We start from the raw sequence: 144,179 nt of genomic DNA, 5'->3' as shown, positions 1-144,179 counted from the left end.
GCCGCAACCGTGAATCAACACACGGTAGAGTGTCCTGCCGTCAGAACCGTCGCGATACCAGAGCGGGCTGCCTTGGAGCTAACAGACGCTGGACGTTTTCAGACAGAGCAAAGTCACCCCCTGCTTCGGTCCCTTGCAAGGCTGACTGTGAGATAGTTGGAGCAGGAGCTGGGCTGTTTTCTGTACAATGCACAACCTTGGACCAGGGTGCACGCTGCCATGCTTACACTATCGCATTTCAAATGGTTTCTTTTAACTAATTCGATACAGTGTGCAATAGTCCATCCAATATTTTGAAGGGAACGAAAGAATTCAAACACATGTAGATAAGCTAAAAAGTGATCATAGTTACATTTAATTAGATAAATGCCAAACCCAGCGTTTCATGAGCAATTCACTTCTTAGACAAGTTAGTACGCTGCCGATGACATGAGAAATCACGTTTATGCCGAGATAATCTAATTATAATCCATGCTTTGCTTTCACGGTGCTGGACAGTTTCAAAAGAAGAAAGGTATTTTTTGCTTTAACCATCCAGATAGTTGCAGTTGATCCAAATTTACCATCTTTGATTTTGTTTATAGATAACAAAAATGTTTATTTTCTGCATGTGTGTTATCATGCAAACCTTTCGTTTCTATAAACCTCAGAGCTATAAACGATGAAGTCAGCTTCAGGGCTGTCCACCTGTGCATTAAAATCTTTTGCCTTAGCAAGACAAAACAACGACATCTATTATAATGACTGTCTGCTTCCCTTAGTGGCCTGGCTTACTGATGGATTTCGTTTGCATCTAACTTGTTGGGGGTTGAAGAAAGGAAGCCTTAGCTCTGGAAGGTTGAGAGAAAACAAAGTCTTCGTGTTCTCTGTACGTACAACAGAGATGCCTATTTCAAGCCTATAGATGCTTTTTTGCAACAAAAACATACAGTCTCAATGGTTCACCTAGACTGAGTTTATCTTCACCAGTGTATCAGCATATCCAAGGTTAAAATTCACGCTTTTTTCTTGGCTACAGTGTAATCAACTCTTTCATGACATCATTGCATAACACACACATGAGGTCACAGTTGCAGATACATGTTTCCTGTCTGTGTGCACGAGAACGCACTGTGTGCACAGTGCCCTTAAAAAGCAAAATGTCACATTCCAACTGCACGCATCTGCCTTTCCAAATGTGTATGTCAAGAAAAAAACCTGTTATAAACTGTTAGCAGAAGAACAAACAAACTGCAGGCCTCCAAAATGGGCCACTCCCAGGTAGCCTGGTCCTATGAGGAATGACACTTAGATTTTCCCACACTCAAAGAGGATTCTAGACAGACAGGGCTTGCAATGCATTTCATCCTTGTTCTATGCTTTGGAGTTAACTTCGCCTCACTCCGATTTTAACGTCCCCATTGGGTATATCAATGCTTCAGTTCCCTTTTGGTGTTCTTGGATCTCCAAATTATAGTTCAAAAAGTCAGATCATGCCCTAAAGGAACTTCTCCTTCCATAGCACATTATCCCTTGGAAGTGGAAGTTGTTGGGGTTTTGTTTAATAAGGATATACAAAATTATTATACATGCAAGTTATGTCAAGAGCTTAAAACACGTTGCCCTGCAGGGAATGGTAGCGTTCTTCATTTCTGTGGATGCTTGTCGTGGCGTGACCTCCTGCTTGGGGAACAGAAGATAAGATCGTAGCAGGAACAACAAGGAAAGAGCCCGTGTTATTTGCACATTTTAAATTATATTTTAAAATGACCCCTGGAATGCTATGCCAGGTTAAAGACTGAATTCCGAGGAAAAACATGCCCTAATGTTTCCTTTGCCCCAAACCATGGGATTTCTCAGATTTCCATCTGTGGCTGTCTTAGTCCTTTTGGGCTGCTGTAACAAGATTCCACAGATGAGGGGTGACAAAACAAGACATATTTATTGCTGACAGTGATGGAGGCTGGAAGTCCAAGATCCCGGCGTGACAGAGGCTGTGTCTGGTGGAGACTCATTTCCTGGTTCACAGATGGCATCTTATCAACTTTTGGGGGGGGGCATGTAAATATTTGGACCACAGCAGTGGGGAAGGCTACACAGCCTTGTGTCACTTAACAACATGGATATGTTCCAATAAACGAATCCTCAGCAATTTAATTGTTATGCAAACATCATAGAATGTCCTTAACACAAACCTAAATCAAACAGCCTACTTCACACCTGGGCTACCCGGTGGAGCCTATCCTCCCGGGCTGCCCACCGGCACGCCTATCCACCGGCACGCCACGCCACCGTGCTCAGCACTGTAGCAACAGTAACGCGATGCCAAGTATTTGTGTGTCTAAACATACCTAAACATAGAAAAGGTATAGTGAACACATGGTATAAAGATAAAAGATGGCAGACCTGTATGGGACAGCTCTGTTAAAATCTTATGGGACCACTGTTGTTGACCAGAACATCCTTAAGTGGTACGTGACGGTGTTATTCACAATCCAACCCAAATACCTCTCAAAATTCCTATACCTGTGCCACGAAACTGCACTTAGAGCGTGGTAGGCAGCGAAGGAATCCAAGGGGGCAGAGAGTGCTAAGGTCAGAGCATCTGATAGAGATTGCAGGACCAGGAGAGAAAAATGGGGGGAAGAAAAAAATGACGAGGGTAGCAGAGAGCAGGCAGGTCCCCTGGAGATAAAACAGTGCCCTGTGGGGGGGTAATGCACATTCCCACCCTGTAGGGGTTCCACTGCTAACCTTTAGGGCTGGCAGGATGCCAATGCTTTTTGCCTCTCGCTAGTGATTAAGTAGCCTTTGACAACTTGACTAGGAGTTAACAAAGGGCCAGTGAGGAGATGCCACTGAGCGACTCAGCGAGGGGTCAGGAGGAGGTGGGCTGTCAGGTTGGAAAACCAGGTGGAGTCACTCCCAGGAGGGACACACCCTCCACTGCCACCGAGAGCCAGAGATTAACCTCAGCTCACCTGCTAAAAGGAGAAGCCAGACTCTAGGGCGGGGTTAACGGGAAACTGAACACAGACCGCTCTCCTGACAGAACTTTCCAGAAGGCAGACTGACATTTTAGGATTGTGCAATAAAAATCAGTGATGGCTCAGGAGAGACTTGCATTTTGGTTTTGCTTTTGTTTTCTGCCAAGAATTGGAAGAGTTTCTGTCTCAGTTATTGCCCTCAGTTATGAGAGGGTGTGTGTGTGTAGTGTTGGTGTGTGTGTGATGACAAGAGCTTCGTGATTGACTGCCTTATGCAAACTAATTTTTTCACAAGTCTCCCTCAGTTAGTTATTCTGTATAGATGGCCCACTACCAATTTATGTAACCCTCGTCCTGCTGTCTTCCTGGCTTCTTAAAATGAACGCTTTAGAGCAAATCATCAAGACATTCTATAAAAAAGACATCTGCACACGAATGTTTATACCAGCACAATTCACGATTGCAAAGATGTGGAAACAACCCAGGTGCCCATCAATGCATGAGTGGATTAATAAAATGTGGTATGTGTACACCATGGGGTTCTACTCAGCCACGAAAAAACAGTGGTGATCCAGCACCTCTTATGTTATCCTGGATGGAACTGGAGCCCATTCTACTCAGTGAAGTATCACAAGAATGGAAAGACAAGCACCACATGGACTCACCAACAAGTTGGTACTAACTGATCAACATTTAAGTGCACATATAACAATAACATTTATCAGGTGGCAGGCAGGTGGGAGGGGGGAGGAGGGGATGGGTATTCACACCTAGTGGGTGCCATGTGCACCATCTCACACTTTGATTCACATGGTACAAAAGCAGTTTATGAGACCAAAATGCGTATACCCCCAAAATATTCTGAAATAAAGAAAGAAAAAGTGAAAGAAAGAAAGAAAGAGGAAGGAAGGAAGAAAGATAAAGGAAGAAAGGAAGGAAGTAAGGGAGGAATGAAGGAAAAGGAAGGAAGGAAGAAAATAAAAGGAAGGAAGGAAGAAAGAAAAAGGAAGGAAGGAAGGAAGGAAGGAAGGAAGGAAGGAAGGAAGGAAGGAAGGAAGGAAGGAAGGAAGGAAGGAGGGAAGGAGGGAAGGAAGAAAAAGGAAGGAAAGACCCAAACTCTCAGATAGTAGGATCCGAAATTCCCCAGATCCCACCTTGGAAAGAACCTGCACCCCACTAAGCTCACAGGGTCCCCCACGTTTTTCCAGTCTGTAGGTGGCTCCAACGTCCTTCTAAGCTCTTGTTCACTTTGAGTCTACGTCCCGCACTGGAGGTTCCATCTCTCACAAGACTTGCTTTTCCGTCCCTGTTTCTTTCTGGCAGAGCTTACTGGAAGAATCGGGCTCCCTGGAAGCTCCCCCTCACCTCCTTTTCCTGTCTGTTCTTCCCTCTCGTTCGCTGTCAGTGCTTCTGTGAACACCTCCGCATTGGGACCTTCTGCGTGAACTGTGGTCCCTGCAGGGCTCTGACCGGCCCCCATCCAGCTTCCTGCTTCTCTGCAAGGTGCACCACTGTCCACGCTTCAGTGGGCCTTTTGAATCCCAGCTTGGTATCTCAGCATCTCAACAAAACCCCCGTGGATCCTCAGGGTCCTAAAAAGAAATTGGGGGGTTGGATAATAGCCTAAGGTATAAAACTTATAAAATTTCCTTTTCTCGATGTCACCTTTCTGATTTGGCCTAAGACACAGAGCGCAGAGATAGCCTCGTCCCCTTCGAACGGATGGAAACTTTTCCAGTAACTCCCAGCAAACTGGGGAACCCCCGCATGAGTGGCATTTGCACTCGCATATTTGGACATCCACAAGGGCATTTCTTGACACAAATGACAGCTCAACTTTACTGCCCATCTTTGCTGCGATCTTTAGAGGCTTGTGAAATTTTTGATGGCTCGTTCTCTGACCTCCCGCTAACGAATGTCACGAAGCAGATGTGGAGAAGCACACGCTTGCACATGTGCTAGGGCAGTGCTAATTTTCTCACGCTTTCCCGGCTGTGAGGCTCCTGGGTGGTTTGACCAAGAGGCTCTAGGAAGAGAAGGGGCATTTCTTTTCTTTTTATTTGTTTAATTGCAGAATATTGAGGGGGTACAAATGTTTAGGTTACATATATTGCCTTTGCCCCACCCGAGTCAGAGCTACAAGTGTGTCCATCCCCCGGATGGTACGGACCACACCCATTAGCTGTGAATTTACCCATCCCCTCCTCCCCCTCCCACCTGCCTGACACGTAATGGATGTTACTTCCATATGTGCACATGAGTGTTGAATTTCTTTCCTTTTACCTTGCAACCCTAAACGTCCATGCAAACAGACATGTGCATCCTCCAATTGGACCAACGGGAGCAATAAAGTGATAGTTACCTAATCCTATTTGGGGTTAAAATAAATGTTTGGTTTCCACCCAAAATGACAGTCTCACACTAGTGGCCTGACATCTAGAGCAAATATCTAGAGAAGCATGGTGACGATGAAATGCAAGTCACAGCAGGAATAAAACATTTACCAACAAGATGGCAACCGTTTGTTGGCAGCCATGAATAGCAAATGAGTGTCATGCTCAGAGATGGCAAAAGTAAAAACAACAGACCTGGGAGCTACAGGCAATTTGGGACAAGGATGTTCCAAAGATTCTGGCTCCAAGATGCTCAAGAACTAGACTCCTTTTGTCCGCTTTACCACCCCCATACATGACACATGATGTTCATTCTCATTTGCCTCGTGGCTCAATATGCAGGCTGAAGTTCCAGCCATCGTGTCTGCATCCCAGGACCTAGGGAGGAACAAAATGGGCTAGCTTCCAACTGATTTAGCTCTTTCTTGGCAGGCCTCCTAAATGTTCCACACTTCTGCCAACATTCTATGGAACTGAAGTTGGATGAGAGGCTATAGAATGTAGTTGGTTAAGCTGGCGACATTACCACCCCAGAAAAACTTGGATTCACTTGAGAATGGACCTCAGTTATCAACTACCAGTTTCTGCTCAGGATGTCAGAAAATAACGTACTTTAAGACAGCTCAGAGATGGGACCAATCGTGATTTGTGGGCCACCAACACCAGCTTCTAAAGGAGCCGGTATGCATTCCTGCCCACGTCCACTCCCAAACAAGCCAGTTCTTCACCAGACACTCTGGGTCTTCTTTCCCTTGTCCCCTTCTGCTCCCCGATCTCGCTGGAGCTCAGAATCGGAAATGGGTTGGCAGGGCTGGTTTCTCCCGGAGGCTTCGGGGAAGAACACGTTTCCCATTTTTTTCTAACTTCTAGAGGCTGCCAGTGTGGCCCCATCTGCAAATCGACGAGTATAGCCTCTCATCTCTCTCTTTCTCTATTTATTATTATTATATATCTCTTCCCCGTCACGTGTCCTTCTTTGACTCCTCTCTGCGGGGTGCAACTCCTGTCATCTCCGTCTTACACGTAAGGGAATAGAAGCTCAGAGAGATTAGGAAACTTGGCCAAGTTTCCAGAATTGATAAATGGAAACATGGTCACTTGCAAGTGTATAACAGCACAAGTGGCATAACACCTACGGACAATTTCAAAGGTTATAATGAGTAGATATTTTTCCCTGTGTCCCCCTATTAATATTTTTGTTAGCCAGCATTTCAGTTATAAACAATTTCAATTGCACCGTGCTTATTTCAGACAAATGTAACCTGTGCATAAGAACTTCCCTCTCTAAGAGCTAAATAAAATCAGATGTGAGTAGTGATAGCGATGCTACGAAGTTCTAGGAAGGAAAAGACTAGAAAAAGGCCTGGTTCTAACTGGAAGCCAATCCAACAGTCTCTTTTCATCTAAGCATGTTCCATTCTTAGACATTTCATTTTTTTGCAGATCCCGTGACCGTCTTCCAACGCACGCTCTGAACGCCTCTCCCTACTGTCCTGATAGTTAACAAGAGCAGACAAGACATCTTGAGCCACTCAAGTTCAATCTACGTGCACGTGAGTTTTAAAGACATACAGAGTTATTTTGCTGGCAGCGCTCTGGGGTCAGGTGCTGGTGAGGTCTACGCGTCTTGGCCAACGCAAACACGTCTCAGGTGTGGCGAGAGCCAGGTGCAGCCAGGTGTCTCTGCCCTTCCGGGAATGTGTACGTTGGCTCGTGTCAGATGCAGACACACCGATTCTGTGAAAGGCTCGTAAAAGATCATGTAAAATGAGAACCTTCAGCATATTTTCTTGAAGTAGCAAAGGCAGCAGAGATGAAATACGAAAAGGATCGGTAATTACCTGGAGGACTTGGTGAAAACATGAAGTCAGTTTGGACCGATCGCAGAGGAGACCACACGCTATTTTTATTCGTAGCAAAAGTTGGGAACGGTCTGAAATCCTGGCGCCTTGGCCTCAATTTTCCATAACCCGCAGCCAGGCTAGAAACGGCGTTGAGGATAAAAAGTAGTGAACATTATTCCACCAAGACAAACACGTCCATTGTAGCATCTGCTGGACGAGGGCAGGATGGAAAATCAAGAAGCAAGCCACTCTCGTAAGCTGGCTTCCCAAAAGCAGAGGAGCGGAGGGGTGGGGGGAAAGTGAGATTTCCAAAGACAGTCAATTTCTTCATTTGGGATGGGATGGAATGACTTAGGACCTGACCTTGAATCTCTGAGACGTTGGCCTTTTGGAACTTCACATCGCCAGATGCCACAAACACATTACTTTAAGGATGGCTCTCTGCCCAAATAAACAAAGAAGGCAAAAAGCAGCATGATTTCTGGGATAGTGAGATGGTGCCTGCATTAGTCTCTTACGGCTGCCATAACAGAGCCCCACAGACTGGGCAGCTTAAACAACAGGCATTTGTTCTCTCGTGTCCTGGAGGCTGGAAGTCCAAGATCCAGGTGTCTCAGGGCTGGTCCCTCCCGAGGCCTCTCTCCTGGGCGTGTAGACGCCGTCTTCTCCATGTGTCCCCACGGGGTCGTCCCCCTGTGTGTGTCTGTGTCCCCATCTCCTCTGCTTATCGGGACACCAGTCCTGTTGGATCAGGGCCCACCCTAGTGACCTCATTTTACCTTAATCACCTCTTTAAAGACCCATCTCCAAACACAGCCCCAGTCTGAGGTCCTGGGGGTCAGGGCTCCAACACATTGGATGTGTGGGGTTAGGACTCCAATTCAGCCCACCACAATGACCTTTTCTGACAACCTCTGCACTGCTGTGTACAGACATGGAGTGTGTGCATCCCGCGGAAAGCAGCTCTGTGTGTTTTTATGCACAGAAGGAATCCAGGCATCAGTGGTTGGCATCAGAGCACACGGTGAGAGAGGGCATCACCTTGAACATGACACTTCAACATTTGGATTTTAGCCTCTAAATCCGAGGTCCTCAAACTACAGTCCACTGGCCAAACCTGGGCCCACCATCTGCTTCCATAAATAAAGCATTACCGGCACGCAGCCATGCCCATTCGTTTGCATATTTTCTGTGGGTGTTTTTTCAACACAACGGCACAGTTTCGTGTTGGCCATGGAGTCCAGGTGGCCCATGGAGCCAAAGCTAATTTACTACCTGGCCATTAATAAAAGCAAAACAAAAAATGTGTGTTGACCCCTGTTTTAACCTACGGGAAGTGATAGGAAGGGATTTGACAGTTTTGCAATCACTCAAGCAATATTGCAGGAATTGCACTCAAATTCAGTGGCAGATAGAAAAAGATTTCAAGGCAGATGGGGCATGGGAATGAAAGCTACGGATGCACAAGTGTGAGCTGATCGTGGAAGGCTTGAATTTGCTTTGAGATGCAGCAGGCGAGTTCTCCATCTGAGACAGTAAACAGCGGGGCAGAGAAGAGGCAAAAAGAATCTGCAAAGGTTTGCAATAGTCCCTGCAAGACATGTGGGCAAGAACTTGCCAGGATGATTGAAATGTTAGGCAAAGACGCTTGGTCGGTTTATCTGCGTTATGTTTGGCTTTTCAACTCGATCTGTTCCAGAAGGGTCTCAGGATTTATATGTCAGAAGAGGTTTAGAAGTTGGGCACTGACGTTATTATTTGTGTTTGCAAACCCCATGCGCTTCGTAGCTGGAAGGGGAGTGCGTGCATGGAATAGGGCTTGCATTTGGGCCGATCGAGGAGCTGAAGGTTTCCAGCAACCGCGTCAGATGGCTCTGTGTTCTGTGAAGGATTTGCTGAGACCTATCCACTTGCTGCTCCCATGGCAAAATCTCAGAGACCCTGTTGCCGTTTTCTGTGTCTTGCTTAAACACCCCTGAGCACAATGACACATTAGATCTCTTTTCCGAGCTAACCCATCTGTGCTCCAAAGCCCTGGCTTCGAGAACGGCACACCGATCCAAAGCAAACTCAACTTTCAAGGGCACCTCTGTGTTCTTTAATGAGCCGACATTCATTAGATAAAACACTACATTGTTCTAATTGGTCGCTTCATCGTGTTGGCAGTGCGTGTATTGACACAATCACCCTTTTCAGTGTTTAGACATCTGTACTCTTTTAGCAGCCTGGAGAAACAAATGTTTGGTGGTGATGATATTTTCACAAAGTGTAGTAGGATTTATAACGCAGAACACCTAATGCACATCAGCCCCCATGGCCCGAACGCTTTGATTAATGGGGATAATCAATTTAGAGCATTTGGACTTCGGGGTGAACTGCTGACTTTTGGAAGATGGGGAAGGTGGAGTTCACTTTGTTTGTTGTAACTCCCCACCCTCTGTGAGAGTCTTCATTTTGTCTCAAGTCATTCTTCTAAGTATATGTGCTCCAAGTCTCCATCCTGGCCACATTGTTGAGACGTAAAGTCAGATGCAAAGAGAAACTCCTCATGGAGATTCCTCAAAGAACTAAAAGTAGAACTACTATTTGATCCAGCAATCCCACTACTGGGTATTTACTCAAAGGAAAAAACACATTTTATAAAAAAAGACACCCATGCTCGAATGTTTGTAGCAACACAATTCACGATTGCAAAGATGTAGAAACAACCCAAGTGCCCATCAATACACGAGTGGATTAATAAAATGTGGTATATGTACACCATGGAGTTCTACTCAGCTATAAGAAACAGTGGTAATCTAACACCTTTTCTATTATCCTAGATGGAGCTGCAGCCCATTCTACTAAGTGAAGTATCCCAAGAATGGAAAAACAAGCACCACATGGACTCACTGTCAAATTGGAACTAATTGATCAACACTTATGTGCACATATAGTTGTAACATTCATCGAGTGTCAGGCAGATGGGAGGGGGGAGGAGGGCATGGGTATATTCACACCTAATGGGTGTGGTGCTCACCGTCTGGAGGATGGACATGCTTGAAGCTCTGACTCGGGTGGGGCAAAGGCAATTTATGTAACCTAAACATTTGCACGCCCATCATACACTGAAATAAAAAAATAAAATAAAATAAAAAGAACTACAGAAGGAAGGACTTTCTTTTGCCCTCAAAAAACTCATAATCTAATTCTTCTTTGAAATACACATTTGCTTTAAATGATTTGTCTAAACAAACTTTTATCTTCCAATTTATGTATCTTGATAATTTCTGTTTTGTTGTTGCTGTTGTTTGTTTATTAAACCTAAACCACGGAGCAATAAATCCTTTCCAATTTTACTGTGATTTCATTTTTGTGACAGGGCAACACCAGCCTTCTTGTCGACGCTTAAAAGCAACATGGAGAGAAGCCAAATGCACAATGAAACTGAATTTCATGCTCTTTTGGAAGAAAACACCTCATGGACTGTGCTAGATATTTTGGTGATCAGCCTTTTGCGTGCATATCCTCTCAGCAATATTTACTCATAGGACATATTTTTCTTATTTTTCAAAAAGCTGATGTTTTCATCCAAGCCAAATATTACACATGGTGGATGAAGAGATCAGATCTTTGAAAAATATAGGTGAGTTACAGTTATTCTATAAAATAAATAACTCTAAGTAAAAATATATAAATAGATAGGAATCACTATCTATAGGAAGTTATTTTTACGGTAGAGCAGTAGAGTGAGAAAAATCTATGGAACCCCCGCCAATAAAAAAAATAAAAAAAATAAAAATTAAAAAAAAATTAAAAAAAAAATTAAAAAAAAACTTCGAAGTCCCCAGGGAAAACCTCGTTACCTGGGGTCTACTGCCCTCTAGTGAAGACTATTTGAACAAAAAAACATCGCAGTCACCTAATATTAATAATACACAAATTATTTTTTCAGCTATGTGTAGAGGGCTAAGACAACTAAATCTGGGAATGTTTCTTCGCGATTTATTATGGCTGTTTAATGATCTACAAAACCACAATCGGCAACATCAACAAATATGCTGTGTCCAGATTGAACTGTTCGGTTTGCCGTTCAAATTCCTGTAAATGGTTTCGGTTTCCAAAAATTAAACAATAACGGATTTTTCTTTTCTTTTTTTTTTTTTGGTTGTTCCAACCTTCCAATCTATTTGGCCCACTTAATCTTTTAATAGTTTTTCAAGAGGCACCGGCACTGCGAGTAATGTGACCCACCAGCTGCGGTGAACCAGACCTGGTGTTTCTAGACAACTTTGCAATTGTTAAAGGTGTCTCCGCTGGCCGGGTTGCTGTTGGTTTTTCTGAAAGGCATGGAATTCTGGTGAAGCTGGTTCATGCGTCACTGGGATTGGTGTCTCTCTCTCTCTCCCTAAGGTCTCTGCCATCACAATGACCCCTGGCCCCCACAGATGGGAGCAGGGCTCATCTTGCCTTGTTCTGCTTTGCTGCAATTTCTTTCTTTCTTTCTTTCTTTCTTTCTTTCTTTCTTTCTTTCTTTCTTTCTTTCTTTCTTTTTCTTTCTTTCTTTCTCTTTCTTTCTCTTTCTTTCTTTCTTTCTTTCTTTCTTTCTTTCTTTCTTTTCTTTCTTCCTTTCTTTCTTCCTTTCTTCCTTTCTTTCTTTCTTTCTTCCTTTCTTTCTTTTTCTCTTTCTTTCTCTTTCTTTCTTTCTTTCTTTCTCTCTCTCTCTTTCTCTCTCTCTTTCTCTCTTTCTCTCTTTCTTTCTCTCTTTCTCTCTTTCTCTCTCTTTCTTTCTCTCTTTCTCTCTTTCTCTCTCTCTCTCTCTCTCTCTCTTTCTCTCTTTCTCTCTTTCTCTCTTTCTCTCTTTCTTTCTTTAATTCTTGGTTCCACAAACAGTTCTCAGAACTGGACAAAGTATGTGGCAATACTTAATTGCCGGACTCACGAAGCCAGGAGGATGTCAGGCTCAGGGAGAGAGCCAGGGACTTTCCAAAGCTCTGGAAAGCAACTTCTGCACAAAGTGCAGCGTGGGGAGAGGCTGTCCCTGCAGCCAAGGGAACCTTCTGGCTCTGGCGGGTGGCAGAGCAGAGCGGGAGATGCAGCCCATTGTAAATGGTCCCCACTGTGTTCATCTGAGCCTGTGGTGCACGACATGGGCAACTGTGCCCCCAGGGGATGCTCGACAATATCTGGAGACATTTTTGTTGTCATAACTGGGGGTGGGGGGTTTACTGGCATCTGGTAGGTGGAGTCCAGGGATGCTATTCAACACCCTACAGTGCACAGGATACCCCCCTTCACACACACACACACACACACACACACACACACACACACACACACATGCAGAGCCCTCTGCCCCCAAAGCTCAGCAGTGCTGAGGGCCACCCATGAGGCAGATGCAGCTTATTGTCACCTCCTAGAAACACCCTGAGACAAACAGAGCAAAGGGGGCTTCATGCAGAAGACGAAAGGATCGGGCGAGACGATCCTAACAGGACAGAGGGCCTTGCTACTCGGTGCATGCTCCCGGCTCCGTCTCCATCTGCAGGGCTCCTGCTGCAAACGAAGACTCCCAGCCCCTGCTCCCAGCTCCCTGAACCAGAGCGTGCATTTCACCAAAACCTGCAATGATTCCTATGCACGTTTGCATCTGAGAAGAACCAGGCTAGGTTTCCTGAGAATCTTCTGTACAGCAGAACCACCAGGGCAGGCACGCGTGGTTCTCAGTCCAGGCAAACCACTGGGGACATTGAACATTGGATCCAGAATCCCTGGGGCAGAGCCTCGACATAGGGCTTTGGGAAGCTCCCCTGGAGTTTTTAATGTGCAGCCAGGGCTGGGAACAAGTTGGCTGGTGCTTACCTAGAGCTTACTTCAGCAATCCCACTATCCGGTATTCACCCAAAGGGAAAAAAAGACATTCTGTAAGAAAGACATCTGCACTTGAGTGTTTATAGCAGCACAATTCACAATTGCAAAGATGTGGAAACAACCCAAGTGCCCATCAATGAATGAGTGGATTAATAAAATGTGGTCTGTGTATAGCATGGAGTTCTACTCAGCCACAAAAAACAATGGTGATCTAGCACCTCTTGTATTATCCTGGATGGAGCTGGAGCCCATTCTACTAAGTGAAGTATCCCAAGAATGGAAACACAAGCCCCATATGGACTCACCATCAAATTGGTATTAATTGACCAATGCTTATGTGCACATATGGAAATAACATTCATCAGAAATCAAGCAGGTGGGGGGAAGAGGGAGTTGGGTAAATTCACACCTAACAGGTACAACACACACTTTCTGGGGGACCGGCATACGTACAATTTTAACCCAAATGGTACAAAAGCAATCCATGTAGCCAAAATATTTGTACCCCCAGAATATTCTGAAATTTAAAAAAATCCAAGAAACAACAACAAGAAAAATGAAAACAAAAAAGATCACCAAGTGGGCTTGCTGAATTCAGGGTGCTGGGCATGTCCTCTGTCCCTATCAACAAGAGGAAGAAAAACTGAGTTCTGTTCCTCATCCTGAGTTCCCCAGTCAAGAAGTATCAGATTCAAGTGAAATAAAAACAGATGATCACCCAACAGGTCACTAGACAACCACAATTTGAGTCAAGCACCCTCAGACCAACACAAAGAATAGGTTCCTACTTCGGTGAGGAATCGTCTAGATTTTTCCCTTCCATTCTTCTCTCATTTTCTGCTCTGCACCAGGACTGGGAGACTCTCTCCTCCTTCTGCTTCCTTGTCACTGTCCTTCAAAGACATTTTCCCCAATAACCCACCTTGTCACCTACTTCCTGCCACGTTCTGAAGGGGCACAATGTCGAACCGGTTAAAGTAAGAATAGAGGTACAGATTGGACAAAAGCAGTGTCAAGACAGAAGGAGGTAAATGCTTTCAGAGTGAAACCGCTCAGTGTTCATTGCATTGCTGAGTAGAAGACAGATACCTGATCCATTTCAAGTGTGAGATAAAGAATCTCATAGGATCCAGCAATCCCAGTTCTGGGTATCCATCCAAAAGACTTCAAAGCGGGATTTTGAAGAGATGTCTGCATACCTGTGTTCATGACAGCATCATTCGCAACAGTCAAGATATAGAAACAGTCTAAATGTTTGTCAGTGCATGAGTGGATATGAAACTGTGGCCCAGGGACGCAATGAAATGCTATTCAGCCTCAGAAATGAAACACGTTCTGTTATTTGTAGCAACCTAGATAAGCCTGGAGGACTTTGTGTTAAATAAAATAAGCCAGGCACGGAGACAAATACCACACAGTCTCACTCATATGTGGAATCTAAACAACTTGAACTCATAGAAACACAGTATAATGGTGGCTGTCAGGGCCTGGGGAGATGGGGAATTGGGGAGTTTCTCAACAGATACAGCGTTTCAGTTGTGCAAGGTGAACAAGTTCCAGGGATCTGCTGTATAACATTGCACCTGTAACTAACAATACTGTATTGTGCCCTTAAAAATTGTTTAAGAGGGTAGATCTCGTGTTAAGTGTTCAAAACACAATAAAAATAAAATTGTAAATAGGTAGATATGAATTTCCAAATCATAAAAAAGAAATAATAAGTAAACAAATACAGATGTAGGTCAAAAAAAAGAGAAAGAAAGAGAGAGAGAGAGAGAGAAAGGGAGGGAGGGACGATAGAAGGGAGGAAGGGAAAGAAAGAAAGAAAAAGAAAGAAGAAAGAAAAAGAAAGAAGAAAGGAAAGAAAGAAAGAAAGAAAGAAAGAAAGAAAGAAAGAAAGAAAGAAAGAAAGAAAGAGAAAGAAAGAAAGAGAAGGAAGGAAGGGAGGGAGGGGAGGGGAGGGGAGAGGGAGAGAGAGAGACAGAGAGAGAGAGAGAGAAAGAAAGAAAGAAAGAAAGAAAGAAAGAAAAGGAAGGAGGGAGGGAGGGAGGGAGGGAGGGAGGGAAGGAAAGGAAGGAAGGAAGGAAGGAAGGAAGGAAGGAAGGAAGGAAGGAAGGAAGGAAGGAAGGAAGGAAGGAAGGAAGGAAAGAAGGAAGGAAGGAAGGAAGGAAGGAAGGAAGGAAGGAAGGAAGGAAGGAAGGAAGGAAGGAAAGAAGGAAGGAAGGAAGGAAGAAAAGAGAAACAGAAGTTTAAGACAAACGAAAAGCATAAAACATTCAGGCAAAATGAAGCTGCCCATATCAGTAATAGCACTAGGCTGTGTGGATGGAATACTCATGAAAATATATGGGCTGGATGTAAAACTAAATCCAGCTATACATCAGTTCCAAGAGACACACCTAAAACGTAAGATCACAGGAAGGTTTAACGTAAAACCACAGACAGGCTCTTAGACAAATACTAACTGCAAGCATTGAGCCCTGACATGTGGGTGTCCCTGGGTGGTGGAATGTGCCATCCCGTCCAGCCCTGGGCGATGCCCTCTGATGCCATTTCCATAAAGGCAGGACAGGATGGGCCACCCAGGAGGTTCCCTTCAAATGCAAACCCAGAGAATTTAATGCTAGATGTGACCCAGCACATTGAAACAACCAAGTCTTTTCTAAAGACCTGTCCCGAGGGTCTCTACAAATGGTGACGTGTCCACATGACATGGATTGTCTAACTTACTGATTCACTGCATAAGACACTTTGTTTCCTCTTCATAAGGAGACCGTTAAAATATGCCACTCGATGGGGTTTTAGACATTATCCTGTCAAACCCTTTCCTCTTAACACACCACGAAGGAATCTCAAATGGGTGGAAGAATTTAATGCTGTCTTCTAAAAAAATGATTGTATTTTCTCCTCTCAGTATAGAAAACTGGAAGCCATGAAACAAATTCAGGCTATGAAGGTGTGTCTTGACATGTTGAAAAACAAAACAAAACAAAAAGCTTTGGGGCTATTTTTGGTGATGCGGTCTATGTGTTGTTTACAGAAAGTTATTCTGCGATCGTGATTTTGATTTAGGGTTTTAAACTGGCATCAGGGAGTCAGAGCCTGGAGTCTCTCATTTGGAGAAAATAAAGAAAGGAAATGCTGAGTTAATGAAAAAGCTCTTTATTCCGGTGAAAATACGAAAATGTGTTTTTAAACCAGCTGGGCTTTCGCAATGTGACAGGGAGTATCCAACTCCTTCTTTGGCCAAATTTTGTCAGTTCTTTGGAAATCACCAGAGTGATCTAAAATTAAGATGAGTTCAGAAAATGCTTGTTAGGCTAATTTTGTCCCTTCTCCTACGTATGACTTTTATGGGAAGGATACGTAATACTTTGGCTGTGCAGAAAAGTTACATAGTCACTTTATCTGTAAGAAGTTAAGATAGCGGGTCAGGTTTTTTTTTTAAACAGTGTTTCTATTGATGCATAAAAGTAGTACACAGTTTCGGGGTACGTGTGATAATTTAGTACGTTCATATGATTTGTAAAGATCAAATCAGTGTAGCTGGGATACCAATAACCTTGAATAATTATCTTTTTTATGCTAGAAACGTTTGAATTATTCTCTTCTAGCTATTGTAAAAGGTACAATAGGTTATTGTAAACTGTGGTCACCCTACCGATCTATTGAACACTAGGTCTCATTTCTGCTATGAAATGGTGTTTTTGTACCTACTCATCAACCTCTCTCCTTCACCACCTTCCCCCACCTCTGCTGACCTCTGGTCAGGTTTATAATTGATAAGTGGATGGATAGACATTTCAACCCAAATAGACACATGACAAATATGTGGGTAGATCACTGATAGATATTGATCCATAATAGATAATGATAGATGATTGATTATCTGGATAGGCAGGTGATAGATAATTGATAGATATTTCTCGATAGCTATGATGATTGATTTATAGATGACAGAGATATGGATAAATAAATAGATGATAGATAAAATAACAGAGATGTCATTTAATAACATGCAAAAATATCAAAATACAATAGCAAATATGTAATAAAATTAAAAATATTGACCTAAATTTCAAAAAAAAATGTACTATGATGAAACTAGTCATAAAATCAACAATATTCTAAGATGTTTCCCTGACTATTCTAACTTTTGTCATTATTCCACCTCAAGGTTTCTCACACTTGGCACTATTGATTTTTTTTTTTTTTTGGTTGAGAATAGGGTCTCACTATGTTGTCCAGGCTGGTCTCAAACTCCTGGCCTCAAGGGATCCTCCTGCCTTGGCCTCCTGCAGGGCTGGGATTATAGACATGAGCTGTGGCACCCAGCCACTCTTGACATTAGAGCTGAATAATTCTTAAATTATGGGGACCATCCTGTGCACAGAAAGATGTTAAGAGACACCCCCAGCCTCCACCCTCTCGATGCCACCAGTAGCTTCCCCAGCTGTGACAACCAAAAAACCTGCAGACATGGCCAAATGCCCGCCGGCGGGTGGCGTGGGGTGCACGATCACCCCAACAGACAACCACCGAGGTAGACCTGTGACTTCATTTCCTTATGGGCTGTGACACAGCTTTATCACAGTGTGTGACGCGTCCACATGACTGGATCGCAATGCCCGGGGGTGTGGTCAAACGTTATTCTGGAAGTTCCGTGGGGGGTGTCTTCGGATGAGAGGAACATTTAAATCTGTGGGCAGGGAGTAAGCTGATGGCTGTTCATCTCGTGGGTGGTCCTCAGGCAACCAACTGAGGAAGGACTGAGCTCCCGGGGACAGGAAGGGGTTTGCCAGACAACAGAATTTGGCCTCAAACTCTAACCCTTCCCTTAGTCTCCACCCTGTCAGATTTTGGACTCACCAAGCTTCCAGAACCAGGTGAGACCGTTATGAAAAATTAATCTGTATCTACTATCTACCTACTGATACTGCTACCGATAGGTAGATATTTGGGTGAAGAACTATTGTGCCCAAATGTCAACAGTGACAACATTGAGAAACCCTGATGTGGAATAATGACAAAAGTTAGAAGACTCAGGTGAACATCTTAGAATAGTGTTGGTTTTATGATTTGTCTTATAATAGCACATTTTTGGAAAGTTAAGTAACTAGTTTTCATTCAATTATCTGGCACACATAGATCCAGATACAGATATACACACGGCCTGTTGGTTCTGTCTCTCTGGCCAACCCTAATATACGGTGATTCTAAGCGATGATCTCTGTCTAAGAGAGAACCTCAGAGGTGTTCTCTTTTCTTTTGCTTCCTCCAACAATCCAGGCTTTTTATACCACAGGCATCTTTTTCTTTCTTTTGAGCCCCTTTTCCTCCAACAACCCGCGTCCCTCTGAGTCTGAAATACTTCTGGGCTTAAATTCTCCTCATGCTAAGGCATTGTGGCTGGATGCTACCTGGGATTCTGGCCTCAAACTCCCTCTCCTGTCTGGTTCATCTTCCTTGCACATTTAACTCTTTCTAAACTGCGACCTGTTCACGGGGAAGTTCACCAGGTTTCAAAAGCCCTCTCATTTATTTTCTTGCAAAACCTGGATAGAGGAAGAACCCAGCCCTGCAGGTTGCTTTGCTTGTTTTTAAATGGAGTTGAAATGCCTCTAAGATTTAAAAAAAAAAAAAAAAAATGAGCATTTTAAAGTGAACCAGGCAGGGAAGGGCATTGAGTATATTCACAATGTTGTGCAACCACTGCCTCTAACGAGTTCCAAGACATTTCTATCACCCTAAAAAGAAACCCTGGCCCCATTCCACCCTCCCCGGCTCTGGGGAAATACCAATCTGCTTTCTGTCTCCGTGGGTTTGCCTGTTCCGCAGAGCTCACCTTAAGTGGAATTGTGCCACGTGTGGCCTTTTGTGTCTGGCTGCTCTCAGTGAACGTGATGTTTGCAAGACCCATCCACGTGGAAGCGCATATCAAAACTTCATTCCTATTTAAAAAAAAAAACAGGTTTATTGGAAAAGAAGCACTAGTTGTGTTTACTAGTTGGAAGATTTACCAGCCTCACGGTGGGGTGCGTACTGATCCCTGCTGGTCTGTTATCACCATGTGCTTTGGTTTAACGTGGATGGTGAAACTAGTGCTGTTTTCAACTTGGGTTCTTCCACCATTTTTCTTTCATTCATTTGTTCTTGAATTTATTCACCCACTCCACACAATGAAAAGCAACTTGGGAGCCTCTCTTGCTAGAAAATTCCCAAAATCACTCACTCCTGTAATCCTAACACTCTGGGAGGCTGAATCAGGAGGATGGCTTGAGGTCAGGAGTTCGAGACCAGCCTGAGCAAGAGCAAGACCCTGTCTCTACTAAAAATAGAAAGAAAGAAAAAAAAAATTAGACAGGCAACTAAAAATAGAAACAGTTAGCCGGGCAGGGTGGCACACACAGGTAGTCCCAGCTACTCAGGAGGCTGAGGCAGGAGGATTGCTTCAGGTCAGGAATTCGAGACCAGCCTGAGCTGGAGCAATACCCCACCCCTACTAAAAATAGAAAAACAAAAAAATTAGCCAGGCAACTAGAAATAGAAAAAATTAGCCGGGCGTGGTGGTGCCTGTAGTCTGAGCTACTCAGGAGGCTAAGGCAGGAGGATCGCTTGAGCCCAGGAGTTTGAGGTTGAGGTTGCAGTGAGCTATGATGACACCAGGGCTACAGAGCAAGACTCTGTCAAAAGAAAGAAGGAAAGAAAAAAAGAAAGAGGGAGGGAGAGGAAGGAAGGAAGTAAGGGAAGGAGGGAGGGAAGGAGGAAATTCCCAAGAATAGAACATTCTGCGTACTTCCCCAAAGCACCGCTGTCGGTCTGAATCCTTTTCCACACAGCCCCCCATGTGTAAGCTGTACACAGCCAGCCACTCTGCACATAGTTTCCTTCCAACAGTCACATAATATATTCTAGGACTCTCGAATTGTGTGAAACAGAGGGCAACAGATTTAAGAAAACTCCCTACGAAACCTGATTTTGCGTCACATGATACTGGAAGATGGAATGTTGGACGTGAGGCTTTGACAAACAGTGCTGGTTTTCCCAGGCAGGATTTGGAAGTTAGGGAAACAGGGAAACATACAGACAGTATCTCCCATCCGTGACGACCCGACTGCCAAATTGTTTATGAGAACATATAGCGAGAAGCTGGAAGCCACGGGGAATTTCTGTGAAAAGTTCAACATGGGAGCCTGGGATTGTGAGGATGTTACGATTCAATGTGATTTTGTGTAACAGCAGTGCAGAAATGACTGTCTTTTAAACTCTATCGGTTTTGGTTTCATTGACATCATTAAACGAGTTCCAAGGAAAACAAGCCTTTTCAAAAATAGGGGCCAAAAATGCATATCTATTTCTTCAGTGCTGCATTCCTTATAACAAAAAAAAATGTGTACCCCCTAAATCTATTGAGTTTTTTAAAAAATTGCCTTTCAGCTGAGCATCCTTTGGCATTAATTACTTCCGCCTTTTGTAAAATTTTTTTCTTCTTCCTAAGATGTTGCTAAACCTTCTCTTGCTACCATTAAGTGTTGATTTAAATACTGTCTTGACATAATTTCACTCTAAAGTAGCTTTCTTCCAGTTTTCTTCATGCCTATTTGTACTGCCTATGTATTCAATTCTTAGCCTACTGTTTTCTTTTGATTCCTTCCTTTTTAAAAATTATGTCTACTAAATGTTTTTAAGTTAAAGAAAAGAAAAAAAAAGAAAAGGAGATAAAATGATCCATAAGCCAAAAGAGAAGGAGATCACTCATTTAGGTACCTTAATTGTATTTTTTTAAATAGATTTTATTATGTTGGTTTAAGGTATCCAACGTGACTTTGTGAGACACATATATATATGTATATACTGAAAAAGTTACCATGGTGAAACAAAGTATCATATCCATTATCTCACATAGTTACTCATCTGTTTTCCCTCCTGGGACAACAGCAACTATAATCTACTCATTTAGCAAAAATCCGCAATAAGAAAAACACTATTATTAACTGCTGTCCTCATGTTGCACATTAAATCTTGAGAATTGTTCATCCTACGTATCAGCTACTTTGTATCCTTTATTAAACAAAAGAAGAAGAAGAACTTCTTAGGGAAAACAGCCCAGAGCAAATGTCTTGGTTGTAAACGTCGTGATAAAAATCCGGTTACTCGGTGTTTTATTGTTGTTTGTCATTTGCTGGAAAGCAGATGTGACACATGCTTCAGTTCCAGCTCCCCAAGCCACTCGAGCCACAGCAAAGGGAAGACGTGTGTTTACTTTTTCCCCTTACACGTGTCAACGCTGGCACAAACAAAGAGCTTCCTCTTCGTTGACAACACACCTCACGCCGTCCCGGGGACACAGACAGATGGCCTTTCCTTCTTTCGTTTAACAGAATTTCTTTTGGTTTTTGATAACAGCCATCCCAACGCATGTGATTCCTCGTGGTGGTTTTGATTTGCATTTCCGTGACGATGAGTGATGGTGAAAACCCACTGGACATTTTTACCCCTTCTTTGGTAAAATATCGATTTAAGTCCTTTGCCCATTTTAAAATCAGGTTGTTTGGGTTTCTTGTTTGCTTTTTTCTGTTTGCTTTTTGCTATTGAGTTGTACGAGTTCCTTACATGTTTCGGGTGTTAACCGGTTATCAGATACGTGGTTTGCAAATATTTCTCCAATGCCATACGTTGCCTTTTCATTGTGCTGATGGTTTCTTTCGCTGTGCAGAAGCGTTTTAGTTTAATGCAGTTCTACTTGTCTATTTTTGCTGGTGTGGCCTGTGCTTTTGGTGTGATAGTGAAACAATCCTTGTTCACATCAATGTTGCATTTTCTCCCTACGTTTTCTTCTAGAAGTGTGACTGTTTGAGGTTTTACCTTTAAGACTTTAGTTCATTTTAGGTTGATTTTTTTTGTATGGTGTGAAGCAGGGGTCCAAATTCATTCTTTTCCATGTGGATAGCCAGAAAAAACAGAGAGTAGAACGGTGGTTTCCCATGGGTGAGGGTGGGGGAAATTGAGAGATGTTAGTAAAAGGGTACAAAGATTCAGGTATAAAGATGAACAAGTTCTGGGAATCTACCGTACAGCCAGTGACTATAGTTAAGGATACTGCATTGTATACTTGCAACTTGCTGAAAGAGTAGATTTTAAACGTCCTCAACACACACACACACACACACACACACAAACGGCAAGTCTGTGAGGTGATGGCTGTGTGAATTAGCTTGATGATGGTGACCATTCCACAATGTGTACATGCATCAAAACATTGCGTTGTGCAACTTAAATACATACAGTTTTAATTTGCCAATTATATCTCAACAAGGCTGGGGGAAGAAAGTGTCAAAGAGGATTTCTATGGGAGATGGGCATGCTTGTCGGGAGGAGCAAAGGCAATTTATGTAACCAAAGCATTTGTACGCCCTTAAAACTATGAAATTAATTCATTAATTAAAGAAATAAAAATTATGACAAGGATTTCTAAGTCAAGAATAGGCGTTTCCAGATAATGGTGTAGCAAGTACTATATAGCATCATGAGTGATGCCATTTTGCCCAAGCTAACTTAGCTACGATGTGTTTTTGATAGGGGTGTGCATCTGAACCAATGTTTTTTCCGGCCCAAACTACTCTCATTCTTCCTGTAAATATGGAATTCCAGATGTGGAATGCACCTCGAGCGGATCTAGTCTAGTTTCTCAATCTCAGCACCACTGATAATTCTCACCTGGATTATTCTCTGTGGCAGGGGAGGGGCGTGTTGTGCACTGCAGGGGGAGGGGCACTGTCTCTGGGCTCCCCTGACCAGATGCCAGCAGCACCCACACCCCCAAGTTGTCTCCAGATGCTACTGGGTGTTCCCTGGGGGACAAATTCAGTTCCCACCAAGAACCACTGGTCTAGTCTAAAACTGGAACACATATCTATTCTTTCTCCAATGCCTGACCCCCAGGAAAAGTGAATATGAATTGCTATATACTTTATGAATGGTAAAAATTGTCAGATAAATATTTGCTGAAATCTTTGCAAGCTGTTAAAATCATCTATCATTTATCTATCCATCCATCCATCATATATGTCTATATAACTATAATCAATTCATCTATCAACCTATCCATCCATTTATCCATCCATCTACCCATCCATCCATTGAATCTATCTATCTATCTATGTATCTATCCTAGTATCTAATCTATTTAAGCTCTCTGTTGTCTATTATTTGTATTATTATCTATCTATTCTATTTATTCATATTATCTACTTATTAGCATATTTTTTGAGACGCAGTCTCACTCTGTCACCCTAGTTGGAGTGCAGTGGCATCAGCCTAGCTCACTGCAGCCTCCAACTCCTGGGCTCAAGCGATCCTCCTGCCTCAGCCTCCTGAGTAGCTGTGCCACCACCATGCCTGGCTAATTTTTCTATTTTTGGTAGAGACGAGGTCTCGCTCTTGCTCAGGCTGATCTCAAACTCCTGAGTTCAAGCGAGCGATCCTCCCACCTCAGCTTCCCAGAGTGCTGGGATTACAGGCGTGAGCCACCATGCCTGGCCAACATATATTTTAAACACACACACACACACACATACACACACACACACACACATGCTGATAGAGAGAGATCTGTAAAATGTGCAAATATTTAAAATAACACTTTGTTTGGAAAAGGGTAATTTGCTCAATGCAGACATTCAGTGACTTGCCTCACTCACTTTTAATTCACCTTTAACACCTAATCACTCCTAAGGGCACCTCCCCTCCTTCACCCCAGCACCACTTCCTGCCCTGCACCCTGGGCAGCCCGGCTCCCCCGGCCCTTCCCCCTGTAGCTGTTACATTGCAGGCCGTATCCTGCCTCATGTGCACTCTGATCATTGGTCCTTTGTCCATTTCTCCCCCGAGCACACACGCAAATCGCAAGCACCCAGACACCCAGGGCTCTTCCTCCGCTTGTTTTTCCTCCTGCTTTGCACAACGCTGGTAACCAGTAGCACTTAGTAGATGCTTAAGTAAATGGACAGACTACTTACTTAGTTCCTTTTACAACTGCAGCTGAAGGAATGCTGCATTAGGGCAGTGATTTTGAGCCCCTAACCTTCAATAAGTTATAGGTAGGGTTTCTTTTTTTTTCCTTCTTTATTACCAGAAAACTGCTGAAAGGAGATGATAAAAATCAGCTCATTTCTAAAAAAACCTTTAGCATAATATGCAATAAAACAGAGTTCCTTTGGCCAGCCTCCCTGTTGCAAGCATCGCACTGAATTTGGTTCTGTTTCAGGGCAAAGGAAGCTAAGTGTTTCATTATAATTCTTCTTGCACACCCATATGCCTGTACTGGGGGTGGGGTGCATTGGGGCAATTTTACTGATATTTCCTAATTTTGTGTCTCTGATCTCATGCCTCTCCCCGTTGACATGTGTAAAAAGAATTGTAAACTTACATTTCATCTCCCTGACTTGCTTCTCTTAATTTGTTCAATTCCTACCTTCCAATTGAAAGCAAAGCACCCGAATTTTCCTAGAAAATCATCCCCCAATCTAAATCATGCATGTTTTTAAAGTATCTCCTTGTGTCAGGGGAAAGAAATAGTTTGAAACGATCCTTTAGATTATTTGCATATTTTTGAAATGTTTTACTGACATTAAATGTAATTGATAGGAAAATCAATGCATCATATAAAATTGAATCTTAGGAGGATTGGACAGAAAAAAAAAAAATAAGGGTTTGTGCAGGCCAAGGAGTCAAAGTCTGATTTTCCCCTAAAAGAAAAAAGGCTCTGGAAGTTCTTTTTTCCAAGTTTAGAAACCATTCAAAATTCATGAGTTTGCTGTTTTGATCAGAATTTAAATCTCTTCCAGATTTCTACCCTTAGGGAAAAAAAAATGTGCTTCATGCTTTTAGGGAAGAAAGATCAAAATAGTATATTAAATAGTCTCAGAAGACTTCTTGTACATATAAAAAATATGCAGTGAGTTAATATAAAATAAATCAGAAACAGAGAGACTGAATCTCTGTTAGATTATATACGCTCTTAAGTTCTAGGAAAATGAAGGATACAAACTAGAAGATCAATGAAAACAAATATATCAATTATCCAAAGAGACAAGTTTAAAGATCTCAATTCCAGTTCAGATTGGCTCTTCCTAACAAAAGTCAAAACAGTGATATGCCAACGAATAACGTAATACCTTCACGCTTTATAAAATGCTAAATCTTGACTATGTACATTGTTAGTGCGTTGTTTGAAAAGCCGATGAGGGTATAATATGTGGGTAACTAGCACGGAGTGGGTAGGAAAGGCATTGTACTGTATGAAATTCAAGCGATAAATAAAGGAAACCCCATTTAAAACAGATACAGCCGTGTGTCACTGCATAATGGCTTCTTGATCAATGACAGATCCCATATAAAACAATAGTCCCACAGGGTTATAATCAAGCTGAAAAAATTCCTATTGCCTGGTGATTTGTGTTACCATTGCCTACAGTATTCAGTAGGCACACCTGCTGCACAGGATTGTAGCCCAGGAGCAGCAGGCTGTGTACCTTACAGTGTAGGTGTGTAATAGGCTAAGTTATTTAGGTTTCTGTGAATACGCTCTAGGACGCTAACATGACAACGACGGCACCAAACAACGCATTTCCCAGAAAGTATTCCGGTTGTTAAATGGTGCTTGACTAAATTTTTTTCCCTGTGTGCAATTTTCCCTATTCTAAGGGAACTCTCTTTAGAAACCCATGCTGACCTTGCTTCAGATCCTCCAGTGCGGCAATTTAGGAGCAGCGGTTACATGAGCTAAAACTAGCTACCGCTTGCCCGCAGACTGCCATTACTCTCACACGTCTTCTAGCCTCGCAGAACCAATGGTGAGCTTCTCTTCCATGTTGGAGTTACTTATAAATATAGGAGTGGGAGCTTCCAAATTTCCATGAAATGATGTATGTGTTAGTTAACAACCCACATCCGTTACCCATCACTGCGTAACAAGCAATCCCAACACTCACTTGCTAAAAACAAGCACCGTCACATTTGCTCATGATTCTGTAGGTCGGAAATGTTGGCTGGGCTCAGCTGAGTGGTTCTTCTGCGGGTCTTGTTGAGAGTCCATCATGTGCTCACAGTCCCCTGGCAGTGTGACCAAGTATAAATTTTGGTCTGAGCTCAGGACCTATTCGCATGCCTGGACATTGGTGCTGGTTGTTGACTGAATCAGTCTCTGTCTCTGTCTGTCTCTCTGTCTCTCTCTCTCATGGTTCCTATCACAAGGAGTGTACCCTGGTTTTTTCATATGGGGTGGCCCCAGGACTCTGTGCTTACAGACAGGACTACTCAACAGATATATTCATAAATATACCTTGGATCATCCAGTCTCATCCAGCTGCTAGGCAATGACAGTGGCACAAGAAACCCCAGGTAAGACCAACAGAAGAACCGCCCAGCTGTGCCCAGTCCAAGTTGCTGATTCACAGAATTAGGAGCAAATACAGTGACTGTTGAGGCACTACATGGAGAGTTGATTTTATATGCAACGACTGGTACCTGGTCCACAATTTGGTACCTGAAGGGGAGGGAGGTTTTCTGCCATAACAAAAGTATAGAACATTCAGCATTGGTTTTTTTTTTTAATTTTTATTTTTACCTACTCCTTTTTGAAATACGGACTTGGCTTTTAAATTGGTGAATAGCAGTAAGGAAAATAGTAAGAAAACTGCTCCTGAAGGCTAGAAAAACATAACTTGTGGTATGTTGTATTGAAAAAGCAAAACCACAGCTGCAGAAACTTGGAAGATGAAATTGTGCCTTATAAACTTCAATTTGGAGAAGGTAGGGTTTTTTTTTTTAAATTTTTACCATGTCACTATTGATATCTGAGGCTAGAAAATTCTTTGTTATGGAAGCTGTCATGTGCATTTCAGTATTCTTAGCTGCATCATTGGTGTCTATTTGGTAGATGCCAGAAGCTCCCAATGAATCTAGTGTGAGTTTTTGTCCCGTAGAGCCATGAGTACATAACAGTTATTTTTTTCTAACTGTGTATATTCTGGGGTTGTTAACATAGCAATTACTCACTGAAATAACCTCTTATATTGTAACAGAAACAGAGAGACTGTTCATGCAGATTCCTTTTCCTGCTACAATGATTCATCCCACAAACATTTTCAGCACATACCAGGAGCAAATAATATTCTAATTTGGGGATGAAGACAAATGACATGATTTCATAGCCCGATTAAAGGAAATACAAAGCTAGGCGTTATATAAAGGCAGGAAGATCACTTGAGCTCAGAACAACCTGGGCAACATAGCAAGACCCTGTCTCAAAAAAACAATTTAAAAAAGAAATACGGCAGGATGAGGGAGCCAAGGGACTCTCAGCTGTGTCAAGGTGAGCAGAAACGTGCTTTTGTTATGGTCCGGGAGGTCCTGGCCAAAAAGGTGACTTTTGAATAAAGACGCAGAGATATGATATACTGTGATCTGTTGCTATGCTCTGAATGTTTGTGTCCCCCCAAAACTCATGTTGAAATCCTCACCCCCAAGGTGACGGTGTTACGAGGTGGGGGCTTTGGGAAGGGATGAGGTCCTGAGGGTGGAGCCTCATGGATGGGACCAGTGTCCTTATAAAAGGGACCCCAGAGAGCTCCCTCGCCCCTTCCACCATGTGAAGACACAGCGAGAAGGTGCCATCTGTGAACCAGGAAGTGAGTCCCCACCAGACAGCCTCTGCCACGCTGGGATCCTGGACTTCCAGCCTCCAGAGCTGTGAGCAATAAATGCCACTTGTTTATAAGCCACCTGTGTGTGGTGTTTTGTTACAGCAGCATCTGTTACAGCCGCAGAGGAAGGTATGTGAGGTGGTCAGGCTGGAAGGAGAGCTTGGAACCCCTCTGTAAAGAATTTTTATGCCTCCTCCAAAACAGAGAGCCTTGCCTAGTAGAGTCTAAAACAAACTGGTAGCATCAGTAGCGACTTCCACCAGCACTCGCGGGTCCCCAAGCCATGTCTCAGGTCAAGCAGCCAGACAAAGTTCACTCAGCCTTCTGCCACATTTGTGTTCTACTCAGGACTTTCACAGATTCTGTGAGGCTCACATACATTGAGGAGGATAATCTGCTATACTAAATCCACCAATTCGAATGCTAAACCCTTCCAGAAACACCCTTACAGACTCATAATGTTTAACCAAGCATCCAGGCATCTCATAGTCCTGTAAGGTTGGCCGACTCAATGTCACCAATACAGGAGACTGTACTAGTTTCTGTGACTTAAAACAGCACTCACCTGTTCTCTTGCAGTCTCGGACATCTGACGTCCGACACGGGTCTCAGGGGGCTGAAATCAAGGTGTGTGCCGGGCTGGTTCCCCCTGGAGGCTCTGGGGGAGACCCCCGTTCCCTGGCTGCCTTCCTTGTCCCTGGATCCTTCCTGCGTCTGCACAGCCAGCCACGGAGGGTTCAGTCCTGCTCACGCACAAACATTCGGATCTCTCCTCCTCCCTGCACCCTCCCCATTTAAGACTTGTGATCACCTGAGCCCCGCTCAGCTAATAGTCTCCCTATTTTAAGCAAGAGCAGATGATTAGCAACCTTAACTCCACCTGCAACTTGGATTTCCATTTGCATCTAACCTAACCTATTTATTCACAGGTTCCAGGGATCAGGACATGGGCTTTTTTGTGGGGTGAGAGGAGGAGATCATTTCTCTTCCCAAATGCATGACCTCAGGTTGGTAGGATGGCATTGGTCACAGTGGACGTTTACACAAGGGACGTGGGGACACATGCTGCAAAACTCAAGGCTTCCTTCCCTGCCCCATCTCTGAAAGCCAGTGGTTAATTTTTTTCAGCACACACCACTGGGCATGATACATAACTAGAGAGCTGCACCGTGTGATTTATTTTTCATTTATTTGTTTTAATTTTATTTTTAACTGACACATCATAATTGTACATAGTCATGTGGTCTGTAGCGATGTTTCGATACTTACGATATATCGTGATGAAATCAAGGTAACTGGTATATTCACCCATCATCCCAGACACGTATCATTTCTCTGTGCTGGTAACATTTGAGATCCTCCTTCTAGCTATTTGAAACTATGTAACGTATTTTAAAACTCCCATTTAGGCTGGGCGTGGTGGCTCACACCTGTAATCCTGGCACTCTGGGAGGCTGAGGCGTGAGGATGGATTGAGGTCAGGAGTTTGAGACCAGCCTGAGCAAGAGTGAGACCCCGTCTCTACTGAAAATAGAAAAATTAGCCGGGCACGGTGGTGCACGCCTGTAGTCCCAGCTACTCGGGAGGCTGAGGCAGGAGGATTGCTTGAGCCCAGGAGTTTGAGGTTGCTGTGAGCTAGGCTGATGCCACAATACTCTAGCCCAGCCCCAACAGGGCAAAACTGTGTCTTAAAAACAAACAAACAAAAAAAAACCTCTCATTTAAATTCCACTCTAGGGTGTCCTGTGTAAAAAGGAAGAAAAAAGAAAACCCCAAGATCATCAATTTCAGTGTTGTCCCTTTTCCATTAAAGTTGGAACAGCCCAATCTCACCAGCTGTATTAAATCCACCATCATCATGAACACTAAGGCAATATGATTCCTTATGAGGAACTAAACTTTTCTTGAGACATTTCTTACATACATCATATATACACATGATCATCAGCATTTCAGTCAATCTTCCTATCCATTCTGGTGTTGTTCCTTATGCCACACAAAGAAGAAAAATCCCATAAATAAACCTAACACAAAATCCAGAGGGCTCTTGAACAAGAAGCATGAAGGAATATTTTGTATTGTATTAATATAAAGGGGGATTTTGATTCCTTTTTTTACAGAAGACTAGTCAGGGGGTGTCAAAGGGAGAGACCCCCGTGGCAGAGAGGAAACCACCAGAGAATGATCTCCAGCTGCCCCCACAATTCTCCCTCCCTGTGCACGTGCGTTTGGAGGACATGCGTGTGGTTAAGGCACCAGGTCATCGGTCTACACACGCTGACCCCCTTGCTGACGATACACAGGCTCCTCCTATAAGCTTCAGCCGTTGGAACCTGAATTCCTGCAGTGGGAACAGATGTTAAAACTGGAAGTGCCCATGGCAGCCACATCTGTGCTGCACACGTCTGCAATGACTGTTCTTCAACACGGGTTATGTCATACATGGTACCAGCTGGTGTTTCCACGGCTTTCCGGGCTGCCCCGTGACTTGTGCACACGGGGGGTTCACAGCGTGTTGGGGGCACGAGGCAGATGAACGAGCCCCGCAGTACCTGGCCGGGAGGTAGAGAAGCCACACACAGTGGCAGCTGGGGACAGAATGTCCTCAGAAGGGCAGCCATGAAATCTCCATGGAGGAAGACCCTTTTGTCCCCAGCCCTGAAGAATGGATTTTATTTGCAAAGAAACACGTGGAGAATGAGCGGCATGCTCATGCATGTTGTAAGCAAAGCTGGATACACACACAGCAGGTACACGGAAAACCACCCTCCTAGCTGGGGTGTCCTGCAGGGCAGGGCACTCACATGGCACATCAGAATTGTGGGAAGGGACCCATTTTTAACAGCTTTGCCACGGAAACTAAGGTGCATGTACCCGATTTGGTGGGAAAAGAGTATGGATTGAAACCTTCATGGGACCACGTCAACTTCCAAAGGATGAATCTGTGTTTCTCACACCAAATGTATTTTATTTTATTTCTCTGTTTATCTATCTGTTTATTTATTTCAGAGTATTACAGGGGAACAAATATTTAGGTTACATATATTGCCTTTGCCCCACTAGAGTCAGAGCTACAAACATGCCCCTCCCCCAGACGATGTGCACCGCACGCATTAGGTGTGAATATACCCATCCCCTCCTCCCCTCCCACCTGCCCGACACCCAATGAATGTTATGACTATATGTGCATTTAAGTGTTGATCAGTTAGTACCAATTTGATGGTGACTCCATGTGGTGCTTGTTTTTCCATTCTTGTGACACTTCGCTTAGTAGAATGGGCTCCAGCTCCATCCAGGATAATACAAGAGGTGCTAGATCACCATTGTGTTTTATGGCTGAGTAGAACTCCATGGTGTACATATACCACATTTTATTAATCCACTCATGGGTTGATGGGCACTTGGGTTGTTTCCACATCTTTGCAATTGTGAATTGTGCTGCTGTAAACATTTGAACCAAATGTAGTTTAAAGTATTAATTCTACCCTTCATGTTAATATATCCTAGGTGGTTTTTTAATTTTCTTTAAGTTTGTTTTGTGTTTTGACCTCCCTTGAATCAACCAACATACACAGGATGTCCTTGGAAGGAGTGTAGAAGTCCCAGAACATTTAAGTCCCTAATAGGGATTGTTAGGTAAACGTTGTCATTGTTATACCGTGAGGTCTTGAAAGCATTTCAGGATTCATGCCTCTATTCCTAGACAGAATTAGGGAAAGGATCACTTGGCCTGAGGTTTTACCAGACTATTGTTCTAAAAATCTGTGCAAATATATTCATTTCTATAACTCAGGGGCAAGCCAAATTTCAAAGGCAGTGTCTGTCACTCAAACCCATGCCAATGTTAGCGAATGCTGCTCATAGACCTTGCAAGAGGCTTGGCCAATATTTTTTGCTGAGTTGCCTTTTCGTTCTTGGGGGTCTATGAGTCACCACCTCCATCGCTAAAAATGCCAGGCCCCTGGTCTTGTGTCAGATGTTGCGTGTTTTGCCTCGTGAGGCGTATGTTCTCTGTGAGCCGAAGACGCATGCTGATGTGCTGTGGTTCTTATTTTCACCGGCTGTAAGGAAATGACTCTCATATGTTAATATGTCAAACGCTCAAGTTGAAGGCTTTAGCGCATCCTATACGGAAACCGTGCCATGAAAGTGAGAGAAAATGCTACAGGAATGTCACACTATTCCAAACAACTCTCCTTCCTGCGTCTCTGTAAACCTTATCCTAGTTAATCATATTTTTGAAATCCTTCTCTTACCTATTTGTTTGTGTGCATTGCACTGATTAATCATTTCACAGACTCCAAAAGCACCCGCTTCACGTCGGATGAGCAAAAGCCCAGTTAAACCCAGCTTTGAGACGGTCTACCGTGACTGTGAACTCACAAACGTTTCCCATCTCTAAAACCAGTGTTATTCATAATGGTCATATCAGACCACAGCAAAAATAGCCTCTTGAAATAGTTTTGTGGATTTTGCTTTCCGTATTGGCGATACGTAGCAATATGCGCTTCTTTCTGCAAACGAGAATGCACATGTGGAGATTGTGCAGGGTGCTGGATCCGTTCTAGTTTTTTATGCAATTGAAAGCCCCCTGCAGCAGCAGATAAAGACGTGTGCGTAGGCTTCCTGCCTCGGTTCCGTAGCTGAGAGGGAAGCAGATGGTGCTACTCAAGCCATCCTTGAGAAAATAAAATAGCTGTAAACAACACAAAAGCCTCAGCAGGGAAATGTATGAAATCAGCCTCTTGGATTCCGGGCTTCTCTTTTTCAATGTGGCCTTTGCCCTTTTCTAAGACTAGTTTATAATGAAGTCAGACCGAGGCTGTTGTCTGAAGGAGCCACACCTAGGATTTGCAAAGCCGCTGACCGCCCTGGTCCAGCGGTTGGCAAGAGACAGCTGTTGGAGACAGCTGTTTGCAGTTACCAAGCATCCGCCGCGTTTCTATGGTGTGTCATCATTTTCTTAGGGCATCGTCCCCAGAGCTGTTTTTCCTGAGGTCCTTAGTGTGGTGGCCCCGCCAACAAGGGTCACCGCGTTGGACAAGCAGAGTTACATCTACAATGAATCAGTTTGGAGGGGGAAAACAGATATTCCATGAACATTTATTTTTGTTTTATTCTTTGTTTAGCCAATTGCCTCTGTTGAAATCATTTCCTCTTTTGTTTTCTTTAGCCTTAGCAGGTTTTTACCCAGAAGGATCTCATCAAAAACATGTCACATTTTCTCTTGAGTATAAGGGCACAGTGGGGTATATTGCTAGTCTTCTTTTCTGCTATTTACTTTTTGAGAAAATTGCCTTTTCTCTGGGGAAAAAAAGGAAAGGAAATGATAGCACCATATGAGTTGAAGGGTGGGACAAGGGCAGGATCCTGTAGGGCATTAGGAGAGCAGGAAAATTGTTGGAACTTTAAATAAGTTTTTTATTATTACTGTGTTATTCTAAGTGTCAAAAAAGGGATTATAGAGAGCAAGTTATGATTTCGATGGGTTGTAAGTGGAGAATAATTGGGAGGAAATTTGGAGTTAGAGGAATAAGAAAGTTCTTACAGCAGCCCCATGAGGCTAAGGATTGAGGTCATAGGGGTGAAAACAGACAAAAAATGTAATTTACGTGATATATATTTCTGGAGGCAGAGAAGCTGAAGCAAGACAGTTCATCAGTGTCTGTTGCCGCGTGCACCATGAAAGTGCTCAGTTCTATTCCCGATTTCTTTTAGAGTCATACACTTTATAAAAGCTATGACAAGTTTGATGAAGAATACCAGCAAATTAGCTATCACGATGAAGGGATAGTGTTACTTCTGCATGGAATAAAATTTGTCTGATCCTGAAACAGGAAAATGCCTTTTCTAAGTTCAGTAAAGACACAGATGCCTAGTGAGTTCTACTACAGTGTGGGCACAGAATTAAAGTAAGTATAAAATTTCCGTAATACGACCAGGGAGGTTTGATGCTCAGTCTCGAGATGCTACTGTCCTCTCATGGTGTCACTAGAAATGTGATGTCCGTGGTGCACACACAGGCTTATCAAAGAAGGAAAACAGAGACAGAAGAGGAAGGATGGACGTGGGCACAGATGACACGAAGCTGGGAGGTTGCAGTTGCTGAACCAAGAGCAGGAATTGGGAGGCCACAAGTCTTGGAGCAAATACGCACCCACCTCTGCCCGCTTACCCCTCCAGACACCCTCAGCAATATTGGGAAAGACACGAAAAAGTCCATGTTGCAATGGAATTACTTAAGTTCTGTTATTCGGGTAGTAAAAGAAAAGGTGAGTCCATGTGGTGCTTGTTTTTCCATTCTTGTGATGCTTCAGTTAGTAGAATGGGCTCCAGCTCCATCCAGGATAATACAAGAGGTGCTAGATCACCATTGTTTCTTGTGGCTGAGTAGAACTCTGTGGTATGCATAGACCATATTTTATTAATCCACTCATGGATCGATGAGTGCTGGGGTTGTTTCCACATCTTTGCAATTGTGAATGGGGCTGCCATAAACATTCGAGTGCAGATGTCTTTTTTATAGAATGTCTTTTTTTCCTTTGGGTAGATGCCCAGTGGTGAGATTGCTGAGTAGTACTCCATGGTATACATATACTGCATTTTATCATCTTGATTTTCCTCAATTGGTGGTCATCCACCAAAGAGATTCCCCCTCCACCCCTTACGGAGGACAGGGAGACAGTTTCGGCCATCACACCTGGGCGTGCTGTTGGCATCTGGTGAGTAGAGACCAAGGCAGTGCTCAAAACCCTACAAGGTACAGGACAGTCGCCCTGTGACAAAGACTTATCCATCCCTAGATGTTGTTAGTGCCAAAGTGAATAACCTTCAAGTAGGTGGATCTTGATGTCCTAACCTCCAATGAATCATTGCATCTTTCTTTTGTTACCCATGCCTTTGTGTTTACCGGGCTACATTCCAGTTATTCACACAATTCTGTCTTTCTTCTTCTTGGGATGCCTGTACTGAGAGTGCAGTTGATGGTGTTTCTCATTCACAGTCACCATCACCCTTGCTCAATTTATTTCTTCCCCCTCCACGTGGGGAAGAAACATTCCGGCAACCCCCCGGTTCCCTGGCACAATCTGTTGGACACATAGTCCTTAACGGGGCTGTGGTTTGTGAAATACATCGTGTTGCCTGGTGAGTGCGTGTTTTTCATTTACATAAAGGGTGTATCGTGCCATAAATATCATTCTTTGCCTTCCTGTCTCTCACTCGACAAAATGTTTTTAAGACCCCACAATGTGGTGAGAAAGCCAACAATTTTGCAGTTTCTCTGTCCCAGGCACGCATCTGGCATGTGTGACAAGCTGGTGGAGAGACACCTGCCTAATGCCCCAAAGCCACATGGAATAGCTCGTAGGTGTCCCTACACCCCCCTCTTTAATAGTGTCTCTGGGGTTTATACCTAAAAGTGATATTGCTGGATCATGAGATGTCTCCTTTATTTAACAGAAATCTAAGGTCTGGCCAGAATGCTTTTGAGAAAAATGGTCCAATATCAACCATCAGCATTACTGCAGAAAAATTCCCTCTTTCTCATACTCTTGAGAATGCCAGGTATATTCCAGTTTTATAGAGCTTGCAATAGTTATAGAAACAGAAAATGCCTCTCACTGTCACTTTAATTTGCAATTCTCTGATCACTATATGCTTTTTTGTTGACAGGGCTCACTTTTGTGTGTGTGTATGTGTTACCTATACAGAGCTTGTTTTTTTAGAGGGTTTCTGGTCTTTTTCTTTCCTGTTAACGTGCAGGACTCCTATGTATATTCTAGATAATATGATAATTCTATTTTTTTTTTTATTTGGATATTACAAATAACCACTCCCATCCTCTCGTCTGTGAATCTTGGTGGATTACAACATCCTGTCCCAGGAAGGAAAGTGTTAATTGTGATGTCGTGAAATGCCTCTATGTTTTATCTATGATTTGTGCTTTTAGGGTCTTGCTTAAGAGATCTTTGCCCACTCCTAAGGCCAGAAAAATATTCCTGTTCATTTTCTTCTACTAGATTTACAATCGGATGCTTCTTAGGTCTTTAATCCATCTAGAGATTGTCTTTGTAAGTGGTGATGAGACAGACTCAGCTTCATTTTTCTTCCTACACTGAATGAGTTTCCCCAGTGGTGTGTTTTAAACGCTAGTTTCTTTCCCATATTAATGTGTGATGCCCTATTTCTCATACAGAAAAGGCACCAGTTGGGGATGGTTCACTCATTCTATTGCTGTATTAATATTTGCCCCTTTCAAAGTCATACCTGTCCTTGCTGCTTTGATGTTTAAATCCATCCTAATATTGGGGAAACAAATCCACCTCTTTGAATTATTTTTCCCCCTCCACTAACTGAGCTCTGTTTCAGTGTGTCCTTTCATATACATCTTTTAGAATTGTTTTAACCCGTTGTTAAAGTTAGTAAAGAATCAGTATCTTAAATGGAACTGCATCATATTATATATTAATTCTAGAGGGAATTATCTTTTTCATTTCAGCCTGAGCTCCCACAAAAAGAGAGCACGAGACAAAAGTTTCTGTGCAGGTAAGATTTTTTTGTTGCTGTTGTTTTGTTTTGTTTTGTTTTTGAGACAGGGTTTTGCTCTGTTGCCCAGGCTTGAGTGCAGTGACATCATCATAAGTCACTGCAGCCTCCAACTTTTGGACTCAAGTGATCCTCCTCCTGCCTCAGCCTCCTCAGTACCTGAGACTACAAGCATGCACCACCATGCCCAGCTAATTTTGTTTTAGAGGGGTCTTGCTATGCTGCCCAGGCTGGTCAGGAACTCCTGGCCTCAAGGGATCCTCCCACTTCAGCCTCCCAAAGTGTTGCGATTACAGGCATGAGCCACCGCTCCAGGCTTCTGTGCAGGTACATTTTTAGGGGGATGTGCAAGGAAGGAAGGAAGAAAAGAAGGAAGAAGGGAAGGAAGGAAGGAAGGAAGAAGGAAGGAAGGGAAGAAGGAAGGAGGAAGGAAGGAAGGAGGGAAGAAGGAAGGAAGGAAAGGAAGAATGCATATACGCATTGTTACTAAAATCCAGAAGTTACATGACTTTGGTTAGTTTTTTCAATTCATTTTGTGACTATACCATCTTTTCTTCCAAGATACTTAACCTAAGCAACTGCTAGATTACGGTATGTGCTCTCTTACACTACACATTTCAAAAAAAGGTAGGGATATAATTATTGTCTTCCCCCAGCAATAGAGGCTTTTGGCAGCGCACATTTTAGGCAGAGTCTCGGCCACAGTGACATCTTCTAAAAGCAGGAAAAGAAGGGAAGAGAAAGGAGAGACAGGGTAGAAGGCTGAGTCCACTGAATCAGAGCAGGGCCAACTCTGCCACGCCTACGGCTCATGTCATCCGCTTATTGTGACCCGCAGCTGCCTCCTGAGGGGTCTCTCTGTGCACACACCCTGCACGCACTCACTCTCTCTATTGCCCTAGACCGTCTGATCATCTTCCAAAGCTTCTGTCGCCTCCTGCTCAATTCATTTTTGATCCACGTTGAGGGACCCCCTGATAACTCCCTTGGGGTCCTACGTCCCGCCTGAAGCCGCAGCATCGTGACATAAACACTCTCCAACCTGGAATCCTCTGGCCCAGAGACAGCACACACGTAAGGTACCCAGAAGGAGGACTGACACCATTGTCAAGGATTCAAATGCCCTCTTAGCTAACTAAGACCATTTTTGGTGAGTCAGAGCCAGGAAATTCCGGATGCCTCTGGGGAGGGAAGAGAAGAGAGAGACGCAGTTAAGGCCAGCCCCCTTCACTCTGACATGGGATTTTGGTAGGTGAATTAATATTATTAAAAAAAAAAAACCCACACAGGTAATCGTCCACCAGGAAAACCTTGATGTTCGGTGCTCCTTTTAAAGAAAACAAAAAGAAATGTTATTTCATGGTGAGGCATCTTTCTCTCATTGTCCACACAACTTAAATTTAGACTGTTGCTTTCTGGGCCGTTGTACCAAAATAACGTGTCCCAGAAAATGGAAAGCCGTTGAATATATTTAAATTCAAAATGTTTTCCTTTGCCCAGATAAATAAACTCCACCTGTATAAATATTAGACAAGCAGGAAAGAACTGTTTACTTATTGTTATAAAGCCTTAAAGATTGGGACGAGGGAAACTTGTGTTTATTTTTTAAGGCAAAATAATGTTTAAATCCACTGCAGGATGAGATGTGAGAATCTAAATTAATAGGGATTTAAAGACTCTCATTAAATATCTTCCAGTAGTTATTCTAAATAAAGTTGAAGTCATTTCTCACGTGCAGTATTGTATATTTGCAGACCACAGGCTCAGAGACCGTCCAATCCTGAAACAAACACTAGTAGCTCAATAGCGTTTTTCTCTCCAACATGAAGAGCTTTTGCCAACTTGAGATGAAACCCAAACCAGAGAAGAATACTACGTTGTCAGCGCACAACTGCCAGGGCATGCTGGGCAGAGCTACTCTTGTTCTTTAGGCTGTTTTAAAATGCAGCTTCTCTGCCTGCCAACCCCTTCGCTCCAATCCAGGGAGGCTTATTCTCGTATTTGCCAACATTTGTTTTCTTTAAGTCAACCCTATTTAGACTTCTGTTTTAGTCAAAGCATATGGCAGCGCTAGGTGATTACTCATCGGTTACAAACGATTTGCAACAGTGTCCTTCATGTGGCGTTGCCAGTTGAGCAAATAAAACATGTAGGATGCCCACCAGCATATGACTCGAGGGCTGTGTGAGATACACTTGCACTACACACTGTTGGGATGTAATTACACTAAATGTTGAGATATACTTATACTAACCATTGCTTGGGACACATTTATACTAAACATTTCCTGGGGTATACTTATACTAAACATTGCTTGAGATACATTTATACTAAACTTGACTTGAGATATATTTATATTAAACATTGCCTGGGCTATACTTATACTAAACTTTACTTGGGATATACTTATTCTAAACCTTACCTTCAGTATACTTATACTAAACATTGCTTGGGATACACTTATACTAAACTTTGCTTGAGATATAGTTATACTAAACACTGTCTGGGATATACTTATACTAAACATCACCTGGGGTATACTTACACTAAACATTGCTTGGGACACATTTATACTAAACATTGCCTGGGATATACTTATACTAAACATCACCTGGGCTATACTTATACTAAACTTTACTTGGGATATACTTATTCTAAACCTTGCCTTCAGTAAACATTTACACTAAACATTGCTTGGGATACACTTATACTAAACTTTACTTGAGGTATATTTATGCTAAACACTGCCTGGGATATACTTATACTAAACATCATCTGGGCTATACTTATACTAAATTTTACTTGGGATATACTTATTCTAAACCTTGCCTTGGATATACTAAACATTGCTTGGGATACACTTACACTAAACTTTACTTGACATATATTTGTACTAAACATTGCCTGGGATATACTTATACTAAACACTGCCTGGGCTATACTTACACTAAACTTTCCTTGGAATATACTTATTCTAAACCTTGGCTTGGGTATACTTATACTAAACACTGCCTGGGCTATACTTACACTAAACTTTCCTTGGAATATACTTATTCTAAACCTTGGCTTGGGTATACTTATACTAAACACTGCCTGGGCTATACTTACACTAAACTTTCCTTGGAATATACTTATTCTAAACCTTGGCTTGGGTATACTTATACTAAACATGGCTTGGGATACACTTATACTAAACAATGCCTGAGATATACTAAATATTGCCTGGCCTATATTTATACTAAGCTTTACGCGGTGCATAGATACACTAAACATTGCTTGGGATATACTTCCATTAAAAAAAAATTTGTTGTTTGTCCCAAATCCAGATTTAACTGGGCACACTGTATTTTATCTGTCAACCCTTCTTTTATGAGGTTCAACTCTCATCGTTTGGTTTGGTTTTGTTTTTTTAAAAAGGAGCGTAGGGTCCGGCAATAATACCATTTTTGTCAGGAAGAGATATTTCATCGCTGGCCTTATGAAGATACTTTTGGAAATCAGACGTGACGTTGTTTTCCAAGTCTGGCTGGGGATCTATCCTCACTCTCCAAGAGCCGTCATTCGCTGCGGGGGCATCTGCAATTTAACGGTCCACACCGATCACTTGTAACTAGACATAGAAACTTCTCATTTTTGGAATATGACCTCAGCCATTTAGAGTCTCTGGGATTAAGAACACGTCTTTTATACACGGGAGTGAAGATGTGCCATGGAATCAAAATGCATTTTAGAAATAAAGGTTGCCTTTAACTTCTTGCATTTTCTGAGATAAAATGAAAACATCTGCGTTTATCAGTCACCAGAGATGCCACATGACACACCCCAAGGTAGATTCTAAAATAATCCGGCCCGAGCCATTTATGAAATAACGAACAAAATTTACATTGGATAGGCCCAATTTTTTAAAAAATAGAGATGATGAAAACACGTAATAATAATTAGTGTGCCTTTTTAAAAGTGAGGCAAAACCAAAGTGTGATCGCTCCTGCTGACCCACGAGTACCTGGTTAGAGAGCAGAATGTTCCAACTCCGTGCTCTTCCTTGGAATCCACAGTTATTGGCACTGAATTCTTTCCATAATACTCAGTTTCCAAGTATTTTGTTTTAAAAGGAGTCCTAGACCTGTTTCTAAGAATTCTAACTTATCTTTTTCTCCGTTGTTCCTTTGGCGTATGTGAGCGTAATGCCTAACAGATGTTTGTCTCCCCCCAAGTGTCTTGTAAGCGTCAGGAATCTGCCCTGACTCTGCTGTCCCTGAGTCAGTGAATAGTCACAGAGCATGCGGAGGATGCTTAGGGCTAGAGGCTGTTTCTGAGAACCGACAGGCTGGGAAATGCTACACAAGAAAGACACGGGCCATGTAGGAGCTGAGCGGCAAGCTGAGTCCCGGACATGGAGTGAACGAGGAAGCCACGTGATGGAAATAGAAACAGGGGAAATCAGGCACTTGGACGCATATGGTATTTTTTTAACACATGCACGGCCACACTAGAAAAAAATTTTTTTTTCCTTGGAGCCACTGTGTTTTAAGACAAAAATAGAATAAAAACTTCGACAACAAAAGGATCCTTTCTAATTTAATGAAAAATGTGTTATTTTTTATTTGTTTTCTGTGTGTGAGTTACATGCAATTTGAAAAACAGTTCTCTCGGCTCCCAAGGGGAAGAGACGTGTGGGTTACATACGCTTCACGAGGCGCCGGGCTCAAAATGAGCGTGAGTTAAATACAACTCGCACGGCAGTTCATGTGTTAAGTGATGCTGCCAATATTTATTTTAGCTTTGTTGTCAAAATACAAACAATAAATGGGATATATAAAGGTAAATAAATCAAAAGTGACTTTACCATCTTCTTCAACTTCCCCTTGCTGTTACCTGTTCGGTGGGTACATTTTCAGAGCTTTTCCATCAATTTGGGTCCATGAACATACACCAAAAAATGTATAGTTTCCCCAGGTGTGTCATTTTTACCTAAACGGATGCACACTGGACTCAACTATACAGCAAGTTGATTTTTTTTCACATAACCATGTCTTAGAAACACTCCCTTGACCCAAAATGGAAGGTTTCCATGTTTTTTTTTTTTTTTTAACTACTGCTTATTTCATATATTGGATGCACCGTGGTCAATTTTCAAATCCCTACCTAATTTTATGATTATTTCTCAGACCACATATTTTTTCCCCCTGTTTTGATTGTCAGTTTGTTTTTTAGTGCTTTTAATACAGAAGAGTAAAACAAACCAATATATCCAATAATCCTATCACTCAGAAATTGTTATTGCTGATTTAAAAATAAGCAGTGTGGCCGGACACAGTGGTTTTACACCGGTAATCCCAGCACTTTGGAAATGCTGAAGAAGGAAGATTTCTTGAGGCCAGGAGTTCGAGGCGACCCTAGGCAACATAGCGAGACTCTGTCTCTACAGAAAATAAAAAAATTAGCCAGGTGTGGTGGTTCACATCTGCAGTCCCAGCTACTTGGGAGGCTGAGGCAGGAGGATCACTTGAGCCCAAGAGCTCGAGGCTGCAGTGAGCTGTGATTGTGCCACTGCACTCCAGCCTGGGTGACAGAGTGAGACCTTGTTTCTAAAAAAATTAATTAATTAAATGAAAAGAAAAAGAAAAAGCAGTGTATGCACATGGTAAGAAAACTCAAACAACATGGGCATCATCTCTTTTTTGTATGCGTTCTGCAAATATAAATCAAGAAGGAAAGACGACCCATCAGTACTTTGCAGTGTCTGTCACATAAATACATATCTTAAAACATCCACTAGAAAAGAAACCTAATTAGTAAAACGAGGAAATTATATAATTACTTCACACATTAAAAAGCAATGTGTAAGAAATATCATAGGTGATACATTTTATTCACTCAAAAATGCAAATCAAAATGAAATGGTTTTTAACCTACACAATTGGCAAAGAAAATTTAAAAGTGTACCAGGACTTATTGATAGCAAATGTCTGAAGAAAAGTGTTTTCTTTTAAACTATTGATTGAGTGTAAACAACAGGTATGTTTTCTAGAGACCAATTTGCCTGTGTTTGTCAAAATGTAAAATGCGTATAAGCAGTAAGTACGGAGCATAAGGCATTTATCTATTTTTCTTTTTTTCGTGTGTTAACGTTTAAATTTAAAATACCAGAGTTGGAACGTTAAGGAATGGTAGAGAAGCCACATTTTTTCCACATTCTTGAGGTTCCTGGCTGGGGCAGGGCTTGGTTAACTTTGCTGAGCTTCCTAGCAGGCAGGGCAATCTAAGGAAGAGGCAAGAAGACCTTAACTGAAGCCCTGCAGCTCCCAGATCCCCCATGAGGAGGTGAGAAAGAGCAAGAGCCTTTGAATGGTTCTTTCTTTCTTTGGGGACCCTAAACCAATCTTCATGGTGCCTCCTGGCTTGTTGCAACTCTTGAGAGGCAATTGTTACATTTTGCAACATTTTGTGAGCCAGCTGTTACATTGTTGGCAGCTTGAAATCGGTCTGGCTGGGAGTGTTTACACCAGAGAAATTGGCAACCGTTACAGCTCAGGGCTTTATTTTATCCAGGAAAACCTACTGACCAGCACACCAGCCCCGAAGACCTTATAAACCTATTTACATTTCAAGCTACATAGAGTTTTCTATCATCTTTGAGGCTGCATGATATTCAGGGGGTTCTTTTCATCGTAAGACACAGGATGGTTTCCAAGGTGTGATGAGGACGGTAAGAGTGAGTGAATACACCAAAAAATAAATGTGGGGTGAAAGTCCAGAATGTCTCTAAGAAAAACCTTGAGCTACCAAAAGGTTCTGAAATGTATCTAGATGACCCAGTAGCCTAAATGTAAATTGTAGCAGACAAATGCCTTCCAGCAGCCGCTCTGACTCAAGTTCAAGGCGGAAAGGAAAGCCTAGAATAAAAAAAAACATTCTCCATACAGAAATAAAACACACCGTAACCTCACTATTATTCAGAATAATTGGCAAGAGTGATCATAAAGTACTTCAAGACTCTGTCCATTTATTTTCAAACGTTACAGACATACCTCAGATCCACATCTGCTAACGTGCACTCAAATGTTATACACAGACTGTAAAACAAAAATATAAAATGGGAACTAATGAAAAAAATAAAATGAATAAAAGTTTTATTTGACCTTCATAATCTAACCTCACGTGAAAAGTCTTTACTATGCAATTGGCTGCAAAGGTCAGAAGTTGAAGGAATGATGAAAAACGGTTTATAATAATTTCCTTAGAATTTTTGCTCCCAAGTTTGATCCCGTTCAAACGCAAGTGTTTCAAACACAAAGATGTTAGACATCAGATTTGTTACTGGCGTAGTTTAGAGATAGACTCACAGAGCGGGGGAATGAAAATATGTAGAGCCCTTATGGAAAAGAGTAGGGAGGTTCCTCAAAAAACTACAAATAGCACTAGCAAATGGGGAGTGGGGAGGAGGAAAGGGGTAAAAACCAACCAAACAGGTACAATGAACACTATTTGGGTGATGGGCACACTTACAGCCATGACTCAAGCATTACACAAGGGATCCATGCAACCACAAACATTTGTACCCCCTTAGTATTTTGAAATAAAAAAATAAAATTAAAAGAACTATCAAATAATGCAGCAATGCTACCATGGGTATTAATCCAAAGGATTTGAAATCAGTATGTTTAAAGTATTTGAGGTGAAGGAGATGTTAATTACCTTAATTCAATCACACCATGTTGTATGTGTATAATATATCATAGCATCCACTTTGTACCCCATAAATATTAATATATATTAATACAATTACAGTTTGTCAGTATTCAAGGAAAAATTAGCTAATAGAATCACACACACACAAAAAGAGAGAGACTCACATAAACAAAGAAAGAGTCTAATTGGAGGCTCAGGTATGTTGGGAATCTGCAATGTAGGAGGGGAAAAAATGGGCTATTCAATGAACAGTTTGCAGACAGCCACCCATTAAAAAATGTTATAGCTCTTTTAAAAGTTGTCTAGCAGATTTTCCCATTTTTATTCGAAACCCCCAACCCCACCTCCAATCTCCTACCATACTCCATATATCAATAAATTACAAAAGGTTTAGCATTTTGAATTTTTTTAAAAAAATAATAAACCCAGAAACAAGTTGATCATAGTAATTTTGGTGAACTCCCTACACCTAAATGCCAGAAAATGTACATTCAATTACATTAAAATTTTGTAGCATACTACATCGATGTTATTATTTCCATGTGTTATATACATAAAAATACATAAACTTTTTGAGTAAAATGTTATATATATATGTATTAGATTGGAAGAAAAAAATGAAATGAACTGGAAAATATTTGCAATATACAGAGAGCTAAACTGTGGAATTATGGAATAGTTTTCTATCCCAATTGCAGTGAAGGTTATACCAACGTATACATATGATAACATCTGTAGAGCTGTATAGCACCATAATGTATAGTACTGTACAGCAAAGGCAGAAAATATGTACATTTAAAAATTGTTAAGCGGCAAATAAGGTCTGCAGTTTACATAACAGTAATGTACCACATTAATTTTCTGGTTCTGACGACGTACTACAGTTCTGTAAGATGCTGCCATTGACAGAGGACAGAGAAAATCTGATGTGTGTGCAACTTCTTGTGGATTTTAAATTATTTCAAAAGAAAAAGGAAGAAAATAAAAAACCCCTGAATTGCAAGAAAGTTATAACGTAAACCCCACTTTTTAAAAATAAGCAAAGGACAAATAATTCAATAAAAGAAATACAAATGGCCACTATGTCTAAAAATATACTAAATCTCACCCATAAAGAAATGTGGATTGAAAATATTGAAATATCACTTCTTTCAACCAATCCAGTGGCCAAAAATTATAAGAGTTGAGAAAACTTGCTCAAGTTTTGGTTATGAGAAACGTATCTTCATTGTTGATAGGTGTTAACTGATGTAGTGTTTCTGGATTGGCAATATCTGATCATAATTTAATTGTGTAAATCCTTTGATCCAGGGATTCTTCTTCTATTATAGAAACTGATCCTACAAACACCAATACACACACACACACACACGCACACACACGCACACGCAACTTTGCAAATGCATATGCCTATGTGCACACTGGTTATTTTATGTTATATATGTCATATATTATTATGTAGTATTATTTGTAATATGAAAAATGGCAAACCATTTAATTCTCTTTTTCACACACAATTGAATAAGTCACAGTGCTTGTTTCTCCATTCTTGGGATACTTCGCTTAGTAGAATGGGCTCCAGCTCCATCCAGGATAATACAAGAGGTGCTAGATCACCATTGTTTTCTGTGGCTGAGTAGAACTCCATGGTGTATATAGACAATATTTTATTAATCCACTCATGCACTGATGGGCACTTGGGTTGTTTCCACATCTTTGCGATTGTGAATTGTGCTGCTATAAACATTCTAGTGCAGATGTCTTTTTTACAGAATGTCTCTTTTTCTTTTGGACAGATGTGAGAGGGGGAGGAGGGGATGGGTATATTCACACCTACTGGGTGTGGTGCCCACTGTCTGGGGGATGGGCACACTTGTAGCTCTGACTCGGGTGGGGCAAAGGCAATGTATGTAACCTAAACATTTGTACCCCCGTAATATGCTGAAATTGAAAAAAGACTTATTTTCATCATCATAAATATAATGTTTATGTGAAAAATTACAATATGTACATATGATGATATTTTAGATTATTTTAAATGATGAATTATTTTAAACACCCTTACAAACTTGGGGGATGACCACCTCCCTGAAAAATACATACCTTTAAAAAGTTGTGCCATCAACATTCATTTTGCCTAGCTAGAAAGAGGAAATCTACTGCTATACTTGGACCCCAGAATGAAGATGATATTTTTTTAGTTTAAGAACACTTTTGAAAAGTGAAAAACAAAGCCAACCTTCAGCAGAGATAAAAGGAAAGGAAATGTTCGGGCCCAGCAAAATTAGAGCAGGGCCAAGAAAATAAAAGCATGACATAGAGATGTAGGGGGATGGTTAAAAGGGCAGGGTCGTCTGTAGCTTCCTGAATCCATCAGCCAGAAAGACGAAAGCTCTGGTTTGAAACAGTTCAGCATTAGACACGTGCAGCTGCACCGGCACAGCCTCTGCCCCTTTGAAAAGAGAACACAGGGATTGCAGAGCGCAGAAAGGCCTGTCCCGGCTTCCAGGGGAGCTGGCGCGGGTCCTTCCCATGGGCCGGCTGCGAAGCCAGCCGCTGCCAGGAGCTGACACAAGATATTCCACGACCGGCCGTTAGGAAGGAAAATCCACCCAACTGCCATCCCAAACTAGCTCGTAAAAACATTATGGCAACCTGTGATGGGGCGGCCGTGGCAGTTTTGGCCCAGCCGTTGTAAAACAAACAAACAAACAAAAAACAAAAACGAAAAGCCGGACCAACTTTTTGTCAACGTACGAATTTACAGCGTCGAGGCTCAGGGGCCAGAGAAGAGAATCATACTCACATAATGACAGAACATTAATAAATGTGCTGTAATAAAAGCCGCTGCGAGCCAGACAGCTGCGATGTGCCCTATTGAAAAATACACATGAAAAAAGAAATGGATTCAAGGGTTTTAATTCACAGACGTCATGAGAAAGCAACAAGTTTCTTTTCAACTCTAGCTGTCCCTCGTGAAATCACCAATATTGAGTCCCCATTTAATGTGGAAAAGCAAAGAGACGCAAACCCTACATTTTTTAAAAGTGTTTTTCAAACACTAAACAAGACCCAAGAGAGGCTCATGGACTCAATTTCGTAGGTCTCTACTTACATTAAAAAATAATTCGAAATAGCTGAGTAGAACTCCATGGTGTACATAGACCACATTTTATTAATCCACTCATGGATTGATGGGCACTTGGGTTGTTTCCACATCCTCACATTTGTGAATTGTGCTGCTGTAAACATTCGGGTGCAGATATCTTTGTTATAGAATGTTTTTTGTTCTTTTGGGTAGATGCCCAATGAAATAAAACAGGGCTCTACATAACTATTAATAACTTCGTATTTGATAACGCCATTTCTACACTATTAATATTGCAGTCTTGGCATTGCCTTGTTCAGTCTGACTTTTAGGCATGAACCTGTCTGCGTGTGTGTGAGTTCTGTAAAGTATGCCTGATATATTTGTCACTGTGGCCACAGTGAGAGTTCGAAAAAACATTGGCTTAGGGGATCTCTCGTTAAGCTTAGTTTTAAGATTCTATTTGTAAACGAGCATAAATTTCCCATATTGGATGTCACCATCAGCTACTTTCTTTAGAAAAAGGGTTGGTGTGGGGTTGAGTGCAAAAGAGAAACAACAACAACAACAAAAACAAGACAAAGAAAAGGCACCTAAACATCCACCCACAGGGAAATGGCTCATTCTGAGGCGTGAGTTGGCTTTTGCAAGGCACTCGAATCTCTGCAGACCATATTAACTTTCTTCTTTCTCCACTGATATTAGAGTGACATCACTGTTCAAGCTCTTGCCTTTTGTAGATTTTTCTCCTCCCATTTTCCAAGGCACTCATTTTAAACGGCCTCCGCACAAATCCCGATTCATTACGAAGAACTGTTTTCCGGCCAGTAGGTTTCCGAGACATCGACCCCAGGAGGGCTATGAAAGCTGAGTGTGCAGCCGGCGGGAAGCCAGACATTAATAATAACTCCATGCGAAAGCATGGATCTGTTTCTTTGTGATGTGCTTGAGAACAAAAAAAATGTTTTGGATTAAAGTCCAGAGACAGGTGTGCAGGCCCCTGCCCTCTCTGGGTTTTGGAGGAAGGAGCGAAGGTCTACGGGAGATTCCGGGGGCTGGGAGTTGCTGTATAGCAGGTATAAAGTTTTAGTCATGTCAGACATAAAATATCTGGAGATCCGCTGCACGACAGTGCTTGCCGTGAATAGCATTGTACCGCACGTTTACAAATTTGTTAAAAGGGTTGCTCTCGTATTGCAGTTTTTAATCACAATTTCAAAAAATTATCTGAGTTGCAACATTACACATGTAGGAAACAGTCTCCCACATGGACTTATTGACAGCCACTTGTCTATCAAAATAAATTTGCAACAGATGAACAGATAAAGAAAATGTGGCTTATAGACACAGGGGGAATACTATTCAGCCATAAAAAAGAATAAAATCGTGTCATTCATGGCAATGTGGATGGAACTCGGGGACGTTATGTTAAGTGAAATAAGCCGGGCACAGAAAGTTAAACACGGCATGTTCTCTCTCATATGGGGAAGCTAAAAGAAAATTTATCTCACAGAAATAAAAAGCACAAGGGAGGATACTGGAGTCTGGGAACACTCTATACTGAAGGGGAGAGGGAGAGATTTGTCAAACAACACAAAGTTACAGCTAGACAGGAGGAATAGGTCTAGTGTTCTACAGCACTCTAGGATGACTATAGTTAACAACAGTGTGTTACATAGTTTCAAATAGCCAGGAAAAGGATATTAAATGTTTCCAACACAAAGAAATGATACATGTTTGCCATGATGTATATGTTAACTACCTTGACCATTATACATTGCATCGAATCATCACTAGGTACCCCGTGAATATGTACAAGTATTATTTGTCAATTAAAATATAATTAAAAAAATAACAAATTTGACCCACAAAAGGGTTGACTGGCCAGTTTACGTAGATCATGATTTTCTCTGCCTTGCAACAAAACAAAACATCAGACGCCAAAATCTCTCTTCTGTAAGCTCTCTGTAGGTCTGCCGCATTGGCCAGTTTTTTCATCAGAAAACAGAGAATCTTGTTCTTTCTTTCTTCAATGAATGTCTTAATATTTGCTATTATTATTATTGTTATTATTTTTGAAATGTCACTTAGCACCTTGGCAAGAGCAGGATGCAGACGGAGTCTAAATCTCAGCTGTCATTGTTTTTTTCCCCCACTGTGAGGTCTTGCATAAACAGCTTGGTCTTTTATAGCCTCAATCATTCTACCCTCAAAGTGGGCAGGTGTCCCTGGTCAGTGCGTAAGTGTGTCAGGGTGGCCTGGAACCTCCCAATTGCCTAACAACAGCTAAAGATCACTCTTGAGCTCTCTCTACTCTTTGCAGTTTCCGTCCTGAGCTAGCAGGCACCCTGCTGAGACTCTGTTTTTCACAAACACCTGAACAGAGCCCAGAGAAAGGAAATGCAAATCTTTCCCTTTACATTTCACCAGCTCACAGCTTTTAGAATCGTTTCTACAGCCTAAAGGTGTTCCTGAGAAGGTCCGGGAACAGATAGCAGGGGGGGCGGACTCGGGTCTTCCTTTCTTGCCCCAAACTGTATCTCAGGGGTAAAATCACATCCCCTGGGATGGGCCTGACTCCAGCTCAGAGAGAACCAAGTCTCCAGGAACAAAGAAAACAGCAAGAAAGATGGACAACTTGACATCTAGCAACTGCCTGCTAATTGTTCCACAACAGTTACTATTTTTCTCTTTGTTCCCATAAAAGCAGTGAGCCACTTGTCCTCCCGGCTGGCATTTGCCTTTGATTTATTTGGGATGCATCTCTCTCTCTTTCTCTCTCTCTCTCTCTCTCTCTCTCTCTCTCTCTCTCTCGTTATCTCTGTCCTTCTAAAGAACATATATATATTATTTCTTTTTACTTTTATATCTTAATCTCTGTGTGAGCAATCCTTCTCTACCCGCGCCGTGAGCACCTGCTAGTCTTTTCCACCCTCACGTTAAGTATTAAAGGAAAGCCTGTATAAGGTGCAGCCCACCTCTTGCACGGAAGGGGTGCCCCCAAAACAATGACTCCTCTCTGTTTCTGCCAGCCACACCTGAGGCAGCCTCCTCGTGAGACCACACAGGGTCCAGCCACCTAAGTTTTCCCTTAACGTCCTCGGAACAGTTATCCGATTCTTTCAGCAAGCATGCCGAACAGGCTTGGCTTCTGGGAAAGCACTAAGCTCTAAGAACAGCGTGTGCCTAAAAAATATATGTGTGTGTGTGTGTGTGTCTGTGTGTGTAATATACAAGGTGTCCCCAAAGTCACCATACATAGGGAAAACGGGAAATTGCAGCTAAATGTACCTTTATGTGCAAAATATTCATTACAAAATTTCTCCTTTGTATGCAGACTACAAAGGAAAACAAATCTCTCCCTCTCCCCTTCGGTATGCAATATTCCCCGACTCCAGTATCTTCTGCTCTACTTTTTACTTGTATAAGATAAAATTTTTTTTTTTTGGCTTCCAGGTAGGAAAGAGAACAGGCGTTGTTTACCTCCCAGTGCCTGCCTTATTTCCCTTAACAGAATGTCGCCCGGGGCCATCCACTTACCTCCCGGTGCCTGCCTTATTTCCCTTAACAGAATGTCGCCAGGGGCCATCCACGAGAATGTTTGGAGACTACAAAAGAAAAAATTTGTCATGAGTATCTTGTAAATACAGGTACATTTTCCCCATGTACAGTGACTTTGGGGACACCCTGTACACATGAGAATGAACCAGGTCACAAGTAAATGGGCTTGTTTGGACCCTTGGTTGGGAGTGACATTCCAGCCCCTGGTAACAGCAACTGTTAAAAATGACAAATCCAGTGATTTACATGGAGGAAGGCAGAGTTTTCAGGAAGCTGCAAAGGTGACTCAAACCTGGTGTCAAGCTATGTGAGTAAACTTAAGAGTTGAGCAATGAACTACTTTGTTTATTTACGGTGACAAGGGCAGTGCATTTTTAACAACTTCCCCTGAACTTTGCAGGTTGCCCTTTATAAGTTGTTAAAAATGCACTCCCCTTGTCACCGTAAATAAACAAAGTAGTTCATTGCTCAACTCTTAAGTTTACTGGTTACACTCTCCATTGGGAATTGGCCAATGCTGCCCCCCGAGGGCCAAATCCAGGACTGCAACAGTTTTTGTCAATAAAACTTTATCGGAACACCACCATGCCCGTTCTTTCCATATTGTCTGCGATGGCTTTTTGCACTCTAGGGGACATTGTGCATCCCGCAAAGCCAAAAACTATTTACCCTCTGGAGCTCTGCAGAACATGCTAACTCCAAGGTGACACGAGAGCACAAAAGCTACGAGCTCGTTTGGCGACGGAAGCATACCGGAATCGGCACTTCTTAAAAGATACAAAGTTTTATTAAACAAACCTGGAATCCATAGAATTCTTACATAAATTAGACAGCAGTAAAATCTCCCTAGGGTCTATATACAAATCACAGTGATTTCCATTGTGCAAGGGACTGTCGGGATTAGAAACAGGCTTCTCCTCCCCACCCCCCAGTGACAAGCCACATGGCCCCTCAGGGGTCCCAGTTCTGGCTCCTGGGGGTGCGGGGGTGCACACCTGCAAAGGCACTCCCCGTGGTGCATGCCACCTCCCCCCACCGTCCCCTGGGCCCCAGAAGCACGTAGGCCACGTGGTGAGGCTGCCCCAGTATCCAGCGCAAAAAAAAAAAAAAAAAAAATTAAAATCCATTGTGCAGACCTGAAAACTCATCTCAAGAGGATCAAGGGGAAAGAACAAAACACACACAAAATAGCTTTCACTTAAAGAACAGACTCATCTACCATGGGAGAGCAAACTAAGGCTCAAGAGAACTTCTGAACACACAAATAATTTATAGAAAACCATCAGAGCATTCCTCCTTTTTTTTTTTTTAAGGAAGGACTGCTCTGTGGCAGGAAAGGCATAGCGTTTGCAGAGCACATGTGATATGACAACGTCACACTTGGTGAAAATGCACCTGCCCACCTTCGCCAAGACACACACACACACGCAGGCACACACTCCAAAGAAACCATTCAAATGCGTTATGAAGACATCAGTTCTTGTGCTTTTCTTTCTGCTTTTAAGTGGGGCTAAACAGAAAGCCTCCTCACCTCTGCCAGCAACAGGGAGACACAGTGCCGAAGACGTGTCCAAAGTGTGTGCAATGTACTCCAGGTAGAATGAAGGGCAACAGGAATCCGGCATCAATTCAAATGTCTACAAGTGGAACAGTTTTAGGGCTGCAAGCTGGCTGCGAACAGTTAAAAGCCAACCAGTTACTTCCTCGCACCTTGAGAAGCCAGGAGCTGGAGCGAGGATTGTGACGTCTATGCAACTTGATGTGCTCAGAGCCCAGAGTTGTGCTTTGGGGTCTTAACAGTATCGAGCCGTCATTTCACAGTTACACGGTTCAAAGACGTAGAAGCAACGTCGGTCAAACGTAGACATGGTAAATGTATCCCAAACCACTCCACTGTTTGGGCTCTACGGGTGATTTGTGTTTTTTGTTTTTCTTCTCTTTTTTTTTTTTTTTAAATGAGTCGTTATTTCACATGATTTACTCTTTAATTATTGAGGGGCAGAAGGAAACAAAACTAGTGGAAGTTTACGAACAGTTGTTCCTTGGGCATGGGCGGGCGTGCGGTTTTCCAGCAGTTTGATGGTGTGGATGGTGTGATCCCACCGTGGAATGAGAAACAGAAGCGTTTGTTTCTTATTCTGCCATATTGACAGCAGAAATCTGCCCACCAATGGCCATGCATATATACCATCCTGAGCAGGATTTAGACTTCTGCTGAGAAGGAACTAGAAAGGACCAGTGCAAGTCTATGACAGAGATAATGTACGATCCCCTGTTGTGATTTTATTTCTTTGCTGGCCTTACCAATGCCTACCAAAGCAGGCTGCAGGCATTGCCCCTTTGCAAGACAAGACCCCACCCTGTATCCTTCTTGCTGTGATAGATGCACTTGCTAAAGAGATTTCTTTTACAGTATTCCTACTTGAGAAAATATTGCCGGCTCATAAAATAATATAAAGCAAGATAAAGCTGTCATTCCCCCTGCCTCCTGTACAAATTTCGTAATTTTTTTTCTTCAACATTCTGCAAGTGATTATATTTGATCCTCGCTGTGGAAATTCCAGAACACCCGCCAAGGCGAACTATTTTTAAGTTATATAGTAGTGATTGTTTCCAAGTCGATGACTCAATTTTGATTAAACCAGTCTGCATGACATCATGCCATTTAAATTATGGTCCCATCCTGGGCAGTTAATATGTAGCATGTGACACTTTAGACGCTTAAATGTGCAGGACGGTTGAAAGTGGGTTTTACACCACTGTGTGTCCTTGGAATTCCTTTTCATTTTTCATTTGTTGTGCATGGCTGGGGGCTGATGACTGTGTCCATAAAGAGTGAAGGGAAACGATGAAGGGAAACGATGCTTTCACACATTTGATTTTCCTGCGTACCTGTTGAAGATTAAGGCAATGCATTTGAGGCTTCCTTGAGGTTAATTTTCATCACAATTTTAAATCCTGGATAATGAAAACGAAACCCAAAAATAGGCATATGGACTAATGTGTCTGTGTACAATTTTTTACTATATTCAAGAAAGGTGTTTCATTTACTTATTCTTTTTTTTGAAGCAGGAAGGCTCAATAATAATAATTATAATTTATTTTTATTGTCAGAGGATATGAGACTTATGCTTTTCCTTCTAGGTCTGTATCTCGGTGCCTAACATTCACTGATGGAATAGTTCAGAGACCTGCATGCCCTATTTTTTAGCCAATTTTGGTCCACGACTTTTAATGCAAATGGAATGTTGTCTGAGAAGCACACACTGAAAATATGGTTTTGCAGAAATACTTCCACTGGGGCTCACCATCTGAACATAATTTCCCACTGAGTTGTCCAGCGCCGTTTATTTTCCTGTACCTACTAACCACCGTCACCTACTGAGTTGAATTCTACGTGAACAAAAGGTCATTTATGAAAACGGGAAGGGGGGTATTTTGTTCCTTCCATTTCCCCGTCTTTTCAAGCCTTTTTATGATGCAAGTTGGCTTCATCCTGCCGTCAAATCCACAAAGCCACTGCCTTCTGATTTGTGGGGGACCCCGGCCAAATCCAAGAGATGGATGCATTTCCGTTGTCATCTTGCCACTCTGCACAGACCTCCCTTGTGGCCACAGCCCGTGACTAGATGCCACGTTCGAGCTGAGTCAGGGTGAACAGAGAAGCTGCCGCCCACTTAGATTTTTACAGACACGTTTAGAATCAGGAAGGTGAAGCGGCGAAAGAGTGAAGCAAAAGAGTTATATACAATCCAGACCCCAAGCACCTCTGCCATGTCCCTCTTCTAGGATGCAGACGTGTGATGACCTATCTTCAGCAGTAGACACATCCTGGCCATGTCACCAACAGGCTGTCATTAAGTCAACCCCCAAGGGGGAAAAATTTCGAGGATGCCCTTCAGGGTATTTTCCTAATTGATTTCCCAGAGAAAAATCTCACCCATTGATTATTCTACACAAGCCAGTAGGATCTGTAAGAGGAGAATATTGGCTGGACACAAATTGAGAACATTCACAAGGAGAAGCGAAACAGGGTCATTTTGACTCTGCCATGTGCTCACATCCTATAGACCATTTGCCTTTTGCTTTCCCCAAAACGAAAGGCAGAAGAAAATCTTTGCATGAAGGTTGTCCTCCCTCGCCTTGGATCCCATCTTAAAAGTGAGCTTTGAGAAGTGCATTTTGTTCAAGAGGTTTCGACCGAGATTCCACTAGGTAGCCATCACCCTGCACAATACGAAATTTCTGAAGGGGACACAGAAGATTTCTGGAGTATGACAGGTTCTGTGAACAACTAATGCCACTGGTGGTTCTTGGAATGAATTCACTCCTCACTCCCATATCATCTTCCTGTTCTTTCTCGTTTCAAAGTCTCAGGTTACCAGGTACGAAGCACTAAAGATCTTGGATAAAGATCTCCACACGTGATTTTCTTCCTCAAAAACTACAAAATGCATAAAAGATGATAAAAGATGCCTACAACAGACTCTTTAGATTTTTTTTCCCCAAGAGAACTGATTTTTGGAAAAAAAAAAATGGAAACATAAAAAAATCACAGGTTCTGCAAAGTAGGAACATTTCCATCACTGTACCATGCGTGTGCACCTGCCAGAGTTTCTTCTCCACACGCATGCACACGCACACGCACACACACACGCACACGCACACACGGTCTGTGGTCACCACCCAGTAAGTGTAGCTCAAATTTATAAAGTTAAGTCTATGAGGAAAACCAAGAAATCACAGTAGGAACACAACCCCAAAGGATAAACTCTACAACCAAACAATTTTTCAAAACTTCCTGCAGTGCAGTACAATTCCAGTTGTTTGAATAATGCCAGGTCCCAATTGTTCCCGACTGGTTTTATACACATACAGACGTATATAAACGTGGGAATGTTCCTGTCGCACGAAGAACACATTTCTTCTCCTCTGCTGAGTGAAGTTCTCTGCCCCCCCGGAGGCTCCAGTCTTCCTGATTCTAGCAAGAAATGAGACCAAGGATTTTGTTAGTTTCTAAATAACTGGATACATTTTATCATCATCATCATCTTAGTAACAACACAAACGTTTCCTTTTTATACACTATGACAAAAAAAAAAATGCTTTCCTTTGCAATTCTTTTCACAAAAATCCACAAGCCTGAATTCTAACTGGGGGAGAAAGAGCGGTTGTCTTATAAAAAGAACTTGAAAGGGCTTTTAAAAGTAGTTTGTTTTTTTGTTTTTTTTTTTAATCACATTGACTGCCACACACACACACACACACACACAAAAAAAAAAAAAAAAAAACAGAAACTTTTCCTTGGGGCCACAGTGTTTTATGACGAAAATAGAATAAAAACTTCGAGTGTAATTTAATGGTAAACATAAATAGAAAAATGAAATTTATTGCCTTCAATTCATCCACATTTTTAGAACGAAACTGTCAATATTAGTTGTAACAATGAGAATATCAACAAGTGAGATGTTATATATGCTCTGCGGCCCGGGAATTCTTGCACTGAATCTCTTTTTGCTTAAAACATCAGGGATGTGCTGGGTGTGCACAGTACTTCCGATAAAATGAAGGAGATAGATTAAAATATTAACTTTTATAGGATGAGAGCAAAATCCAAATGTGTTGCGTAAATGGTAAGCAATTTGACCATGAAACGACCCCTTCATTTCCACAGATTCAGCAAGAATTTCATCAGAAAGTGCCTTTGCTGTTGGCCAAAGTATTTTAAGACGGCCACACTAGAAAAAAAAATGTTTTTTTCCTTGGGGCCCGGCATGGTGTTGTATTACGAAAATAGAATAAAAACTTTGAAAACAAAATGATCCTTTCTAATTTAGTGGAAAAAAAATTTTTTTCATTGTTTTCTGTGTGTGAGTTATATGCACTTGAAAACTAGGTTGTGCAGCTCCCAAGGTAAAGAGATGCATGAGTTACATACGCTTTACAAGGCCCTGGGCTCAGGCTGGAGTGCAGTGGCGCCATCACAACTCACTTAATCTCAAACTCCTGGGCTCAAGTGGTCCTCCTGCCTCAGCCTCCCAAGTAGCTGGGACTACAGGTGTGTATGACCATGCTGGGCTAATTTGCCTATTTTTTTATAGAGATGGGATCTCGCTATGCTGCCCAGGCTGGTCTGGAACTCCTGGCCTCAAGGAGTCCTCCCACCTTGGCCCTCCAAAGTGCTCATGTCCAAAGAGATGAGATCAGCCCCACCTGGGTAATCCAGCATTACCTGGACGTGGGGGAGAGTCAAACTCACTGTTTTGGCGATTACTAAACATAAAGATGTACCTTGCAGATGAGAGTTCCTGGCATCAGAAATTCTTGAAGATTTCTAGGTCTTTCTCCGGCACGGGAGGGGCAGCGTCCCAGTCGTTCTCGGGGTAGGTTTCGAAGTTGGAGGTATCGCCATCGCCGGATATCTTGGGCACTATGGGAGGCTGCAGGGACCGGCAGAAACACAGAGCTCCAGTCAGAAAGGGCACCTGGACATGGTGTTCGTCACTGTACTTCTGTCACTTTGCATGAAAATGGAAATGATTTGCAAAAGACTAAGGCTGTCTTCCTTTTGTTATGAACATGGAAAACTTGGAACCGTAACACTGCGAATGAGTGAGGTTATCAACCATCAGTCTGACAGATGATCATGAAGCTTGAGGGATTAAGGGAGGAAGGATGGTGGGTACCCAGTGCTTGCATCTTATGTTCTAGAATGAGAACTACCCGGATTGCTTAGGGAAGTGCGGACGCCCAGGCCTTGCTTGGTCTGGGAGATTCTGATGTAGCTCATCTAGTGACCAGGCTTTGGAAAATTCTAGTAAGATAGAAAGTGCACCAGACTGAGGTGTTAGCATCACCAATGCCAAGCCTCAATCCTGCACCAATAAATAGAGGCCACAGGGATTTTCAAAGGGAGTCAGCATTTTTTCCCCCCATAAAGGACCAATTATCAAATATTTTCAGTTTTGCAGCCCATACAGCTTCTGCAGGAAGCACTCAAGTCTGACATCAGAGTGTGAAAGTGGTCCCTGATTAATATGTAAATGAGTGGGTGTGGCTGTGTGCCAATAAAACTTTATTTACAAAAACACACGATGGGCCAGATTGGGCCCATAGGCTGTAGTTTGCTGACTCCCAGATAGATTCTGGCTGAAGCCACGTCCAACTCTTCCGTGACGTGCACAGATGCCAACTAATTTTCTATGATCCTGTGAAATCGTGATGCTTCAGGGAGTGTGCTCAGTCCCACCTCTCTCCTCAGCGCTATTTCTGCACGAGGAACCTGAGACGTGGTGATGTGAGGGTCCCCAAGTCACATCCAGGACACGGACCTGCCGCTGTTCCCGGCCCCAAACCCTGTGCTTCCTGCTAGAACACAGCAAAGCAGTTTCTGGTGAAAATTCCTGATGGAGAAGAGTCACTGAACGTGGATTTGAACGGGGGCATTTTCACTTTCTGTGTGGGTGCAAACATGAGTGCAGTTTAAGGCAGACATGATTCATGTTTAAAAAAGAAAACCCTCTTCTCACTGCTGTGTTCTGGGCTGAGACAGCAAACGTGCCTCACAGAGTGCAGCATGGCGTTGCTGGTGCAGGCGGAAAACATGTCTCAGTCTCAGAACCATCAAAGACCTGCAGGGGGAGATGCCCAGCTCTGGGGAGAGTCAGACACACACGCTACAAAGTGTTAGTGGTGACACGTGCGCTTCATACTCACACGGCACAACTTCCACCGCAAAATGGGTCAACCCACGTGTGACTATACCTCCTGCTGGTTCCACAAAAGATGTGAAAAATTTGCAAAGACTTTTTTTAAAAGCCATTTAAAATAGAGTCTCGTTAATAGCACCATTTCTTCCTTCCTCTATGCCTCCACCCCATAAATGAGCTATTCCTATAAACCCGGCACCAGGAGTGAACAGCAAGTACAGGATCCTGGCCTCCAGGAAATGCCTGGCCCAGTCCATGCCCACAGGGAAGCGTGTCAATCTCAGCTGCCTGGTGAACTTGCAAAAAGGAACAAAAGCCAGATTACACGGAGACATCGCTTTTTAACCACCAGATTGGCAACAAGCTACAAGTTGTGCAACTTTTCACTGCTCTCTTTTCTCTCATTGCAAAAGGATACGACCTCTATGGGGAGAGAGGCTACAAAATTACCAAGATTTCAAACATATTTATCCTTGGGCCCAGTGATCTGACTTCTGCAAATTCATCTTCACATAAACGAAATGCACCAAAGTTGTTCCCTGCAGCAGAAGAGGTCTGTTCACGTAAACTATGGCACAGTCACGGGATAGAATACGATGCATTTTACAAGGAACGAGAAAGCTATCCGGGCATGCAGAAAGGCCTCCACATCATATTGTCAAGTATGAGAAATGAGAATAGAACACTAGCCGGGCGCGGTGGCTCACACCTGTAATCCTAGCACGCTGGGAGGCCGAAGCAGGAGAATCACTTGAGGTCAGGAGTTCGAGACCAGCCTGAGCAAAAGCAAGACCCTGTCTCCTCTAAAAATAGAAAACTTAGCCAGGTGTGGTGGCACATGTGTGTAGCCCCCACTACTCGGGAGGCTGAGGCAGGAGGACCACTTGAGTCCAGGAGTTTGAGGTTGCTGTGAGCTATGATGACACCACTGCACTCTAGCCCAGGTGACAGAGTAAGACTCTGTCTCAAAGAAAAAAAAAAAGAAGAAAGAGAAAGAATAGAATATTGTACATAGTGGTCTAGGTTCTGTATAAGTGCAAGGAGAAAATAAAAATACATCCCTCCATAAGGGGTTTTATTAGCATCAATAAATTCTGGAAGGATACCAGAAAAGCCTAACTAAAAAGTGATCGCCTACAGGTGGCTCGGAGTGGATCAGACCCAGAATTGGCAACATGTACCTTTTAATATTGACTTGGTTTTTGACCAAGGTGCATATTGAACCTGTTCACATTGTTTTGATTTTTAAAAATGCCATTTAGTCTGAAAAAACATTGAAAAGTTAAAACCTGGAACAAAATGATGCCTATCCTCTAAGCTGTAACCCCAGGTACTCTGACTGTTTGCTCTGGGCTCAGGCCCAGAGATAAGCATGTCTGAGGTCTTTCCCCATCGACTCTGAAGTGGTAAGTTGCAAATGCTGCCTTGGAACAATCCTGTCACCCACGTGTGGTTCAGCACTGTTCACAACAGCCACAGTATGGAATCCACCTATGCGTCCATCCGTGGACGAATGGAGAAACAAGATGTGCTGTAGATCCACAGTGGAATGTTATTCAGCCATGAAAAAGGATAAAATCCTGCCATTTGCAGCAACATGGTTGGAATTGGAGGTAACTATGGTAAGTGAACTGTGACAGAATATTATTCAGCCATGAAAAAGGATAAAATCCTACCATTTGCAGCAATAAGGTTGGAACTGGAGGTGATCACTGTAAGTGAACTGCGACGGAATATTATTCAGCCATGAACAAGGATAAAATCCTACCATTTGCAGCAACACAGATGGAATTGGATGTCATTATGGTACCCGGCACAGAAAGACAAATATCACAGGTTCTCATTCGTATGTGGGAGTTAAAAAACAATGGATTTCATGGAGGTTGAGAGTAGAACGATGGTTTCCAGAGGCTCGGGATGGGGGTGGAGGGAGATGACAGAGGCTGGTGCACAGGTAGAACATACAGTGAGAGAGAAGGAAGACGTTCTAGTGTTGGACAGCACCGTGGGGTCACTACAGTTCACAACGCTCTATTGCATATTTCAAACTAGCTAGGAGAGAAGATTGGAAATGTTCCCAGTGCAAAGAAACAAATGTTTGAGGTGTTGCATGTCCTAAATCCCCTCACTGGATCCTTACACACTCTATGTGTCAAGATATCACATGTACCCCATAAATACTCACAAATACCATGTACTAGTAAAAAGGGCTGGGTTTAAAAAATAGGCATTTTGGCTAAAAATGGTCTGAGACATTCACCAAGGCACACAGGGAAACGTGGGGCTCTACGACGTCCACCGAGGAGGGAACGTGGCTTACAAATGATTGTAGATTACTGGTTGTGTTGTACAAATTGATTACAAGCCAGACACAGATAAACGGGTCACGGAATCACAGTCCGTCCCCGTGAACAAGGGCCAGTCATACCTTCAGCTTTCTCTGCGGGACGGCGTCCCAGTCCACGGCTCGGAACCAGCGATGTCGCTTCACGTCACTGGCGCCGTTCTTGAAAAGAAACACGCGTGGTCAGCGGGTGAGGTTTGACAGGGCAGGAAAGGACCGTAGCTCAGAGAAGCTCTACGGCATTTAGCGCAGAAACAAACAGGGAGAAGCTTCTGCTGTGTTTCGAGCAATTGTCCTCGGAGCGTGAGCGCCTCGGGAAACCAGGAAGCAAGGGGCTTGTGTTTAGCGCCTCTGGAAACCAGGAAGCAAGGGGCTTGTGTTTTATTTGTTTTTCTTTGTGGCAGCAACAAACCCAGTGCGAAGGCTCACGTGCACACTGCCCCGCACCGAAGACTCAAAGATAAATGTTATTTAGCCTCTCGACATAAAATTGGACACGTGGTGATTTGTGAGTCTGTCTCCTGGGCTCATCTTGACAATTTTATTTGGTATTTTATAAACTCTGAAAGGAGGGTTCAAATGAATGATGTAACTGGGTCAGGGAGACCTGGAAAGTCAGTACAGGACTCGGACTCAAACCAAGGTCATGTCGAGCCTGGGAGATCTTAGCGATGACACCACGTGACCTTCCAAATAACCATGTGCCTTCAGGGCTGTCTGCTCCATGCTCAGGGGAGACACCAGGGCCCACCTGTCCCAAGTGGTCAGGTGTGGATGCACCCTCCTTCCTTGCCATTACAGGCATGGAAACTTTGTTATCAGCTCAACGTGAGACGGCAGAAGAAATAAACACATGCTCTCTGAGAACTGGACCCACTGCATAGGAATTCAACATTACGCTCTTAATGTGTGTTCTCACTTCACGTTTTTGTAAAGTTTTAAATTTCTTATCTTCAAAAAAGAATCCTGTCCATGATCCTATCTCGAATAGGAAAAAAAAGAGCCACGTGAATTTTTTTTTGACTTTTTCTCCCATCCCGTTGTTTAGTCAACTTTTCCCTTTCCTATCAGAAAATGTTATTTTCCATCTATAGTGAAGTCGAATATCAAATGGTTGTTGAGATTTGCCATGAGTTATGCTGTGAATGGAAGTGAGACTTTTACCCGTAATTAGATAAAATTCTAGTTTAGATATTAAGGGATGTGTGTGTTTATATACTCATACACATATTTACATATGTACACACACACATACTTCATATATACAGTGTATAAGTGGTTGTAAAATTCTAGTTTGGATCTTGTGTGTCTATATATATATACTTTCTATGCATACCTTTTATACTGTATATATACACATTTTATATACTGAATATATATATATTTTTTAGGCTTAGGAATAAAATTATACTAAGTATGCTTTTTATATTTAGGGATGTGTGTGTTTATATACTCATACGCATATTCACATATGTATACACACATATAGATACTTTATATATACAGTATATAAATGGTGGTTAAATTCTAGTTTGGATCCTGTGTGTGTGTGTATATATACTTTATATACACATTTTTTATACTGTATATATACACAACTTTATATACGGTATATATACACTTTTTATGCTAAAGGGTAAAATGACACTAAGTACACTTTTTACATTAAGGGATGTGTGTGTATTCTCGTACACATATTTACATATACATACACACACATATATACTGTATATACTCTGTATATACAGTATATAAGTAGTAATAAAATTCTAGTTTGGATACTGTATATACATACACACACTTTTTATACTGTATATATAATGTGTATATATACACATACAGTATGCAAACTACAATTTTATCTACTACATATATATGTCGGATATGAAGTGTATGTATGTATTTGTGTGTATACAGTCATGCACCACATAACAACGTTTTGGCCAACAATGCACTGCATGTACAATGCTGGCCCCAAATGATTATAACGAACCTGGAACATTCTTATCTGCTAGTGACATGCAGGCATCGTAACATCTCAGCGCGACACATACCTCATGTGCTTGTGACGTGCTGGTGTACACAAAGCTACCGCACTGCCAGCTGTACAAAAGTACATGCACACAATTGTGTACAATACATAACACTGGATCATGATCAATGACTCTGTTACTGGGTTATGTATGTACTATATTACACCTTTTATTGTTATTTCAGGGTGTTCTTCTATTTAAAAAAAAAAGAAAAAACTGTCATACAGCCTGAGGCAGCTCCTTCAGAAGGTATCCAGAAGAAGGCACTATTATCATAGGAGGTGACAGCCCCACACGCGTGTTCCTGCCCCGGAAGACCTTGCAGTGGGACAAGACATGCAGGTGAAGACAGTGATATTAGCGATCCGGACCCTGCGTAGCCCTAGGCTCATGTGTGTGCTTGTGCCTTAGTTTTGAACAAAAAAGTTTAAGAGCAAACAATAAAAATTAAAAATTTTCAAACAGAGAAAAGCTTACAGAATAAGGATATAAAGAAAGAAATATTTTTTCGTAGAGCTGTACAATTTTTTTTTTTTTTAGGCTAAGTGTTATTTTTAAAAAGAGTCAAAAAATTTAAGATCACTAAAACATTTACATAGAAAAAAAGTTAGTGAGTTAAGGTTGATTTATTGTTGAGGAAAGGAAAATATTTTTCATAAATTTAGTGTAGTCTAAGTGTGCAGTGTTTATACCGTCTACAGAAGTGCACGGAAATGTCCCAGGACTGCAAATCCACTCAGCACTCACTCGCTGACTCACCCAGAGCAATTTCTAGTCCTGCAAGCCCCATTCATGGTAAGTGCCCTATACAACTGCACCACTTTGCATCTGTGTTTAGATAAACAAACACTTACCATTGCCTTACAACTGCCTACGATACTCAGGACTGGAACATGTTACAGAGGTCTGCAGCCCAGGGGCAACAGCTATTCCATATACCCTGAGCGTGTAGGATACGCCGTCTAGGTTTGTGACAATGCACACAAGAGTGTCTGCACAAGGATTAGATCACCTAACGACACATTTCTGAGAACTTAACCCCACCGGTAAGCGATGTAAGATATTATGTGTACATACAATACATAACGTGTATAAACATACATACCTTAGTCTTTGGAGGGCAAAAGTGAAGTATGTGTACATATAAAATACTATAATATATATACACACATACCACACATACTGTGTATACATATGGTGTATAAAGTATATAAAAATGCAATGTGCATATGTATATATACACACCCCCCACACACTTCACATATCATATTTGAAGTACATGAAAATGTACTGAGTATGTGTGCATATACACACACACCACATATGCTTCATATAAAGTATATAAAAATGCAATGTGTATGTATATGTACACACACATATATACACACATTATATGCTTTATGCACATGTGTGTATATGGTATATAAAGTATATAAAAATGCAATGTGTATATGTATACACACATTTATATATACACTTTATATACTTTATGCACATGTGTGTATATATATGGTATATAAAGTATATAAAAATACAATATGTACATGTATATATACATACACCACATACTTGATACACAATATATAAAAATGCAATGTGTATATACACATATATTATATATACACTTTATATACTTTATGTAGTATGTATATATAGTGCATAAAGTATATAAAAATGCAATGTGTACATACAGATACACACATATATTAATAAGCACGTTATATATTGTACACAGGAACGTGTGTGTGTGTGTGTGTGTGTGTGTGTGTGTGTAAAGCCATCTAACATGAAAGAAAGAGGAAAAGATCTTAAGCGCAGGAAATTTTCCAAGCATGGAGGATGGAGCAGCGTCCGCCGAGGACGAAGGCCTTAAACAGAACGGTGATGCTTCCCGAAGAGAAAGGATTGTGGCTCCACGTGAAGAGGTGGCCCAGGGCAGAGCGGGAAACAGCAGGTGCATATTTTAAAACAGCATGTTGTACAAGAGAAATATGCATGAATTTTTACTTGTTCATTTAAAAAATAATAATATAAATTAGGCGGTTTCTTGAACCTCCTTCAGTCAAGTCTCCACATCAGGAAATCCTCGCCACACTTGAAGACCTGGCTCAGGTGTTTGGGAGCTTTTTCTAGTTTTCCTTAGACTGGGAAGGTTTGTTCTCCCCACGTCCACTACTGAGGTCATTCTGCTACTCTCAGAAAATTCTACGCATTGGTCATCCGTGTCTCCCCAAGCCCGGGCAAGGGGCCCTGCTCACTGCTAAATGGTTGCAATATTCAAACAGGACTTGTCCACTCTCAGAAAGAGCCGAGGCAAAAGCCAGTCCAGACCATGCAAACTGTGATTGGGACCTTATTCGGAAACAGAATCTTTGCAGATGTGATTAAGTCGAGATGAAGATATTAGGGAGGGCCCCAAACCCAATGACAGTGTCCCCCTAAGAGACAGCAGAGGGGACACAGACACAGAGGAGAAGCCACGTGGAGATGGAGGCAGGGGCTGGAGTGATGCGGCCACAAGCCCAGGGATGCCTGGAGCCCCCAGGAGCTGGGAGAGGCAGGAAGGAGCCTCCCTGGAGCCTGTGGAGGGAGCGCGGCCCCGAGACCCCTGCGTCTCACACTCCTGGGCTCCGGGCCTGGGAGAGGATGAATCTCTGTTGCTTTAACCCCCTAAGTTTGTTAGGGCAGCCACAAGAAACTCCTACAAACACAAACAGAGGGCCCTGAGAGATCTACATGGCTCGAGCGTCACACACTGGTTCCCTGTGTCTCTCTCTCCACATTGCAATTTCCAGGGTGAACGTGCACATCCGTGCCCATTCATGCCCCTCCAAGGGTGCCCGGGACTAGAGACAGCTCACATAAAATCCACGAATCCTAGCAAATGCAGGGATGCCAAAACAGAACCGGAACATGCATCCGAGACATCATACTGTTTATGGAGCACTCAGTTCCTTAATTATATTTCCCTCCACAGAAAAAGCATGTGGAAATCATACATGATGTGCACCTTCTAAAATAATCACCACTTCCCATAAAGATGCGTCCACCTGTGTTCAGGGCAGACCTGTCACAGCAGCTCAAAGGGGGGAAGAGCCCACAAGTCCATCAAAGGATGACTGGACAAATGGAAAGGGTCTCTCCGTAGAACCGAACAGTAACCGGCCATAAAAAGGCATGAAGTCACCACACAGATGAACCCAGAAAACACTAAGTGGAAGAAACCAGGCACAGAAGGTCATGTTTGTGCCATTCTATTTTCAGGAAAGCCCAGAAACTTATGGAGAAAGAAAGTAGATTAGTGGTTGTTTAGGGCAAGAGGTGACGGAAGGACACTAGAGTGAACGATGAAGAAGATAGAATTTCCTTTTGGAGGTGATGAAAATGCTCTACAATTAATCATGGTGGTGGTTGCACGTAACCACATGAATACTAAAAGCCACTGAATCGCACATTTTCAATGGGTAAATTGTAGGGCATGTGCAGGCTCTCTCAGTAGGGCTGGTTAAAAACTAAAACAATATAATGCATGATAACTTATAAATTGCTGTTGCACCATTGGCTTGTGTGGAGAGGTGGGGAGATCCGGGGATCTTGGGGGCCCAGAAACCCAGCTTTGAAACACAACCAAGAACTAAACATGAACACGCTTTGGTTTCTATCTATAAACATCGACATTGGTGTCAAACGTCGGCAGTTTGCATCAGACACCACTTAGTATCCGTGCGATGAAAAACTTACCTTCATGTTTCCCAGCCGCTTTGTTCTGTCCACAACGAGCAGTTTCTTAATGAGGTCTCTAGTCAGGGGAAGGAGACAAAAACGACACGAAAATCTTAATATCGCCCCGAGCACACACGGGACATCATCAGAGATAGAGTCTACACACTACAATGTGTGCGTTTGCAACGCAGCACAATTTCCGATTTGGCAAAACGTTTCCAGTGTTCGCTTCTTGACCGTCATAGCGGTTCTGAAACAACTTATGCGAGGCTGTGCATGCGGCCAGACCTAAGAGAAGCCGGCGGATTCAATCTCCATAAAGAAAATGCGCTTCTGAACAGGGCGGCGTGAGAAATTTGTGTGGCTGCGGGGAGGGACCGACACTTCCCGTAAATACACCCGTCAGACTGTCCCCACGGAACAGAAGACAGCTGCTCTCAGCAAAATAAACAGCCGCGCTTTGCACGCCCGGGGGTCTGCTTATTGACGGCATTCCTGCTTTAAAACGCCGGGTTCTCGCGTAAGCACACAAATTAGGATGGGTCTGTGAGGGTCTGCTTGTTCACTTAGGTCTTTCCTTTGAAATGACAGATAGTGTCAGAAATAACAAGAAGACGGTCCAGGGAGGATGGGGAGTTGGCAAGGAGGTTGAAGACTTCCAGAGGATGAGGGGGCTTCTGAGATGAAAAGTGGTGGTGTGAAAAGGATGGTGTGTGTGTGTGTATGCATGGAATATGTAGCGTATACTGTAATAATATATATAGACATAACACAGGATATGCATAATAAATACAGGATATATTATTAATATGTATAGTATATATCATACTATGAATATAACACCAAATATAATATAAACTATAATAACATAATATAATATAATATAATATAATATAATATAATATAATATAATATAAAGTTCTCCCAAACAATCCAATACCCGCAGATCCAAGCTCAGCCGTCTAAGCTGTCCTGACATAAACTCTGCCCCAGGGTGTGTACCACAAATTGGGCTCAAGACACACTTGGGTTCTCCAACCAGCAGAGAACACTTAAACAACTCAATTGACGTCCTATTCTCAGGACAGGCTGTGAATTTCGCAGGTCCCTACTGAAACTTTTTGGCAAGCAAGACCTATCCCCGAAGAGCTTCCGGACACTGTGCATATTCTGAATTACGACAGGAGAGGATGCCTGTCGGACTTCCCTGCCATCCTTGCCTCCAAGTGAAATATCAGAGCCCACCCGCCCGGCTAAGGCTGGGATTTTGTGACCGTCTGGTGAAGGAGGGAGAGGTTTGCACAGGGCAGGGGATATAAAATCACTGAAAAGTTAGGACAAGACCCTCCCCAAAGACATTCCCAAGTAAACATGGAGGTTTGTTTTATTTTTTAATTTTGGTATTATTTACTCCACTGTTGGCTGGATTAGTGCAGATGCTTAAAGCTGGATGGACGGGGCTTGTAAGAAAACAAAGGTCTATTTAAAATACTAAAGTGAGCTCTTGCAAACCAGTGTGGAAGGCAAGGAGTGCAGATGAAAGGGAGTCCCCCAAAAACTCAAGGCCACGCAAAGGAGCGTGGCCGTGGGTGGGCAGCTCAACCCCAGGATGGGCTCTGTGTCTGCCGGCGACCTCTTCATTCACCGAGGCCAAACTGCAAGTCTTCCTGACTACCCTGGTGCCGGCTGACTGCTCTCTGATGCACATACTATCAGGCACGGATAAACAAAAATACAAACAAACAAAAACCGCTCGCAGTTCATAGCTCTACCAACTTGGTGACAAGTCCCAAAGCTTTGCTTCTTCTTTTGTTTTTCTCTCCTTTTTAATTATATACATATTTCTATAAGAAATTTCAATCTCAGTGCAAGAACCCATTTGCCTTGGCAACACATTCACGCCGTCCAATGTTAAAAGGTGCAGGAACCGACGTACGACTTTAAGAATCTGAGAACAGAATTCTACCGTCACAGACACCCGGGGGTGACTGGTTTGGATGAGAAAGGACTCGTTCGGTGGTGCAAAAACAATTTACGTACCCAAAGCGTTTGCACCCCCTTGATACTCTGAAATAAAATAAAAATAAAAATAAAAAAAAATGCCAAGACAGTTTTCTCTTCTCAACAACAATAAAGTATGAGAAAAAGATAAGGCAAAAGACTGCACTTTGATGAGGCTTCTATTTGCTCTACAAAACACTGGAAACCTACTCCCTAAAAAAATTTAAAAAAAGGAAACATGCTCAATACTTAATTTAAATGACGTGGCACCTTCACACCAATGACGGAATCCATGATCCGATACCTAAGGATAGTCCCTTCTCTTGGAAGACTTTAAGTCATTCCCAGCAAGAAGAAAAGAAATATACCCCGTGACCTTCTGAGATGCCCAAGACCCTTAGACATCTACAGAAGAAAGGGGCTGTTTGGCAGGAATGCAAGAGATCACCCACATTTATTGTGCCTGAAGCAAGTTGTGCCGAGGGGAACACCTTATGTGCCCACCATGGGCTGGGTTCCGCCAACGTGCACCTCACACACACCTGGAGCTCGTCCCAGGAGAATTCCCGGCAGGCAGGGTGGCCGTCAATTGGCAGAGAGATCTGTCGGTGGGTATGGTTAGACTCTAATCTAACGGAATTGCTGGTTAACAGCGGATAAATATATATCTCGATTTTAAACGTGCCTTGACATCCATGTGAAACAATGCCGTTTGACTCAGTGGGGATTTGAGCCCTGGGAGAGAAATCCTATAGGATCGTTTTCATTTCTTTCTAGAGCAATTGATTTTTGGGTGCAATATATTCCTTCAAACTTTAGTCTTAATGTTCACTGGACAGGGTGCCCCTTTGTAGATCATTTATTGTTAAACGGAGCCTCCTTTTCTTGCTGCAGTCTTGTCAAGCTTGCCTGGTGTGTCGAACGCAACGCAAACTCAAGCCAAGAGAAAGACTATGTCACCTTCTGTTCACTCGAAGGATCTGTGGTTAGGATGAGTGAGGCACGTTCCCCACCAGGACACTTAACTGCACAGAGACAGTTGCCCCATTAAAGGGTATGTCGATAGGCCAGGCGCGGTGGCTCCCACCTGTAATCCCAGCACTGTGGGAGGCCGAGGTGGGAGGATCGCTTGAGGTCAGGAGTTCGAGACCAGCCTGAGCAAGAGCGAGACCCTGTCTCTACTAAAGACAGAAAAATTAGCCTGTGTGTCCTGGCACATGCCTGTAGGCCCAGCTACTCCGGAGGCTGAGGCAGGAGGATCGTTTGAGCCCAGGAGTTTGAGGTTGCTGTGAGCTATGATGATGATGCCACTGCACTCTAGCCCAGGTGACATAGCAACACTGTGTCTCAAAAAATAATAAAAATGAAATAGAATAGAATAAAACAAAAGGCACGTCCATGCTAGCCTGGTCTGTAAGTTTACACTGAATGCAGTTTCCACAGGCTATTCAAAGACAGTAGCCCAAACAAGAGAACAGTTTAGCTCTCAATTTAATGCATTTAGCTCCATTTTGCAATTAGGTGGGGTTGCTGCCCCCACCCACTCATCTGGGAAATACCGTGGAACAAACAGAAATCAGGACTCTCGATGGTAAAAACGGCTACAAGGTGGCCCGATGCAGGATGGAGGAAGGTGTTTGGAAAAGCAAAAGCATCCTTATATTTAAAAAATAAAAAAAACACACACTTTATTCCCTATTGACACAACTCTGATGAGATGCACAGCCAATGCTACCAATATTCATTAAATGCAACTATTCACGCTCATCACTGAACTAAATTTAGCATGAAAAAAAGAACTTTAAGGGTGAGCATAAGTGAAGCCAGACAGAAAAGATAAAACTCTGCTAAATCCATGGACGGTTCTGCCAACCACAAACGTAGCTCAGAGAGGAGGCTCCGTCTGGTCCAGCACCAAGACCGTGTCTCACAACGTATGATAACAGATTCCCTCACTTGCTCATTTTAAGCATCATTTATCTCCAAAGGAATGAACTATGGCCAAGAGTCATTACGATGTGAAATCTCATTAAAGAATAATTAAAACCTTTTCCCCCTTTTCGTGGAAAAGATGACAGATCCCAAATAGTTCCAGCACAGCCCCATGGAATCATGCAATATGGTGTCCCGATGACTGAATCCTTCAACTGGGATCTCAGACGCTTTAAAAATAAACACACCCGATGACGAGGGTTTACTTACTTCGCACTGAAGTCCAAATGTCTGGGGAAATCTATTTTGCCTCCAAGAATTTTCTGGTAGATGCCAAACGGGTTGTCATCAAAAAACGGAGGAAACCTGTCAGAAGAATAAACATCTATTTTTAGCGGAGACCAAGCGTGGAAAAAATTCTCCGCTTTTGTAACGATTGCCATCTCTCCTTAACATGCTCAGAGAATGATTTATTTCACATGCAGTCTCTCCTTGCACGCTGAAGTCATCGCTATCGCGAGACACACAGATGGTTCCGAGAGGCGAGGTGTGGTGTCCTAAGACCCACGGGTAGGACAGGGTCCCTTGGATGGGAAGTGATGACCATTTAGGAGGTATCTGCTGACCAGCTGAACAGGAAGCAAGCAATGCCTTAGGGGCATCTCATTCAGAAGCACTAACTGTATACCAAACACCTTGTGCGTAAATGCTTTCTGAAGTTCATGGCCAAGAATGGAACTCAAACCTCTCAACAGCAAAGAAACAAACAATCCAATTTTAAAAATGGGCAAATGGTCTACACAGACATTTCCCAAATGAAGACATACAAATGGCCAACTGGTGTATGAAAAAATGCTCAACATCACTAGTCATCGGGGAAGCGCAAATCCAAACCACAATGAGGTACTGCCCCACCCCAGTTAGGATGGCTATGATCAAAAAGACAAAAAATAAAATAAAATAAAACAACAAATGCTGGTGAGGATATGGAGAAAAGGGAAGTCCTGTACACTGTGGGAATGTAAACTAGTACAGCCACCACGGAGAGCGGCATGGGGTGTCCTCAAAAAAACTACAGTTAGAACTACCATATGACACCACAATCCCACTGCTGGGAATTTACCCAAAAGAAAGAAAATCAGTACATCAAAGAGGTATCTGCAGCCTCGTGTTTAATGCAGCACTATTCACAAGAGCCAAGATACGGAATCAACCTAGGTGCCCCTTGACAGGTGAAGGGATACAGAGAATCGTGGTGTGCAGACACAATGGAAGACTATTTGGCCGTAAAAGAGACTGAAGTCCTGTCATTTGCAGCAACATGAATGGAAGCGGAAGACACTATATTAAACGAAATAAGCCCGGAATAGAAAGTTCAACATTGTATCTTCCCACTCATATGTGGAAGATTTTTTTTAAAAGTTGATCTTGTGGAAGTAAAACTAGAACAAAGGATACTAGAGGTTGGGAAGGTAGGAAGGAGGGAGGGATAGGAGGAGATTTGTTAAAGAACACAAAATCACAGAGAGGAGGAACAAGTTCCAGTTCAACAGCACCGTAGCATGAGTATAGTTAACAATACAATGTTACATAGTATCAAGCACCTCGAAGGAGAATATTGAATGTTCCTAATGCAAAACAAAATAACTGTTTGAGATGATGGACTCTCTAATTACCCTGATCTGATCACTATACATCACACGTCCTGTGACATCACTGTGCACCCCATGAATAGGTACAATTATTATGTGGCCATGAAAAAAATAAAAAAATAATTTTTAAAAATAAAAGTTTCTTGCAGTGAATACAGCGCTCCGGCCAAGAATGGGATCTTTCTTGAGACAGGGCTGTTGGTGTCATTTTGCAATCAGCCGTATCTGAATCTCCGGTGTTGAACAATCCACCTTAGGACTTAGAAAGTCAACGTTGCTTTCTAGCTTGGACCTTTATACAACAGAGATCTGGCCCAAGGGTTGACAGACTATGGCCCACCGTCTGCTTTTGTCAATAAAGTTTTATTGGCACACAGCCACCCCCTTCTTTTACTCAGGCCATCTTGTTTCCTTAGGATCCTCTGTGGCTACTTTTCAGCTACAACAGCAGAGCTGGGAGTTGCAACTGAGACCTCGTGGCATGCAAAGATGCACATATTTACTCTCTGGCTCTTTGCAAAAAAAAAAAAAAAAATTATTGACCTCTGGAGTAGGAGAAGATGGGAATACATGAATGCACAGCCTTGAATCTAGCAGCAAGTATCTAAAAGCAAGACTTTCAGACTATGCCGTGTTGCTGGTATCATAGCACAGGTTGTAGTCTTAGTGTAGAAAACAACAGACCTCTCTATGAATATCTGGAAATACATTGTAAAACTCTGAAATGATCTAAAGAAGAAATATACTTAAAGCCGCAAAGACCAAGATAAATCCAAGAAACTCTGGCAGTCAAATAAATACACACTGGATCCCTGCCTACCCTCGGGTGCAAGTTACACTCCGATAAGTTCTCACATTGCCCAAGGCAAAGACGCAACTCACAATGTATTTTCTGTTCAGCTTCTTTTGAACTAGATACTCTAATTCAGGGATATGAGCAATTCAGATATCTCATAAAACGAAGTTTTGAAATGATTTTCTGAATCATGACCACAGATTTCAATAAGCAAAAATAATTCTCCTGTCGATTCCTGGTAACTTTCTGACTTTTTTTATTTTAAAGAAAAACAGTATGTTGGGCAGAATGAAGGTGCCCCACATTTATGTTCTGACCCCAACAACCTGTCAGTGGGATCTAATTTGGAAGTAGCATTTTTGCAGATGTAATTAGTTAAGATGAGGTCATCGTGGATCAGGGTGGTCCCTAAACCCGGTGAACAGTGTCCCCCTAAGAGACAGCAGAGGAGACACAGACACAGAGGAGAAGCCACGTGGAGATGGAGGCAGGGGCTGGAGTGATGCGGCCACAAGCCCAGGGATGCCTGGAGCCCCCAGGAGCTGGGAGAGGCAGGAAGGAGCCTCCCCTGGAGCCTGCAGGAGGGAGCGTGGCCCGAGACCCCTGCGTCTCACACTCCTGGGCTCCGGGACTGGGAGGGGACAAACTCCTGTTATTTAAGCCCCCAGTCTGTGGTCACCTCAGCCCCAGACACTCATACACAGAGTATACACATTAACTCTCCACACACACCACAGAGAAGTGAGAGTAGAAACATCTGAAGAAAAACAAAGAACAGAAAGGTGATGTACGAAAGTCAGAATCAATGTGAAAGTTGACAGAAAAGGCAGGTTAATGGGAAAACGAAAGGTATTATACTAACTTAGCTGAATGCAAGATGCAACATGGCACTAAAATGGCCTTTTATTCTTAAGGAACATTTAGGTTCCTTCGTTTTACAGTTTGGCATGAAGGTGAGTGTTTCAACAGCCCTATCTCTCTGAGCTGCCGGGTCTGGAGGTAGGGGCTTCCATATTGAAAAACCACCTAGACCAGACTCAAAAGCTAAAGTCCACATAGAGACATCCATCCAATCCTCCCCAAGCAAGAAGCTTTGGGTGCCAACAATCCCCCAGCCCTACCTTCCCCACCCGAGGCACTTTCTCCACCAGTAGTTGGGGGAGTCATACTGCTTTTTCTCCGGGTTTGGGAGGCGGCCCCGTCTGAATACACTCAGCTGTCTGATTCTATCAGGGAAACGTACAAATTTGGGAAGGGAACATTAAACTCCGGGAGAAAATGTGTCATACATACCTAAAACCATTTATGGAGAATATTAAAGAAAGCGCTCTTGGAAAGCAGGCGTTACATGATAATATCATGGGAAAGGTATGTAATAAGTGGAAAAAATAATAAAAAGTGAGCACTAACTCATCTCGCCTGAAGGAAAAAGCAGAGACAGCGTGCAGCACCGGAGGGCACGTCCCTCTGAAAGCCTCACACTTCTGTCTCCAAGTGGACGAACTGCTTCCAACTCTCAGCAAGCGGGAAATGATGCTCGTTCTATGGGACTTGGCATTTTAAGCAACTTAAAGTTGTCTCTGGTGACAGCTATCCTTGGAAGGGCAATCGGCATGAGAGTAGCCTCAAGATGTTCATCTTAAAAATTCACACCAATTTTGTCACTAGCACTATTATTTAACACACTGCCTTCCACACACAAGGAAAAACAATTTTTTTTCCCCTTGGGGCCATGGTGTTTTATTATGAAAATAGAATAAAAAAGTTTGAAAACAACCATTTGATACCCAAAAGAAAAAAAGACATTCTATAAAAGAGACATCTGCACTCAAATTTATGGCAGCACAATTCACAATTGCAAAGATGTGGAAACAACCCAAGTGCCCATCAATGCATGAGTGGATTAATAAAATATGGTCTATGTACACCATGGAGTTCTACTCAGCCACAAAAAACAATGGTGACGTAGCACCTCTTGTATTATCCTGGATGGAGCTGGAGCCCATTGTTCTAAGTGAAATATCCCAAGAACGGAAAAACAAGCACCACATGGACTCACCATCAAATTGGAACTAATCAATTAACACTTATGTGCACATATGGAAATACCATTCATCGGAAATCAAACAGGCGGGAGGGGGAGGAGGAGATGGGTAAATTCACACCTATGGGTGCAATGCAAACTATTTGTGGGATGGACACACTTATAACCTTGACTCAAACGGTACAAAAGCAATTTATATAAGCAAAACTTTTGTACCCCCATACCATTTTGAAATAGTAATAAAAAAACTTCAAAAACAAAATGATCCTTTCTAATTTAATGAAAAATTTGTTGTTTTAATTGTTTTCTGTGCGTGAGTTATATGCAACTTGAAAAACAGTTCTCGCAGCTCCCAAGGGGAAGAGAGCTGTGAGTTACAGATGGTTCACGAGGCCCCAGGCTCCAAACTAACATGAGTTAAATACAACTCACATGGCAGTTAATGTGTTAATCAGGAAAACTGTAATGTAAATATTCTACCCATCTAAATCTTCCAGTGTAATGTACTGTCCGGGAAGGCGAGGTACGACAGGTGCTGTGACCCAGTGTGCTGCCTCTGAGTCCCAGAAACACCCCGGTTTGAAAAAATACTGTCCCCCAAACTGTCAGCTACCGCTTTACCTGCCCAAGGTGGGCTGACCTCAGAAAGGCACGTGCAAGAAAAGGAAGAAAGATGTTTCTAGAGAGAGGTGGGAAGGTGGAAGGGGTCTCACTGCAATGTCACACACCTTTAGATTCTTCCTCAAAGCTTCCTGCCTTGATGCTTTCATGCTAAAAGATGAAATCGGACAACACAGGCTGGCTGAGGTTGAGCAGGAATGAGGAACTCCGCTGTCAGGCACAGCGCCAAGAGCAAGGAACGGGGCATGCGAGGATGGGGCGCAGCGTAGGGAAAGAAAAAAGCCCCCGGGCTCTGGGACCAGCTTACAGGTGAGGCTGCCCCACGGGCAGGGCACAGGCAACACCTGGGGGCAAGTGTGAGGGGCAGTGGGACGGTGTGGTCCAAGGAGGGGCCGTGTCCGGAGGCAGGTGGACCCCATACACACCGTCCGAGAGCCGCACATGGAAAGGAGCTCTCTCCAGCTCTGGTCTGGTCATCCCAGAAAGCCAAGAGCGGGCTCTGTAGGATGACAGACACACCTGGTGGCTGGCGTGGGGACAGGACACTTCCGGCTGCTCTGAGGAACAGGGTCTGCAGGCAGGGGAGTGCACAGGTGCAGGGGATGGTGCGGAAGCTGTGGAGACGTCCAGGTGAGCGCTGAGCTGGCCAGAGCGGAGGGAGGGACAGCCGGGAAACGCCCGGGAGGGGTCTGGGGTCAGCCAGGCTCGGAATACAACGTATGGATTCATCGCTCTCCAAAGATACACCCAGAAAGTGGGCTCTAACTAGAAAGGCGGGAAATGGAAACAGGCCCCCTGCAAATGCATACCTCCCTCCTAGTCTGAAATGCACCCTGTGCTTGCATTAGGTTTTAATTATTCATGATCAAGTATGCTAATAATAGAGCCTGCTAATACATTATAATTATATTTTCTCTTCAGCTGCATTGCAATATTTCGATATGTTCTAATATTCTGCTACATTATATCCTAGTAATAATTCTGATAATTTTATATAATTCTAATGTAATAGTTTTAATAGCGCCTAATATTCCACTCTAATTCTATCCTATCCCAATAATTTTCTATTATAGTCTAACGTATTATGTTCTAGTAGTGCATTGCATTGATACTATTCTATGTCACACTCTGTCCTAAGAATAAAGACAGACATTGGGGAACATAAATATTACTTTATTTAAAACCGTTAGATGGGGGGAGGGTGGGGGGGCAAGGGCAATATGTGTAACCTAAACTTTTGTACCCCCACAATATGCTGAAATAAGAATATATAATAATAATAAAATAAATACATAAATAAGACCATTAGCTGCAAGGATTCAAAAATCCGCAGGCAACGCTGCCATCTGGTGGTCAATGATATTATGGCAGGAAAGGTGCAAGTTATTTTTTTTTTTTTAGAATTTAATATTTATTTTGAAAAGTACATAAGAGGTAGGAGAGGCTTATCAAAAATTTTCAAAACTCAGCATATTTTTCTCATCTGCAGTAATCTAGAAACCTAATAAACATAAATTGAATCAAATTTTGATACTGTCTTTGACAAGAGAAAAATACCAAACGTCTCTAAAATTCATTTTGAAAATATGGTCTCAAGTCAAACCAAAAGTACTGACCACTGGTGTTCTGCAGAATACTGAGTTCTAAATGAACAAAAATTTGCATGCAGTTTTCTAGCTTTTAAGAGACACGTTTCTTTTTCATTAGAAAAGTTTCCTCTAGCGAATACAGTAATAGAGTAATAGCACAATTCTTATTCAGTCCCTCAATTTTCACAGGCAGAAATAGGGAATTTCATTTTCCCCCCATAGTTTTATGTATTGGTCTATGGGGTTCACCAACAGCAACACCCCTGGGCTGATACTCTCATAGATTTTGCTTAAATTATGAAGGAAGGAAAATAAAACAAAAATCCTGTAGGTCAAAACCAAATCACATAAACTGATTCTACTTCAGTAAATGAAGGGCAATTCTAAAATGCAAAATAATAGCACAGGTGCAGGTGCAACTGATTTCTAACCTTTTGTGTTGCTTGGCACTTCATGGGCTCGGGCGTATCATGAGATGTTTGGTTCTATATGATTTGCGAGATTCATCTGAGTCAAGAGTAATGGAAAATTCAAAAGAGCAAGAGGTAGACAGATGGGCAGGTAGAGAGAGATAAATAGATGGATGGATGGATGGATGGATGGATGGAGACCTATGTCAGGACAGACGGATGATATATAAATAGATGATAGATACATTACATGGACGGGTAGATGGGCAGATATAGACAGCTACGTATAGGTGATACAGGCAAGTAGACGGATGGATGGATGGACAGGTAGACAGGAGCCGCTATAAGCACATGGGACAATGACCACCGCCCCCTCCCCAGGTGAAGTCAGCGACTCCCTGGATTTACCAAGGGGGACGTCACGGTGCCACATCCTCCGCTCATCAGCCCTCCCCGCGGGCAGGGTGCCCAGAGGTGCCTCGCTGGCAGGAGAACGCCTGTCTGCCAAGGACAGGGAAGGTTGCCTGATCTTCACCCGCCACAGGCAATCAGATGCACACAAGACCTGAACACTGAATCACAGGTGACATCCTCCCCAGGGAGCAGGTGACCTGCCCGTCATCTGGACACAGGGCAGATGGCAGACCTGCCCCGACTTCCAAATGCCACCAACTGCACATGCAGATGCGCTTTCAGCAAAGCACACAGTCCCTCCTTCCTTGCACGCTGCACGTTCACAAACTTCTAAACTGCACTTTAACATTCTCTTTAAGGCAGACAGGGATGCGATATTTTCATACAAAAATCTCACCGCATCTTTCACAAGTTTGTGTTTTTTGACTCTCAGCGAAACAAGTTTACTTGCTGATTCACGTCACCAAGCCCGTCGGAGGGAGATGGGATGATGAGTACTGGCGACCCCCCCACACACACACACACCCAGCGGCACCCTGGGGTCGGGCGGGTGGAGGGGGCGCGGCCCGAGCTCTACTTACCCCGAGAGCATCTCGAATATCAGGATGCCGAGGGCCCACCAGTCCACGGCTCTTCCGTGGCCCTTGCTCTGGATGACTTCCGGGGCCAGGTACTCGGGCGTTCCGCAGAGGGTCCACGTCCTGTGCGGGCGACAGAGACAGGTCCCCGTGGGACTCAGCCCCACCCGGCTGAGGGATCCCCCACAGATTGCTTTGACAGTGACAATAACTCAGCTGACCGAAATTAAAACGATGCTCTCTTCCCCTCGCCCTGTGCATTTCACTTTACTATGTCAAAATAGCAACAGTATCTTCCTGATTCTTTTCCTTAGAAACAATGTACTGAGCCCCACAGTATCCAAACCACAGTCTTATTAACATGACTACCGTTGCAACTGCTGTTGCTACTATTGTTTCTCAGAAGCAAAGAAACAAACAAACCACAAAAAGTAGACAGTATCTGTCTTGGTATCAAACGTGGCATTGACAACAACGACTCAAGAGCCCATTCCTTCACCCCACAACTTTGCTCAATTTCCTTTTATCATAATTGCTATTTTTGGTGGTGTTGCTGTTACCGTTACCATGGGTACGCAAAAGCAAAAGAAAAAAAAAATGACACTCCCTGCATTAATATAAAACAGCACTTTTGAGAGGAAGGACTCAGGCGTTCCCTGGTGCAGCCCACCCGGGCAAGCCCGAAAAACCACGCGCTTGCTCTGTGCCCGTCAATAAGCAAACTGGATCCCGCGAGCCGAAGCGTAAAGGTGCTTTGGAATTCCCTTCCGCCTGCTCTTTAAAGACTGATGTGTTTCCAAGGCTTCAGTCTCAGCATCCCGTGGGGGTGCTGTCATTTTAACTTCATCGCCGGATTCTGGAAATTTTTAGGCAAGAGACATTGGGATGTTTTGAGATTCAATGGCACCAACTGCTTTGGAAAAAGATTTTCTCAGAAGAGGAGTTAAGGCTCCTGGAAAATTTAGCTTCTGGCACCACCTGGAGGCCAGTTGGCTGGAAGGAAAAGATTCTAAAATACAAGGGGTCCTGCTGGGTGGCCTTGGGACGTGTCATCCCCAAGTGGTGCTTTCTGGTTGGTTTGTCATCAATCATCGATTCCTCATGCTGCCTTAGTGACAGAGGCTGGCATTTTCCATCGATGATAGCATACAACTTAGAGATGTCAGCGGAAAACTTTACATATCTATAAATTTTAATTTAACAGTGTGGCTCTTTTGAACATAAAGAGAATTCTCTTTAAGAACAAATGGAGCTTGGGCGTATTGGTTCACAGCTGTAATCTCAACACTCTGGGAGGCTGAGGCAGGAGGATCGCTTGAGGCCAGCCTGGGTAACATAGCGAGACCCCCAACTCTACAAAACAAACAAAATAACTAGCCACATGTGGTGGCATGCGCCTGCAGTCCCAGCTATTCAGGAGGCTGAGCTAGGAGGATCACTTGAGTCTAGGAGTTTGAGATCAGCCTGGGCAACATAGCAAGACCCCATCACTACAAGAGATTTAAAAAAATTAGTTGGGCATGGTGGTGGCACCTGTAGTCCCAGCTACTCAGGAGGCTGAGGCAGGAGGATCCCTTGAGCCCAGGAGTTGGAGGCTGCAGTGAGCTATGATGACACCACTGTACTCTAGCCCGGGTGATGGAGCGAGACCCTGTTTCCCACCCATACCATGAAGCCTGTCCACCGGGCACAGTGATACTCATGCTGAGGACAGCACAATCCCTTTTTATCCCCCAGGTACATGTGTGGGCCTCCCAGGAGCTCAGCCTCCGCTGCTGATATTCCTTCCGTGAGGACTGTATTTTGCTCTTATGGGGGAAAGGACAATTTAAAAATAATACTCACCCCATCCTTATATAACCCAGCTATAAGAGAATTCTCTTGACATTTAAAAATAGCCATGATGCTTAATTAAAATCTACAGATCTGTAAAGTTTCTGTGACTTCCCTAAATTATATGTCTGACCACGCACTCGAGGGCTGAGACCACGATCGGTGAGTTTGTCACTAAGACAGCTCTGGAAGAGGAAGCGATGGGGGTTTCTGTGAGCGAAGACTCCACATTGACTCCTGGTCGGTGAAAAGAAGAAGGTCAAAGGGCATAGACAACCACCTCACACCCATTAGGATGTGTACTATTAAAAACCCAAGTGCTCAAAAACTAATTCCATAGAGGCAGGTAACAGATAAGTTTGTCCTCTGTGTCTCACATTCTCTGCACATTATCAAGTATGAAGCCTATCTTTTTTTTTGAATTATTTATTATTATTTTTTGAGACAGGGTCTGGCTATGTTGTCCAGGCTGGAGTGTAGTGGCATCATCATAGTTCACTGCAGCCTCCAACTCACGGGCTCAAGCGATTCTCCCACCTCAGCCTCCCGAGTAGCTGGGACTACAAGTGTGTGTGACCACGCCCAGCTAATTTTCCTATTTTTTGTAGAGATGGAGTCTTGCTATGTTGCCGAGGCTGGTCTTCACTCCTGGCCTCAAGTGATCCTTCCACCTCAGCCTCCCCAAAGTCCTAAGATCACAGATGTGAACCACCACGCCCGGCCATGACATCTATTTTGTACCAAGCACACCTTGGCCTCCCCCTCCCCCTTGTGCAAGTCACCTTGGGTTGGGCTTTTCAACTTCCTGCTTCTAGAACCCACTTCTACTGTCCTTGCTGTTCTCTTTCCTTCCATTCCCTACCACTCCTCCCTAACCCCCACCTCGAACTCTTTTCAGACAACAGAATCTTCCACATGGACCTGCAAGCCCTGAGCATAACAACAAATTGGTTGCCATCCAAATCACAAATCCTGTTGAAGAAATGTGTAATTTTTCCAGTATGGAATGATCAAATACAGAGTGTGGCATCCCTGGAACAGGGGATCTCTCAACCATCTGTGAAATAAACCTACCACAAACAAGCTCCACCAAACACAAGGAAGAAATAGAAACAAGATCAGTTGAGTTCTTCTCCCACAGAGGGAAGTGGGAAGGGGCTTGGTCTACCTGCCAGTGTTTGAAAGTTAGATCCAAACACGGTACAACAAGGACCACCTTGTGGTCCAATGAACAGCTTCTCACTCGTTAGACTTAAGTCTACACGCACAGAGTATCATGTGCTCTATTTTAGAGACATCCCTGCTCTCGCCCACCTCCTCCAAGAGAATCAACACAAAGTCAACCCCGGTGGCCTGGACCCACAGCACTCAAGTAATTCTGCAGGATGATGCGCTTCTTGGCATGTTAATTTTGGATTTGCACCCTGGGGGCCCATCCAAGGTGGCCTGAATGAGCCGGAAGCCGAGATCTTAGCCGATATGAAGACCAAGCAGAGGCGGCTGCAGGTAACATATACGCATCAGGTGTGACTTCTCCACTTACCTTTGGAAAGGTGAGTCTCTCTTTGGCTGCGTCCTCGAGTCAGGAGCACACACCTGAGGCTGTATTAACGCACAGTTTCTAACGAGGCTTATGCGTGGCTAGAGTCACACCTTCCTGCAAAACGCCAGGCTGGGCTTGCAGAGAGGCATTGCAGGCTGCTACGCGGGGGTCTGGATTTCAATGCTGAGACGGGTCGGCCAGCCCTGGAGGTTACATCGTCTAGACTACTGGCCCAGGCTGCGAATTATCCAATTCCCTGTTCTTATCTCCTTACTCTCATGCTCACCTGGCTTTCGGGTAGAAGGAAGGTGACACCTGCCATTCTTACTGTTATTAGTTTCACTATGGCCAGGGGAGGGGAGGGAGGTGACAATGTCAGTGGAGGAGACAGAGCACTTCTCTGTGAAGTACCAATGTCACATTGTACTTGGGTTCTTAAGTCCCCATTGGCTTCCGCGACGTCTGCGCCGGGTTGAATTGTGAACTCTGAGAAGTCCTCATCCCGAGTACTCAGAAAGGGGACTTTATTGCAAATGGGGTCTTTGCAGATGTGATCAAGTTAAGGTGAAGCCACCCTGGATGAGGATGGGGAAGAATTATTTAACAGGTGCCCGGTGGTTGCCTCTGGGGTGATGAATGTTCTGGAACTCCAGGGAGAAGATGGTCGCACAATGGGATGGGTGCACTCCGTGTCTCTGAGCTGGACACTTTCAGACGGTTAAAATGGGACATTTTATGTTAAGTGCATTTTAACATAATTAAGGCGGGAAGAGAGAGAGAGACAGACAGACAGGTAGATGATATCTCCGAGTTGAGCTTCACATCAGTCTCTGTTACATCCCAGCTGGTGGCTGTCACCACCTGACCTCTGACCCCTGCTCTGATCACTTCTGTTTATTTACCCGACAAGCCTATCACGCGCCCAACAGAGGCGGGACAGTGTGTGAAAGTCCTTTATACTCGACTGCTTCTTTCTTTTTCTCAGGAATTTGTTGGACAGTGTTTTGTCCAGGTTTGGCAATGATGCAGGAGATGAATTTTAGCTCAGTATTCACGCACCTCCATGTCAGACCTTGGGTCACAATAAAGTGCTGGCTTTTTCATAAAAAGTTGTTTTGTTTTTTTTTTAATAGGGTCACAGTCAGTTACTACAACTCTCTGATGGATCCAAACGGTTGAGAATTTCAGGCCCAGTAGGGGAGAAGGGGCACGGTTGAGGGCATGGGGACAGTTTCTGAATGACGGTCCTACGTCCTGGGAGGACATTCCCCCAAGCATGAAGCTTGCTCTGTGGTGGGGGCTCCCAGATACAACCCACCGGCAGGGGGGAGAACGCGCTTCATCAACCCCAGCACAATATAGGCACCTGCTAGCGCCAAACACAGCAAAATCCAAACAGGGCTCCAGGAAAGTGGTGTTGCTCAGTGCACGGACTGTGTAACAGTACACTGCATACCTTGCTTCCTCTGGGACTTCCATTAATCATGACAAGTAAAAACCCAGGGGAAAAGGTCTAACGTAACTAGAAAGTAGACTTTCCTGGTATATGTGTATGTGTGTGTGTGTATGTATCAGTAATTATATATTCATAAATATACAAGTTTAAATTTGAATTTACCATTTAAAATACATGTATAATATTATATATTATAATATGTAAATTTAAATTTTAAAAATTATATATTTATAAAAGTACATAATTATATATTACTTATAATTTTAAATTGTAAAATTTATAAATTATGTATTTATAAATATATAAGTTTAAATGTGAATTCACAATTTGCAAATGTATCTATAATAACACATAAATTTAAATTTAAGATTTTAAAAATTATAAATATATATTTATAAAATTACATAATTATGGACAATCATAATTACTTATAATTTTAAATTTTAAAAATTATAAATTATGTATTTATAAATATACAAGTTTAAATTTGAATTTATAATTTGAAAACACATCTATATTATATATTATAACATAAATTTTAAATTTAAAAAATTATAAATATATTTATAAAATTACATCATTATGGATAATTATCTAATTACTTATAATTTTAAATTCTAAAAATAATAAATCATATCTTTATAAATATACAAGTTTACATATGAATTTATAATTTAAAAATATATGTATGACATTATATACGATACCATATAAATTTATATTTTAAATTTTAAAAATTATATCTAGTTATAAAATTACATAATTATGGGCAATTATATCTAATTACTTATAATTATATATAATTTTATAAATGTATACTTATATCATAGTTCATAATTATTTATAGTTGTACTTATAGATGTAATTATTTATAATTATACATATAATTATTAGATGTATATACTTATAATTATACATATAATTATATATGCAATTACTTATAATTACTATGTAATTATTTATAGTTTTATAGAGAGAGAGATAATTTCCTATTGTGGTACCACACCCGTATCACAAAATTTCCCATTCTGGCCATGCTGGCGTGTCCAGCCTGTGCCCTTCAGGACATCCGCCCTGTTGTGCAGTTGTCACCATTACCTGCCTCCTGGACTCTCTCATCTTCCCCAACACAAACCCTGCCCTGGTTAAACATCTCCCCTTCCCTGCCCCGGCACCCACCACCCTTCTCTCCATCTCTGTGATTTGACGACTCTGGGGACCTCAGATAAATGGAATCATACGGTAGGCGACCCTTTACACGCAGCTTAGCTCATCCAACATGACGTTTTCAAGGTACGTCAACCTTGTGTTGTGCGTGTGAAACTTTTATTCCTTTGCACGGCTAAATAATATTCCACTGCACGGCCGGACCTCCCGATCAATTTTAAGCAGTTCTCAAAGCATATCTCTAAGTCCCTTGCAACTTTGTTTTTTTTTAATCCAAAGACGGCCCTTACTAGCTCCATGATTTCACTGGTGCTGGTTCTCTTAACTATTTTCCTACATGCAGGGTGAAAAGGTTATAACCCAAATGCCAGGCCAGCAATCTCAACCACACCACCGCATGCACTATGAGTGGTATCGCAAGCCCGTGCTCACCCTCTGATATCTGTCAATAACTCGCTTAAAAATGAATTAAGTGGTTACACAGGATTTCCAGGGCAAACAGAGAGAGAGAAAGAAGAACTCATAAAAATCAAGTGAAAACCCACAGCTAAAGTTAAACATGACTTGAGACGTTTAGACGTGCCATTTAATTTTCTCTTTAAAATAAATAAGTGTATTCCTTAATTCTGTCCAGGAAGAATTGCTGGAAGCTACAAGAGCCCGGCAGCAAAGGGTGGTCTCTAAATACCATTTCCCACAAAAAGGGTCAAGGGTTCCCTGAAGAAATGGCTGATTTGAGGGTTCAGGGAGGAAGTTTAAAATGGGTCTTGGGGTTTTTCTTAGTGAAAATAAGCAAGGGAATCATCAAATCTAATGGGATGTAGACAAAAGGTTACAGGACGCAGCTGAGCTGAAAGGGCGTCCTACAAAAATGGGACTTTTTTTTTAATTGAGCTGAAATTCCCCTAATATAAAATTAACCATTTTAAAGGGAACAGGTCAGTAGCATTAACATGCGTACAATGTCGTGCATTCACCAGCTCTAGTTCCAAAATGCTTTCTTCACCTCAAAGGAAATCCCATATCCACCAGAAGCTGCTCCCAATGAATTAAGATATTAATTCATACCCTCGCAAAAAAAGATTGCGTCAAGTTAAAAACACATCAGATGCTGATTGAGTTCTGAGTTTATAACAATACTAAAAAGCAGAAAAAAAAGTCATTCATACCATTCTAGGTGACTAAGGGCTATAGTTCATGACTCTGAAAACCTTAAATAAAGACTAAGGTTTATTAGTCCCCTGCAGGGACAGAATTTCAGGGTCACTGCACGGCAGATGAGCACAAGCACCATTTTTGGAAGAATCCCAGCTAAGCGGGTTGCAGGGACGGCAGAGGGTGCAGAGAGCCACCGCCAGTGCTGCAGGGAAGCAAAGCCACGGTGGGCCCTAAAGCTACAGCTGCCCTGTCGGTGGGCACAGCAGGGTGGCACCACGGGACCCCAGAGCAGCCCATCTACACGCCACTCACAGAAGGACAAGGGTGTTGTGTGCCTCTTGCTCGGATGGAGGCACAGGACAAACAACAGCATAGCAACCTTTAGTTCTCAAAAACAGAGAGAGGGAGAGAGAGAGAAAATAACAAAAGGAAGGAAAGAGAAGGAAGGAAGGAAGGAAGGAAGGAAGGAAGGAAGGAAGGAAGGAAGGAAGGAAGGAAGGAAGGAAGGAAGGAAGGAAGGAAGGAGAAAGAAAAGAAAGAAAAAAGAAAGTAAAGAAGGAAAGAAGAAAGAAAGAGAGAGAGGGAGGAAGAGAGGGAGGGAAGGAGGGAGGGAGGGAAGGAAGCAAAAAAAGATTTTCAGAAGCTACACTACCTGTACCCACCATAATGAAGTTCTTCGTAAAAGCAATGTATCACAAGACAGTAATGAGGCATTCTCTAAGATTTTGGCACGTTCATTAAGTAAAATAATCACCCCATGTTATGTACAAAACCATCTTCATCCATTTGGTCTTAAAGGGGCACAGTGAACTCGCTGGAGAGTAACGTGGTTTGGCAAACTTATAAACAAGTGAATCATTTTATTTCTGGTTTGTTTGAATTAGCCGTCCCATAAAATGACTTAAAAAGAAAAAGGATGTACCACTATACCACATGCTGCCAAGAGAGGGCAGTATGAATATTATGAACATTATGAACTAATATTCTTCAAAAATCGAGGTCTTCACTATTCGACGCAGCAAGCAACTGATTTTTATGTGCTTTGTTTTCTTAGAAATGTAATAAATATTAATAAATTCTATAGGGGAAAATCGGATTGAATTTAACTGCTTCAGAAGGTGTTCATAGGACGGCCCTTTTGTAAAAGCCACCAGGGAAGAGATGAGTCATTGAGTATAAAACTGCCCCCAAATCAAGTTTGTCAAAGATGCAGATGTTTGTCCACAATGTTAGGAGCATAATTATCACCTTACCCAAGCCCACCTCATCAAGGAGTGAGAAGATATTAGTCATGCACAGGTGCTGAGCTTTTGAAATGTAGTTAGCCTACTGAGAAACTGACATTACCACCTAATGCAAATGGAATTCATTTAATTTACATTTAAAAACTGATAGCAATGATCTTTTTGAGTATTTTTCAGCAGCTTGGGCTTCTGGCTGGACTTTTTGTGACTGTAAATTTTATGAATGTTAAACAAAAACCAAGGATTTCTGACGAAAAGTTAGCACCCTAATTTAAACGAACTGTGATTACAAAACACACACGGGATTTCAAAGGGTGAGCGGCAAAACTTCATCTAAGCTATTTCAATTTTTATAGGGATTGGATATTGAAATGAAAAAATTGTGGATATACGGAATTACCGGAATAAACTACATTACTAAAATTTTCTTTGCTTCTTTGTTTCACATTTCAGAACACGGCTACTAGAAAATGTTAAATAAGGAATAGGATTTGCATTATATTTCTAGTAGACAATGCTGCCCTAGATAAAGAAAAAGTTTAGGAGCATAAATTACTAAAATTGTCTAGAGGAAATAAAACATCCTCCTTTGTCTTTTTAAACAGAATATCTTAGGCCAGGCGCGGTGGCTCACGCCTGTAATCCTAGCACTCTGGGAGGCCGAGGAGGGTGGACCGCTCGAGGTCAGGAGTTCGAGACCAGCCTGAGCAAGAGTGAGACCCCGTCTCTACTAAAAATAGAAAGAAATTATCTGGCCAACTAAAAATACATAGAAAAAATTAGCCAGGCATGGTGGCACATGCCTGTAGTCCCAGCTACTCGGGAGGCTGAGGCAGGAGGATCGCTTGAGCCCAGGAGTTTGAGGTTGCTGTGAGCTAGGCTGACGCCACGGCACTCACTCTAGCCCGGGCAACAGAGCGAGACTCTGTCCCAAAAAAAAAAAAAAAAACCAGAATATCTTATGACGACACTTTATCAGCAACTGTGACGGTACGAGGAAGAATATAGTTCAATCTTCCTCGAGTTCTCTGTGTGTGTGTCTCTCTCTCTAACATCTAATTTAATAGGCAATCTGGAGTCCAAGGCAGACTTATGAGTGAACAAAGATTTGTGTTTTATTAGGGGCAATGACCAAAAAAAAAAAAAAAGGCAACGAAAAATCCAACACAAAATAACTAAAATCCAAAACAAATACAGAGAAACATCTAGAAAATTAACTTCTGAGGCTAAGGAGAAAAAAAAATGCCACATCTCTCTTTTTCTCTTCATTGGGCTAAAAAAAAATCTAGAACTGCACAGAAAACAAACCTTTAGATGCCAAGATAAGCCCTCAGTGTTTCATGTAAGAGGTATTATTTCTCCTGTCTGAAATGCATGAGATTTAAAGAATTAAGAGTTTTCCTTTTCTCCTATATTAAAGGCTGCATTGTTCATAACAGCAGAACACACCCTTCTAGAGACCCCCTGTGCTGGAGTCGGCGTGCGATGCCCCCGCAGCTGAACAAAGGCATTAACCTCCCTCTGCTGACTGAACGCTCTAGAGTTAAACATTTATCCCAGTTCAACGGAGCGTTCTGGATCACTGGGGCGAATTGAGCCAAAAGGCACTTTACAGTAAACCACGTAAGATTTGGTTTTATAAAGTTATTCTTCATGGTGGTAACTCTCTGGTGCTAAAAATGTTAAATAAAAAAAACAAACAAAAAAAAAACCAGAACTACCATATAATACAGCAACCTCTTTTCTGGATAGGCACCTGAAGGAAATCGATGCCTCACAGAGACATCTGCACCCCTTTGTTTATTGCAGCTCTAGTCACACAGCCGTGATACGGAATCACCCCATGTGTCCACACGGATATATACACACACACATATACGCAGTATATATGCGTAAAAATAGAAAACTGTATTATATATACCATGTATTGTATATAACATATATCTTATATACACATTCATATATATGTGAATATCTATTATATATGAGATATATAATAGAAATTCATATATACACAATAGAAATATATCAATATGTAACAGAAATAAATACGTGTGTGTGTGTGTGCATTGCAAACACAATTTTAAAAGATATTTTCTCCCTTGATCACTGCAGATGTATTTTACGGTCACAGCAACCCAAACTCAGATAAGACTTATCTCCTTATAATTTCAGTGCAACAACGGAAATGTCACAATTTGATTTCCTCCACCGTGGGGACGAAGGACGGTGACTTCCTATCTACCCGCACCCTGCCAACGATGCCAGCCCACCTAAGATGAGGTGTGGCTCACGACCGGCCACCCTCATTTCTCCCTGCAGGTCCTCGTCCCATGTGGGACGCTAACCCCTGGCCACACATGCTGCCCGGCTTGACCTGTGACAACTGCCGCGGTCCCTTCTAATTTCCCTGTGCAGTAGGTCCCGCCAAAGCCAGCGTTGCCCCTACCTGTCTACCAGTTTCTTGGCGAACCCAAAGTCCGTGAGCTTGATGTGACCGTCTCTGTCCAGCAGGATGTTCTCCGGCTTCAAGTCCCGGTAGACGATCTCCTTGGAGTGCAGGTACTCGAGGGCACAGATGATCTCCGCCGAGTAGAAGAGCCCCGTGGCGGTGGCGAAGCGGCCCCTGTTCCGCAGGTAGCTGAAGAGCTCGCCGCCTGGCACAAACTCCATCAGCATGTAGAGGAATCGCGCGTCGTGGCAGGTCCAGAACCTGCGGGAGACCAGCACAGGCTTGGGGGCCCGCCAGGGACAGGCGAGAAGACATGCGTTTGCACACGTGTGAGTACACTGGTAACGAGTAAGGTGTGTATACAGGTAGACGTTAAGATACGGAGTTAGGAAGATGATGTCTCAGCCCGTTCAGGCTGTTATAACAGAATACCATAGCCTGGATGGCTTATAAACAACAGGCATTTGTTGCTCCCAGCTCTGGAGGCTGGAAGTCCAAGATCCCGGCGTGGCACAGGCTCTGTCTGGTGGGGACTCACTTCCTGCTTCATAGATGGCGCCTTCTCGCTGTGTCCTCACATGGTGGAAGGGGCAAGGGAGATCTCTGGGGACCCTTTTATAAGGACACTGGTCCCACCCGTGAGGCTCCACCCTCAGGACCTCATCCCCTCCCAAAGCCCCCACCTCCTAACGCCGTCACCTTGGGGTGAGGATGTCAATATATGAATTTGGGGGTGGTGACATATTCAGATGACAACTGATGTTTATGTCCTGTTAAACAGTCTTGGAATGAAGGAAGAGCAAATATAATGTTTTGGCAATAAACCAGTTGACAGTCTGTTATGGGATGATTTATGTCCCCCCCCCCACCAATATTCGTATGTTGACATACCAACCTTCAGGACCCCAGAATGTGGCTGTTTATTTAGAGATAGGATCTTTAAAAAGGTAATTTAGTTAAAATGAGGTCACTAGGGTGGGCCCTGATCCAACAGGACTGGTGTCCCTATAAGCAGAGGAGATGGGGACACAGACAGGCACAGAGGGACGACCCCGTGAGGACACAGGGAGAAGACGGCGTCTACACGCCCAGGAGAGAGGCCTCGGGAGGGACCAGCCCTGAGAGCCCTGGATCTGGGACTTCCAGCCTCCAGAACTGTAAGAAAATAGACATCTGTTGCTTAAGCCACTGAGTCCCTGCGGCTTTACTACGGCAAACTCACATACAACACCCAGATCTTCCGAGCTCACCCCTGCTTCAGTAGCTCCGGAACTGTCATCGAGCTCAGAAATTAACAATAAATTAACAGAGTGCATCCCACACCTGCTGGGGAAAGGCAGCCGTTCAAAAGGCCCCAAATAAGGTATTTTGAAGCAATTCCTGGTAGGAGCTTGCCCAAGAGAGTGAGACGAGGTGGGTCCTCCCTACAAAGGTGTTGATTAGCTCTACCAATGTGAGAAAAGGCAGCGGGGAGGAATTGAGGAGGAAAGAGAAGAAATTAAAGAAAGAAGAGAGAAGACGCCAGGTCTCGTGTGTGTCTTAGAAGGCTTAGCAAAAGGAACACAAACAGACATGTTCTTGGGAGATAAGCGTTGATGATGAAAGAATGTTTTCACATAAAAAAGATGCAGGGAAAAATCAGACAAGATTTGGAATTAAGAGCTTTGTGTTTCGAGAGGACTTAGAAGACCCCAGTGTGCCCAAGACCTGGACAACGTGGAAGCAAGAGCAGGACACACGTGTCCCTGGGTTCTGTCTGATTTCTAACATGACGGATGCTTCCCCTCCAAGGCTGACCTCAAGCAGCTGCGTCTACCTGGTCCCCAAAGAAAACCCAACAGTGCCCGGGAGGATGCTCAGAGTTGACCAGAAGGTTTTGTCTCCTAACTCAGATTATATCCCTAAAATAATGGGGAAGGAAGACCCAGGATTTGGGGAGACGGCTTGGAAGAATGCAGTGACTTATTCAAAGGGAAATCATAAAAATATAATCAGGCGGCATGGTCAGGAAAGTAGGAGAAAATAAAGATAAGTAAAAAGATATGGCTGTAGGGAGGAAGGATGACCCAATCGTAATCACCATGAAAAGGAAAACCCACGTATAAACAACACAGTCTTCTGCATTTCAAATGCACATTCAAGTACCTAATCCCAATGTTTATACGTATTAGTCCCCTACACAAAAGGCTTTTCCCTAATGCACATTTAAATTTGCAGTCTTTGCAAGAACCATGCATTTAAGGGACTGAGCTATCCACAAATAGCGGCCGTATCGACATCTTCCTTTCTCGATCTTGTGGTTGGATTCGAAGGGAGCTCAGGGTGAGGTGACTCCTTGCTTTTGTTACCTGAAGGCTCCGGGTCTGTCTCTCCCACTCACTTCCTACAGCTCAGCAAGTTCGAGATTTGTGGCTTTTGGCCATAGAGGGATGCAGGAAGAGGGCTTGGGGGAAGAGGTGTGGTTTGTTGCTGCTCTTACTTTCTGAAGCAAGCTCCTCCAGTTATAAAGTCCCACCAGACACCCACACGCCTTCCATCTTGAAGTTGAGATCTCCAGTCACTTTTTTCAGCCAAATGTCCTATTTTAGTGGTTTGTGCCATGACTAGCTGGGCAAGAGTATTGCTTTCTGTAACGCTGCCTTGCCAAGCACACAGTATTTCCAATGCATGGTGGTCACACTCTGCTTCTCTGCATGGGCTTAGACCCCCACCACGGTTTCCCTGTTCTGGTGGGGAAATATTAATATGTGCTGTGGTCCAGGTGATACCTTCCTGGTGGACTTTTAGCATCAACCTCTGTGGAAGATGGTGACTTTGTACATTTCTTCAGGGCAGGGCTGATGGCAAATTTAGCTAGAATTCACCAGCAAAGGTGTGATGCTGTAAGATTTCGGGGAAGCATGGCACTCTTGTTTTCATTTCAGAATATTACAAGGGTGCACATGTTTTGAGTACATAATTTGCTTTTGTACAGTTTGAGTCAAAGTTATAAGTATGCCCTTCACTCAGATAGTACAACCTCTCCAGAAAGTAGTATGCAGATACCTCAAAGAACTAAAAGTAGAACTACCATTTGATCCAGCAATCCCACTACTGGGCATCTAACCAAAGGAAAAAAAAAAAAAAGACATTCTATAAAAAAAGACACCTGCACTCGAATGTTTATAGCAGCACAATTCACAATTGCAAAGATGTGGAAACAACCCAAGTGCCCATCAATGCATGAGTGGATTAATAAAATGTGGTCTATGTGCACCATGGAGTTCTCCTCAGCCACGAAAAACAATGGTCATGTGGTATCTTTTGTAACAACCTGGATGGAACTGGAGACCATTCTAAGTAAAGTCTCAGAAGCATGGAGTTCTTGAAAATACCCTAAATGGTCAAAAGCATGCCAAAGCAAGAGCAAAACCGCTGTCTACAACTGTCAGTTTGGTCAAAGAAAATACACACAGTCCTCTCTCTCTCTCTGAGGCTCAAATACACAAGAGACACACACATGAGGGTGCACACACACTCATCAACTACTGTCCACACACTCCTGGAAATATCCCTTATCCACTCCTGTCTTCCCAACACCAGGGTAATGACGTGCCCCGTTGCTCTTAAACAGAACACATCATGTTGTGACAACTCACCCAGAGTCACCTTTCAAGTCCATCAGAGACGATTTGCTTTGGTTGGAGATTAGAAGGATTTGAACTCTCAAGACTGGGCAACTCTGTGGACTATGTCGGCCCCAAAGAGTGTGGGTGGACACCCAGAGATTCAGGCAGCCGCAGGGATCAGCTGAAGGTCTCAGATTCGGCCACCTGCCTTCGGGGGGAAGTTGCGATTTCATTCACGGGTAAGTTGGTCCATTGAGGAAGAGAGTTGGGACTTCGTGTCAAAAGAGGGAAGGAAAGGAAAGGAAACCAAAGAAAACAAAACAAAACCAAAAAAAAAAAAAGAAAAGTAACGAAAAAGTTGAGTTGGGAGAAGTACCCAGATATACAAGGACGCATGAAGATAGTTTTTTCCCACCTGCATCTCAGTAAAATCCAACAAGACATCAACAGACTCTAATGCTCAAGAAAGCCAGCTGATCATTATAGCTGGATGCATCACCTTTACCTACACACTAATGTGCAGCCACTCATCAGCAACACGGAGTAATAACATTCTGCAAATAAAAGTACCCCGTAGCGAGTAAAAACATATTAGTATAAAAAAAAAATCTACAAGACTCTGATTTCCCTGCCTTTTTCCAAATCACTGAAGTTAAATAAATATCCACAGGGAAGGAAAAAAACTCCTCTAATACTGTAATCCCCAACACCCGGGGTGTGGGCTGGTATCAGTCTGCAGCCTGTTAGGAACCGGGCGGCAGAGCAGGAGGTGGGTGAGGGAGGGAAGCTTTGTCTGTATTTACAGCCGCCCCCCATCACTCGCATCACCACCTGAGCTCTGCCTCCGGTCAGATCAGCGGTGGCATTAGATTCTGCATTACGGTGAGGTGTATAATTATTTCATTCTATATTGCAATGTAAAAATAATAGAGACAAAGTGCACAATAAATGTAATGTGCTTGAATCATCCTGAAATCATCCCCCTACCTCCCCAGTATGTAGAAAAAAATTGTCTTCTATGAAACCGGTCCCTGGTGCCAAAAAGGTTGGGGACGGCTGCTCTAGCACATCTTCTTTCCAATCTCCACGTATAAGACTTTTCTTACATGCACTGAATTTGTAAAGAGCTGGGTGTCGTTGAAGATTGGGATCAAATTGTCTAAAGCGATACTGACTTTACAATCTCCCAAAAAAAGTTTATAACGTGAAGTCACCACGTCGGAACTATGGAATGACAGGATGGTGTCTCGGTGACCACAGAAGAATTCAAACCCAAGTTTAGAAAATCAGAAACAAGATTAATTGCATCAGCCAATCTACTGGCTGAACAATTCCCATAAATTGCAAAACTCCCTCAGTCCTTGCACGGATTCCGTAAGAAATAAAAGTTTCAGGGCAAAATGAGGTAAAAAGGTTTATCCCAATCGATATGAGAAAAGCTGGAGTCTTCCAGATCTAACACCCCCTGTAAGCATTGGATTTGCTAATCAATGAATCAGTCAACACATTAACCAGTAGCTCATGAACCATGTTCTTTACTGACTTCCACAAACCCTGGACAAGGACCCACCCCGTGCCAGGAAACACTCTGGATGTTTAACCATGCAAAGGCAGATCCTGTTTTGGCCACTGTGCACCTTGTGAGTTAGGTGGGGAACAGACAGTACATGATGAACCCGGTAGGGTGTCCGGAAGGAGTCCCGGCAAAGGCAGGTGCGAGGTGGGACTGAGGAGGTAGGATGCAAACCTGTCAGCGTGGCTGCAGGTTGAAGGAAGACTGGGGAAGAGATGCAAACAAGGTTGGAAACTGAGGCATGAGACAAACCCCGGGGGCAGAGAGGTCATATTTGGTTGTGTTTCTGCAGGGAACCCATGGACAGCGTTGGAAAGCAAGGAAGACATGGTCCAGTTTTCCTCTCAGAAGGAAGACCCGGGCTCCTGCAGGAGGAAGGGGTGAGCCCCACGGAGACAGACTGAGAGAAGGGCCGGGGGTCTGGAGGAGCTACGGAGGCTTCTGTGAAAATGCCACAGAAGCCAACGGACTTTGTCAACCTGTGTTACAATTCAAAGTGTAGCGAGGCACAGTGGCTCACGCCTGTAATCCCAGCACTCTGGGAGGCCCAGGCAGGAGGATCTCTTGAGCCCAGGAGTTCAAGACCAGCCTGGGCAACATAGCAAGACCCCATCTGTGCAAAAAAAAAAAAAAAAAAATAATAAGAAAAATAAGCCGGGCATGGTGGCGCATGCCTGTAGTCCCAGCTACTCGGGAGGCTGAGGCAGGAGGATTGCTTGAGCCCAGGAGTTGGAGGTTGCAGTGGGCTACGGTGAAGTTACTGCACTCCAGCCTGGGTGACACAGCAAGACCCCGTCTCTCCCATAACTAACTAACTAAATAAATAAATAGATAAATAAGAAAAATCCAAAAATGCAGTACTCAGGGCTGGAGTGAATCCAGAGCTGAAGGAAAGGAAATAAAATCTATTGCCCGGGTGGGACCCAGGAGCTAGAATGGCTATTTATGGAATGGGGAAGTGGGGTGGAGGAACTGATTAAGGAAGAAGGTCAAGAATTCATTTCGGGGTGGAATGACCCCCGTGTTGCCGGGGAGACACGTGGGCGGAGTGGCTGAGTAGGGAAGTGGGCAGTGGGTGCCGACGTTTAGCCCGGCAGGTGCAGGTCTGGGCTAGAGCCAGAGGCCAGCAGGCAGCGGAGGTGAACACAGAGCTAGCACCATCTGATTCGCTCGTCTGGGATGAGAGGGTGGCCCAGGGAAATTGTCACCCAGGAGCACATGCACACGGGCACACACCCTCATCTCCAAAGCCACATCCACCCTCCCATCCCCTGCAATCCCGTCGTGCACAGCTAAGCTTCTCTGGAGGGAAAGCCAGGAGACCTGGCCTTACCATCACCATCCTGGGCATCTCCTCCCCAAAATGCCCAAGAGTGGTGTCAGAGAAAGTAAGAGGCAAAAATTCTGCCTATTATGGTGTCATGATGCCAAACCTGTGTGTGTGTGTGTGTGTGTGTGTGTGTGTGTGTGTGTGCATATTAGTGTGCGGCTATTTGAGCACCAGGACAGAAGTACCCACGCCAGGCTGTGTTGAATGAGGATACCCGGCAATGAGGAGGGCGCGTGGCAGGAAAAGCAGTTGGGACAAGCTGAAATAATAAGTCGAGCAATGCACAGCCCCCTCGTCCAGCAGGAAGGACATATAATCACATGTTAAGGGTGCACTCAAGCAGTTGAAAGCAGGCACTGGAACAGCTATGTGCACACCTGTGTGCATGGCAGCATTTTCCCCAACAGCCAAAAGGTGGAAGCCAGCCAAGAGCCCACTGACGGATGAATGGATAAACACAACGCGCTATATCCACACAACAGACTATTACTCAGGCTTAGAAAGGAAGAGAATCCTGACACCTGCTACAACGTGGATGACCCTTGAAGACGTTATGCTCGGTGAAATAAGCCAGCCACCAAAGGACAAATACTGTATGATCCTACTTCTATGGGGTCCTATAGCAGTGGTCCCCAACGTTTTTGGCACCGGGGACCGGTTTCATGGAAGACAATTTATCCACGGATCGGGGGTGTAGGATGGTTTTGGGATAATTCCAGCACATTGCATTTATTGTGCACTTTATTTCCATTATTGTTACATTGTAATATATAATGGAATAATTATACAACTCACCATGGGTTGGGGGCCCCTGCTTTAGAGTCATTAGACTCGCAGAGACAGACAGGAGAAGGGTGGGTGCCGGGGAGGATGGGAAAGTTAGTGTTCAACAGAGATGGAGTTTCAGTCGGGAAGATGAAATGAGTTCTGCAGACAGAGGGGAGTGACGCTTGCACCAGGCTAACGGCCTCAGGACCAGAGAAGCGCACATCTAAAAATGGTTAGAATGGCAAAATCTTATGGGATGTGCATGTTAGCAAAATATAAAGATATAAATTTTAAAATAGGTATTCAAGTGTGGATAGTAAGTAAGCTATGACTCTATCAATAGGGGAAACAAGACAGTCAACATAAAGGAATCCTTACCGTAAGTAGTTAATGCAACCTAATGTAATGTAAGCTCAGACGTTAATGTAAATAGTTAACGATGAATGGGACCTCCAGGGAGGTCATCTCTGCTGAACGGTGCCCTATGAAAATGGCCCTTGCCATCCACAAGCCTGACCTGTCCTCTTTGGTTTGCAAGGCAGTGATGCCTCCTCCTCTAAGATGCTTTTTGCATGAGCAGGCAAGCCAGCCTCCCTCATTTGGAGACGCCTGACTTTGAACTTGGTCTCCCTTCCCTCACAGGCTGCCACAAAGCTGGGCTTTTTTCACGGAGAGAAGAAAATGACACATCAGCTGTTATGTCATCCTATCTCCTCCACCTCTCCGTGCCATCTGAGGCTCCGGAATGGTCCTTTGATTTTTCTACCACTTTGCAACCCAGTCTGGCTCTGCAGCAGCCAGCCCTTCCCCGACAGCACGACCCAGATGGCTCCCTGCTGCAGCTGCCTTCCAAGACAGCTGCCTACAAAGGGTCCCACACCAGAACCCCCTCTCTCCCGTGTCTTCCACCCCAAACACACACGTTGGAGGAAGGCATCTCGAGCTAAAGGAAGAAACTGAATCTACAGAGTGGATTCGGGCCAAGGTGGAAGGAGGCTGCAGGCAAACACTGGGAAGTGCTCCGGGGACAAAAGAGAGACTTGGGTTTTTAAACAGAAAAAGACAGAGTCATGAGAGGGTTGGCTGAAAAGGTGATCACCACCAATTCTCATCCGTTTACAGAAATAACATTGATCAGTGATCAGCTGTACGTTGTTGGACGAGAGGGTAGGAATGATGGTGTCTGGCGTGTGGCACTCTTAGGTTAACTTAGGGCTACAGCTGTCCACACCCCATCTAGAGCCCATGGAGCAGGTGGATTATTCAGGCCAAGCTGCCACATTGCAACGCCTCTCTGCACCTGGAAACTAAAGGGGGCTCACATTCCTCAGATAAAAAGTGTCTTTTTACAAACTAGTACACCCTCTGTGGAAGGCAGTATGAAGACATCTCCAACAGCTACAAGTAGAACTACCATTGGATCCAGCAATCCCACTACTGGGCATCTACCCAAAGGAAAAAAAGACATTCTATAAAAAAGACACCTGCACTCGAATGTTTATAGCAGCACAACTCACAGTTCCAAAGATGTAGAAACAACCCAAGTGCCCATCAATGCATGAGTGGATTAATAAAATGTGGTGTATGCACACCATGGAGTTCTCCTCAGCCACAAAAAACAATGGTGATCTAGCACCTCTTGTATTACCCTGGATGGAGCTGGAGCCCATTCTACTAAGTGAAGAATCACAAGAATGGAAAAACAAGCACCACATGGACTCACCATCAAACTGGTACTAACTGATCAACACTCATGTGCACATATGGCAATAGCATTCATTGGAAATCAAGCAGGTGGGAGGGGGAGGCGGGGATGGGTAAATTCACACCTAACGGGTACAATGCACACTGTCTGGGGGATGGGCACACTTATCACTTTGACTCAAATGGCACAAAAGCAATTTGGGTAACTGAAACATTTGTACCCCTGAAATATTCTGAAATTAAAAAAAAAAATTTTTTTAAGTTTTGTTTCCTCTTCATAGCCCAGTCTTCACCTTGGCAACCTGCATCCCTGGGCTCACAGCATTCTCAGGCCCATGAAATAACCCACTAGGATACTGTAGCCTCTGTCTGCTCCCCTTGAGCCCAGAGCAGAGCTGCCTCCCTCCCTGCATCCAGCTCCCCTGGGGACGGAGGCTGCTGTGCCACACCCTGTCTACAGTGACCTTCCACCATCCGCCCCCTTCCACTACGAAATCCCTGCTCCTCCTGCAAAACTCTGCCTGGGCATCCTCCATCTCTAAACCCCGTACATCTTGCCCTACAGAGCTGGTAACTCATCCTTCCCCTTATCTCTGGGATTCTCCTTATCCTGCCCACTTCTCCTTCAAGCAAGGCACTGACAGAGGACAGATGTTTTCATCCTATCACGAGAATTTAAACCTCCCAGTTGGAAGCGTTTCCTTGCCCCACAAAAAACCCCAAACATATATTTCATCATTTTGAGACACAGAACAGGAACAGAGGAGGGGAGGGGTGGCCGCCTTCCTCCTCTGGCATCTGTGCTTTGCAGGCAATTACAAAAGAGGAAGCACAGGGCTACTTCTAGATTTTTGCTTTTACAATTCAAACAGAGAGAGGGCAAAAAAAAAAAAAATCAAAATAAGAAGTCAGAACTCCTCCTTAACTCTTGGAAAAACAAAGGAATGGTTTTAGTACCGACTCCTCCAGTTCCAAGCACCCGGTGAAGATGGAGACCACACTCAAGTCTGTGGATGCTAAGAAAAAGATCTTTTTCCTGGGACATATCCACTCGCCCCTAAGAAGAGATTAAGGTGTGAATTTCGCTCAGCGGAGATGCAAGCTGTCATCTGACCAGGAACTACAAGGACAGACCTCTCGTCTTCTAAAACCTGCAGAAGAAAGCTGACCGAATGCCCCGGTGGGAAACCAAACCCATGAGCGTGGCTCTGCTACCATGGGAGGAATGACATGGCAATGAACCCACTGTCCGGCCTGTAGGCTAATCAGTAACAACCACAGGGTAGGACTCCAGGCTCAGAAGATGGAGAAAGGGACCCCACCTCCCCAGTTAGTCCTGTCTGTGCCTCTACAATGTGGCTTCGCAGTGGGGGCTGAGTTGGTCCCAGGCAGCAGTGAGTGATGTCTGGAACACTGTGGCTGTCACAACTTGGGGGTGTGGGTGCTGCTGGCATCTGGTGGGTGGAGGTCAGGGTCACTGCTCCACATTGCGCAGTGCACACGACGTCTCACAACAGAGAATGAATCTGCCCCAAATGTCAGAATTGCCGAGGTCGAGAAACCCTGTTTTAGCATGTCAGATCCGTCTACATATGATCTATCAACCATCTATTATGTACCTCTCACCTCTCTCCCTCAGTATCTCTCTATCTACCTGCCAGCTGTTATCTCTCACCTATCTCAGTATCTACCGATCATTCTTAGGACACACCAGTCTCTTGTCTCACTGAAAGGTCACTTATGGATCTAATGTAGTGCCCCTTTCCTAAGTTGTCTTGCCTTTTTGCCCAGTACAATGGTGAATTTTAAGGGTCAACTTTGTCAGGCTATGGTGTCCAGTGGTTTGGTCAAACCCTAGTCTAGATGTCGCTGTGAAGATTATTCATTTATTTATTTGATGGGATTAACATTTACTAACAGCAGAGTCTGAGTAGAGCAGGTTGCCTTTTGTAACGTAGGTGGGCCTCGTCTAATCAGCCGAAGGTCTTAAGAGCAAAGACGGAGGTTTGACCAAAAAGAGGAAACCATTTGCCTCAAGACTGCAATGTGGAAACCTTTTCTGGTTTTCAGCTACCTGGCCTACCCTACACTCTTCAAAATCGGCAACCCCACAACTGTAAGAGCCAATTCCTTAAAATTGCTCTCTCTCCCTCTCTCTCTGTTCTGTTTCTCTCAAAAATCCTAATTACCTAATCTATGTATCTATCTGTATATATATGTATTATCTATGTTGTCTATCCATCCATCCATCCATTTATCTATGTGTGTATTTATCTATCATCCATCCATCCATGCATGTATCTATGTCATCCATCCATCCATTCATCCCTGTATGTATCCATCCATCCATCCATCTATCCATCCGTCCATCCGTGTAGGTATCTATCCATCTATCCATCCATGTATGTATCTATCCATCTATCCATTCATCCATCCATCCATCCCACCATCCATCCATCCATGTATCTATCTATGTCATCCATCCATCCAACCATCCATCCATCCAACCAGCCATCCATCTATGCCTCCAACCATCTAGCCAACTATCCATCCATCCATCCAATCATCCAGCCAACTATCCATCCATCCATCCAATCATCCAGCCAACTATCCATCCATCCATCCAACCATCCAGCCAACTATCCATCCATTAATCCATCTATCCATCCAACCATCCATCCATCCATGTATCTATCTGTCATCCATCCATTCATCCATCCAACTATCCATCTATTCATCCATCCAAGCATCCATCCATCCATCCAACTATCCATCCATTCATCCATCTATCCATCCAACCATCCATCCATTCATCCATCTATCCATCCAACCATCCAACCATCCATCCAACCATCCATCCATCCATCCATCCATCCAGTATCCATCATCCAACCATCCATCCATTCATTCAGGCAGGGAGTGGGGAGCGCCCCAGGAGTGGACTCACAGCCTGATGAGGAATGGGTGGCTGACTTCCTTCAGGACGGACTTCTCATTGTGCACATGCTGCTCCTGCTTCAAGCGGATGACGTCAGGAATGCTCATCACCTTGAGTGCAAAGAAATGCTCAGTGGTCTTCTCCTTCACCAAGTGAACCCGCCCGAATGTCCCAGTGCCTGGAAGGGGAGAGAAGAGATGGAAGCGATCAGGCCTCCTTATGGTGGAGAACCAACCAACCACGCAATGGGCAGGAAGCTGCACCCGGACCTCAAAACAGAGTCCATGGACCTCAGAGTCTCAGCACTGAGGTACATGCGAGAGGATGGTATACACAGAGACGCTCTCGCATAGAGTCTGCAACTGAACACACATTACAGAGAGGGTCTTCCATTTGGGGGAAATGGGCCATCGTTTCTGCAAATGTGTCCTCCTGGAGACCTGTCCCCAACACACCCCCACACACTCTCCCACGTGTAACACCTGCTAAATATTCTCTTTATTTAAAAATCTGGCACAGATTGGAACAAAGTGGCTGAGATACCCATAGAGAGAGGAAATAAGAACATAACCAGCCTGGAGGGGAGAGGGTTTGTCCCTCAACCTGCACCTGTTCCCATTCGGATTCCGTAAAGTACTTGAGCTTGTGACACACCTTTCTAAAATGATGCCTTCACAGAAAGTACACGAGATCTCTCAATTCTCTCTACATTGCCTTCGACCTGCCTTCATCCCAGCGCCACCAGCCTTTTCCTGACACATGTCAGTGCTTGGGAATACTTTTAAACAACCCACTCACGGCTTCAGACAGAGATTAGCAATGAAAACAAGTATCACCACCTTCCGTTTTGTGATTACTTCCACCCCAGGGAGCAGACAACATAAAGGAATCCACAGAAAGGATGCTTTGGAAGTGACTCTTTCTGAGGAATCAGAGCACCTTTAAATGAGTGAAGCTCACTAATCAATATCGAGCTATTTATTCATTTGCTGATACCCTACCTGTCTGCGGTGCCTGCATTACGCTAGGATGCAAACCCCAAGAAAACCAGGACCTCAAAGAGATGCCTGCACTCCCATGTTTCACACAGTAGCCAAGATGCAGAATCAACCCAAGTGCCCATTCAGGGTAAATGGAAAAAGAAAATACAGTCTACGTCTTCAATGCAATACTATTCAGCCTTCAAAAAGAAAGGAACCCTGTCATTTGTGCCAACACACACGAATCCCCAGGACATTATGTTAAGCGAAATAAGTCAGGCACAGAAAGACAGACTTATGGCATAACCACACGTGTATGAGGACTCTGCAACAGCCGAACTCACACAAGCAGAGAGCAGAGCGGTGGTTTCCCAGGCTAAGTCTGAGCTAAGCGAGGGGGCCACAGACATGTTTATTGTATAGATTGAGGTGACGGTTTTACAGGTGTGCACTTATCTCCAAATTCCTCCAAGGTTTATACATTAAATATGCACAGCTTTTTGTATGTCAATCATATCTCAATAAAGTGGTTAGGGGAAAAAAAAAGAGAGAGAGAGAACAAAACTCTCTCTGCACCTGTGAGTTCATCTGGGGAAACACACATGAAAATGGAAGACTACAGGAGGTCTAATCTGCCTTTTCAAAAGTGCATTCAACATGCTGTGAAAAGAGGCAAAATGAGATAGCTTAACCTATTACATAGGGATTGAGGGAAAATTCTCTTTGGAGATGCAAAGCACAGGTCAGCATTCCTAGGGCCATGTTAGACACAGACATACAAGAACCTTTTCCAAAAGGATACATCCCAAAAGTTCAAATGATATGTAGACATTCTTCAATACTACTGGGCACTTCATGTAAAATTTATTCTGTAAATTTGTGTTCCCTGTTGCCCAGGGTTCTGAGATCTCAGGAGGGAATGAGGTCTCTACTCTCACGCTGCAGACATTTTTCTGGTGCAAAGGAGACAATAGGAAAAATATCAGAGGGTGCCTTGTCCAATGCCAAGACTTAACGTGGGCTGGCGTGGTGGTAGAGAGTAGTTCACTGCCAGCTTGTTCAGGGAGAACTTCTCCAAGAATGTCTCCGAGACACTCAGGCGTCTGCAGGTCTCTAAAACATCTAAGCAGAAATGTGAGTAACAAGGATGAACCACTTGGCAAAAGGAGGATTGCACTGGACTCTGCAAAGCAGAGATTCGAGCGGGAACTTTATTCTAAGCGAGGGTGAGGGTTCAAGGCAGTGTCAGGTGGTCTAGTATTGTCTTCCAATTTTTTAAAGGAAGCTTTCCAGCAGGCATGGTGGAAAATAGAGTCGGAAGACCCTATAAAGTCACATATGACATAACAACGTTTCACTCAACGACCGACCACATATATCTCAGTGGTCCCGTAAGATTGTAATGGAGCATATATAGATCCTGATACATGACACATGATGTACTTAAGCTACACATTTTTTTAGCATTTTCTGTACACTAAAATTCTCATGTTGTGAAATATGTCGCTGAATGAATGAATGAATGAATGACACTACTAGCTTAGAGGGCAGCTTGGGGAGGGAGGAAGAGAAGTCACCTGGGCTTTCAAATGGAGTTTCCAATCATGAATATTTTATGATGGCAGAAGTAGAACGTGATCCACAAAACTGTTGTACAAGAAGTAAAGAAACAAACAGTAAGTACTAAAACATTTTTAAGTATATTCTCACTGAAAGATAATTTGGAAATAGAAGTAAAATGTTTTTAGAGGAAGGCAGTCTTGCGTAACAATAAAATTAGGTGCAAAGGATTCAATGACAGGAATATGGAGAAGTGGCTTTGCAGACCTTGAACTGGTAGAGTCTAGGTGCTTTTATGTGGCCATTGATGATTTAATTATGAAATATGAAATTCTTGGCACACCCTAAAATATTTAATATTGCAAAGAAGACTGTGTCCCTTAATCTTTCCTCCTCTGCCTGGGTCCTTCCTCTCTTGTTAATCTTTCTCCACTGTCCACCCTAAGGAACACGTTCAATACTTGGTAGTATTAATACTCACTGGACAGCATATCCTTTTAGCCATCAATGGAGAGATTTCTCCATGCCGACGTCAAAAACAACACAGCTGTGACTCAGAAGATTTTTGACATTTGTACCTGCAACTTCTTTACAGCTTTCTCTGAGCTGCGTGAGGTGCAAACACACGGAACGCAACACGGGTTACGCACGTATGTGCCGCGGCACTTCCCTGCCCTGCCCCAGGATCAGGTTACAGAACCGCGTCAGTAAACAACCTTGCTCAAGGCGGACAACACGGGCTCGCTAGAACTTTTATCAGCTTACATGCACAGAAGACAAAGACGACATTTCATGGTGTTGATGTGAAGCCATGAGTATAGTGAGAAGGAAACAAAAGCAAACACGGTTCCCCGCTTGGTGCTGGGAGGCTCTGCAATACCCATGTCCCAGCCCTCAATACACCACGGAAGTAGCAATGTGTATTTTTAGCCCTTTGCAGCTAAGGAGGGCCACGAGGCAGCTTCGCCCAGTAAGACACAAAGGACAGTCTTGTCCAGTGTTTCTCGATAAATCAGAATTTTCCTCCCTGATAAGAAAGCTTCTCAGGGAGAGTTCTCCACTGCCCACCCCAGAGGCCTCCTTCCCTCCCCAAGCTGTGCAGTATTTGAGGCAGAGGAAAGGAATTTACTCAGGAGTGAAATCTTATGTGGAGAATATTTCTAAAGTCAAAGCTTTTTTATTTTATTTTTTTAATTTCAGAGTATTACAGGGGTACAAATGCTTTGGTTACACATATTACCCTTGCCCCACCCTAGTCAGAGCTTCAAGCATGTCCATCCCCCAGATGGTACACACCGCACCCATTAGGAGTGAATTTACCCGTCCCCTCCTCCCCCTCCCACCTGCCCGACACCCGATGAATGTTATTACTGTATGTGCACTTCAGTGTTGATCAGTTAATACCAATTTGATGGTGAGTCCATGTGGTGCTTGTTTTTCCATTCTTGAGATACTTCACTTAGAAGAACGGGCTCCAGCTCCAACCAGGATAATACAAGAGGTGCTAGATCACCATTGTTTTTTGTGGCTGAGCAGAACTCTATGGTGTACATAGACCACATTGTATTAATCCACTCATGGATTTATGGGCACTTGGGTTGTTTCCACACCTTTGCAATTGTGAATTGTGCGGCTGAAAGGTCAAAGCTTTAAGATGAAAAATCAAGAACGGGTTGCTCAATTGCCGAATCTACCAGGTTCTGAATACCTGAGGTGTCTTCATAGATATACCTGGCCACAGACTGGACCATCCTAAGATAACACTGTTCAGTCTTGACTGTCCTTTGGGTGAACATTCATTCATTTCACCACAGAAATATTCTCACATTATTAACAACTCTCAGCCACGATTCTGCTAAGTGTGTTATATAAATAAACACCACACAAGCCTTATTAGCATCCCGAACTCAGAAAAATTTCAAATCCCGGAATGCACTTGGTCTGTGGACGTCAGGTGGTTAGAAGCACCGCTGACAATCTCAGGAAGCTGTGCCTGCTTGCAAGGTGGGTGCACCCTTTCCATGGCAGGCCTAGCGTGGTGGGCTTTTCCTCCAACACTGAGACAGAGATCTTTGTTTCTCCAGCCACGTTCCAGATGGGGAAGGCAGGTCAGATTTACGGACCACTCTGCATGTGCAGTTCTGGTCTCTAAACACGAATGCAAGGTGGACTCAGGTTTCCTCTCTTGCACAGGGGGAAGCCTCAGACATTCTTGCCATTCTCTCTGCATCCATCCATCCATCCATCCATCCGTTCATCCATCCATCCATCCGTCCATCCATCCATCCATCCCAAGCCTTCGTGTCGGACTCACTCGCAGACACATCCCAGCTTTCTGTCTGCAGGGGCGGAGGGAGGAAGGAAGGAGAAGATGTCCACTCTCAACACAACTGGCAAACCCCATAACATTTCCCAGCAAAATGCCACAAACAACTCTGGAGGCTCATGCAGACACAGGTATGTGTCCTCATACGTGGACACACACATATTAAGGTCACCAAAAAATGAGAGGCTTCATCCTGGATCTTTAGATAACGCCGCACAACTAAAATATTAAATGCATCACCACAAACATGGGGTCCGCTGAAAGGCTCCCTTTTCCATGAGCTGGCACAACCGGGAAAAAAATTAAAAATCTACAAAGTGAGTTGTGAGAAAGAGCAGAACAAAAGAGAGTGGCTTTTTCACTTCTCCCTGGAGACCAGCAACCCCGAAATCCCTCTTGCGTGTGTCCAAGGAACAGGGAGGAGGACGCAGGGACAGGAACCAAGAATCAGAAGGCTGCACTTTGTTCTGTGTTCACGAAGCCCAAAATAGAACAGAAGTGCAATAAACAGGAGGAACTTAGATTTAAGTTTTTGTTGGTTATTTTTTTTTTTAATGTGCTAGAACTGAGAACATGTCAGAAGATCTGTACAGCACAAAAACACGCACGGTGGCGTGGCATTCCAAGTGGTTGCAAAAAGAAATAAAAAGAAAAACAAATAAACCCTCAGGACTGGACTTTCCTTTGGGGTCCCTGGGTACGTGGGACGGGTTCCAGAGGGTGAGGAGAGAGAGAAGACGGCATCTCCCTGTGGCGTGGTCTACACAGCAGGTCCACGGAGGGTCCCCACCCGCCCGAGCACGGCTCAGCCCCTGTGCTGCTACAGAGACAGCCCACACGAGCTTGGTGCTTCATGGGTCACCTAACTACAGTCGAATTCACCCTCCTCCCAACTGCTGTGGGTTCGATTCAGTCCCCTGGAAAAAATATGTTGAAGCTCCAACATCAGGTATCTGTAAATGGGACCTCGTTTTGAAATAGGGTCTTTGCAGACCTGATTAAGATATAAACTAAAATGACATCATCCTGGATTACGGAGTCCCTAAACCCAACAACAGGCGTTCCCCTAAGAGACAGCAGAGGGGACACAGATGCAGAGGAGAAGCCACGTGGAGACGGAGGCAGAGACTGGAGTGATGCGGCCACAAGCCCAGGGACGCCTGGAGGCCCCAGGAGCTGGGAGAGGCGGGAAGGAGCCTCCCCTGGAGCCTGCGGAAGGACTCAACCCTGCTGGCACCTTGATCTCAAACTTCTCACCTCCACAAATATGAGAAAATTAACTTTTGTTGTTTTAAGCCACCCAGTGTGTGGCATCTGTTTACAGCAGCCTCAGAAAACAAACACCCTCCGGGATGCAAATTCAGGCAACTACTGCTGCAATCCGGCCAGTGGCTTCCCCAGCAAAGCGGGAGCACAGAGTCCAATGCAGGATTCCGCTGTCACTGCGGATCTGAGACAGAGACTGCCCGGGCGGTTGGTACAGCACGGACTTCAGCAAACAGGCAAAAGGCGACGTCCCAGCACGGTGGAACTACGACTCTGGGTCCCCAAAAAGGCAGCCCAGCCACGTGTGAGCCTTCACGGGCCAATTGCTAAAGAAAGTGCATAAAAGGAAGCTTCCCCACGGGACGGGACAAGACAGGATCCTTCCACGGAGCCCGGATGGAAAATCCAGCTCACACTGCAAACTAATGGCTACTATTTCGGTCATTTGCACATAAATCCCTTGATAAACCCCTCTGAATTCAGAGTCATATTTTCATCCGAAAAGAAATGTTTAGAAAACAAGATAAAACGGGAATTTGGAGGAGCGGAGTGTCAACCAGAGATATTATTTCTTGATCACAATCTGTCCTCTTAAGAAGTGTTAGGGTTTTTTTTTTTTTAAATGAGTAGAAATATTCTGAGCTGCATAAAAGTCTACTTTCAACTATAATCTTAGTCTGTTTCTGCAGTCTACTCTACTCTTTGTTGTAAAAAATATACTAGCTAAAAAGAAATGGGAAAAAAATACGTACAAATTACACTCAATCTGACTCTCCCTATAAAGACAAACAGACAGACACACACACACACACATTCTCGGGCACCCTTAGAATGAGTTCCAGGGTCTATAATTCTGGCAAACTTTTATGTAAATGTATTAGTTTGCTAGGGATGATGTAATAGCATAACACACATTGCGAGCTTAAACTACAGACATTTATCCTCTCCCGTCCTGGAGGCTGGAAGTCCCAGATCCAGGTGTCTCAGGGCTGGTCCCTACTGAGGCCTCTCTCCTGGGCGTGTAGACGTCGTCTTCTCCCTGTGTCCTCACGGGGTCCTCCCTCTGTGCCTGTCTGTGTCCTCCTCTCCTCTGCTTCTAGGGACACCAGTCCTGTTGGATCAGGGCCCACCCTAGTGCCTCAGTTTACCTTAATTACCTCTTTAAAGATCCATCTCCAAACACAACCCCAGTATGAGGTCCTGGGAGTCAGGGCTCCAACATAGGAATTTGGGGGGGGACATAATTCAATCCACAACAATAAACAAAGTGAAACTTATTTCTTGACTTGAAGCCAAAGTCCTTTATTTTGTGAGCCCTTCAAGAGAAACAAGGAATTCTTTTTTTTTTTTTAAGAGCATCCCTTAGACTGGAGTTCTACTGAATCTCACTTTGGAAATATCCTGCCCATGAAAACTGGCACAATTGAGGAAAATTTTAAAAAGCAATAAAATAGCAAAAGGCATTTAGGAACTTACATCGCAGCTCCCACAATGCAAATGCACCACGTAGACCTAAAAGCACTTCCACAGCAAAGAGACTGACCCTAAAAGCCCCAGGTAGACACATTCCAGAAGAAATAAGAGAAAAAGCGCAAGTTCACTGAAACAGGAGTTAGTAAGCCGGGTTAGGATCTGCCGGCCTTTGAGACTCATCCCGGAATGTGGCACAAAGACACTCATACTCTCAAAAACTTGGTTTCCTCAAGTCCCAAGTGAGGGAGAGAATTCTCCCAATTCTTCTCACACTTAAAAATATTCAGAGTATCCTAGGTAGAAAGGCAAGTACGCATTTCATGAAAGAGAATCACCAGCACAAACGTGCTTTTGTCTTGTTCCACAATTGTCCCTTTTGAAAATGTGCATTATCCAAAAAACTTAAAAAAAAAAAAAATATGTTCCCAAAATGAAACAACGTATTTTAGAAGAGGGACTTCCACTTGGCATCTAAACGGGAGCTTTCCAGGCAAGACAGGAACAACTTCCAGCTTGTTATGAAATTATCTAACACTATGTAGTTACGGTTTTGCACAGAATCTGATAGGGTTTTTAAATGCCATTTTCCTCCGGTTTGAAGATACCTCTGGAAATGAAAACTCAGTATTTTTCTAAATGCCCCAGAAGGCCTCCCGGTCAAGTCTTTAAGACATTGAGGTGGCTTTGGAAATTTGGGGACATTTTAAAGACCAAACACCACTCGCATGAATGAGATCTGCCTTGCCCGGGCAGCGGATGATGATAAAGTCAGGAAAAAAAAATGGGAATTCAGCAAAATTAAAAAATCCGGTCTGTTCTGAAAAAGAATGATGAAGCTCTCCAAAAGAATTCTGGAAACCGTTACTCTGTTCCAAGAGAGAAAAGCAAATGAGCCCAGATACCAGCAGCATCCTCTAGATCTTCTCAAACAAGACGCGGACACAGAGGAAGTTTCCCCTTCCTCTGCAAAGGGCATGTTACACCAACTCCGCAAGCCAAATTCCACCGTCCTTTTTATTAATTGCATTGACATCTCATGTCTGAGTTGCTCGGCATTTGGTCCATCTGTTACACAGAATGTCCCCAAAGACCAAGGTGGGTAACTAAACCCACTGATTACATCAAGGTCTGGTTTGCCGGGGACTGTTGTTTAAACACTCGGACGACAGGGATGCCCTGTAGCTTTTCCCAGACGCCTCTGATGCGCCTTCACCTGGAAGAGACACGCTGGTCTTTTATTAATGTACATCGGTGGAAACTTTGTTATTTCATGCACTTCTGTGTCGTGTCTTCATGACAAACTACCCCATCCTAAATGTTGCACAACTCATTCTTTGATGGGAAAAAAAAAGGAGTTGAAACAAAACATTTGAGGGTTGTTAAGATATACTATTTTACAAATAAAAGGGGGGAGAAAAGACGTAAAATAACAGGATGATTATAACCCCCAGTGCATCAAATGACCGTTAATACTGAAATAAGACTTAGTACATGTGTGCAAACATTCATATTCCTACCCATAAGAACCGTATTTCATGCCTTCTGCTGAACATTAGGGGTTCTAACTATAATTTAATTAGAAAAGAAATCATCTTTTCTTTTCTGTCTGTTTCAGAGATTTAGAAATAGTAACGACCCTTAAAAATGACTGAGTTAATTCTGTTGGGGGGTCTGTTATGAATAAAGTCTCATCTACACAGCCAAGGGAGAAGCAGTGTATGTTTCAGTGGTATTAAATATATTCGCAATGTCCTGCCACCAACACCAGCAAGCATCCCCATTTCGGCTGACGGTTAAGGGATGAGACAGTCACATATGGGTACCCAATACCATCGCAGGTAATAATGAGGGAACACAAGGAGAGGTTATGTGGGCTGGACAGCAAATGACTGATGTAAAAGCGGCTTGCAGAACAAAAATGACTAATTTTTAAGATGTTTCGAGATTATACATTTTAAAAGTAAGCCCGTTATTAAATTATAAGTGCCAGCCAATTGCAAGAATTCCTAAGGCTCATAACCAGCTGGTACGGCCGGGCGCAGTGGCTCACGCCTATAATCCTAGCACTCTGGGAGGCCGAGGTGGGAGGATCACTTGAGGTCAGGAGTTCGAGACCAGCCTGAGCAAGAGTGAGACCCAGTCTCTACTAAAAATAGAAATAAATTAGCCAAACAACTAAAAATAGAAAAAATTAGCTGGGCATGGTGGCACATGCCTGTAGTCCCAGCTACTCAGGAGGCTGAGGCAAGAGGATGGCTTGAGGTCAGGAGTTTGGACCAGTCTGGGCAACAAAGCAAGACCATGTCTCTGCAAAAAAAATTTTTTTTTAATTAGCTGGGTGTGGTGGCACATGTCTGCAGTCCCAGCTACTGAGGAGGCTGAGGCAGGAGGATTGCTTGAGCCCAGGAGTTCGAGGCTGCAGTGAACTATGATCACACCCCTGCACTCCAGCCTAGGTGACAGAGCGAGACCCTGTCTTCAAAAAATAATTAATTAACAAATAATAAAATTTCAAAAAGGAAAAGACAAAGTTTAAAATCCTGAAGTATCTTGATGAAAGCTACTCACTCTACCTCCCCCTGTTAGAGACTGGGTTCTTTTTTTTATTATTTTTTCTTCCTTTTTATTTCTGGGTTCTTGTGTTCCTGGCATTATTGCTTCGTCTGGCAGGATTACTGACTCGAGAATAACCCTACCTTCTACTTTCCTGTCACCTTGCAATGTTTGTTAAGATGCATCAGCACATTGTGTTCTTTAAACAGTCTTAGCACACCGAGTGCCACAGGTAACATTGTTCTGGAACAAGGAAAGCCCAAAGGAACGATTCACAGAACCACGTTCTGGGGCAGTGCCCAGGTCCTCCTGGGGGCACAGTCTGCGCTGCTCGCTGGACAGGAACACCAGCTTGGGAACAGCAGGTGACGTTCCCATACAATGCGGCCATTGTCTCCCAAGCAGAGAGGTGGGCCAGTCTCTCAGGTTTCACCTGAGCGTTTGCCAAACTCCAAAACAATGATGGTGTTTCGGTGGCCACGGGGGAGACTGCAATCAGCCACAGACGTGTCAAATGCACACACACATGTGCGTGCACACGAAAGCAGCTTCTGGTAACGGCTGCACGGCCAGGCGCAGCAGAGAACCACAGACAGCAGGAAGAAAAGCAAAGCACGCCACGAAAACAAATGACCCGCTAAAAGAAACAAAAACGTTTTCGCTTTTAGAAAGGTGGAGAATCTCCACGCCAGACCACGCACGCCCACCCCGAAACCTCCTTCCCAAATTCTAAACGAGCATATGCTGAGGCTGGACGTCTAGAAGGCACTCGATACAGAATGCCTGGATTGCAACGTTCCTGTGTGGCTTTATTTTTATCTTTTTTTCCCCCTTAGAAGAAAGACGAGCTCCCTCCCGGAACTCACAGCAGCTGTCCTGAAACGCATCGTCTTTAGGGATGGCGCTCGGGTAGCAGGTGGCTGCTGAGTTGTTTTCTTTGCACTTATTTCTGTGGTTTGTCGCATAAAAGAGGCAGCTGGGGGTGTGGACGACAGAGAGGAGGAAGTGAGAGGTAAAACAGCACCGTCTGGGAGAGAGAAACTTAACAAAAAAGCACAGCTCCATCAAAGAGTGCAAGAGGCGCGAGCTCTAGAACACAGCAGGCTATGAAATGCCAAAACCGGGCCGTGCACCGTGGCCCTGCCCTGTAGACCCTCGAACGTGGGAAGAGATGGAGTTTCCTTAACGGTGTTCGTGGGTTCAGATTCTATGTCTTCCAGAACTCTCCAGCCTGTGACACTCAAAGTAGCTGTATCAAAACACAACGCTTCCCTAAGCTACAGAAAGCAGAGTGTAACACCAACCTAAAGCCAATGGAAGAAAAGAAAAACTGCAGTTTAAAAAAAAAAAAAAAACAATGAAATTGAAAACAGGAAGTCCACAGAGAAAAAATTAAGGAAACCAAACCAAAAGCTGGTTCTTTGAAAAGGCCAGTGAAATTGATACACCCCAGCGGGTTGTCAGACTAAAATATGAAACCGTTTAAGGACGAACGGAAGAGAAGACTTAATAAATGAAATCATCTCAAGCAACAATGATTCCTAGTCAAGAACCCAGGTAGTATTTTGAGTAGGCACTGATTTTTTTTCCATATAGATTATTTTTTTCTTTCTTAAGGTGTCATAATAAATGGTATCAACGAGCCATGAAGAGGAATTGTAGACAGCTTCCTTTGTCAACGTGCTTTTGATGTCTGGGATCTCATCCGAGCTGGGGTTTTCGGTCTTGGAGGACCAGTTTCCTATGACATTATCTGCTAGCGTAAGCTGGCTCTGTCACTCCCTTCTTGCCTTGTTAGCTGCAGGTCACCAACCTAAGCATGCACATGCAAATAAATGCATGCACCTTTGCACAGAGACCCCCTCCAAAGAGAACCCAGGGGCCTCAAAGCATTACAAAGGACTTCTTTCTTCCAAGCCAAGACCTCACCCGCCCCGCCACACCTGCATGCAAACCCTTTGTTCTGCAAACTGACTCTCAACATGACTCAGCAAGGTGAAATCAGCCTCAGCCCATAACTGTCAATGATTTTAAAAGAATCTTGCACAGGTTGGCCTCCAAAGCTCTTTGATGAGGTTGCCTAACCCATAAAACATCCAAAATCAGTACCACGGGGGATTAATGCCATGGCTGCACACAATGCAGGCTCCATCCACGGTGGGGCATAGGTCGCGAGGATCTGTACGGACTTGCAAATGTGAACAGAGACTGCCTGAGATAATCTCCTTTTTCTACGTCCTGGTGGAAAAAACGGGTGTGAATTTCTAAATGGGGACAGGGGTGCGAATGCCGGCAGGGAAGACATTGTGCAGAAGGTTGGTTCTTTATTTTTTTTTCCCCCCAAACATGGAATAGCCAGGGTGTAACCTTGACAGTCCTCCCAGAAAGTCCAACCAAGCCATGGGGACAGTTGTATGTCCTCCCTCTTCTCTTCTCCCCACCTTATCAGAAAAGAATGAGCCCCTTCCCTGGCCACCCCTGCACCTGACATGACTTGATGCGCTGGAAGAACTGCCCAGAGGTGTCCTAGGGAAGTTCCTCTCTCTGCAGGGAGCCTTGCAGGACTTGGAATAGCCTTTCACACTATTGGGGACCAGCGGTCCCCAACCCTTCTGGCACCAGGGACCCTTTACATGGAAGACAATTTTTCCACAAATGGGGGGGGGAAGGGGCGGATAGTTTTGGGATGACTCAAGTGCGTTATATTTATTGTGCACTTTATTTCTATTACTATTACATTGTAACATACGATGCAATAATTATACAACCCATCCCAGATTGGAGACCCCCCCTTGCCTTAGACCTCAGGAAGGTAGAAAACATCAGTGCTGGAGGGGAAAGAATGTGAATCCTGCAATCCGAGCCTCTTTTCCGACGCCAAAGGATGTTGAGATGCGGTGAGTCTCCAGCACTCATGTTAGGCTTTAATGGAGGAATCGCTGGACAAGTGCATCTAATGGCTACTTATCACATTTTATCCTGTTCAGATGGAATGGAAATGCCAACTGCACTTCCACTTAAGTACCCTAATGGAGGAGACAAAAAACAAAACAAAACAAAAAAGTTATCATCAGAGAGTGTTGGGGGCGGGCACATGCCCACACGGGAAATGCCACAGGGAAAACACTTCTGAAAAACATCCGTGATGTTAGTTTGATTATTCCTCCACAAGGGAACCTCTAGGAAAAAAAAAAGGGGGGGCTGCCCAGTTTACACAAAAATGTGCCAATAGGAACCAATTTACCCACACGCTCCGGTCTCTGTGCAAAGGGTCCTCCCCCTGCACGGCAAGGGCTCCACAGACGTGGCCATTAGCTGTCACATCCACTCGCAGCCACGCAGAAGAGAATGTGGACTTGGAAGTCCTCAATTAACTCAGTTAGCCATTTCCCAGCAAACCCATATGCACCTGCACACAAACGGGCAAAGATTCACAGTCCTGGGTAGCCAGGGAAGAGCTTTTTAGTGTTGTTGATACTATGCTTTCTCCGTTTGCGCAAGTCCATGTTATTTGAAAGAGAGACTGAGACTAAAATGATGTCATTGCATTGACAGGGATGGCATATTCGGTCCCCAGAATACGGACCCTCGAAAGATGCCCAGGTTCTCATCCCTGCAACCTGTGGCTATCTGAGATTGCACACCAAAGGAGGAAACTAAGGTGGAAGGTGCTAACGACAGGCACAAATCAGCTGACCTGAACTGGGGGTATTACGGTGGGTTATCTGGGTGTGTCCAGTGCAATCGAGCAACTTTGTAAGTCAAAGAGAGACGCCAGCAGGAGCAGGATTTGAGCCAACATTGATGGCTCTAAGAGGGAGGAATGAGCCACAAGCCAAGGAACAGTCTCTCCCCTACAGACCCCAGAAAGGATGTAGCCGTGTCGACATGTTCATTTGAATCTGCGACAATCAGATCATTTCAGACATCAAAACAAATCTACAGAACTGCATGATAAAAAATGTGGCTTTTTTTGTCTTCCAAACATTTACTTAATTTATTTTAATTGATAAATTAAAGCCATTATCTATTTATTGAGGACAACAGGTTGTTTTGAAAAATATGCATCTACTATGGAATGGCTTAATCAAGCCAAGGAACATATGCATGGCCTCCCATAATTGTCATTTTTTTTTTTTTTTGGTAGTGAGAACAATTAAAATCTACTCATTTAGCAATTTGCAAAAATATATTGTCATCGGCGATAGTCACCATGTTGTATGATAGATCTCTTGAACTTCTTCTGTCTGTCTCACTGAAATCTTGTGCCCTCTAATGGATATATCAGCCCAATTCCCACACTCCCAGCCCCTGGGAACCTCCTTTCTGCTCTGCACTCCTGTGAGTTCAACCTTTTCATATTCCACACGTGAGTGCGGCCGCCACAGAAAATGGTAGAGCCGTTCATCTGGAAAATAGAGAATGACCACAGCATCCAGCAGGTCTACCCCCAATGAAATGGAAAGCAGGGACTCCAAGAGATATCTGTACACCTGTGTTCACAGCAGCAACGTCTACAACAGCAAAGAGGGGGAACCCACCCAAGTGTCCATGAATGTGTGAGTGCATGAACTCAATGTGGGGAAGGCAAGCAGTGGAATATTACTCAGCCAGGAAAAGGAAGGGAATTTTAATGTGGCATACAACACAGATGAGCCTTCAAGACACTGTGCTAAGGGAAATAAGCTAGCCACAAGGGACAAATGCTATATGAGTCCACTTACAGGAAGTATATAGCAAATGTGAAATTCACAGAGACAAAAAGTAGACAGGAGGTTTCCAAGGGCTGGGGAAGGTGGGAATGTGGAGGGACAGCTAATGGGGACAGAGCTTCTGTTCGCAGTGATAAAAAAGTTTTAGAGATAGATGGTGGCGATGGTTGCGCAACAAGGTGAATGTATTTAATGCCAATGAAGTGTGCACTTAAAAATGGTTAAAATGGTAAATGGTATGATATATGTAAATACTGTATAATTTTATATTTAATATATTTAATATATCATAGTAACATATAAACATAAATACTACGTATTTATCATATAAGTATATGTAACATTATTATTAAGTATATCATATTTAACATGTAAATGTATCATGTATAACACATTTAGCATATAAAGATATGATGTATTTACTATATTATATAAATATAAATACTATATGTTTGATATATAAATATATCACACATTTAATATGTAATATATCATACATTTCATATATAACATGTTTACTATAAGTATAAATACAGTATAATATATTTAACATATAAATGTAACACATTTAATACATAAAGATATCATATATATTAAAATGCATTTAACATGTAAATATATTTATAGTATATAAACATGGTATATTTGCTATATTGCATAAACATAAATATAAATACTATATATAATATAGAAATACTATATATTTAATACATGAATGTACTATATATTTAATAGGTAACATATCCTATACGTATATAATACCTTTTTATATAAATATATATTTGGTATAAGTATAAATACTATATAACATATTCAATATATGAATATATCATATTTAATAGATATCACATGTATGCATAATACATTTAATATATAAATATAAGATACATTTACTACTTTATATAAATATAAAGAATACATAATACATATTTAATATATAAATTCATTGTGATTTCCGTATCATGTGAATATATGAATATAAATATATATATTTAATACATTTTTTTTCACTACAATACAGAATTCTTTTAAAGTAAAAGAATGAGGCAGGCAGAACGTCCTGACTGCCCACACTGGCCAGTAAAGGTGACCCTGCAGGACACTGAGGGGCGGTGGCCTGGGGAGGGACACACCGGGCTGCAGAGGAGGGCAGCAGACGGCATGGAAGGTGGCCCCATCACAGCATGCAAGGGACAGGTCCGGGTGAGGCTGCATGTTACCCATAGCAACACACAGCCTCCAAGGACCAGGAGCCAGGTACCAGCATCCTGGGGACAGAGCAACACCTCTCATGTCAGGGTCCTGTCCCTTCTCAAGAAGGAAGAATGCCTACTGTGTAGGTTCCTGCTGAACATGCCACTCAGACACGCCAAGACCCTTTACAGTGGGTGGGTGTGGGCGGGCACCCCTACCATATAAGCTACTGCACCTCTGCGTGAAAGTTTCAGGTGCGTCCAAGAAGACAGCAGCTTGGGTGGACGGTGAAGCACAAGGAAGAGGCAGGTAGAGCTGACGCCAGGACCAAGCAGGGACATGTTCTTTAACTCTTATGACAGTCTTTTGTCCTTGTCATCGAAGGATTCCACGTCCTGCCCTCAAACCTGGTGAGCTGAGACTAACTGGCATGATGTGAAACTACTGCATTGGGAGAACTTTGGAGGCTGTGGATGCATTAAAAGTGTCACAGGGGTTTGGGCTGAATTGTGTCCTCCTAATAAATTTATATGTTGAAGCCCTGAGCCCCAGGACCTCAGAAAGTGACTGTATTTGCAGATGGATCTTTAAAGAGGTGATTATGATTTAATAAGTTCACATGGGGGGCCCTAGTTCAACAGCACTGGTGTCCTTATAAGAAGAGGAGATGAGGACACAGGCACACACAGAGGGACGACCCCGTGAGGACACAGGGAGAAGACGGCGTCTACACACCCAGGAGAGAGGCCTCAGGAGGGACCAGCCCTGAGACCCCTGGATCTCGGACTTCCAGCCTTCAGGACGTGAGAAAGTTAATTTCTATTGTATAAGCTGCCCAGCCTGTGGCACTTTGTTAAGGCCACACAAGCAAACTAAGACAATCACACTCTGCATTTGTTCTTGCAGGGACATCTACAGATTCAACCTCCAAAACAGACCCAGGATCCGACTGCGCACAATCTCACTGAGACCTCCCGGGTTCAAATCACCACCGTCCTTCACTGCCTCATGACAGGTGTGTGCAGCCAGCAGTCTGCTGCTGACAGGTGCTACAGAGGGCCCTCGGAGCCTCGTGGGAGATGAGCTCATCCACCCAAGGCCCTGCACTGTATGAGCAGAGAGACCCTCCGTTCTCATCTGCCTGGGGTCCCAAGATAAGGAACGTTCAGCGCTACCAGGGAATGTCCCACACAGATAGAGACAAGCCAGTCACTCTACATGTGAGTGAATAAATGAATGCATGAAGGTATTATGGGCAGCTGTCCTTTATGTCACACACCCTCGCCAGGTACCAAACAGGCACAATCCCTACTTTAGCTCCTCCGTGCACAGAAGATCGGCCACACCCAACATTAGCCTGATTTCCTCGAGGTGAAAGAGGGTCTTTGCAACTTGCCCAAAGACACTCGCTAGCAAACCCCATGTGTCTGGCCTGCAAGAGGCTTCCCTCATCCCGGGGGAGGTGGCGCGGAGACACTGGGATCGGATGACAAAGGCAACGTCATCTACAGCAAACACGCACACTGCAAAGAAGGAAGACACAAAACCCGAAAGCAGCGGCCAAGCTCCCCGCCCCCCACCTCGCACACAGACATGCTTATGAAAATCACAGAAGGTGATGACACCACTGGGCACAGCTCTCCAAAGAGTGACCCTTTACCATCCAGCAGTTTCCTCTTCCCTGCAGCACCAAACAGCATATGTGGAGTTCAAAAGAAGAAAGACAGAGGGAAAACCCTTTTGCAAAGGCAGTAACGTCGGTGGCATTGTGGTTGTTTAAACAAAACCAAAAAAACAACTTGGGGAAAATACAGAGAAATCCCCAGGTCATCCCTCCCGAAGGACTGAAAACGCTTTACTCAGAACTCGGAACTGCTTCTCCCAGAAAGAACTCTGTGGTTAGAAGCTTCCTGGTGAGCCCAGGGTGGGGAAGTACAACTGACACCTTTGCCTGTGTATAGGTTCCCTGTGCCCCTTTCTTCAGCTGGGCTCCCAAACGGTCACCCATGGTGGAGGGACCTGATCCAGAACCACGACTGGGACCACCATGGTGGCGCCATGTCCCCATCTGCATGGATGATCCAAGCTGGGTCTGGGATGGTTATCTCCAGACAGAATGAGAGAAATGTTCTCTCCTGGGAATCCTAGAAGGTGACAAGGTGAGCCTATTGCTGGGGCAGGCAGCTCCCTTTATCCCCAAAGCAAGAGTTTAAGAGAAGGAAGGTAGGACAACCCCTAAACCCAAGGCAGGGATAGATTCAAGATGGCGGCCCTTGGCTTCACCATGTGGGAAGACAGCTTGAGCCCTGGATTTGCAAAAGGGCATGACAAGCAAGGTTGTGGCCGTCTCCCCTGGCTGCTCATTGGTGGGAGGATGGAGGGAAGACAAGGGAATAGAAACAGAGGCAGGAAAAGAAGCAAGTTCTTGGGTCTGCTCTATCAAGCTCTGGAAGGACCTTTCTCATGTAGGGAGCTGCAGACGCCTCTTCAGAAATGAAGGCAGAGGTCTCCTGCTTTAACCATACCCCAGGCTATCTAGGATGAGGGCTCTCCTGGAAAACGCTGTCCCACTTGTAACTAGATGTCTCTGCCTCCAAGGATTTGGGGAAACCATATCAGGGGCCTAATGCACCGTGTGCTAAAGCTGCCCAAAAAGGGAGAGCTCCAGGGTTTTCCACGGACAGCAACAGGGACAGCAGCCACAGAGGAATTGGCTCTATAATCCTCCTTAGCATGAACATTAGTTTTCTAGGGTTGCCATAATTTGGTGGCTTAAAACCACAGGAATTTATCCTCTCCCTGTTCTGGAGACCCGAAGTCTGAGACGCAGGTGTCTCAGGGCCGCGCTCCCTCCGCAGGCTCCAGGGGAGGCTCCTTCCTGCCTCTCCCAGCTCCTGGGGGCTCCAGGCGTCCCTGGGCTTGTGGCCGCGTCATTCCAGCCTCTGCCTCCATTTCCACGTGGCTTCTCCTCTTTGTCTGTGTCTCCTCTGCTGTCTCTTAGGAGGACATGTGGCATTAGATTTAGGGTCCACACTAATGCACTACGATCTCATCTCAATCCTTAACTAATTACTGCTGCCAAGGCCCTATTTCACATAGTTCACAGTCTAAACTTCTAGGTGAACATGAATTTTGAGGGATGCTGTGGTCTGAATGTCTGTGTTCCTACAAGATTCCTATGTTGAAAACTCACCTCCAAGGTAGTGGGATTAGGAGGTGGGGCCTTTGGGAGGGGATGAGGTCCTGAGGGGGGAGCCTCATGGATGGGACCAGTGTCCTTATAAAAGGGACCCCAGAGAGCTCCCTCGCCCCTTCCACCATGTGAGGACACAGCGAGAAGGCGCCATCTATGAACCAGGAAGTGAGTCCCCACCAGACACAGCCTCTGCCACGCTGGGATCCTGGACTTCCAGCCTCCAGAGCTGGGAGCAACAAATGTCTGTTGTTTACCCGCCGCCCACTCTAGGGTATTTTGTGATGACTGCAGCCCGGATGCGTTCAGGGACAGGGGAGCTCCATCCGTCCCACTCCAGCAGGATTTGTGCAAATGCCTCTGTGCTCTCTGTCCATTTCTCTCACTCCCGACTGAACATTCCTGTTTCTGACTTGTTCTCTTCTACTCTTTCTCATGCCTATTTTATTCTGATTCCTTTTGTTTCCTGCCTTTTTAAAGCCTTTTTCCCCCCCACACAGGCCCATTTTTATCCTCTCCTCGTGAACAAGGGACTATTAGGCTTGGGTGTCCTCTTCCCCTTGGAGATGGGAAGTGATGAATGAAGAAGAGACTGGAACATGAAGAGGACAGGGAACCGGCAAACCCGGAGAGAGAGGTGCAGACCGATGGTCTCCAGGGGACAGGATAGAGGCAGAGGAAGCGACTGCTTAGTGGGGACGGGATCTCCTTTGGGGGCGATGAAAATGCTTTGGGACTAGACTGAAGTGATGTTTGCACAACACTGCGAATGTGCCAAGTGCCACGGTTGGCTATAGAATGACTCATTTTAGATGACAGTGAATTTCACTTCAGTGGGGCAAAAAATGAAGAGGAGAAACCAAGAGGACCTCTATACTTAGAAATGTTCTGTGATGTGTAGTATTTTATCTCATCTCCTGAAGTTCCTGTGATGCTCTTACATCGAAACTGTCACCCACACAAACGATTGCCAATTTACTATAGAGCACCCACGCAAGATAAATAAGATTAGAAGGCTGGGCTCGATTTTCTGTGTGTTGTGAGGCAATAAACAACACTGCCAATTGCTGTGTAAACACGACCCGCAAGATTATATATTTACCTACAGGGTAAAATCTCACCAGGTCAGATTCCATTCATTCTGGTTCTGGGCTGGTGTTACAGGGTAGGAGCAGGATGGTCTCAATGTCCTGTCTCCCTGAAGTTCTTGTGTTGAAATCCTCGCCCCCACGGCGATGGTGTTTGGAGGTCGGGTCTTTGGAAGGTGACGAGGTCATGAGGCTGGGGCGTCATGGATGGGACCAGTGTCCTTATAAAAGGGACCCCAGAGAGCTCCCTCGCCCCTCCAACCATGTGAGGACACAGCGAGAAGGCGCCATCTATGAACCAGGAAGTGAGTCCCCACCAGACACAGCCTCTGCCACGCCGGGATCCTGGACTTCCAGCCTCCAGAGCTGTGAGCAACAAATGTCTGTTGTTTATAAGTCGCCCAGTCTGTGATATTTTTGTTCTCACAGCCCCAACAACCTAAGACGGGGCATAAATGATAACCCAGGAAGGAAGGGAAATTATGTCCAATTCAGGGGAACCAAGGACACAGGAGAAAACCTCTCAGCACAGAGGAAAATGACTGTGAGCACTTTAGGTATGAGAACCATTTGTCATTGATTATTCATGAAGACCTGCTAGCTCTTAAGATAAAACTCTCAGATGCTGTGATGTGTGAAAGGAAAAAAAGAAGAAGCAAGTGTCATGCATGAGAGAGTGGTCTGTGGTGAGAGAACTCGTTCTGCCCCGTGATTTTGGGGGCGGTGGCCAGATCGACACGCTGGATACAGCTGCACAGAACTCTGCACGCTCACACACTGACAAACACAAATGAGCACCTGGGAAAACTGATACAGGCCGAACAAGGTGTGCAGTTTCGTTAGCAGGGGTGTATCAACATGGGCATCCTGGTTTTGACGCTTTCGAAGATGTCACCCTGGGGAAGCCGGCAGAAGAGTGAGTGCATGGGAATCCAGGACTGTTTTTGGAATCCCCTGTGAGTCTGCAATTATTTCAAGATAACTTTTCTTAAAAATCAGGGATTTAAGCATCTTGGACTCTTCTTCATAACAAGCTATGTGGGACAGGTTCTGTTATTATTTGCATTTTTTAGATGAATAAGCTCAGAAGCAGAGAGGTTGAGAAAGGGAAAATGAAATTTGGACCCAAGAACCTGACGCTGGTTAAGGGGTTGGGAACCTGTGGCCTGGGGGCCAGATGTGGCCTTCTGGATTCTTGGGTGCAGACTTTTGACCGAATCCAAATTTTAGCAAACAAGTCCTTTTAGAAAAAGTCATTATCCTCTTCTCTCTACATACGATGAATTTTTAAATATCCATAATTTTTTTTTTGTTTTCTTAAAAAAAAGCACCCTTGTTCTTTCTCATGAGACCAAGCAAACCTTGGTTACATGGACAAGAAATCTGAAGAACCGCTTTGCAACCATTTTTTCTCCAAGGAGCTCTGTGGTCCTTGTGAGTTGGAGTTTCTAAACCCTTGAAATTGGTGTTTAGACCAGACGTGCTCCAGGATTTTTTCGTGTGCTTAAAAAAATTATATGCCAGCATTAGACTTTTCATGACCACAACCTACGCTTCCTTGCAAACTACTGAATGTAGGGGAAACTGGTGGGTCTAGAATGCTGACGGCATCCAGGAGTCGGTTTACCCAGAAGCACAGAATACCTGAGACCACACGGTCTTTCTTTCCGGCCACGCCGTCTCCACAGCCCGGCGACCACCGGCTATTCCAGCTCAGCCTTCTGCTCACGGGATCTCCCCCGCCCGCCCAGCGGTCTCTGCTGCCACCGTGGGCTTTGCAGAATTAGGCACAAGCGAACCTGCAGGAGTGCAGGTGCTGCACCTGTGCTGAAATGTCAGCATCCCCAAAATGTTTCTCAGAATCAAACCAGCGATGCTGTTAGCTCAGGGTGCCTCGTCCATACCCAGATCACAGGCCAACATCAGCGATGAAATGTGTAAGAATGCCCCCCAATTTGCTAGCAACAGAAACACCACACACACAGGAGGGCAGAGCAGGAAATAATAAAAATGCACAACTGTGTGGGGCAGGGACTCTTCGGGGAGGAGAGTGAAGGAAGCTGTGTCTTCACCCAGTCATTCTAGAAGGTGCCAAGAGGTGGAGTTTGCGATAAGCAAAGAAAGTTTAAGAGGGTTGTGCAGTGTTTTTGTTTGTGTTTGGCCTGTGAGGTCAGTTTTAAGTTGTGGGAAACAGCACTGCTCAGCTGGGAAACTGCATACAGACATCCCCGAAGAAAATTCGGAACTGAGGTGGGCGCCTGTTTGGAGCAGGTAAGAAGCAGAAATGCAGGGAGGAGGAGGGGAGACACACGTCACAGGAACCTGTCTTCCAACAAGTGACAGCTCAGAGGAAGAGAAGTCACACCCGCCCAGACCCTGTGCCGGCCACAGAGAGCTCCAGCTGCCCCTCACTTGTACCGTGACCCCTTCTAAAAGGATCGAAAGTTGCCGTAGATGGTGGCTCAGAGACATAAGATTTCCAAGACTTAGAGACATAAGACTTAGAAGACTTAGAAGGCTTACAACTTTTTAAAAAAAGCTTGTTCTTACTCTTTCAGGTTAATCACTCTCTCGTGGCTCTGTAACCCACAGCAAAGAAGGAGGCTCAGATACAAGACTGCAGATGCTGTCACCAAAGCTGTGATGCTGTCGTGAGCCAGTGTACACAGACACACACAGCCCACTCACCCCTGGCCCCTGTTGGAGCGTGGGACGCCTGACTCCCCCGTCACACCTTTGGAGCATCCTCTTGTCTAAGAGAGGAAAGGAAGAAAGCGCTCACTTCCCCCACCCAGCCCAGCCCGATGGGTCCCAAGAGGCAATGATAACATTCTATTTTTAAGGGCGAGATTAGCAGGGCGGCGCCCTGTGACACCAGCACCCCTCAGCTCTGCAGCCCTCCTGCCCTGCCCAAGCCCCGCTCCCTGCCCTGCCCTGCCCTGCCCTGCCCCGCCCCGCCCGCTCCCTCTCCTGGCCTCAGGCCTGGGCACCGTTCCCAGCTGACCCTGCGAGCAGGCGCCCCACGGAAACACAATGGCCGGTGCAAAGTGCCAAGGGACAGCTGGCCCTCCATCAACTTTCCGCTGCCGACTTGTGTTTCCACCCACCGTCCTAGCTGCCCCTGTGCGGGTTCCTGGCCCACCCTTCTTCCCTGCAAAACACGCCCGGCTTGGAGATGAGCCTGGGGTAGCTTCCCAGAGGGAGAGAGAGGGGGAGGAAGGAAGAGAGAGGAAGGGTGAGGGGAGAGAGAGTCAGAGACAGAGACAGCTGGACAGAAATAGAGACACGGAAAGAAAAAAGAGACAGAGACAGAGAGAAAACAAAAAGAGATGCCTTGTCTCCCTCAGCAGTGCTGATGTCACGCTGGCTGCGCTGTTGGTCTTACTAAGCCACAGGCCCTGACCCTGAGCCCTGGGGTTGCCGGCCTGGCTTCCTCCTCTGCAAAAACAGGGAGGCCATCAGCAGAAAGCCTCCCGAGGACCCCTGCCCTGTTTATTTTCCTGACAACCAACATTGTCAGCGCAGCCCCCCTGGCCACAAAGAGTCGCTAAGAAGCCACAGGCTGACTCGTGCCAACAGTTTGACTCCAGCGCCCACGTTCGGGTTGGGATATCCTGACCCACTCAGGGCGGCCCCGGTGATACCCCGGCGCGCGCTGGGATCCAAGCGCCCAAGAGAACTCAAAACCTCTCCCGCAAGCTGCCCAGTTGGGCTCAATTTCTAAAACAGAGGACAAAAGAAATGGGAAAGAGGCCAATAAGAAAATGGCAAGTTTCAGATGCACCAGACGGAAAGTATACGCCGAGTCAGGAATGTTACCATCCCTCCCCAACGCCGCCCTCAGCCTCCCCACGACGCCAGGGGACACCTGTCCTCCGAAAGCCCAGCGGCTCTCGCCCCCCGGGGTTAAATCTGTAAATTCCACGCCGGAGCACCTGCCGCAGGGCAGAGGGAGAGGGCTGGCCCGGGGCGAGGTCTGCGGGGGCCTTCAGAGCCCACGCGCGGGTCCCTGGGGGTCGCTGCCCCGGAGGACGCACGAAGTCCCCAGTCTGAGCTGACCCCCAGGAAGTTCTGTGACGTCGGGCAGCCCAGACGCCGGGTTGGAATGTGTGCTGGGGACAGGGGCGGGTAGGTTTCCCTGAGGAACCACCAAGGACCCGGGAGGGCGGCCGGTCGGTCACGGGGTCCCGCCGGGCCGGGGAGTGCCCTGCAACTCTCGGGGCGCCGGGGAGACCGAGGACGCAGGGGCAGCCCCGCGCGGGAACCCCGAGCCGGAGGGGCAGAGCCGGGCCCTCCCCGGGAGGCGGCCCGGCGACGGCCCACGGGGCCCTTTGTCTGCAGACAGCGTCCCGGGCGGCGCCGCGCGCACTCACCCACGGTGGCCAGCGTGTCGAAGTCCTGCAGGCGGTAGGCGGGCGGCTCCGGCGAGGGCGCCTCCGGGCTGGGGCAGAGCGCGGGCGCCCCGTCGGGGGCATCCTCCGGGGCCCCTCGGGGGTCGGTGTCCGCCGCGGCCTCCTTGGCCTGCCCGGGCGCCTCCATGCGGGCGCGCTCCAGTCCCGGACGCCGGGCCGGGCCGGGGAGCTCGGGGCGCCGCGCTCCGTGGGACGCAGCCTCGGAGGGCGGCGCGGCGGCGGCGGCATCAGCGGCGGCCGCCTAGGCGCGCCCCCCGCCTCCGGGTCCGCGGCCGGGCGCAGCTGGCGGAGCGCCGGGGACAAAGGCGGGCGCCGGGCGGTGCTCACTGGAGCAGCAGCAGCAGCGGCAGCTGGTGGGAGTAGCCGCCGGCCTCGGGGGGCGGGCACGGAGCGCCGGGCGGCGGGGGCGGCGGCGGCGGGGCGGGGGCGCGGGCTGGCGGGGGCGAGGCGGGGTCCCGGCCGCGGGCGCCCGGCTCCCTGTTCATTCCTGGCGGCCCGAGCCCGCCGCCACCCGCGCTGGCCCGGCGCGCGCTCACAGGGGGCCGGACGGAAGCGGCCCGGGCGTGTCTGCGCGTCTGTCCCCGCCCTCCCGGGCGCCCGCCCCGACCCCGCCTGCCGGGCTGGGGGCGTCGCCGCAGCCGCCGCGCTCCGCCCCCGCCGGGACCCCGCCCGGGAACGGCGAGGCCGGCGCGCGGGGGCTGCCCGGGTGCCCGCGCCCCCTCCGCGCCCCGCTGAGCCCTGCGGTGGGGCCCGGGCAGACTTTCCCCAGGGGCCGCGCGGGCCTGCCGCCCGGGTCGCCGCGCCCTAGCCCGGAAGATTGGGGGACGGGGAGGGCGTGGCTCGGAGCGAAGTAAAGTTGAAATATAAAACTGAAAACGGAGCGTAATGCGAGTGGAAGCTGGTGTAAACCGAGCCGGGTGCGCACGGATCCCGGCCAGGGGTGCCGGGTCTGGCGAATAAAAATATCGAACGGGCTGGGCGTGGTGGCTCACGCCTCTAATCCCAGCACTCTGGAGGCCGAGGCGGGAGGATCGCTTGAGGTCAGGAGTTCGAGACCAGCCTGAGCAAGAGCGACCCCGTCTCTACTAAAAATAGAAAGAAATTATCTGGACAGCGAAAATATATATATAGAAAAAATTAGCCGGGCATGGTGGCGCATGCCTGTAGTCCCAGGTCCTCGGGAGGCTGAGGCAGGAGGATTGCTTGAGCCCAGGAGTTTGAGGTTGCTGTGAGCTAGGCTGACGCCACGGCACTCACTCTAGCCCGGGCAACAAAGTGACACTCTGTCTCAAAAAAAAAAAAAAATCGGACGAGGGCAGCTTCCTGGTTTCGCTGTTGGACTAGAGTGGTTCAAGATTGCGACTTTGCAAGAGGCAAAGATGCCCGCCCTGCATGTTTCTCTGCAGCTTCCTGTGAGCCTATACTTATTTCAAAATAAATATATTTTTTTAATAGGGAAGGACAGATTTGAGAGATGGAGCAGCTCAATGCGGGGCATGAAACTCGACCGGCCACTGGTTTTAAACACACCGTTCGCTACTAGGGAAAGAAATGCAGTCTGTCCACGTGGGGTTGAAGTTCCGATACACACAAAGATTTTTATTTTTCCTGGTTTAAGTATGTCTCAGGCAATATTTGCACATACTACTAATCCTAAAACAAAAAAAAACCCTATTCGTGTGTGTTTGAAATGCAAATAGAACCGGACGTCTGCGCACCCCTTTCCCGCAGGGGATCCGGTGAAAATGCAGACGGTTCTGCAGCCGGATTGGCACGGCCTAGATGCTGCGCTCATGCCCGGCTCGCAGAGCGTCCACGCACCAAACTTCGAGCAGCTTGGGGAAAAACTGCTTAGCGCCTTGTTTTGAGGGATCTCAGCGATTTTGCCTCTGGAGCGTTCTGTTTCTCAGTCCTGCCGGGTCTTTCAGAAAGGCAAGGCCGTGCCTAGGTCAGAAGGGATGCATTTTAAGGGGGCCGGGCCGCGCCGTCGTGGTGCAGCCCACGACGAGGGGCGACAGGAAGTCTGAACCGGGCTCTGGGTGTGGCTTTCTGGCCCCCGGCTGCCTGCCGCGCCCCACCCCCCACCTGCATTTTGTGGGTGGCATTTCCCCAAGGCGCGACTCTGCCAAATGGTGAGCTGGAATGCGGAAAAATGCACGCCCCCAGCGGGCCCCCAGTCCCCTGAGCCCTGGTTAGGACAAGGACGTGTCCCCGCACTTCAGCCACCAGGCCCTACGGGGCCCTGCCTGGCCGAGGGGTTCGGGGGGCCACAGGCGTCTCCCCGCAGAGCGCGCACCCCACCCCTCGCCTGGATCTGACCTTGGAAATGCGACGTGGCAGGCTAAGAAAGGCCTTTTCATCGAGGCTCAGAGTTCACGAGCCAATTAATCAGAGATGTCTGGGTGCAACTCTGCGATTGCACCCGGGAAGGAGAACGTGACAGAGAAATTTGCAGTCCTCTACTCTGCCTGGGTGGCTGGGTTGGTCGTGTTCCACCTCTCCCACCCTCAATCTGACCACATCCCTACCTCCCTTCGCATAAATATCCCCAGCGCGTTTCGCAGCACCTTGCTTTGCAAAGCAGCTTTCGTCTGCAAGGATGTAAAAATCCTTTAGAAACCACAGCCTATTACTTTAGAGACAAAAAAGGAAAATCCCTGTAAATGAGGCATTAAAGGTCATTACCATCTTTATGATGTCTTATTATTTGGTGGTAGAGTGAGGAAATACCCAACTCTGTCATCCAGAAGGAATGAGGCCCTGCCTGAAGCCAGAGTGGACTATAAATTCAACAGGGTAATAGGTGCAGGTGTTGTTAGATATGAGAGAAATCGTAATTGGAATGCTGAAAGGCATCTGAACGCTTCTTTGAGTATATATACTGTGTGTGTGCGTATTTGTGTATATATGTGCCATTTGCCACGGACCCAGCTAAGCAGTTATTTGGAAATAAGCACGGTGTTGTTTTTTGGTTTTCTTGTGTGTGTTTGTTTGTTTTTGAGACGGAGTCTTACTCTGTTGCCCGGACTAGAGTGCCATGGCGTCAGCCTAGCTCACAGCAACCTCGAACTCCTGGGCTCAAGCGATCCTCCTGCCTCAGCCTCCTGAGTAGCTGGGACTACAGGCATGCGCCACCATGCCCGGCTAATTTTTTTCTATATATATTTTTAGTTGTCCAGATAATTTCTTTCTATTTTTAGTAGAGACGGGGTCTCACTCTTGCTTAGGCTGGTCTCGAACTCCTGACCTCCAGCGATCCTCCCACCTCGGCCTCCCAGAGTGCTAGGATTACAGGCGTGAGCCACCTCGCCCAGCCTAAATAAGCACGGTGTTGTTAATCGGCCTAGCATGTTAAATGACCAAGCATGAATGTCCTCCAAACAATATAGTGATAGGAACTGTCCCATCTGGACCCAGCCAGGGAGGGAACCTGATTATCATTTCCTGAGGAGGTGCACACTTCATGATTTGGGCTTAGAAGGCAGGTGGGGATTGAGATAGATGTTTAGTGACAGTAAGAGTTTCAGACTTCGATAGTCACATCTTACCATAATTAAGATAATGCCTTTGGTTGACTGTCTACTCAGCCCTGGGAATGGAATAGGTCACTTCCCGTAGTCAATGTATCTGCTTGATAGGGTCAGGCCCGTCGTGACTAATGCAGGATGATGAAATTTATTTTATGATTATAAGTATAAGCACAGTTATCAGAGGCGGGCTCCGGCCAGAGCCCAGCCGAGTCATCATCCTTCAGAGATGGTCTTTAACAGGCACCCTGTGTACCATATTTCAGACCCTGATTCTCTAGAGATAAAACATCTGGTGGGACATTTTTAAAACAGCTCCAACGTGACTTGTCGGAGACGGGTCCTGACCCTACATGTGTGTTCAAGCCGGACAGCATCTCTAGGGTGAAGTGGATTTAGAAACGGCCTCTCTTGTGAGTGAAGTTCTGCTAGGACAGGTGACAGCCAGTCCCCAAGTTAGGGAGGTCTTAAATTCTACAAGGACTTAAAGGGACTAATTCTATTTATTTAGAGGCTTTTCGTGAGTGATTTCAAAGAAAATCCTATAGGAAAGCGTGGAGGATATTATCGTTGTCTTTGCTAGTAAACGTTCATTAGAAAATTAGCAGGTGTTGAGTTTATCCCTTACCGGAGAGATACCTGAGAGTTCTTATTTCTGGGATCCTGGCAAAGTTTGTGGAAAATCCAAGGTACCTATTGAAGGAATGCACGTGAAAAACTCTTCCCAAAAGGTAAACAAATGCGCTGGAAAGAACAATCCTTCTTCCAAAGGGGAAGTTAATGTCATGTGCCCATGTGGTGGTTGTGTAATTGGATTTCTGGATTTGAACTTCAAAGGTGACATTTGACCCAAAGACTAATAGTAATGATTAATGAGTCTGGGAGTAAGTTAAAAAGTAAAATGTCTTAAAAATAAGTTAATTGCAGACGCTTCAGCATTCTGTTCTTTAGTGTGTGTTAATGAGCTTTCCTTTAATGAGATCTTTACAATCTCAACACTGGGATCTCAAAGAAGTGGGCAGAAACCCTTAAGGAAGTAGCTACATCCTAGCATATACGAAACTGACTTTATCACTTGGAATGCATTTGGATTAGGTGGTTTCTGCTCTTTTTTTTTTTTTTTTTCTGGTGTGCTTTGAACTGGTCCCAGGAGGCTCTAAGTAACTCAAAGTGCAACATAGTAACATGAGATACATTGTAACAAATCAAGCTCACATTGTGTCTCCAGACATAATAAATAACAAATAAGTATCAACAGTTCTTTAGTTTTGGGGAAAAAAAAGCTAATTTAGATTCCCACCTCGTGCTTTAAAAACAGCACGAACACATCAGAAGCAATAGAATTGAAATAAATACCATAAGTATTAGATTGTAATGGGTTGGGAAACGTAAAACACTAAGACTAAAGGGAAAATAATACTGCCCGTTGTCCAATCCCTGGGTGGGCTTGGAAGGACTTTCTCTACGCTGCACAGAGCTAGAACTGCAGGGGTAAGGATGCATCAGATCTGACTATTTAAAAATGTCAAGAGACTTATTGGCATATAAACAAAATGACAGCCCTTTTATAGCAAGCATGCACAGTGCGGGAAATGAATGGTCAAACTCATGAATGGTGAAAGGATGGTAATAAATGAGTTTTTTTAAAAAATTAAAAAGGACAGCCAAAATAAATAATGAAAATAAGGATGTTAGTAAATACATTTAAAAAATTTTAAAAAGGACATAGCTATGGGTCATTCGCACTGATAAAAAATTGTTTATAGTAAACAGTAATCGAAGAAATGCAACTAAAAAAATTGTGACAGCTCAAAGAAAGGAGGCAGTTTGTTGTTCTGTTTTATTTTATTTGCTTTTTTTATTTTTTTAGCTTTTTTGAGAGAGAGTCTCACTCTGTTGCCAGGGCTAGAGTGCCATGGTGTCAGCCTAGCTCACAGCAACCTCAAACTCCTGGGCTCAAGCGATTCTACTGCCTCAGCCTCCCAAGTAGCTGGTACTACAGGCATGTACCACCATGCCTGGCTAATTTTTTCTATATATTTTTAGTTGTCCAGCTAATTGCTTTCTATATACATACATATTTTTTAGTAGAGACGGGGTCTCGCTCTTGCTCAGGCTGATCTATTTTATTTTATTTTATTTTATTTTATTTTATTTTATTTTTTTGGTGGAAATGTCCATTAGTACAAAGCCCTGTGGTGTGAACAATGATCCTATGTTTTGGTCCACTCTTTCTATATCCAGGAATTTATTTTTCACAATAGAGATACTTTCAGCATCTAAAATTAGGAGACCACATACATTTATACCGGTTTGTTTACATGAGGACATCTTCAAAGTCTTTCTAAATGGTGCACAAAATGGAAAAATCATAGTTAATTTTTAAGAAATGCAGGGAGCCGTCCAAATTTCATAATGTATTCCAATCTTAACAATATAAAAGATGACATAAAAATGGTAAGAAAATGTCAAAAATGTTGCATCTGGATTATGAAAATCTTTGTTTTTAATTTTATTCTCTTTTTCTCTGTGAGCAGATATCATTTTAGCGTAATGATGACAGAGACTTCAGAACACACATATATGATTTCGTAAGAGAGAAAAATGGGGAGACTTGGAAACCAGCTTTTAGAAAATGACGGATTGTACTGGAGCTCTCTTAATCCGTGCTAGAAAGGGGTGATTCTGTCGTTTATCTCTCTTTCTAGGAGAAAGGTAAGAAAACATTTATTGCATCTTATCCCCGAGCCGGATTGTTTCATGGCTTCTGTGTTAGTCAGTTATCAATACTTATCAGTATTAGGGTATTGATGACTCACGGGAAGGAAACTGGAATACTCTCAAAGGACCCAAGGAAGATGAGATGAAAAAAAAAAACACATCCCCTGACCTTGGAGAGGACCGTCTGCTGCTGGAATTCTTCCTTGGAGGATGACTCAGCACTGGGTCATCCCACCAAAATGAGCACTGGGACTTGAGCAAGTGAAGTTAAAGTTTATCTAGGAGAATGGGTGTGAGACCCGGATCCTAAAGTTCTGGAAAATAAGATTTGTCATGAGACGGGACAGAGGAAGGGTTTTGAAATCGTTTGGTGTGGGAGAGGAGAGAAAGAGATTGAGAAACGCATTGCATTGGAATCCAGAAGGCGTCCACAAGGCTTGTGGCTTTTTAAACAATTGGAGAGAGCAGAGCTTACCCAATAGATGCCATTCAGACAGCTGCATAGTGATTTAAATTTTTAAAAAAGTATGTAACCTGGGTTTCTTCTTTGCTGTTTTATTTTTTTATTTTTATTTCAGGATATTACATGGGTACAAACATTTTGATTACATTTTATGACTTTGCCAAAGCAAACTCTCAATGGGTCAAAATGTATGGTTAAAAACACAACCATAAAATGTTAGACAAAGATATAGAATTTTAAAATATAATAATAAATATATTTATAGTATAAGATTGCACTATTATAAATTATTATAACATGATTAGAAATAATAAATATGTCTTATGTAAAGTTTACATGAAACAATATAAGTTTAGAAAAAGAAGGCTTTTCTAAGAAACCATTTTTTAAAATGCCACATTCGTGTCTACATAGCCTAGGGAAAATACGTATTCCTAGACATGCATAAAAACATACATGCAAATATATATATACATACATATATATAAATAGAAATACTTATATGTATATGTATACAAACCTAAATATATATAATCCCACATATACTCATTTATATTAATACATATTTATGTGTGCTTGTGCATGTTTGTGTATATGTCTCAGAAACATTTGGAGTATACATAATTTTAAAGTACAGAAGCTAATTTAAAAGGCCAATGTGAACATGGAAAATATCTTTGCCATCCCCCCGCCCGTCCCATAAAGATTATATTCACGGACCTCTTGATTTGAGGCACTTGGACCTCGGCACCTCCTCAGGGCAGGTCAGTCCACGGCAGAGCCTGTGCCGAGTGCACCTGGGGAACAGGCCCAGCCCCTCAGGGTGGGGGACATGCAGATTAGCCGAAGGGAGGGCTGCTGTGTCGCACCCGCACGATGACCCCTGCAGACAGCATCCCATGTGGCCTCGGCTTCTGGGCATCGGGTGTTGCTGGCTTGATGGGTCAGAGTATCAACAGGTGCGACCCTATATGAACAATAGTTAGGAACTGGAGACCAAAATCTTCCAAAAGCGCCTTTTGTTCCATGTGGCTCCACAAGGCTCAGTCTGATTTTGTTTTACGATATGCACTGAAATGCTGGAAAGTGCTTGAGGACAGTGCACCACAGCAAAGTCAGTGAGATCACTAAAGGCCAGAAGCAGTCTGGGTCCACCAAGGGCGTGGGAGGGGGCTGGGGGAGTCCCCACCTTGTGCCAGGCATGCAGGGAGGTGGCATTTGGATAAAACAGAAGACGAGACAGATAACTCTTGTGTCATGGGGCTCAGGTTCTAATGATAGAGGTTGGGCAATGAGCAAGAAATAAGTGAATTAAACAGCAGTTTAGAAGAGGTGAAGTATTAGCAGGGCATGATGACACGTGCCTGTAGTCCCAGCTACTTGGGAGGCTGATGCAGGAGGATCATTTGAGCCCAGGAGTTGGAGGCTGCAGTGAGCTACGATGACATCACTGCACTCCAGCCTGGGTGACAGAGCAAGACCCTGTCTCTAAAATAAATAAATAAATAAGTGGAGTAATGGAAGAAAAACAAAAAAATAGCAAAGTGAGAAGCCAGGAGAGGAGGATATAAAATGTGATAATTATTTATATTTATATATATAATTATATGTGTGTGAGCATACATATATGCATGTGTACATATATAAATATGCTTAATATTATACATTGATATATAGTTTGTATTCTAAATTAATATTATGTATGTATTTTTATGTGTGTAGATAGATCATAAATAGAAAGAAAGATAGGATGGATGGGTGGATGGGTGAGTAGATGAGTGGGTGCAGGATGGATGGGTGGAGGGGTGGATGAACGAATGAATGCATGGATAGATGAATAGATGAGTAGGTGGATCGATGGGTTGGTAGATGGATGGGTGGGTGAATGGATGGATGGATGGGTGGGTGGATGGATGGGTGAGTGGATGGGTGGGTAGATGGATGGGTGGGTGGATGGATGGATGGATGGGTGGGTAGATGGATGGGTGGATGGATGGGTGGGTAGATGGATGGGTGGGTGGATGGATGGGTGGATGGCTGGCTGGATGGGTGGATGGATGGATGGGTGGGTGGATGGATGGGTGGGTGGATGGGTGGGTGGGTGGATGGGTGGGTAAACGGATAGAAGGATGTGTGGGTGGATGGATGGGTGGATGTGTGGATGGATGAATGGCTGGCTGGCTGGGTGGATGGGTGGATGGAAATAATGACAGATAGTAGGTCTTCCAGGGAGGGCAAATTTTATCACCCTGAAGGAAGAAAGGAGTGAGTGATCAGGTATCTGGTGAGACAAGGCCCTTGGAAGGAGGATAAGTTTGACTTGCCCAGATAGCATGAGAACAGCCTGTGGGACAGGTAGTGACATGAGCGATTAGGTTGCCCTGAAGGCCATTGTAAGGTCTCTGCCTTTTACTCTGAGTGAAGTTGCCAGATTGAGCAAATAAAGCTACAGGATGCCCATTAAATTTGAATTTCAGATAAATGATATTTTTTTTAATATCAGTATGTCCCAAGTAATAATTGGGACATACTTGTACCAAATACCCAGTTGAACTGAATTTCAGATAAACAATAAATAATTATTATATGTTAGTATAAGCATGTCCTGTGCCATATTTGGGCACCCTCATGCCCAAGCCTAGTTGAATTTGATTTTTCGTGGAAGTATAGCTCATAAATCTTTGGGATATACTTATACCAAATGCCCAGTTGAATTTGAATGTCAGACAAACAATAAATAACCTTTTTAGTACAAGTATGTTCCATGCAATCTTTGGGACATACTTATAGTAAAAAAAAAAAAAAAAAAAAAAGCATTCATATTCATGGTTTCTGTGACATTGGAATTCAATGGAGGTCCTGTACTTCCTTTGGCAACCTTGCATCCAATTCAGAGGTATTGTCAGATTTTGAGCAGAAATGTGAGTGGATCTGTTTAGTTTCACAAGGATCCATCTGCCTGCTGAGTTAAGAGTGGGCTGTAGGGAGCAAAGACCAAAAGGTGAGCCCTGTGGTGGCTCTTCCCTACCCCGGTGAAACCTGAGAATGTTCTGGAACTTTTAAAAATGCTACACAAGCCTGGGCCCACCAGAGACCACCTGAATGACATTTCAGAGGTGCGGGGACCCAGGCATCCACGACATTTTTACACTGTGCCCAGGTCAGTTTGATGTATGCTGAGAATTGAGACCCCTGAGTGGGTAGGGGTGGGGGAGAAAGGGTAATTGGGGTTATGGGAGGAAAATAACAGCAGTAAAATAAATCCGTATTGTCATGATAGATATATGACATTATGTATTTGTCAGAACCTATGGACCGTACAACCCCAGTGAGTGAACATAATATACACTGTGGGCTTTGGGTCATACTGATGTGTCCAGGCAGGTTCACTGATTGCAGCAAATGCAGCATGAGAATGCAGGATGTTAATAATAAGGGAGTCTGAGTGCAGGGTAAGAGTGGGGTGTGTGGGAACTGTCTGTTCTTTCTGTTTAATTTGTCCGTGAATTTAAAACTGCTCTAAGAAATAAAGTCTATGTCATTAAAAAAAAAAATACACAGAAAAAGAGGCATGGCATGGTGGCTTATGCCTGTAATCCTAGCACTTTGGGAGGCTGAAGTGGGAGGATTGTTTGAGATCGGGAGTTTGAGACCAGCCTGACCAACACAGCCAGACCCTGTCTCTGTAAAAAATAGAAAAATTAGCCAGACATGGTGGCGTGCACCTGTAGTCGTAGCTACTCCTGAGGCTGAGGCAGGAGGATCTCTTGAGCCTGGGAATCAGAATGCAGAGAGCTATGACAACACTGCATTCCAGCCTGGGCAACAGAGAGTGAGACCCTATCTCAAAAATAAATAACTGAATACACAGAAAAATAAATCAATGTATGCCCTTACCATAGACTATTATGTAGCCATTTTTAAAAATCCAGGACGATTTCTGTATGTATATTTGTGAAATGATCTCAAGGTTTTATTGAAAAGGAACGGCCCATATCATAGGATCGATTTGCATTTATTAATATTTTATTACAAGTGTATTTATTTGCATCATAAGATGGATTTGCATTCATTTTATTGCAAGTGTATTTGCATCATAGGATTTCTTCGCATTTATTTTATTTGCTTAGGATTTTATTTTTATAAAAGCATATAGGATTCTGGAGTGATAGAAAATTCTCGGTGGATCTCCCAAAGAGAAAAATCAGGGTACAAGGTTCAACAGGGCAGATGGAACTTACACTTTTTCATCTCACTCTCTTCTTTTCAGTTTCCTACTGGGAAATGTTATTTCAGAGTCGTATTTGAAACAGATGAACTGTGTTAACTGCCAAGCTAGTGACAGTCCCGTGTTGGATACCTGAGACCCACTTTCACAATGTCTCCAAGACATTCTGAAGATGATAAAACCAGTGAGAGCTCAGCAGACTGATGACATGGTAGAAATGCCACTGCCACCGCAAACACGTCTCCAAGGGCATGCTTTCCAGACAAGCAGTGCAGCGGTATTTTTCCACCGGAGAGATGGCATTAGTGTCATTATCACCCCACAGAGCTGGCAACACGTCGTGATAGAAAAATGAGCCATGCAAAATAGATCTAGAAACACATTTCAGATTTGTGCTTGCTGTTCCTACAATTCTGTCTGAAAGCAAAATAAACCAATAAAATCAAGATGCTGTAGGAAAAAAAAAAAGTATGCATTCCATAGCAAAGTGAAACCTCTCTCCCCTATGTTAGCTTTCTGTAGCTACTTGGGTATCATTAGACCAGCCCACATGGTACTAAAAATTACAGGCTATGAATAACTCACGCCACGAGTGACTGTTTATTTATTGTTGAATTTATAAGAACAGTTCTCATTGCGAGAGGACTCAAGATAGGTATGGGAAAGGAATGTCAAACTCGGAGACAAATAAACCACCCTGCTAACCTCTCAGGGAAATTCTTGAGTGGTTTTAAAGATAATGCCGGACTCTGTGCTTGGAAGATAATCCCAAGCATCTAACCCTTTGTTTTCTCCTTGGTTTGCATCTGGAGCTGGGGCAGGAAAGATAAAGTTGAAGAGAAACTTCTGATTCACTGGGATTTTGGCAGTTTGTAAGTGGGCAACGTTTGTGTACTAGGAGTTTAGGGATATGTGTCTTTGTAACAACTGTGATAAAGTATTTCTGGAATCCTCTGTCGAGTGTGTATGAAGTTCCCCCCTCAAGGCATTTGACCCAGGAGGAAAGAAATAACACTCCCAAACAGAGGCTTTTGTTTTGAGAGCCTGTGTAAGCAGTATGGCGAAAGAATGAAATGGTATCCCCGAAACAGAAGGCCAGAGGAGAATTGGGTGGGTCTGCTGGGCGTAGCTGCCTTGGACAATCTTTCTAATTCAGCAACATTTTCTGAGCAGCTCCGAGATCAAAGGTAGGGCTGGGTCCCGGGGTCCAACGACTAGATGAATATGAAAAACTCAATTCCCAGTGTGGGTATCATTACAACGGCACTGGCCCTGTTGGAAGAGGTCACAAAACATTCCCACATGTGCAGACTGAAGTGGTCATTGTTAGACGTCAGACTTAGCAACACTGTGTCCTCTAAGACATATGTGGAATTTGGAGATCGTGCTGCATCTTTGAGGATGTTCCTCTGCCTAAACAATGCTTTACTACAGACGTACAGAATATCCTTGTATTCTTAGGAAGAAGATGTAGCAGTGAAAAAGCTACAGAGTTTCTGTGTTGTGATTTTTTTGTTTGTTTGTTTCTTTTTTTTTTTTGTCTGTTTTGATAGTTGCACAAGGCATGGCTGTACATGGTGATTAGAAAAATCAATAGCAGTGAATGACTCAGTATCAATACCAGCGGATGACCTCCAAGCCCAAAAAGCATGATTCAGAACAGTCTTACGAGATAAAGATAGAGTCCTAAGTAAAGACAGAAAATTCTGTTTCCACAGAGTGCAGGAAAACAGTCCATCTGAGATGTTAAAGGAACAAAGAGAGATTCCAAACATGCCCAGCGAGCAAGAACGCTGTCAGATACAGACGGAGATAACCCTCGCCTACACCTGACATCAGATATGGAACTATAACAACACCCAGACCAGGATGTATTCAGCATGCATGTAGCTGGGACCAACCACGATGATGACTGGCAAAGGATGCTTTTACATAACAAGCAGGAGCATTTTATACAAAGAGAGTGCTTGGTGTCATTTGTTTTGGGCTTTGCCGAATTGCTCCATCCCCGGCAAGAAGAGAGATGATGCAAGATTTGCAGATAAGCTCGCGGTTAAATGCGAAAAGCAAGAGACCTTCGCGGGGTGGGGACATTCTGAGGTATGAGGTCCCTGACAAACACAGAACCAAAACAAGTTTAGACGTGAACTGAACCTGCTGTCTGTAGATACTCAACGCTGATATTTACTAAACAGTGTACAGTCAAGCTTCAGCTATGGCAAGTGAAGGCTGCCTCTGCACCGTCCAGAGAATGTGGAAAGAATCTGAGATTTCCAGAAGATTCCCCCCACAGGGCTGTTCAGTGAACTCAGATGCACAGATTTAGGCTGGGACTGATTTTTCAGAGCACCTAGGCTTCTGTGACATGAAAAAAGGCATTTTATTTATTTTTTATTTCTTTAAATATGAGTGTAATTTTATTATTGCATCTATTATAGATGTAAATGTAATATGCTTTTTTTCACAATGTTATGGGGGTACAAAGGTTTTGATTACATAAGTTGCTTTTGTGCCATTTGAGTCAAAGTTTTAAGTGCGCCCATCCCCCAGATAGTGTACATCGTACCCATTAGGTGTGAATTGGTGTTGATCAGTTAATACCAATTTGATGGTGAGTACATGTGGTGCTTGTCTTTCCATTCTTGGGATACTTCACTTAGAAGAATGGGTTCCAGCTCCATCCAGGATAATATAAGAGGTGCTAGATCACCATTGTTTTTTGTGGCTGAGTAGAACTCCATGGTGTACATAGATCACATTTTATTAATCCACTCATGTATTGATGGGCACCTGGGTTGTTTCCACATCTTTGCAATTGTGAATTGTGCTGCTATAAACATTCGAGTGCAGGTGTCTTTTTTATAGAATGTCTTTTTTTTTTTTTCCTTTGGGTAGATGCCCAGTACTGAGATTGCTGTATCAAAGGGTAGGATACCTCAAAGAACAATGTCTCTTTCAAAAGGTGTCATAAGTATGTATTTGGAAAGTCTGCAGGGTGAGAAATGGGAACATCTGTCCACACAAAAACTTGCCCAAGAAGGTTCATAATTAACAATCACCAACAGGTGGAAACAAGCTAAATGACCATTAATGGATAAATAAAATATGGTCTATCCATACAATGGAATAGTATTGGGTCATAAAAAGGAATAAAGTTGGGATCCACGCTACAATGTAGATGAACCTTGAATGCATTAAGACCAGGAGGGAAGGAAGCCAGGCACAAAAGACCACACAGCATGTGATTCTGTTTATATAAAATACCCAGGATAAGCAAATCCAGAAAGAAAGTAGATTAGCGGTCACCAAGGAACTGGGGGAGGGGAAATGGGAAGTAACTGGTTAATGGGTACAGGGACTCCTTTTAGAGTGATGAGAATGTTCTAGAACTAGATTGTGGCGATGGTTGCATGACTCTGTGAATATACCAAAAGTCATCAAACTGCACACTTTGGGTGAATAGTATACTATGCAAATTACATCTCAATAATAAAGCTGTTAAAAATACCAAAGACCTAGACCACCTCTCCCAAAGGATATCTACTCGTTCTAGCAAACAAATCCAAGTAGAGCTCACGATGAATTCTGATGGTTTCACAATTCTCCCTTCTCAGCATCGTAGATTTATTTCAACTGGAACCTTCTCAAAGGTGCTCAGACCTAAACGAGTGCCCCCAAAGAGGTTACTTCAGGCATTACAGAGGCCAGCATTTTTTTTTCCCCCAAAACACTTTAGTTCTGTCCGGTCGCAGTCTGAAATGTCAGTTCTTGGTGCTGCTGTAGCCAAAGAATGACCAGACACAGCATAGTAAGGCAAGCGTGAACATGAGCTGTGCAGAGGAGAGAAAGATAGGATTGCAAGCAAGAGCAAGGTATAGGTTCACAGAGCAAGACACATAAGCCACAGATGAAAACTGGGACCCATTGTCGCAGCAAAAAAAGGATTTGCTTATGGTCTGTCTGGGTCTTGTTTTATAGTATCTGGATTGGGACCTCCCTTGGGGCTCAGACATCAACATGGAACCACTTTGACTGGACAGTTGGGAGTCATATGACCTGAGTCTTACTGCACATGCCCATCTCCCATGAGCCTCTCTGAAAGCCCATTTGGGGGTGGGGTGAACCCCAGCGGCACCCACTTTTGTCCCTAGGAGACCCGGAATCCCTCGCTATGCACCTAACAGTTCTATTGAAGTCAGACGACACCATGAAACACTTGCCCTGCCGGGGTAGCTCTCCTGGTGGATGACGCATAATTCATACGTTACTAATAACAACTAAAGTTTGAGCATTCACTGACAAAATGGTTTCCCATGTACAATAGTGTTTGAAGTCTCAAAACATTTCCAGGACAGACATTTCGTTCCTAATATTTCAGTGAGAAACCAGGATTTAACGGGTCCGGATTGCATCTTCATCTGTCTTTTTTCCTTTCTAAAAAATATTTTCTTGGCCGGGCACGGTGGCTCATGCCTGTACTCCTAGCACTCTGGGAGGCCGAGGCGGGTGGATCGCTCAAGGTCAGGAGTTCGAGACCAACCTGAGCAAGAGCGAGACCCCGTCTCTACTAAAAATAGCAAGAAAATTATCTGGACAACTAAAAATATATACAGAAAAAATTAGCCGGGCGTGGTGGCGCATGCCTGTAGTCCCAGCTACTCGGGAGGCTGAGGCAGGAGGATCACTTGAGCCCAGGAGTTTGAGGTTGCTGTGAGCGAGGCTGACACCACGGCACTCACTCTAGCCTGGGCAACAGAGCGAGACTCTGTCTCAAAAAAAAAAAAAAACAAAGAAAGAAAAAAAAAATTTCTTGCCTTTTTAAATTTTTTAATCTATTTTTAAAGAAAACTCAAATCATTGTGTCCACCTCTCCTAAACACAAACACATGTAATCTGAAGAGAACAGTCTGTCTAACCCCATCGCAGGCTCTTCTTGGAGCTGTAAGTGCACACACTCACATACGGAAAATTTTACCTAATTTAAAAGCACCTAAACTTAAAAACCAAAAAGCCTCTGGTTTTTTTTTTTTTTTTGCAAACCGCTGTCACAACACTATAATGACTTCGCTAATGCAAGGGGGAAAACAGCACAAATTCCTTTCCTGCAAAAAGTGTGGGCCCTTTATTTGGAAAACTTCTAATTATACAGACATTAGACTTGTAAGGGCTGTTTTATTATGCACAGGATTAGATGCCCGGCATAATTACAGCAACCGCTTAAGCCTGCATTAAAACCACCCAGTTGCCGGCCAGGCTGGGGGAAACGCAAGCGAGCTGCTGTCTCCTGCACATAGATGCTAAATAAATCCTGCCCAGATCGAGGCGTTTCAAAATAAAGCAACTGCAGCAGCAGCAAAAAGCAGCACAGAAGGAGGAAAAAGCCTACGTAGCACATGGAAAAGAGAGCCACGTGAGGATTCTCACTGTTTTTTTTGTTGTTGTTGTTGGGAACAGGCAAGCTGTCCATTTTGCAGAAGCAGGATTGGGTCCAAGGCTGTCTGAAGGAAGGACTCAAGCATTTTACTCCTTCGTGAAAAGCAAACGCCGCAGGTAAATTGCTCTGTTTCCTTGTTAGAAAAATCCATTGAAGGGTGTGAGTATGACAGTAGAATTCTAAGATGTCCCCAATCAAATGGTGTCCCTCAAAGGATATATCTCCCTGGAGTCTGAGTATGGGACCTTATTTGGAAAAAAAAAAGGAGGGGGGGGTCTCTGCAGATGTAATTAAATTCAGGACCTCGAAGTGACATCATCTTGGATCAGGGAGGGCCCCTAAACCCAATGACAGTGTCCCCCTAAGAGACAGCAGAGGAGACACAGACGCAGAGGAGAAGCCACGTGGAGACAGAGGCAGAGACTGGAGTGATCCTGCCACAAGCCCAGGGACACCTGGAGCCCCCAGGAGCTGGGAGAGGCAGGAAGAATCTTCTTACGCAGCCCAGCTAATCAACACAGCAGGGAAAGCAAAATGACCAAACATCAAAAGCAAACTATGTTTTTCCACCTCTCACTATGTGAAATGAAAGTGAATGCCTACTGAAAAAAGTTTTATGAATGACATGTTTACATAGTACCTGCTCCCATAGTTTATTTCAGGAACTTTGTTTCCAAAGTGTATTGCAGGAAAACCCAGTAAGGAGGAAGGAGCCCTTTGACAGGGGTAGAGAAGGCAACAATGTTTCTGAAGGCCGCTTGGAAAATTATGTCAATAGACTTTCAAGTGTTCATTACCTTTCGCCATGTAATTCCATGTATAGGGAATTATTCTAAGAAAATGTTCAGGAAACCAAGCACAATGTGTGCACCAGCATTAAACATAACTGTGAGACGCTGAAAATCAGCAAATGTCCCGGCTTGAGGGCATGAGCACATGCCACACGTACACACGCACGGTGGGACACCCTGCAGCTGCAATCCCGCATATTACACATGTATACTTTGTGGAATGAGGCACAGGCTCTGGGGGCAAGGGTTCAACATTCTTTATGTAAAGTCAAGATACAAAACTGTATATGCAGTGAAAGTCCAGTTCAAAGAGGGAAAGACAGAAACAAAATACACACACATACTAGATAGAGAAATAGATAAGACAGGTTGGTGGTTAGATAGACACAGAGCTACAGAGACACATAGATTGATAGACACATAGATATATGGAGATAAATGATTGATAGATACACAGATTTTAGTACATACATTGATGCATAGATATATAGATGATCGATAGATGCATAGATAGATACATAGGTGCATAGGTAGATACATAGATAGATATGATATATATCAATGATTGATAGATAATAGATACAGATTAAACAGATGATAGATGATAGATAGATAAATAGGCATAGATTAGATGAGAAATGGATAGATACAGATTACATAGATAATAGATTCATAGGATTGATGATGATTAAGACAGATGATAGATAAATAATAGATGCTAGATACATATGGATAGATATATTCATACATAAATATATGATAGCTAGATGGATGGATGGATGGGTAGATGGATGGATAGATGGATGGGTGGATGGATGGATGGATGAATAGATGCATGGATGGATGTAAGGATGGATAGATGGATGGATGGATGGATGGATGGATGGATGAATGGATGGATGGATAGGTGGATGGATGGATGGATGGATGGATGGATGGATGTAAGGATGGATAGATGGATGGATGGATAGATGGATGGATGGATAGATGTA

General features: G+C 44.1%; 1 protein-coding gene and 1 non-coding gene across 2 annotated transcripts; one reads left to right on the top strand and one right to left on the bottom strand.

The window, feature by feature from the left end:
* The first annotated feature begins 44,272 nt into the window (after nucleotides 1-44,272).
* On the top strand, nucleotides 44,273-44,334 carry LOC123628974. The gene has a single exon (XR_006731849.1). It is a non-coding gene; the product is annotated as a U7 small nuclear RNA (small nuclear RNA).
* A 7,077-nt stretch (nucleotides 44,335-51,411) lies between these two features.
* On the bottom strand, nucleotides 51,412-128,114 carry PRKX (protein kinase X-linked). The gene is given in 11 exon segments (XM_045537893.1): nucleotides 51,412-55,627; nucleotides 56,938-57,086; nucleotides 60,784-60,861; nucleotides 66,474-66,531; nucleotides 70,659-70,754; nucleotides 78,496-78,615; nucleotides 89,343-89,606; nucleotides 101,276-101,444; nucleotides 125,985-126,266; nucleotides 126,269-126,827; nucleotides 128,109-128,114. Coding segments are annotated over 10 exon segments (1,758 nt in total). The 3' UTR covers nucleotides 51,412-55,627; nucleotides 56,938-56,960.
* Between the last annotated feature and the right edge of the window lie 16,065 nt (nucleotides 128,115-144,179).

Source organism: Lemur catta, chromosome X (genome assembly GCF_020740605.2).
Source record: "Lemur catta isolate mLemCat1 chromosome X, mLemCat1.pri, whole genome shotgun sequence".
Classification (NCBI taxonomy): Eukaryota; Metazoa; Chordata; class Mammalia; order Primates; family Lemuridae; genus Lemur; species Lemur catta.
This window is presented reverse-complemented; position numbering and strand designations above follow the sequence as displayed.